The sequence below is a fragment of the Oryctolagus cuniculus genome, chromosome 21, assembly GCF_964237555.1.
Source record: "Oryctolagus cuniculus chromosome 21, mOryCun1.1, whole genome shotgun sequence".
Lineage (NCBI taxonomy): Eukaryota > Metazoa > Chordata > Mammalia > Lagomorpha > Leporidae > Oryctolagus > Oryctolagus cuniculus.
In genome coordinates this window covers 7,196,735-7,312,563 of record NC_091452.1, presented here as the reverse complement: position 1 = coordinate 7,312,563, position 115,829 = coordinate 7,196,735, and the positions used below count along the sequence as shown (strand labels likewise).

Below are 115,829 nucleotides of genomic sequence, written 5' to 3'. Positions count from 1 at the left end.
AAAAATCATCCAAAACCCAAGCATCTCTTGACTAACGGATCGACAAACTATGCACATGCATGCAATGGAACTGTGCTCAGCAAGAAAGGAAAAGAAGAAATGAATTATGGATACAGTGATGGCGGGTGAATCTCAGATGCGTTACTGACCAAGATGGAAGAGCAGGGACTGGATTTTCCCTCTCACCTGAGAGAACCCAAAAATTAGGGGGGTGGTGAATATAAGTGAAACAATATTTTGAAGAAATGACATCAGTTAACAGACTGGGACTCTAACCACCACTCTGATAAGGTAGCTACGGCCCGTGCGCTGCGCGGATCCGAAGCCAGGAGCCAGGTGCTTCCTCCTGGTCTCCCATGGGGTGCAGGGCCCAAGCACTTGGGCCATCCTCCACTGCACTCCCAGGCCACAGCAGAGCTGGCCTGGAAGAGGGGCAGCAGGGACAGAATCCAGCGCCCCAACCGGGGGTAGAACCTCGGGTGCCAACGCCACAGGTGGAGGATTAGGCAAGTGAGCCGCAGCATCAGTCAACCCCTCGCCGTGTCTTAACCACTACATCAAATGGCTCCCTCAGTAAGCATTTTTTCCCCAATAAATATTTTAAATAAGAGTCTTCCCCTTTCAGTTTTTGACTCCAGTGTTACACCCTGAAAACGACTTATCTGGAGGTGGAAACCAACTTCATACACTTGAGTGTTTCCACCTCCAGGCTCTGACACTTACTCGCAATAAAGCGTGGGTTTTTTTTTTTTGGTGTTTTTTTTTTTTTTTTTTTTTTTTTTTTTTTTTTTTGACAGGCAGAGTGGACAGTGAGAGAGACAGAGAGAAAGGTCTTCCTTTGCCATTGGTTCACCCTCCAATGGCCGCCGCTGCCGGTGCACCACGCTGATCCAATGGCAGGAGCCAGGAGCCAGGTGCTTTTCCTGGTCTCCCATGGGGTGCAGGGCCCAAGCACCTGGGCCATCCTCCACTGCACTCCCTGGCCACAGCAGAGAGCTGGCCTGGAAGAGGGGCAACTGGGACAAAATCTGGCACCCCGACCGGGACTAGAACCCAGTGTGCCGGCACCGCAGGTGGAGGATTAGCCGAGTGAGCCGCGGCGTGGGCCCCCAATAAATATTTAAAATAAGTGACTTCCCCTTTCAGTTTTTGACTCCAGCGTTAGACCCTGAAAACGACTTATCTGGAGGTGGAAACCAACTTCATACACTTGAGTGTTTCCACGCCCAGGCTCTGACACTTACTTGCAATAAAGCGTTTCTGAATTTGATTGCTGTACACACAACCCACCACTGAGCTTTGGGAACCTCTGATTTATTCATTAATAGGGCTCTGGTTTAGGAGCCAGAGGGTTTTTGTAATTTAATTTAATTGGGAGACAGAAAGAAATCTTCCATCCGCTGGTTCACTCCCCTAAATACCTGTGAGACAGCCCTGGCTAGGTTGGGGCCAAAGCTGGGAGCCCGGAGCCCGATGCAGCTCTCCCACGTGGGCAGCAGGAACCCAGGTGCTCTGAGGTGGGACACAGGCTGATACACCTGAGCCGAGGCTTGCGGGACGAGAGAGAGGCCGGCATGTGTGGATTTAGAGGCTGGAAGGCCGGGCTGGGGGGCAGGCCCTGGGATCCCTGAGCTCCGAGGCCGAGTGACACCAGGATGCATTCGCTGCAGTAGTAATAAGGGCGGCGTGAGGAGTCAGGGCCCTGCCTGAACGTCCCCTCCGGGCCCCGACCTTGCGGGACCGTCAGGGTCAGCGCCAGCATTCCAGGCCCCTGGCTTTGGCTCCAGTCAGGCGAGGTGAGAGGCTGGGTCCCCCAAATCTCCTGTCTTCTCCCTCTCACCGCGTAAATGCCCCCAAGCCACAACCCCGAACAAACAAGCTCTGCAAATGCTGCTGGGGAGCTCGTGGAAGGCGCAGATGCTGCAGGGGCGGAAGTCATCTCCAGGGTGGGCAGCGACCGACACAGCTCAGACCTACAAAACCCGTACCGTGCCCCCATGGGGGGCCGACGGCGCGCGGAGACGACTGCGCACGCGCGGCCCCGCCTCTCGGGCGTGGGGCGGGGCGTGCGCGAGGGCGGGGCGGGGCGGAGCCCCGTGACGGCGCTGCGCGCGTGGCTTCGGCTGCGCAGGAACAGCTGGTGCCTCAGAAGGCGGCCCGCGGGCGCGCGGGCGTGAGGTGCCGGTGGCCGGCCGGGCCACGCTGCGGGAGCAGCCGCCGCCGCCGCAGCCGCCGCCGCGTTGCACCACTGCGCCATGTCCGGGCAGCTGGAGCGCTGCGAGTCCGAGTGGCACGAGCTGGAGGGAGAATTTCAGGAATTGCAGGTAGGGCCGGGCTACCTGGTCTCGCGGGGCAGAGCCTGGTTCTTCCAGCTCCCCCCCACCCGGGGCGTGGGAACCCCAGGGCCCAGGGGCTGCCCCAGGCCAGGCCCTGAGGACTGGTGGTCGGCGTGGACCGGTCGCCTCCCACCCGCCACGCTTCACTTCTTCATCCACGTGGGGCGCCCGCCCAGAGCCCCCCTGCGCCCGCCCTCTCACCCGCTCCGTGCTCCGCGCGCCTTCCGCGCTGCAGAAAGTTGGTCGGTGGTCTCCGAGGGCGCGTTGCTTGCGGGCCTGAGTGGAGGCAGCCTGAGGGGCCCTGGGGGTGCTGGGCTCTGCAGGGCGGGGGTCTCCTTACGCTCCCCTTCCCCCAAGCCTGCCTCTCCGCTGGCGGTGCAGCTCTGCCCTCCCGCTGCCCCGTTTGGGAGTTGTGCTTCGGAGCCGTTCTCCTTGAAGCTCCCGCCCGGCTTTGCTCGCCGCTCGGGCACCCCTGGGGGACCCCGCTTCCTCGCCTCTGGGGGCTCTGGGGTGCTGCGGGCCGGGCCTGGCGTTGAGGTTGACGTCCGTCAGTTCTGACAGTTGAGAAGCTTCCCTGGGTGATGGAGGCTGCTCCCGGCCCTCCCCTTCTGGCCCAGAGCTTTACACGGAATGGGGGTGAGGGCTGACGTCAGAGTAGTCCTTACAGAGAATGACCGGGTCCTGGCCGGAGGCTCGGAGAGGCCTCAAGCTACCTACTCCGGTGGCTTGAGACGGGGCCAGCGGTCTGTGGGCTCTGCTTGCCTGAAATCGCTGTGCTCACCTTCAGCCCACGCCTCCCGTCCTCAGCTGGAGCAGTGACATTTCCTGGCCTTGTAACGCCTCTGCCGCGTTCAGAGCAGGAGAGGCGAGCTGCCCGAGGTGGACACCAGGTTACAGGTCCCAAGAAGACACAGCGGCACTGGGGAGACTGAGCAGCGGGGAGGGGGGAGCTTAGGGCTCTCATCCTTTTCTTGGCTTGTCCAGAGGGCATAGGTTGGAGCCCCCTCCTTTAGGTCCAGGGCTGGGGGGGGGTGGGAGTGCGACCCAGGTCCCAGGGGACCCTTTTGGCTCCACCCCTGTGGAGAAGACCCAGGACCCATGGAAGTTGCTGTGTGGAGCTTCTGTTGGGCGTAATTCTTTCCCCTTGCCCTGCTAAAGACTGGGAGGAGGAGGTGGAGGCACTTGCCGGTTCACAGCTATGCGATTAATGCAGTTAGCAATAATTAGATAGCAAGTCTTGGCAAGCAGAGGCCGCAGAGATGTTTGGTTTGTTGTGTTCCTGCTCGGTGTCCCAGATGCCCAGGTGTGTTGGGCAGAGGAACTTGGAAATAAGTCTGGATGTTGTCCCCTGGTGCATAGCAAGGGTTATAGACGGGCTGGCCGAGTGAAAACCACTGTTGCTCGCTCAGTTCTTTTGAGACGGGATGGACCGGACCCTGCTTCAGGGAGGTGAGACCCTGTTGGCTGCAGGCTTTGGTAGTCAACTGTCGGGGCAGAGGATCGACTCAAACCCAAGTGGCCTCTGGGGCAAAAACACCGTCTTCATCTTCAGTTCACAAACGAGGATACCGAAGCTCAGATGTGCTGAGTTCACACAGCTATTCAGTGGTGATCCTGGGATTAGAACCTAGTTTCCTAAACGCTGGGATGTCCCTGGCTGTCTTCTTGCGTGTGAGAGCTCCGAACTCAAGGCATGAGTCTCTGACAATATGCATATAATAAAGAGGGTGTGTGCTCTGCTCATGTTGCGCAGTTTCAGATAGGAGGCACTTCTTGGGAACAAGGAGGTGACAGCTGGCAGGCAGGTGGGCAGACTGGAACTGGAAATGTTAACACAAAGGACTTTTATTTCCGCTGGAAAATCCCCATCTATCTTAATTTTACCACATCTGCCTTAGAATCTGGGATTCCTGTTTGTGTGTCTCTGATTTTGGGGTGATGTATAATGTCTCTCTCTATTTTTTTTTTTTTTTAAGAATTATTTTATTTCTTTGAAAGACAGAGTTACAGAGAGAGACAGAGCCAGAGAGAGAGATAGGTTTTCCATTCTGCTGGTTCACTCCCCAAATGACTGCAATGGCCAGATCTGAGCTGATCCGGAGCCAGGAGCTTCTTCCACGTCACCCACACGGGTGCAGGGGCCCAAGGACCTGGGCCATCTTCTGCTTTCCCAGGCCATAGCAGAGAGCTGAATTGGAAGAGGAGCAGCTGGGACATGAACCAGTGCCCATATGGGTTGGCAGCGCTGCAGGCTGGGGCTTTAAGCCACTGCACCACAGTGCCGGCCCCTTGTCTCTGGGTTTTACCTGTACTTCAGCCACCCCCCACCCCCTTTTAAAATTTTTGAAAACATTTTTTGTTAATTTTACATTTATTTGAAAGAGATTTTTCGAAAGTTTATTTTCATTTGATTTGAAAGAGCGGAAAGAGAGAAAGGAAGAGAGAGAGAGAGAGAGAGAAAGAAAGAAAGAATCTTCCATCTGCTGGGTCACTCCTCAAATGCCTGCAACAGCCAGGGCTGGGCCAGGCCAAACCTAGGAGGCTGGAACTCCATCTGGATAACAGGGACTCAAGTACTTGAGCCGTCCTGTACTATCCCTCAGGGTGTGCATTAGCAGGAAGCTGGATGGGAAGCAGAGCTGGCACTGGAGCCAGACTGATGTGGGATGCCGGCGTGAACTGCTGTACCAGGTGCCCTCCTCATCCTTCCCTTTTATAAATGAGGGAGAGCAGAAACATAATTCTCAGAGCCTGAAGGATCTGGAGGGTCCTTGGAATTCCAGTTCCTTCTCTGCCAAAACAAACACACAAACAAATGCGACTCACTAGGCTAATCCTCCACCTATGGCACCGGCACACCAGGTTCTAGTCCCAGTCGGGGCACTGGATTCTGTCCTGGTCACTCCTCTTCCAGTCCAGCTCTCTGCTGTGGCCTGGGAGTGCAGTGGAGGATGGCCCAGGTACTTGGGCCCTGCACCCGCATGGGAGACCGGGAGAGGCACTTGGCTCCTGGCTTTGGATCAGCGCGGTGCGCTGGCTGCAGTGGCCATTGGGGGGGTGAACCGATGGAAAAGGAAGACCTTTCTCTCTGTCTCTCTCTCTCACTGTCCACTCTGTCAAAAACAAACAAAAAAACCTCAGCATAATCTCTGGAACTTTCTAGAGGAAAGGATCACTTTTCTTTGGACTGTGATTGGTATCTGTCAGAGACTTGCTGGAGTCCATTGGGACTCCATGAAGACTTCGTTGTTGAGTGGCTGTGGTTTTGGTCAGGCTGGTAAATGGAGCATCAGCCTGAGACCAGCTTGTGCTTTGCCCTCTGGCCTGTGGTGTGACCGTGGAAGGTCACTTTACAGACACCGTAGCAGGTGATTTAGTGAGTATTTTGTGATTTACCTCGCTGGAAACCTGCCTGTCCCTCCCAACCTAGGATGAAGGGGGTCCAGAGCAGCTTTCCCCAAGCCTGACCTCAGATGGATGCAGGGGCTTTGGTGGCCATGGTAAAGATTCTGACTTTCTGGAGTTAGAAACGTGCCAGGGGATTCCAATACAATCCCATCAAGGTGGCATGTACCAATGCCATCTCACTAGTCCAAGTGATCAACTTCAGTTCACAGTTGATCACACTGATAGGTCTAAGAGTCAAAGGGATCACACAAACAAGACTAGTGTCTGCTAATACTGACTGATAGAATCAAAAAGGGAGAGAACGATCCAACATGGGAAGCGGGATACACAGCAGACTCATAGAATGGCAGATGTCCTAAATAGCACTCTGGCCTCAGAATCAGCCCTTAAGGCATTTGGATCTGGCTGAAGAGCCAATGAGAGTATTTTAGGCATGGAAAGCCAAGACACTCTGGGGAAAAAAAAAAAAAAAAACCTAAATGAAAGATCTCTGCGAGTGAGATCCCAGTGGAAAGAATTGGGCCATCAAAGGAGGAGGTACCTTTCTCTGAAAGGAGGAGAGAACTTCAACTTTGACTATGACCCTGCCGGAATAAGATCTAAGTCGGAGAACCCAAAAGGCTTCCATAGCCTTGGCAACTCATGACTAGAGCCTAGGGAGATTACGGACACCATAAACAAGAGTGTCAAATTGTTAAGTCAACAACAGGAGTCACTGTGTACTTACTTCTCATGTGGGATCTGTCCTTAATATGTTGTCCAACGTGAAGTAATGCTATAACTAGTACTGAAACAGTGTTTTTACACTTTGTGTTTCTGTGTGGGTGCAAACTGATGAAATCTTTACTTAATATATACTGAATCGATCTTCTGTATATAAAGATAATTAAAAATGAATCTTGATGTGAATGGAATGGGAGAGGGAGCGGGAGATGGGAGGGGTGCCAGTGGGAGGGAAATTATGGGGGGGAAGCCAATGTAATCCATAAACTGTACTTTGGAAATTTATATTTACTAAATAAAAAAAAAAGAGTTGTCAAAAAAAAAAATATTCTGACTTTCCCTGTGAATTAAATGGGCATCCTCTGGCTGCTGTGTGTAGGGCAGACACCGTGGAGGCGGCCTAAGAGCCAGCAGATCCGCATGATTTCATTAGAACCTTTGGATCCCCATTTTACAGAGGTTAAGTGTGTTACTCAAGGTCACGTGCAGATAAGTGCTGGAGCCAGGAGATTTTTTTTTTCTTTTTTTGTTAAGGTTTATCTATTTACTTGAAAGGCAGAGTTATAGAGAGAAAGGGAGAGAGATCTTCATTCACTGCTTCACTCCCCAGATGGTTGCAGTGGCCAGAGCTGGGCTGGTCTGAAGCTAGGAGCCAAGAGCCAGGAGCTTCCTCTGAGACTCCCATGGAGGTACAGGGACCCAACCACTTGGGCCATCTTCTGCTGCTTTCCCAGGAGCATTTACAGGGGACTGGATTGGAAATGGAGTAGCCAGGAGTCCGTATGGGATGTCAGCTTCCCTCCCAGGTGGCAACTTTACCCACTATGCCACAATGCCAGATCCTGGAGCCAGGAGTTGAACCCAGGCTGTTGATTGCAGTCTCTGCTCTTAATCCCTACCCAAGGTAGGTCTGTGCCCTGGGTGTTCTTTTACTGCCTTTTAAATTTTTTTTTATTTTATTAAATTTTATTAATTTTTTAAAAATTTATTTATCTGTAAGGCACAGTGACAGAGACAGAGAAACAGAGAGCTCTTCCATCTACTGGTTAATCCCCCCAAATGCCTGCAACAGCCAGGTTGGGCTAGGTTGAAGCCAGGAGCTTGGAAATTCTTCCAGATTTTCTACATAGGTGGCAGGGACCCAAGTACTTGAGCCATCATCTGCTGTCTTCCCAGGTACATTAGCATGGAAAGATCAGAAGCAGAGCAGGTAGGACTCAGACCTACCTCAGATATGAAATTGCTGATATCCCAAGTGACAGCAGATTAACCTGCTGTGCCACAGTGTCCGCCCCTTGGCTGTTTTTTTTTCCTCTTCCATCATGTGTCACCTTGTTGGCTCTTTATTTAGTCGGGGTCATTTGGAAGCATCACTGGACAGAAAGTCAGGATTCCTGGGTTCTGCTATTGTCTAGAGATAGTAAGTGATGTATAAGTCACGGAGCCAGAATTTGAACCTAGACCTTTTGGGTTCAGATACTTTTGGGGTTCCGAATACAGTGGGCTCAGAAAATGTCCGGAGCCCTTTAGCTCCAGAAGAAAGCTTCTGTGCCTGCTTTGTACTGTGCCATCACACAATGATCCAGACTCGGCCGGCGCCGCGGCTCACTAGGCTAATCCTCCGCCTTGCGGCGCCAGCACACCGGGTTCTAGTCCCGTTCGGGGCGCCGGATTCTGTCCCGGTTGCCCCTCTTTCAGGCCAGCTCTCTGCTGTGGCCAGGGAGTGCAGTGGAGGATGGCCCAAGTGCTTGGGCCCTGCACCCCATGGGAGACCAGGAGAAGCATCTGGCTCCTGGCTTCGGATCGGCGCAGTGCGCCGGCCACGGCAGCCATTGGAGGGTGAACCAATGGCAAAAGGGAAGACCTTTCTCTCTCTCTCTCTCACTGTCCACTCTGCCTGTCAAAAAAATAAATAAAAAATAAATAAAAATTAAAAAAAAACAACAACAATGATCCAGACTCTTAGCTGCACATGACAGAAACCCAGTTCAACTGATTTCAAGCCAACAAGGTGGCTTGGACACTGAAAAGTCCAGTGATAAACAGCTTCAGCAAGGCTGGACCCAAGGGATCAGAAGATGTCTGTCTGCTCTGTGTCAGCTTCATTCTCAGCTCCTCTCTCTCATGCTGTGGCATAGATAGTCACTGGCAGCCTCTGGTTGACATCCACCAGCCTAGCAAACGTCTTGTTCTCCCCTCTCCCTGTAGTTCCAGCAAGAGTCCTGGGACTATTGGTTCAGCTTGGGTCGTGTGATTATCCCTGACTTAAACAATCCCTTGGCCCTGATTGGCCAGGCTTTGGCCATAAGTCTGTTCCAGGAGTGAGATCAGGGCCACTTGTGCTATATGAAATAAGAGCAGGCATTGTGGTGCAGTGAGTTAAGACGCTGCTAGGGGCACCTGCATCCCATATCAGAGTGCATGTTTTTGGTCTCAGCTCCTCCTTGCTTCCATTCCAACTTTCTGCTTGCAAGGAAGTGGGTAATGGCCCAAATACTTGGGTTTCTGCCACTCACATGGGAGACCTGGATTGATTTCCTGGCTCCTGGTTTCAGCTGGCCCAGCCCTGGCTGTTTTGGGCATTTGGAGAGTGAACCAGCAGATGGAAGATGAATCTCTCCTTCTCCCTCTGTTTCATTCTACCTTTCAAATCAATCTAAAAAAAGGAAAAAAATGAGTGGTGGAGGAGTAACCCCATGAAGAAAAATGAAAATATTGGTAGAAAAAACAGAAGGAGGGGTCGACGCTGTAGCAGATTAATGCCCTGGCCTGAAGTGCCGGCATCCCATATGGGCACCAGTTTGAGACCTGGCTGCTCCACTTCCAATCCAGCTCTCTGCTGTGACCTGGGAAAGCAGCAGAAGATGGCTCAAGACCTTGGGCCCCTGCACCTCTGTGGGAGACCTAGAAGCAGCTCTGGGTTTCTGACTTCAGATCAGCACAGCTCTGGCTTTTGTGGCCAATTGGGGAGTGAACCATCGGATAGAAGACCTTTCTCTCTCTCTCTCTCTCTGTGTAACTCTGACTTTCAAATAAATAAATAAATGTTAAAACAAAACAAAACAAAAACAGAAGGATGCTGGCCAGGCCACTTCTGGAGGTTATTAGAGGTTGTCTATGTCTCTGGTTCCCAGATGGTGTGCTGAGGTATCTCTGAGGAGCCACAGCAAGCTCCCTGAGGCATTGTGGGATAATTTAAACTTTCAAGGAAAACACAATGGCATCTGTTAGACATCACTTAGCTGCCCACTTGGTTAACAGGTTCACAGTTGCGCATTAGGTCACAATACATTCTTTTTTCCAAATCATTTATATGAGAAGCAGATAAAGCAAGCTCACTTCTGCTGGTTCACTCCCCAGATGGCCACAATGAACAGGACTGAAGCTGGGAGCTGGGAGCTCAGTCCAGGTCTCCCATGTACATGGCAGGTACCCACTCTCTTGACGCGTAACCGGTGTTTTCCTAGCTCTGCATTAGCAGGAAACAAGTCAGGAGCCAGAGCCAGTAATCAAACCCAGACACTTCAGTGTCAGTCACAGATGTCTTACCTGGCCTCTGACTCACTAAGACAAGTGTCATTCCTCTGCATTCTCTTTGATGGTGTCATATTTTTGTAAAAATGCATGCTGTGTTGCATACTGCTCCTCTCCTAACCCCTTCACAGCTGGGGAATCTGAGGCACAGAGAGATTACATAACTCTGGATTTGAACTCAGGGCAGCCTGACTGCGGAAGCTCACCCCTTCACTGTTTCGTGTCCTGTCTCCAACTGCCCGACAGTCAGGCATGCACCCCCACATTCTGGCGCATGACTCAGAATCTTTACCCATGCACAATCGGTACATTGTAGGTGAAGTCAACTTCCCATCCCTGGTCATGTTTCTATGGTGATGAGTCCTACTATAGTCAGCATCCCCAAAGCTATTTGGAGGAGATTTCTTAGAAAGAGAGCTATATGCGCACAACCCCTGGAGCATGTAGCACTGCCGAGAGGCATGTCAGTGTCGTGGTCCTGGCAACCCCTGATGTTCCTGGGCCAGACCCTTGTCTGTAAATGCTATGAGATTTTGAGATTTATTCACTTATTTGAAAAGCAGGGTTAGAGACAGACAGACAGACAGGGAGAGATCTGTCTACTGTTTCACTCTCCAAATGGCCAAACAGCCAGGGCTGGTCCAGGCTGAAGCTGGGAGTCTGGAACTCCATCTGGATCTCCCACATGGTGGCAGGAACCCACGTACTTGAGCCATCTTCTGCTGCTTTCCCAGGTATATTAGCAGGGAGCTGGATAGGAAGTAGAGCAGCTGGGACCTGAACTGCCAGCTGGGATGCCAGTGTCACAAGTGGAGGCTTGCTGGGACTCGAACCGGTGCTCATATGTGGTGCTGGGATTGGAGGCGGTGGCTTAACCCACTGTGTGTCTGGGAATCTGCGCCAAGTGTGACTCCTGCGGTTTGACTGCCCAGTTTTGGGTCTTATGACTCAGCCACCTGTGTTAAGAAACATCTCCAGATGTTTCACAGCCATGCTGGGACCTTGAGTCATTAACCTCATCTTCCCACTGGGACAGAGCTGGGCCTCAGAGGACAGGACAGGTGGCAGAGACCTGGGAGTCCTCCAGTGAAACTCGCTTGTTTGTGTCTCCTGCCCAGGAGGGTGGTGATTAGACACTCGGGGAGGGCACTGGGGCAGCCGAGCTCACAGGGCTGACAATAGTGCTCCCCGTCCCCCTTTGGTTTAGCCTACTGGAATCCATTCTACATTTTGATAAGTAACAAATATCCATCCACATAGTCAAAAATTCAAAAGCCATCCTGATCTAATCATCAACCATTGTACGTGTCTGTGAAATTATTGTACTGACTCCATAAATATGTATGAATGTTACATGCCAGTCTGCAATTTTTTTTTTTTTTTTTTGACAGGCAGAGTGGACAGTGAGAGAGAGAGACAGAGAGAAAGGTCTTCCTTTGCCGTTGGTTCACCCTCCAATGGCCGCCGTGGCCGGCGCGCTGCGGCCGGTGCACCGCGCTGATCCGATGGCAGGAGCCAGGAGCCAGGTGCTTTTCCTGGTCTCCCATGGGGTGCAGGGCCCAAGCACCTGGGCCATCCTCCACTGCACTCCCTGGCCACAGCAGAGAGCTGGCCTGGAAGAGGGGCAACCGGGACAGAATCCGGCGCCCCGACCGGGACTAGAACCCGGTGTGCCGGCGCCGCTAGGCGGAGGATTAGCCTAGTGAGCCACGGCGCCGGCCTATTTATTTTCTTAAAGAGTTATTTATTTGGGGCTAGCATTGTGGCCCAATGCATTAAGCTGCTGCCTACAATGCTGGCATCCCATATGAACTCTGGTTTGAGTCCCAGCTGTTCCACTTCTGATCCAGCTCCGGTGGCCCAAGTGCTTGGACCCCTGTGGGAGACCTGGATAAAGCTCCTAGCTTCAACCTGGTCCAGCCTGGGCTGTTGAAGTCATTTGGGAAGTTAATCGGTAGAGGGAAGATCTGTCTTTCTGTTACTATGTCTTTCAAATAAATACATTTTAAAAATATTTATTATTTATTATTTATTTGAAAGGCAGAGTGACAGGGAGAGACAGAGATCTTCCATCTGCTGATTCACTCCCCAAATGGCCACAATGACCAGGTCTGGGCCAGGCTTCATCCTGGAACTCTATCCAGGTCTCAAATGTGTTTGGCAGGGATCCAAACACTTGGGCCGTCTTCCACTGCATTTTGGAAGCATTAACAAGGAGCTGGACTAGAAGCAGAACTGCTGGGACTGGCCTTCTAATACAGGGTGCCACCTTGATTACAGGAGACAGCTTGATCCACTGTGCCACAATGCTAGCCCTAATTTATAATAAAAAATTTTTATATATTTTCATCTACTTGAAAAAGTGATACACACACACACACACACACACGTAGACCTTCCATTCACTGGTTCACTGCCCAAATGCCTGTGATAGCCAGGGCTGGGCCAGGTCAAGTTCAGGAGCCAGGAACTCTGTTGGGGTTACCTATGTATGTGGCAGGGGCCCACATGCTTGAACCATCGTCTGCTGCCTCCCAGAATGTGCATTGGCAGGAAGCTGGATTGGAAATGCAGTAGCTGGGACTCAAACCAATACGGAGTGTGGGCATCCCAAGTGGCCGCTCAACCCGCTGTGCCACAATGCCCACCTCTTATGTGCAAATTTAAAAAGTTGATATAAGTGAGCCGGCGCCGCGGCTCAATAGGCTAATCCTCCGCCTTGCGGCGCCGGCACACCGGGTTCTAGTCCCGGTCAGGGCTCCGGATTCTGTCCCGGTTGCCCCTCTTCCAGGCCAGCTCTCTGCTGTGGCCAGGGAGTGTAGTGGAGGATGGCCCAAGTGCTTGGGCCCTGCACCCCATGGGAGACCAGGAGAAGCACCTGGCTCCTGGCTTTGGATCAGTGCGGTGCGCTGGCCGCAGCGTGCCGGCCGTGGCGGCCATTGGAGGGTGAACCAATGGCAAAGGAAGACCTTTCTCTCTCTCTCTCTCACTGTCCACTCTGCCTGTAAAAAAAAAAAAAAAAAAAAAAAAGTTGATATAAGTGTATAAACTGAAGAAATTATTATAAAAATATACTGAACAGTGGTTGAGAAGCTAGCTACTTGGGACACTGCATCCTATATTAGAGTGGATTTGAATCTGGCTCTGGTCCCAATTTCCACTTCTTCCTGATGCAGACCCTGGGGGGCAGTGGTGATGACTCAAATAACTGGGTTCCTGTCACTCACATGGGAGGCCTGGATTGAGTTCCTGGCTCCCAGCTTTGGTCCCAGTCCAGCCCGGGCCAATGTGGCCATTTGGGGAGTGAACAAGTGGCTAGGAGCTCTCTCTTTTTCTGCCTATAAAAAAAATGAAAATAATTTTCATAAGACTTAAAATAGACATGTAAAATGTTGATAACACTTGTTTGTAACAACTAAAAACAGGAAACCTCAATCTGTCAGAAGGATGCTCAGGGCAGGCAAAGTTTGAATGGTTACATGGATTAACTGAAGTGACATGTATCAACTTCTAGCAGACAGTTACAGAGAAGTGTGTGCACATACCCTCCAAAGTTAAAGACTTTGGAAACAATTGCTGTGTGTTGCCAAATGTTACCTGTGTATATAGTGCAAGTGCAAAGGCTAGCAAGGGTTGGTAGGGCCAAGGTTAGTGTAGCAGAGCCCTGGCCAGAAGCACATGGCTCTTTCAACAGGGTTTTGCTGGAAAGGAGGTGATTTAGAGGGGTGGGCAGTTTAAAGGAGAGGCCCCTGGAGTTGGCCACGCTGGGGAATGTTACTAGACCTGATGCCTTTGGGGGTGGCAGGACAGTCACCTGAACTTGGCTCAAGCGTGAAGCTGTAGAAGAGGAGTTGCAGGCAGGGTCTGGAGCATTTAGCGGAGAAGCTGGAGCAACAGATGTCCCAGCCTTTCTCCTCCTGCTCTTGAGTCTTTGACTGCCTAGAGTCTCAGTTAACCAGTCCAACTAGTGGGCAAAGCAAAGGAGGCCAGGAGCTGCAATCCATGGGGTCAGCCCGCCAGGGCACTGAGAATTGATCTGGGGGTGTGTGTGTGGGGTGTGGAAATAAGTAGCCTAAGGATTCTCCTCCTTAAGGCAGTAGATGGGAATAGTGTTGGGAAGACACCTGGGGCCTTTCAACTCCATGTGCATTGTTGGTTCCTAAACTGAGTGTGAGAAGGCAGGTGTTAATGAAATGGTTTTCTGAATATTTTTGGTATGCCTGAAATATTTCAGGCCGTAAACTAAAACATAATGCAGCGGGACTAAAAGGATTATAAAGAAAACAGCCATATAGTTTCAGTGTTTCCATGATTGGGGCTGTACAGAATCTAGTAGTGTATTGTGATTACCTTTTTTTTTTTTTTTTAAAGATTCATTTCATTTATTCAAAAGTCAGAGTTACAGAGAAAGAGGGAGAGACAGAGAGAGAGGTCTTCTGTCCGCTGGTTCACCCCTTAAATAGCCACAACAGCCGGGGCTGGGTTAGGCTGCAGCCAGGAGCCTGGAGTTTCTTGCAGGTCTCCCATGTGTGCTCTGGGGCCTAAGGACCTTGGCCATCCTCTGCTGCCCTCCTAGGCACATTAGCAGCAAGCAAGCTAGGTTGGAAGTGGAGCATCCAGGACTCAAACCGGTGCCCATATGGGATTTTGGCATCTCAGGCAGCAGCTTTACCTGCCATGCCACAGCCTTGGCCCCCATGATTGTCCTTTTGCTCCTGGAAAAATAAGTGTCAGCATTTGATTCATCACTGTTTTCCTTATACTTAGCCTATTTTCCCCCCAAAAGGTTCCTCTAGTATTCTATCGTGTGTGTGTGTGTGTGTTTATGTGTGTGTGCGCACACACCTGTGCATCTTGAACTAGTTGGGAGACTGGCACTTGAGTGGTACTGCAGAGCTGAGTCCTTTCTCCACAGCTCCCTGTCACTTTGGTGCCTCCAGCTCTCTAGGTTATTTTGGGAGGTAGCGACTTGATGTGGGAGTTAGTCAGGTTTAATAAGCTGGTGTTCCCTGCACTGTCTCACTCCTAGTTTGTGGTGTCTCCCATGTTCTAATCTACTGCCACCATTAGAAATAGAACAGTTTTGCACATTCTTTAAAGTTAGAAATGTACCATACCACCCAGCAAGTCTGTTCCTAAGAATCTGCCCAACAGAAATGAATGTTGGTGGGGCTGGCATTATGGTGTAGCGCATGAGGCCACTGCCTGCCATGCCAGCATCCCATATGAGCATGAACTTGTGTCTTGGCTATTCCACTTCTGATTCAGTTCTCTGCTGATGGCCTGGGAAAAGCAGCAGAAGATGGCTCAAATGTTTGGGACCCTGCTACCCATGTGGGAGACTTGGAAGAAACCCCTGGCTTGGGGCTGGTGCTGTGGCATAGCAGGTAAAGCCGCTGTCTGCAGTGCCAGCATCCCATATGGGCACTGGTTTGAGTCCCAGCTGCTCCACTTCTGATCTAGCTCTTTGCTATGGCCTGGGAAGACAGTGGAAGATGGCCCAAGTCCCTGGGCCCCTGCACCCATATAGGAGACCCAGAATAAGCTCCTGGCTTCGGATTGGCTTAGCTCTGACTGTTGTGGCCATTTGGGGAGTGAACCAATGGATGGAAGACCTCTCTGTCTCTCTAACTCTGCCTTTCAAAAATATATGAAAGGAAACCCCTGGCTCCTGGCTCCTGGCTTCAGCTTGCCTCAGCCCTGGACATTGTGGCTATCTAGGGAGAGAACCAATGGATGAGGATCTCTCTCTCTGTCTTTTCCTCTCTCTATCTGTAACTCTGCCTTATAAATAAATAAATAAATAAATAAATAAATAAATAAATAAATAAATCTTATTTGAAAGGCAGGAGACACAGAGGGAGAGAGAGGGAGGGAGGAAGAGAGAGAGAGAGATATCATCAATCCACTGATTGACTCCCCAAATGGCCACAATGGCCAGGGCTGGACCAAGCCAAACCCAGGAGCCAGGAGCTTCTACTGGGTCTCCTGCCTGGGCACAGGGGCCCAAATGCTTGGGGCATCTTCTACTGCATTCTCAGGCACATTAACAGGGAGCTGGATGGGAAATGGAGCAGCCAGGATGTGAACCAGGACCCATATGAGATGCCGGCACTGTAGGTGGAGGCTTATCCCTCTATACCATAGTGCTGGCCCTATAAATAAATCATTTAAAAAATTTTTTTTTAAAAAGATTTATTTATTTATTTGAAAGAGTTACAAAGAGAGGAGAGTCACACACACACACACACACACACACACACACTTTCATCTGCTGGTTTATTCCCCAGTTGGCTGCAATGGCTGGAGCTGTGCTGATCTGAAGCTAGGAGCTTCTTCTGGGTCTCCCACACAGGTGCAGGGGCCCAAGCACTTGGACCATCTTCTACTGCTTTCCCAGGCCATAGCAGAGAGCTGGATCAGAAGTGGAGCAGCCAGGACTCGAACCGGTGCCCATATGCCATATGGGATGCTGGCACTGCAGGTGACAGCTTTACCCACTACGCCACAGCACAGGCCCCCACAAATAAATCTTAAAGGAATGTTGGTGTCTGAACCACGACTTGCATAGGAATGTTCCTAGCTGTATTACCCACTGTCATTGACCTATGGAAGCAACCCAAATATCCAGCAACCTGGATACCTGTACCACACGTTTAAAAAAGATATCTTTATTTAGAGGCAGAGTTACAGATAGAGATGGAATGACAAAGAGAGGAAGAGATGTTCCATCCATTCTAACAGATTTGTTATGGATCATTACTCCAAAAATGGCTGTAATGTCTGGGGCTGGACCAGGCTGAACCCAGGAGCTTGGTACTTCATCTGGGTCTCCTACAAGGGTGGCAGGGGCCTAAACACTTGGGCTGTCTTCTGGTGCTTTCCCAGGCATGTTAACAGGGAGCTGGATCGGAAATGGAGCAGCTGGGATGTGAGCTAGCTGCTCATATGGGATGCCAGCATTGCAGGTTGCAGCTTAACCCACTGCACCACAATGCCAGCCCTATATACCACATTTGTATTGCAACAAAAAAGATATTGATACATGTTACAAAAAAGAGAAACCTCAAAAACAGTATGCTAAATCAAAAAAGGCTGACACAAAGACCACCATTTATATGAAATAGCCAGAAGTGAAAATCTGTAGATACAGAAAGCAGATAAGTCATCGCCTGGTGCTCAGAAGAGGAAATGGGAGGTGACTGCTGATTTACACCAGGAATCTTATGGAATAATGGAATGTTCTAGATGGGGTGATGGTTGTATAACTTGGAAGGTGTATAAGGATCACTGAATTGGGGTGAGCTTTTGGCGCCGTGGTTAAGACACTGTAATGTCTGCATTCCACATCAGAGTGCCTGATTTTGAGTTTGAGCTCTGCTTCTGATCCTGCTTCCTGCTGGCGTGTACCCTGGGAAGCAGCAGGTGATGGATCAAGTACTTGGGCTTCTGCCGTTCATGTGGGAGACCTGGGTTAGTTTCTGGGTTTTGGCCTGGCCTAACCCTGGCTATGGTAGCCATCTGGGGAGTGAACCAGCAGATGTAAGATCTGTTTCTCTCTCTATGCCTTTCATATAAAATTAAAATAAATAAAAATTTAAACAAATTCCTGAATTGTACACTCAAAGTGTGTGAATTTTATGGTGTATAAATTACATGTGAATAAAATTGTTAAAGTTGTTTAGGGCCATAATTTGGTAGAAACATACCTGGTGTGTGTATTCAAATATCTGCATTTTGAGGTGCCTGTTTAATTACCAGCTTGATGAAGGAGTCATTCAACCAGGTTCCAAGCCCTTGGTTTTCACAGCTTTCAAATGATGCAGCCCTGGGGAAGCACTTGGGGGTAATGAGGCCAAGGCTCAGGGCTTCTCTCTCTCTTTTTTTTAGAAGCTGTTTTTTTGTTTGTTTGTTTGTTTGTTTTTGCTTAAAGATTTATTTTTGAGGGCTGGCGCTATGGTATAATAGGTAAAGCCACCGCCTGCAGTGCCGGCATCCCACATGGGCACTGGTTCAAGTCCTAGATGGTCCACTTCCGATCCAGCTCTCTGCTAATGGCTTGGGAAAGCAGTGGAAGATGGTCCAAGTGCTGGGGTCCCTGCACCCACGTGGGAGATCCAGAAGAACTTTCTGGCTCCTGGCTTCAGGTTGGCCCAGCTCCGGCCATTGTGGCCATTTGGGAGTGAACCAGCAGATGGAAGAACTTTCTCTCTGTCTCTCCCTCTCTCTGTCTGTAACTCTACCTCTCAAATAAATACAAAAGATTAAATAAAACCGGTCTTCCATCTGTTGGTTTGCTCCCCAAATAGCTACAATGGCCAGGGCTGGGCCAAGCTGAAGGCAAGCGCCTGGAACTCCATCCTGGTCTTAAGACCTGGGCAGGTTTCTGCTGCTTTCCCAGGGAGCTGGATTGGAAATAGAGCGACTGGGACTCGAACCTCTGCTCATATGGGATGCTAGTGTCCCAGGTGGCAGTTCAATCCACCACACCACAACTCCAGCCCCTGGTTTTGTTTTAAGTGCTTTTTTCCTTTTTTTGGTGTGTGCTTATTTTCATGGCTTACTGTCATCCAGTGTGTTCACTTTGCCCAGGACACTTGTGTTCCTGCGGACGCTCTCTCTGGAGAGAAGGTGCTCGACTGAGACGGCAAAGCAGGAGGACACACGTCTGTCCTGAGCTTGCTCGTGTGACTGGAGGTCGGAAGTACCCTGCCTTCAGGTGGAGGTGGCTGAAGGTCGGCCGGCACCTCCTTCCCAACTCTGCGTTCCTCATTTGGGTTCATTCTCAGACATGGTCTCCCCTCACATTGGCACGCCAGGCCCCTTAGCTCTGGGCTCCTGTGTTGCTACCTTCAAACTAGGAGGAAAAGTTAGTGTTTTTCAGCTTTCATAAAAGCCCACCACTGAGTCTCCTTGGTCCTGCATGCCCATCAGCTGGGGCAGGGGCCAGTGCTCCGAGCAGCCTGGCCTGGGCTGTATGCCCTTCCCCCAAGCCTTGGGTCTCATGAACCACGTGTGGGGAGGGGTTCTCCAGGGACACTGTGGGGATCTTAAAGTGAGGACAGTAGCCACCTGGTTGGCAAAAAGCAGAAGGCTGGTTCTATTCAAGGCCATGGTTTCTTGGATGAAGCCTCAGTTGTCTCATCCTCAAAGCACAGGTGCAACCGAGGGCCTCTGTGTGGTGAGATGACAGGGACTGTATCCACCCCACCTGCCAGAAACACCCCCTTGGACAGCTATTTTGAAAAGTGCAGGGGCCGGCGCCATGGTGTAGCGGGTTAGGCCACTGCCTGCAGTGCCAGTATCCCATATGGGCACTGGTTCAAGTTCTGGCTGTTCCACCTCCAATCCAGCGCTCTGCTATGGCCTGGGAAAGCATGGAGGATGGCCCAAGTGCTTGGGCCTCTGAACCCACATGGGAGACCCAGGGGAAGCTCCTGGCTCCTGGAGGATTGGCGCAGCTCTGGCCATTGTGGCCATCTGGGGAGTGAACCAGCAGATGGAAGACCTGTCTCTTTCTCCTTGCCTCTTTTCTCTCTCTAACTCTGACTTTCTAATAAGTAAATGATTTTTTTTTTTTTTAAAGAAAGATGCAGCTGCTGTGGGAAACAGCATGGCAGTTCCTCACAAAGTTTTGCCTGGAGGGCTGGTACTATGGTACAGCAGATTAAACCACCGCTTCTGTCCCCTATCAGAATACCCATTCACATCCCGGCTGCTCCTGCTTCTGATCCAGCTCCTTGCTAATGCTAATATGCCTGGGAAGGCAGCAGAAAATGGCCCAAGTGCTTGGGCTCCTGCCCTCCATGTGGGAGACCAAAGTGGAGTTCCCGGCTATTCATGTGGGCCTGTCCCAGCCCTGGCTATTGCGGTCATTTGGGGAGTGAACTAGCGGATGGAAGAGCTGTCTTTCTGTGTCTCTGCCTCTCTCTCTCTCTCTCTCTCTCTCTGCTACTCTGCCTTTTGAAGAAATGAAAATAAAAGAAATTTTAAATATTTTATGTATTTATTTGAGAGGTAGAATTACAGAGAGAAAGACAGAGAGGTCTTCCATCTGCTGGTTCACTCCCCAGATGGCCACAATGGCTGGAGCTGGGCTGATCTAAAGTCAGGAGCCATGAGCCGGAGCTTCTTCCAGGTCTCCCACATGGTTTCAGGGGCCCAAGCACTTGGGCTATCTTCTACTACTTTCTCAGGCCATAAGCAGAGAGCTGGGTTGAAAGAGGAGCAGTCGGGACATGAACCAGTGCCCATATGGGATGCTGACACTGTAGGTAGAAGCTTAGCCTACTACGCCACAGTGCTGGCCCCAAAAATGAAACTTTAAAAGATAACCCAGACCCCCAAGTGTGGCACAACAGATTAAGCCATTACCTGCAGCACTAGCATCCCATAGGAGTGCTGGTTCAAATCCCAGCTGCTCCACTTCTGATCCAGCTCCCTATTAATGTGCTTGGGAAAGCAGCAGAAGATGGCCCAAGTGTGTAGACCCCTGTACCCACGTAGGGGATGCAGATGAAGTTCCTGTTTTCAGCCTGGTTGTTGTGGTCATTTGGTGAGTGAACCAGTGGATGGAAGACATCCTTCTCTCTGTAACTTAGCCTTTCAAAAAAATAAATAATATATTTTATTTAATTAATTAATTTATTTTTTAAGATTTATTTTATTTATTTGAAAGACAGAATTACAGAGAGCTAGAGACAGTGAGAAAGAGAGAGAGAGAAGTCTTCCATCCACTGCCTCACTCCCCAAATGGCTGCAACAGCCGGAGCCAAGCCAATCCAAAGCCAGGAGCCAGGAGCCTCCTCCAGGTCTACCACATGGGTGCAAGTGCCAAGGGCTTGGGCCATCCTCTGCTACCTTCCCAGGCACACCAACAGGGAGCTGGATCAGAAGAGGAGTAACCGGGACTGGAACCAGCATCCATGTGGGATGCCGGCACTGCTGGCCTGGGCCTCAATGCGCCGTGCCACAGTACCAGCCCCAAATAATATATTTTAAAAAATAAAAGTAAAAAAGGAAAGAAACTCTAGTGCTGCTTTTTTAAAATCTTTTTTTTATTTTTTAAGATTTAAAAGCAAGATTTATTCAAATCAAAGACCTCCAACCAGAGAGGCATGGAGGGGGGCTTCCAAGGGAGGAAAAACCCAAAGGGGCTGGTAGTAGTCAGGTTTTTAGGTACAGTTTTGGGGAAGAAACAACTGTCAATCGATAAGGTGGGTACAGACCTAACGAAAGACCTGCTTTATAATCCTTTATCCTGTCTGGCTTGTTCATGATAAAAGAGCAAGGTATCCCAAGGGCAGGATACCTAATTTGTTTTGCAGTGAACTGGGAGCTCAGAAGGGTGACCCAGTGCTTTAAAATAAAAGATTACACCTGGAATTACCATGTGGCCCAGCAGTTCTACTTCTGAGTATATGCCTAAAAGGATGGAAAGCAGCATTTCAAAAAAATATTTATACACCCATGCTTATAACAGCCTGATTTGCAAAAGGTGGCAGCAACCCAGGGTGTGCTTGAGCCATACAATGGATTATTATTCAGCTTTCAAAAGGAAGGCAATGCTGACACCTGCTCCAACACAGATGCAGCCTGAACATGTTAAGTAATAAGCCAATCACAAAAGGACACACATGGTATGGTTCCCTTATTTGGCATATTAAGAGTCAGAGAGACAGAAAGGAGAGGGGGGTGCTTGGGGTGTGGGAGCGAGAGATAGTTACTGTTTGAGGGGTTTGTGGTTTTAGTTTGGGGAGATGAGAGCTCTGGAGACAGATGGTGGAGATGGTTGTACAACATCATGGCCGTGCTTAATGCTACCACAGTGTTCTGAGCAGCCTGGCCTGGGCTTTATGCCCTTCTCCAGAGCCTTTAAAGTGTGACTGTTATCACAGTAAAAAATGAGAGAGAGAGAGAGTATCCCAGAACTGAATCCATGACCTTTCCTACTTCTTGTGAAACTGGCACAAAGGTGGGACCAAGCACAAGTGGGTTTGGGTGAGGAGAGCCCTGGCCGGGAGGATGTGTTATACTGAGGTCCACCCCACCTTGTCCCCATCATGGCTGGCACATCCTGAGCCTGCAGCCAAGGCAGTGAGAGACCAGGAGTGTGGTCCCCATATTGGTGGTCCCCTGAGAAGCAGCTGTAGTCAGTGGCAGAGCAAGAGATAAATGTAGGAGCGGGAATGACCCCATAGAACAGGGTAAAATTATGGGAAGTTTCATGGTCATCCCATACTTCCCCAGTCTGATGCTTCGAGCAGAAAATATTACTGGTGGAACATGAGAAAAGTGCCTGGGAAAAGTTAAGTATTGACGGTCTGGAGTGTTGGTGAGGTGGGGACAGTTGTTCTGTGCTAGGGGGAGGGTGGCTATAAGCTGGTAGAGCCACTCTGCAGGGCTCTCTTAAAACCAGAAATAAGCTGTACTCTCTGACCCAGTAATTCCACTTCTCTTCTCCAGAGAGAATCCTCCCCCAGAGAGACATTTGCTTGTGTGCCCAGAGATGCAATGCAAGGACATGGTTCAGTGTTGCATCGTTGGTTATTCACAGCAACTGCAAACAAGCTAAAGATCCAGCCGTGTGGGAATGATTCAGTGAATTGTACATCTGTAGCATGAACTGCTTCACAGCACTAAGAGTGAAGTGTGTGCTTTAGGGCATAAACTCTGCTGCTGTAGCAAAGAGATCCTGACATAGACTGGCTCTGGTGAGATAGTTTTTTCTCACATCCCAGTCCAAAGGGAGGTGTGGCCCAAGGTTATCCATTGCTGCATAAAACAGCAGTAAGTGCTCCATGCTCATGGATGCTGTGGATCAGGAGTTTAGACAGGGCAGTGTCAAGGCTTGACTGTGCTTTCTGATGTCTAGGGCCTTAGCTGAGAAGATGTGAGTGGTTGGGATAACTCCTGTGGCTAGAGCTGGAATTGTTTGGAGGTTTGTGTATCTGGTTCCTGCACTGGAATGACAAGAACGTGTGTCTTATTGGGAGTGTTCATTGGAGAGCCTACACATGACTCCCCTCTGTGCTTAGGGCTGTGCAGCATGAAAGCCTCAGGGTAGTTGGACTTTGAACTCCAAGAGTGAGTATCCAGCAAATAAGGTAGAAGGTGCATGGCCTCCCATGACTTCTTAGAAGTTGTGTTGATGTCACTTTTTCTTTATTCTATTGGTTGCAAGCCTGCTAGAATATTTTTTTAAAGATTTATTTCTTTATTTGAAAGTCAGGGTTACACACACATATACATAGAGAGAGGTCTTCCATCCACCGGATCACTCCTCACTTGGCCGCAATGGTTGGAGCTGAGCCGATCTGAAGCCAGGAGCCACGAGCTTCTTCTGGGTCTCCCATGCACATATGGAGTGTGGTCCCCATCTTGGTGGTCCCCTGAGAAGCAGCTGTAGTCAGTGGCAGAGCAAGAGATAAATGTAGGAGCAGGAATGACCCCATAGAACAGGGTAAAATTATGGGAAGTTTCATGGTCATCCCATACTTCCCCAGTCTGATGCTTTGAGCAGAAAATATTACTGGCTCTGGGTGGCCAACGATGAGAACTGCGGCATCTGCCGGATGGCATTCAATGGCTGCTGCCCCGACTGCAAGGTCCCGGGAGACGACTGCCCGCTGGTCTGGGGCCAGTGCTCCCACTGCTTCCACATGCACTGCATCCTCAAGTGGCTCAACGTGCAGCAGGTGCAGCAGCACTGCCCCATGTGCCGGCAGGAGTGGAAGTTCAAGGAGTGAACGCCCGTCCGCCCGGCACCGCCGCCCCCCCCCCCCCCAACGCGCAGCAGGTGCAGCAGCACTGCCCCATGTGCCGGCAGGAGTGGAAGTTCAAGGAGTGAGCGCCCGGCCACCCCCCGCGCCGGGCCAAGATGACTTGGGCCATCTTCCATTGCTTTCCCAGGCCATAGCAGAGAGCTGGATGGGAAGTGGACCCTATTACTGGGGCCATCATCCCCTGCCTTTCCAGGTGCATTACCAGGCAGCTGCACTAAAGTGGAGAGGCCAGGATTTGAACTGGCGCTCCAATATGGGAAGCCGGTGTTCAAAGTGGTAGTTTAGCCTCCTGTGTCACATTGCTAGCCCCAAATAGTTTCTTTATAATGTACATTTTCCATTAACTTTTTTTTTATTTTTTATTTTTTTATTTTTTGACAGAGTGGACAGTGAGAGAGAGAGACAGAGAGAAAGGTCTTCCTTTGCCGTTGGTTCACCCTCCAATGGCCTCCATGGCCGGCGTGCTGCGGCTGGCGTACCGCACTGATCCGATGGCAGGAGCCAGGTACTCATCCTGGTCTCCCATGGGGTGCAGGGCCCACGCACTTGGGCCATCCTCTACTGCACTCCCTGGGCACAGCAGAGAGCTAGCCTGGAAGAGGGGCAAGCAGGACAGAATCCGGCACCCAGACCGGGACTAGAACCCGGTGTGCCGGCGCCGCAAGGCAGAGGATTAGCCTATTGAGCCGTGGCGCCGGCTTCCATTAACTTTTTGAAGACCCCTTGTATGGATGACTTTCAAAAAACTTTTGATTAATATGTAATGCTTGTATGTTTTTATCGGGTGCAATACAGAAATTCAGTACGTGTATACAGCAAAAACTGACCAATTTAGGTAATTACATTTCCTTTTTTTTTTTTTTTTTAATTTTTGACAGGCAGAGTGGACAGTGAGAGAGAGAGACAGGTGAGAAAGGTCTTCCTTTGCCGTTGGTTCACCCTCCAATGGCCGCCGCTGCAGCCGGCGCACCGCGCTGATCCGATGGCAGGAGCCAGGATCCAGGTGCTTTTCCTGGTCTCCCATGGGGTGCAGGGCCCAAGCACCTGGGCCATCCTCCACTGCACTCCCTGGCCATAGCAGAGAGCTGGCCTGGAAGAGGGGCAACCGGGACAGAATCCGGCGCCCCAACCGGGACTAGAACCCGGTGTGCCGGCGCCGCAAGGTGGAGGATTAGCCTATTGAGCCACGGCGCCGGCTACATTTCCATTTTTTAAAAACATTTATTTATTTATTTGAAAGAGTTACACACAGAGAGGAGAGGCAGAGAGAGAGAGAGAGGTCTTCCATCCACTGGTTCACTCCCCAATTGGCCGCAAAAGCTGGAGCTGTGCTGACCCAAAGCCAGGAGCTTCTTCCAGGTCTCCCACATGTGTTCAGGGGCCCAAGGACTTAGGCCATCTTCAGCTTTCCCTGGCCATAGCAGAGAGAGAGCTGGATCAGAAGTGGAGTAGCCGGGACTCAAACCACTGCACGTATGGGATGCTGGCACTGTAGGTGGTGGTTTTTACCTGCTATGCCACAGCGCCAGCCCCAGCATTTCCATTTTCTTATCTTTTCTTTCTTTGGAGCCTAGCAGTCCCACTTTTCCAGGACTTCGTAGGGTATATAATATGTTAGTTTACGAGTGGGCATAGTGGCACAGTGGGTTAAGCCACCACTTGGTGGTGGTTAAACTCTCTGCTTTGCATATGGGAGTGCCTGGTTGGAGTCCGGGTTCCACTTGTGATCCAGCTCCCTGGTAATGTGCATCCTTGGAAGGCTCAGATGTTGGCTCAAGTATTTGGGTCCCTGCCACCCATGTGGGAGGCCTAGATGGAGTTTTCAGGCTCCTGGCTTCAGCCTGGCCCAGACCTGGCTGTTTTGGCCATTTGGGGAGTGGACTAGGTGATGGAGGATCTCCTCTCTTTCCTTTTCTCTCTGTCAGTCTGATCTGCGCTTCAAATAAATAAATAATACTAAAGGAAAAAATAAAGCCAATTAGTTACTTCATGAAATCAGAATTAAGAAATACATTATTGTGGGCTGGCACTGCGGCTCACTAGGCTAATCCTCCACCTGCGGCTCCGGCACCCTGGGTTCTAGTCCCGGTCGGAGCGCCGGATTCTGTCCCGGTCGCCCCTCTTCCAGGCCAGCTCTCTGCTGTGGCCCGGGAAGGCAGTGGAGAATGGCCCAAGTGCTTGGGCCCTGCACCCCATGGGAGACCAGGAAAAGCACCTGGCTCCTGGCTTCAGATCAGCGCGATGTGCCGGCTGCGGCGGCCATTGGAGGGTGAAGCAACGGCAAAAGGGAAGACCTTCCTCTCTCTCTCTCTCTCTCTCTCTCTCTCTCTTTCTTTCTCTCTCACTCTCACTCTCACTCTCTCACTGTCCACTCTGCCTGTCAGAAAGAAAGAAAGAAAGGAAGGAAGGAAAGAAGGAAGGAAAGAAGGAAGGAAGGAAGGAAGGAAGGAAGGAAGGAAGGAAGGAAGGAAGGAAGGAAGGAATACATTATTGTGAAGTGTAGTTCTCCCACTCAGATTTCTGTCACCAGATAGACTTATCTTTTTAATTCCCTTTTCCATGAACTTCTTGGAATCCTTTCATAGTCAAAGGAGACTATAGCTGCAGCTGTACTGTTTTAATTTTTAACAAGGCAATGTCTGTATGTCTTACCTATGACATTAAATATTCATTCGAACCAAGAGGGAGTGTGGTAGACATCTGGCTACTGGTGTTGTGTCCTGTGTTTATCTCCCTGCATGGGACCCAGAGCAACGGGGGCGGGGGGAGGTAGTTGTGTGGGCCCTTTCTCTCCTGGAGCCCCTCAGTGCAGAGACCCCCAGCTTCTCAACGGCTCTCATGTGGTCAGTGTTTCTCTGCCCCTGTTCTTTCCATCGATTCTGGAAGGTTCTTTTTGTTCCCAGAAGATATTTGTTGAGCATAGAGGCATTTTTGGCATTGAAGAATCTAAAAGTGATTAAGACACAGCCTCTCTCTGCACGGATAACTTATTAATTACAGATGGAAACTTAATTGCTATTGAAACAATGGAGAAACCGGATGAACACCTTTAGCAAGCAGTCAGAGTCCACGTCACCCACGCTGGATCCCTCCAGACAGGTGGCACTGTGGATGGGACTTCCCCTTATGGAACTGTGGCCCCAGAGCTTACTCACAAGGAAACGTCAGGGGAACCCAGACAGGAGACGTTCTCAGAACAGCTGGCTTGCACACTTCTCTTTTTTATTTTTTTTTAAGATTTATTTATTTGAAAGGCAGAGACAGAGAGAAAGAGTTCTTCCATCCACTGGTTTACTCCCCAGTTTGCTGTAAGGGCTAGAGCTGAGCCAGTCCGAAGCCAAGTGGATGCAGGTACCCTAAGACTTGGGCCATCTTCCTCTGCTTTCCCAGGCACATTAGCAGGAGCTGGATCGGAAGTGGAGTAGCTGGGACTCGAACCAGCACCCATATGGAATGCCAGCACTGCAGGTGGTGGCTTTACCCACTGACACAGGGCTAGCTTCTCTTATCTTTTTTGAAAAAAGTTTATTGGGGCTAGAGTTGTGGTGTAGTGCCTGCAACGCTGGCATCCCACGTGGGCACTGATTCAAGTCCCGGCTGCTCCACTTATGATCCAGGACCCTGTTAATAGTCCTGGGAAAGCAGTAGAAAGTGGCCTAAGTACTTGGGCCACTGCACCCGTATGGGAGAACCAGAAGAAGCTCCTGGCTCTTGGCTTTGGCCTGGTTTAGCCCCAGCTGTTACAGCCATTTGGGGACTGCAGCAGTGAATGGGAGATCTCTCTCTCTTCCCCTCTTTCTCTGTCTCCCCCTTTTTCTGTCTCTGGAACTTTGCCTTTGAAGTAAATAAATCTTTCAAAAACTAAATTTTTTTTTAAGTTTATTTGAAAGCCAGAGAGACAACAGATGGATAGACAGAGCTCTCTTATCTACTTCTTGGCTCCCCAAAGGCCCAAACTGCCCACATGGGCAACCCAGATGGAGTTCTGGGTTCCTGGCTTCAGCCTGGCTCGGTCCCAGCCATTGGAGTAATTTGGGGAGTGAACCAGCAGATGAAAGATCTTTCTCTCTGTCTCTCACTCCTTACATGTAAGTCTGCTTTTCTTTTTCTTTTGTTAAAGATTTATTTATTTATTTTGAAAGATAGATTTAGAAAGAAAGGGAGAGACCCAGAGAGAGATCTTCCCTAGGCTGGTTCACTGCCCAAGTGGCCACAACTGTTGGAGCTGTGCCGATTAGAAGCCAGCAGCCAGGAGCTTCTTTCAGGTCTCCCATGTGGGTGCAGGGACCCAAGGACTTGGGTTACTCTCTGCTGCTTTCCCAGGCCCATCAGCAGGGAGCTGGATTGGAAGTGGAGCAGTCAGGACTTGAACTGGCACCCCACCCATTTGGGATGTTAGCACTGTAGGCAGCGGCTTTACTTGCTACACCACAGCACTGGCCCCTCTGCTTTTCAAATAAATAAATATTAAACAAACAAAAAAAGATAAAGATAGCAACCTGTATTTGGATGGTGTATGAGGTCACAGTGTTGTGTAGTATCAAGGTTAAACTTTCTGTGCTTGGTAGCAATGAGAGAATGTCCCTGTTCTTTTTTTTTTTTTTTTTTTTTTTGACAGGCAGAGTGGACAGTGAGAGAGAGAGACAGAGAGAAAGGTCTTCCTTTGCCGTTGGTTCACCCTCCAATGGCCGCCACAGCCGGCGCGCTGCGGCCGGCGCACCGCGCTGATCCGATGGCAGGAGCCAGGAGCCAGGTGCTTTTCCTGGTCTCCCATGGGGTGCAGGGCCCAAGCACCTGGGCCATCCTCCACTGCACTCCCGGGCCACAGCAGAGAGCTGGCCTGGAAGAGGGGCAACCGGGACAGAATCCAGCGCCCCAACCGGGACTAGAACCCGGTGTGCCGGCGCCGCAAGGCGGAGGATTAGCCTAGTGAGCCGCGGCGCCGGCCCCTTTGATTTTTTTTTAACCAAACTTACAAAACTGTTTCCATCTTTCTGCCCACATAAAATTAGGTGGCCAGATTATTTGGCCTCTTGGCTGTGGTTTACTGGTGTCTGATAGAGAAAATTCGTATGCACCTGCATGCACACACAGGCAAGGGAAAGACAGCAAGTGCGGCGTAATGAGAACGGTCGGTGAATCTAAGTGAGACGCCTATGGCAGTTGTTTGTATTTTTCTTACAATTCTTCTGCATTTGTGAAATTATTTTAGAATAAAAATAGATAAAGGGCATGATTTTTCTCTCTGGGGGGCTCAGAGATCACTTTACATCTCAGTTTCTGACTTAACTTTTGTATCCGGTGACCCCTGTGGCAGATGTGAGCATGTAGGCTCTGACCTCACTGTGTGACCACCCCACTGCTAGATACCTTTCTCAGTGGCCATGTTAAATATGTCTGTTGGATGGCGGGCATCGCGGCTCAATAGGCTAATCCTCCACCTAGCGGCGCCGGCACACCAAGTTCTAGTCCCGGTCGGGGTGCCGGATTCTGTCCTGGTTGCTCCTCTTCCAGTCCAGCTCTCTGCTGTGGCCCGGGAGTGCCGTGGAGGATGGCCCAGGTCCTTGGACCCTGCACCTGCATGGGAGACCAGGAGAAGCACCTGGCTCCTGCCTTCGGATCAGTGTGATGCACCAGCTGCAGCGCGCCGGCCGCAGCAGCCATTGGAGGGTGAACCAACGGCAAAGGAAGACCTTTCTCTCTCTCTCTCTCTCTCTGTCCACTCTGCCTGTAAAAAAAAAAAAAAAAGTGTCTTGGTGGGAGTGGTTTTGTGAGACAGCAGGTAAAGCTGCCAGCTATAATGCAGGCATCCTGTGTGGGTGCTGGTTTGTGTCCCAGCTGTTTTACTCCAATCCAGCTCTCTGCTAATGGTCTGAGAAAAGCATCAGAAGATGGCCAAAGTCCTTGGGCCTCTGCCACCCACATGGGAGACTGGGAAGAACCTCCTGGCTTCTGGCTCCTGGCTTCAGCCTGGCCCAGCCCTGGCTCTTGCAGCCATCTGGGGAGTGAATCAGCAGATGGAAGCTCTTTATTTCTCTCTGTAATTCTGACTTTCAAGTAAATCTTTTCCTTTTTTTTTTTGACAGGCAGAGTGGACAGTGAGAGAGAGAGAGAGAGAAAGGTCTTCCTTTGCCATTGGTTCACCCTCCAATGGCCGCCGCGGCTGGTGCACTGCGGCCGGCACACCGCGCTGATCCGATGGCAGGAGCCAGGTGCTTCTCCTGGTCTCCCATGGGGTGCGGGGCCCAAGTACATGGGCCATCCTCCACTGTACCCCCTGGCCACAGCAGAGAGCTGGCCTGGAAGAGGGGCAACTGGGACAGAATCCGGAGCCCTGACCAGGACTAGAACCCGGTGTGCTGGCGCCGCAAGGTGGAGGATTAGCCTAGTGAGCCGCGGCGCCGGCTTCCTTTTTTTTTTTAATATTTTTTTGAAAGGCAAAGTTACAGAGAGAAGGAGGGAGAACCAGAGAGAGAGAGATCGATCCATCTTCCAGCTCTGAGCCAGTAAGTTGCCAGAGGATTGGAGGAGACTGGCCTGGATAGGGAAAAACAGCCATTCCTCATCACGAGGGCTGGACCGTGTGGTCTTCCCTGAATGCAGTCCCCATTTTCTCAGCCACATCGTGATAGCTGTGTCCTTTTCTGTGTGCAACTGTGACCTCTGGTCTTGCCCCGGCCATGAGCAGTCCATGGAAAATAACCTGTTCATTCCCCCCACCCCACCCCATCCTGTGCTGGCTCCTGGGTCCCTCAGGAGACGCACAGGGTCTACAGGCAGAAGCTGGAGGAGCTGACCGCGCTGCAGACCTCGTGCAGCGGCTCCATCAACAGGCAGAAGAAGCGCCTCAAGGACCTCAAGCACACCCTCCAGAGGTAGGCGGGGCTGCGGCTCTGAGGCACAGAAGCCCAGCTCAAGGCCGGCTTGAGCAGACTGGGGATTTTCATGGGAAAAAACAGAAGTAGCTTCAGGCGTCCTTAGATCTAGGGGTCAGAGGGTGTTTCTAGGCATCTGTTTTTTTTCCTCTGAATTCCACGTTCCCATAGATTGTCTCTGCTGTCAGGCTGACCGCCCCCTGCTGGCCCCTGAGGTGACCACCAGCAGTGCTGGGCTCAGATCCTCCAGCCTTGCTTCCTACCTGATTGGCCGGCTAAGCAGAACGAGCAGAAGTTCTGGGCGTGGTCCTCATTGGGTGAGATTGGTCAGGTGTCTACTTGTGAACCAATCACTGAGACCACGTGGGCGGGACCATGTCCTGAGCCAACTGTGTGACCTTGCAGGGCGGGGCAGCTCCTGGCGGGAAGAGGATGAGAGCAAGTTTTCCAGGTGTGAGGTTGGTCAGGTGCTGTTTTCAGAAGTCTTGCTGGCCAGTAAACAATAGGTGTCCTTAGGGATGTGAGGGGCCCTCCCAGACAGGAACACCTGGTGCAGACAGACTTGAGCTTGTGACTTAGTTCCGTTCCTGAGCCCAGATCACGTTTGCTTCCCCTGCCTCTGGTCTTCATGGTCTGGGAAACTGCCTCATCCCCTTGTAGGTGAAGGGGTCCCGGGGTGCTGTGACCCGCCCCGGGCAGGCAGGCAGTGCAGGCCTCTAAGCTGGGCCTCGCTTCCAGCCAACTCTTCCCTCTCTCGTGGGCAGTTTATGGGAGAGATGTTGTTCCCCAGCCTTGGCTGCCCGTTAGGCCCATTATCATGGGCTGGAGAGTGTGGATGGCTCCACATGGAGACGGCACCGCTCTTGAAAAACAATACATCTTCCTGTGCCTCCTGGCCTAGGGCATTTCGTCCTCTGCACTGTTGCTAACTCTGTGGGTGGGGTGTGGACTTGGGTATTGTGGGATGTTTTCCCATGGCCCTGGCCTCTGCTAGCAGAACCCCCGCCCTGCGTGGTAACCAGGATGTCTCTAGACACCACCCCATGGCCCCAGTAGAGAAGCACCTAGATCCAAGGTTGGCCTGAGAGTTAGGGGCTTAGACAAAGGACCCCTCCCATTCTGGGGTCCTGTGTCTCATGCCAGGTTTTTCCGGTATTAAGTTAGTGTCACCAGCGAATAGCGGTCAGACCTCAGTCACTGAGTGCTTATACTTGCAGGTGCCTCTTGTCCTGTCAGTAATTCTCAGGTTATTCTCTTTGTGGAGTGAGAAGGAAGGCAGTTGAGCCAGTTGGTATCGTTTGTCCATGCGGTGTGCATACAGTATCATTCCAGGTGCTTGACGCTGTGTCCACCCCTTCATCCCTGCACTGGGATCATCTGTGAGCTGGGCCCACATTATGGCCGGTTTTCAGGCTTGGGAGATAGGGCAGAGAGGTTCAAGAGCTTGCCCGAGACCACAAGCCTGCCAGGGAGCCAGCATCACACCCTGAGGGGATGGATGGGGAGGCTGCTGGAGGGTGGGAGAGCGGTGCCCAGGGCGTCTGGATCCCTCCTCCCTCTGAGCGATGCCCTGCCCCCACACCCACTCCTCTCACCCAGGTACAAGCGCCATGCCAGTCGGGAGGAGGCGGAGCTGATCCAGCAGATGAGCGCCAACATCAAGGAGAGGCAGAACGTCTTCTTCGACATGGAGGCCTACCTGCCCAAGAAGAACGGGTGAGACCTGGAGCCCCGGCTCTCCCAGCTCCCTGTGGGGGCTCCAAGTTGGGCGGTGCAGGAAGGAGAGGGTGACTTCCCCTGAGCCCAGGAGGGGGCCGCATTCCCTGCCTGTGGCAGAGATATTTCTGGGAGGGCATGTGAGGAACCAGCACCCCCCACAGGCATGATGTCCTTTTCCAATGGAATGAGCACATATCAAGTGACTACTGCATGCCCCGCATTGTGCTGGGAGTCCCTTGGTGTCAGCCGTTCTATCAACAGCTGCATGCGTCAGGTTCAGAGACACGACGAAATCCTGGCCAAGGTGGCTTAGCCCAGAACTGACCAAGCTCTGCCTCCGCAGCCGGTGCCTGTCTTGTCTTCTCCATTCAGGGAAATCCCCACCTGCCACTGCCACTCTCACTGCTCCAGAGAGAGTTCCTCCTGTGTCATATCGGGACCTGCCTGGGGCTGCTAAGCGTCCCATCCCTTCCCCAACCCCATTTCCTCGTCTGGCCTGGCATGGGTCTGAGCCTATACCAGGAGTGAACTCCCTTTAGCCTGCAGTGGGGCGGGGCAGCCTACCAGCCCTGGTGTTTTTTTGTTGTTGTTGTTTTGTTTTGTTTTTAGAGTTTATTTATTTATTTGAGAGGTAGAGTTACAGACAGAGGGAGAGACAAAGAATGATCTTCCATCTGTTGGTTCACTCCCTAGATGGCCACAATGGCCGGAGCTGGACTGATCTGAAGTCAGGAGCCAGGGGCTTCTTCTAGATCTCCCACATGGGTGCAGGGGCCCAAGGACTTGGACCATCTTCTACTGCCTTCCCAGGCCATAGCAGAGAGTTGGATTGGAAGAGGAGCAGCTGGGAATAGAACCAGCACCCATATGGGATGCCGGCACCGCAGGCAGAAGCTTAGCTCACCCTGCCACTGCACAGGCCCAGCCCTGTTGTATGTTGACCCATTCTTTTCTGCCGTGTTTGGTTAGCAAGGCCCTAGGTTGGGTGGTGATAGTCTTCTACAGGGCAGAGCAGCAGTGCGGCACTCATGGCTCTCCTTACTCCCTCCCTGCGCCTCTCCGCCATTCCTTTGTACGTCTTTCCTCTGTCAGCAAACTGTGGATTACAAGTGATAGGAAAACCAACTCAAAGTTGCTTAAGAACAAACAGGAGACTTACTGGCTGATACAATTGAAAACTCAGCTGCAGCTTCAGGTGGGCTGGGTCCTGTGTTCAGTTGATGCTGTTTGGACCTCTCAGCGTTCTTTTTACTCTCTTTGCCAGTGGGTGCCTTTCATTCTTGGACACACGTTCTCTGTCATGTGAGCCCCATGCTTCTGGGCTTGCATCCCACCTGCTAAGCAATTCTAGTACAAAAAGTTCAGTTCCCCAGGAGTTCCAGGAAAAGTCCCAGGGCTGACTCTCACCGGTCCAGACAGCATCATGTGACCATCCTTATCCTAATCAGAGGTGCTGCTCTGGTTGTTTGGGTCATGTGCTTTTTCCTTTAGCCACAGGGAGAAGAGAGATGCTCTGAAAGGAAGTTGCACTGCCCTCTGGGGAGGTGGGGACGGTATGGCAGGTGGGAAGAAAATACATATCCTGTGCACACGCCCACAGCAGTCACACCAGACGGGAAGCGCCCACGGGGCCACACGTAGCTCTCTGCTTTCTGCTCTCAGACTCCTGCTCGCCCTTCACAGTGCAGCTGAGGGAGACCTTGTCATGTCCCCTTCTGTCCGTGGGCTTGTATGCCGTGTCTGCACCTTTGCTGATGCAGTGGAGTCCAGGTTCCTCCAACACAGGTCCAAGCGTGTTTGGGAGAGCTTCATCCTTCCCAGACATCATGGGCCCGAGAGGAGTGGGCCAGGAGGGGTGGGCTTGAGAGGTCGTCCTGGGGCTCATGGCCCTTCCGTCTGACCGCCCCATGCCCCTCTGTGAGTTGTCTCATCTGGATGAAACTGACTTCTACCCCACGTTCTCAGGAAGGGTAAAGAGAGCCAGGGGTACCCACCAAGTCTCCCCTCACCCCCCGTTTAAAAAGGAGATTTATTTATTTATTTGTAAGGCAGAATGACAAAGAGAGGTAGATTTTCCATCTATTAGTTCACTCTTCAAATAGCTGAAAAAACCAGGGCCAAGCCAGACCAAAACAGGGAACCTGGAACTCCACAGGGGTCTCCCATGTGGGTGTCAGGAACCAAAGGCCTTGGGCCATCATCTGTTGCTTCCCGTATGCCTTAATGGGGGGCCGGATTGGAAGCAGAACAGCCGAGACTCGAACTGGTGCTCTGAGGTGGGATGCTGATGTCACAAATGGCAGCTTAACCTGCTGTGCCAGACTCCCTGCCCCAAGCAAATTCTTTTTCGCAAAAACTGCCATTTCCTGGGGAAGCTGACACACACACTGCCTACTCAGAAACTCGACTCCTGGGTGCATGCCCAAAGGCAACGTGTGCTTTTGTCCTGCCATTCACAGCGGAGAAAACAGGCCCAGGAGGCCATGTAATGTATGATTCTGTTTATGTGAATTGCCCAGAGAGACAAATCCATAGAGACAGATTGTGGTTGCCAGGGGCTGGGGGGAAGGGAGGGAGAACACGGAGTCATTATTGCTGGGTTGCCTGTTTCTTTGTGGGGGATGGGAATGTTCTGGAATTAGATCACGGTGATGGTTGCACAACACTGTAAATGTAAAAATCATTAAATTGTGTACTTTAAAAGGACAGATTTTATGGTGTGTAAATTGTATCTGACTTAAAAAAAAAAAAAAAAAGAATGCTCTTAGCTGAGTAAATACTGAAGCACATGAGTGCTGAACGACCTCATGAGAAGCGAGCCAGGCAGACGCGGGAAGAGGACTGCGTGGCCTTGCTTGTGTGCGAGATCAGAGCGGGAACGAGATTCAGAGGAGCAGTGCACTGCTGGCTGCCGAGGACGGGGCACAGGGGAAGCTGGGAGGTGGCGGTCACGGGGCAGAGTTGCGCTGTGTAGCCTACGTTGAGAGATGTAGCAGATAAAGTGAGGACCCCAGTTCATCAGACTGTGGGACACGCAGGGCTTCAGAAAGCTCTTGGCAAATGATCATAACGGGGTCTTCATGCATGTCGTGAAAACGCTATGCGTGGAGAGCAGTGCTGTGGCTTAGTGGGTGAGGCCGCAGCCTGCAGTGCCGGTGTCCCATATGGGCGCCAGTTCGAGTCCCTGCTGCTCCACTTCCAATCCAGCTCTCTGCTATGACCTGGGAAAGTAGTAGAAGATGGCTCAGGTCCTTGGGCCTCTGCACCCATGAGGGAGACCTGGAAGAAGCTCCTGGCTCCTGGCTTTGGATTGGCTCAGCTCTGGCTGTTGTGGCCACTTGGGAGTGAATGAATGGGTGGAAGAGCTTTCTCTCTCTCTCTCTGCCTCCGCCTCTGCCTTTGCCTCCCTGTAACTCTGCCTTTCAAATAAATAAATATTTTTTTTTAAAAAAGCTATGCATAGATTTCAATTTTTTTGTATCAAAATAAACATTTTTTAAAAAAATAAGGTAGCAAAGTTTATTATTTATTTGAAAGAGAATAAAAGAGAGGGAAGCATGAGAGAGAGGGAGAGAGAGTCATCTGCTGTTCACTTCTAAATGCCTGCCACCGCCAGGACTGGGGGAGGTTGAACTCAAAAGCCAGGAACCCCAGATGTCCCCTGCAGGTGACAGGGGCCCAGGAGCGTGGCTGTCATCTGCTGCCTCCCAAGTGCGTTAGCAGGGGACTGGGCTGGAAATGTGGTGGAGCTGTGACTCCATCCTGGGCACTCTGATATGGGATATGGGCATCCCAAGTGGCTGCTTTACCCACTGTGCCACATACCTGCCCTCAAACAATTCCATTTTCCCCAAACTTTTGAAAGTATACCTAAGGGCTGGCGCCGTGGCTCACTAGGCTAATCCTTCATCTGCAGTGTCGGCACCCCGGGGTTCTAGTCCCGGTTGGGGCACCAGATTCTGTCCCGGGTGCTCCTCTTCCAGGCCAGCTCTCTGCTGTGGCCCGGGAAGGCAGTGGAGGATGGCCCAGGTCCTTGGGCCCTGCACCTGCATGGGAGACCAGGAGGAAGCACCTGGCTCCTGGCTTCGGATCAGTGTAGTGTGCCGGCCGCAACGCATGGGCCGTAGCAGCCACTTGGGGGTTGAACCAATGGAAAAAGGAAGACCTTTCTGCCTCTCTCTCTCTCTCTCTCACTGTCTAACTCTGCCTGTCAAAATAATAATAATAATAAAGAAAGAAAGAAAACAAGGACTGTGGGTGCACATTTGGTTCAGTGGTTAAGATGCCATTGGGATGCCTACGTCCCATGTGGAAGTATCTGGGTTTGAGTCCCAGTTCCACTCCTGATTCCAGCACACCCTGGGAGGTAGCAATGTCTCAAGTACCTGGGTCCTTGCCACCCACATGGGAGACTCAGATTGAGTTTCTTTTCTTTTCTTTTCTTTTTTTTTTTTTTTTTTTTTTTTTTGACAGAGTGGACAGTGAGAGAGACAGAGAGAAAGGTCTTCCTTTGCCGTTGGTTCACCCTCCAATGGCCGCCGCGGCCGGCGCACCGCGCTGATCCGATGGCAGGAGCCAGGAGCCAGGTGCTTTTCCAGGTCTCCCATGGGGTGCAGGGCCCAAGCACCTGGGCCATCCTCCACTGCACTCCCTGGCCACAGCAGAGAGCTGGCCTGGAAGAGGGGCAACCGGGACAGAATCCGGTGCCCCGACCGGGACTAGAACCCGGTGTGCCGGCACCGCTAGGCGGAGGATTAGCCTAGTGAGCTGCGGCACCGGCTCAGATTGAGTTTCTGGCTCCTAGCTTAGACATGGCCCAGCCTTGGCTACTTGTAGGTATTTGGAAAACAAAATAGGACAGAAGTGCACACACACACACACACATACACACACTCCCTTTCAAATAAACAAAAAAATAAAAACGCCACTAGAAACAAAAGCTAAAAGTAAGTCAAATGTTCATCAACAGAAGGAATAACTAAGTTGTGGTCTCTCCCTTCGATGAAATATCATACATCGTGAGAGAGGGGCTGCTGATGAACACGCGCCATGGGTGAATGTTGTAGATGTACTCTTGAGGGAAGAGAGCCAAGCGTGAGATCACACACTGTGTACATTTATGTAAAGTTCAGTAATAGGCAAAATGGGAGCCAGTGTTGCACAGCAGGTTAAGCCTGCCGCCTGCAAGGACAGCATTCCACATTGGGGTGCCAGTTTGAGTCTCAGCTACTCCGCTTCCAGTCCAGCTCCTGGTTGGTGCACCTGGGAAGGCAACAGAAGATTGCCCAAGTACGTGGACCCCTGCTACCCACATGGGCAACAAGGATGGAGTTTCTGGCTCTTGGCTTTGGCCTGTGACAGCCCTGGCTATTGTAGCCATTTGGGGGCATAAACCAGCAGGAGGAAGGTGGATCTTTTCTGTCTCTCTGCCTTTCAAATAAATAAATAAATCTTCCCCCCAAAATAAGCAGAATGTATCCATAGTGATAGAATATGTGACTGTTACCTTTGGATGCTGCTGGCTTGGGGAGGGGCATGTGGGAGCCCCCTGGGGCTGGGAAAGTTTTATTCTTTGATTTAGAGGTTGGGTAACAGTGTAAATGTGTGAACATTCTTTTTTTTTTTTTTTTTCTTATTTATTTGAGAGGTGGAGGTGCAAACAATGGAGGGAGAGACAGAGAAAGGTCTTCCTTCCATTGGTTCACCCCCAAAATGGCCGCTACGGCCTGTGCGTTGTGGCCAGCATGCTACGCCAATCCGAAGCCAGGAGCCAGGTGCTTCTCCTGGTCTCCCACATGCGTGCAGGGCCCAAGGACTTGGGCCATCCTCCACTGCCTTCCTGGGCCACAGCAGAAAGCTGGACTGGAAGAGGAGCAACTGGGACTAGAACCCGGTACCCATATGGGGTTCCGGTGCCACAGGCGGAGAATTAGCCAAGTGAGCCATGGTGCAAGCCCCCCCCCCCTTTTTTTAAGAATTATTTATTGGAAAGAGGGGAAGAGACCGAGATCGTCCATCCCTGGTTCATTTCCCAAATGGCCAAAACGACCAGGACTGGTTCAGGCTGAAGCTAGGAGCCTGGAATTCTATTCGGGTCTCCCACCTGGGTGACAGGGGCCCAAGCACTTGGGCCATCTCTCAGTGCTTTCCCAGGCCATTAGCAGGGAGCTGGATAGGAAGTGGAACAGCCGGAACTTGAACCGCGGCCTTTGTATGGGACACTGGCATTGTGGGTGGAGGCTGGCCCCTAAAAATTCATGTTTTACACTTCCGGTGTGTGCATTTGTGAATGTTCTACCTTAATTTTAAAGAGAAGCCTGTTTAAATTGACCTAGAGGCTGTACCACTAGCTTCCCATCACTCACATGCTCCCATCTGGCTGCAATGCAGGCTGGGGGTTATAGCCTCCAGGCGTCCTGTGTCACAGTTACCACGTTCTGTGGCTGCTGGTGGCTGTCCCTTGATGTGGGCCCACAGTTGGCCTAGCTCTGCGTTCTTGCTCCAGTGCTCAGTGTGTGCTTGTGAAGTTTGTAGAGTTCCCGGTCAATGCCCACCGCTCACTGGTTTCTCCTTCCAGGCTCTACTTGAATCTGGTCCTTGGAAATGTGAACGTGACCCTTCTCAGCAACCAGGCCAAGTACGTGTGCCCACACCCAGGCCCCCTGCTCTTCCCGCTCTGGGAAGCTGGACCCAAGCTCGACGTTTTGGTTGACAGTCAGGGCTTTGGTTTTCCTGACCCTGTCATTGCAGTGTGTAGACCATATTGGGGGTGATCTTTCCGTCTTTCCCAGAATCAGTGTGTGGTGGGTAGAACCCCCAATCCCACCCCTTCTCACACACATTTCTCAAGGGAAATGAGCATCCTGTCCACCTTCACTGCCCACTTCCAGGTAAAAGCGAACTTTGCCATTGCGGCTGCTGTAGTTGATTGAGGGGGGAGACCCTGTCTGTGGTCCCTGTGTGTCCCCAGCAGAGCTCAGAGTCCTAAGCCAGGAGCCCAGGGATGTGGGGAGCTTGTATAGTGATCCCCCATTCCCTTAGTGGGCCTCACTAGTTCAGGGCCAGGCTGACCTTGAGCAGGGTAGAATGGACCCCACAGGGTGTGGGAGTATCTGCAGGTAAAGGCTCTCGTGGGGCTGAGGGTCCCTCCCCCAGACAGGAGCAGTAACCATCTGTGGCCTTTTCCTGGGGTGGGTGTGCCATGGCAGGTTTGCCTACAAGGACGAGTATGAGAAGTTCAAGCTCTACCTGACCATCATCCTGCTCCTGGGCGCAGTGGCCTGCCGGTTTGTCCTGCACTACAGGTAATGGAGGGTGTTGTGTGCTACGGGAACGCAGGGTGCCCGGAGGGCGCCAGCAGAGAGGGATCTGGGGGCTCCAGGGGCCTTTGTGATGGTGGAGAAGGAACATTTCTAATAGGAAACAGTGGTCCTGTCCCCCTACAGCCACCTGGCAAACACCCACCCAGCAGCCGCTGGGAGGGCCTCCCAGTATTTAAGGAGAGGGCAGTGTGGTCCATCCAGGCAGTAGAATGTTATTTAGCCATAAAAAAAAAAAAAAAAGGAGCAGTGACACCTGCCACGATGTGGATGGGCCTTGAAGGCAGGATACTGAGTGAAAGAAGCCAGACGCAGACAGCCACGCCCTGTTGGAGTCCATCTGTTCGAAGCGTTCAGAACAGGCAGATCCACGGGGACCGAGTCGTTCAGTGGTTGCCAGGAGCCTGGAAGAGGAAGGCAGTGACTGCTCGTGGAGGGTTTCGTTGCAGACTGATGGAAGTGTTCTGGAATTGGGTCATGGTGCTAGTTGCACAAGTCCATGGGTGTGTTACAAACCACTGAATCCTGTGCTTTAAAAGGACGCATTTCATGGCATGTGAACTGTATTTCACCAAAAAAGAAGGGAAACACCAGCTCAGTCCACCTGGGTTTAAATCCTGGCTTTGATCCTAACTGGTGGTTCCCCAGGCAGGTTCTAGCTGGGAGCTTCCGTCTCCCCATTAGTAGGAGTGGGGCGACAGCAGTGGTCCTGGCACAGTTCGTGGAACTTGCCCTGTGTGTGGCCCACTGCAATGCCTTTGAGAGTTGGCCACTTCTTGGGGCAGGATGAGGCCATGATGGGCCCTGGGTTTTCTGCCTCTGTGGGGAGGCAGCCGGGTACAGCGTGGGCATGTGGCCCACATGTCAAGGGTTTATTTCCTGGCAGGCGCGTGGCTGGGAGTCTGGCCACTGGTCTGGCAAACCAGGGCTCTCGCAGGCCCTGGGGCCTGGCGTGGTTCCACTGGGGCAGAGGCTGCCCATGGCAGCAGTGCCTGCTCACAGGCCCCCTCAAGGGGGTTAAAGTTCTCGATGGACACCTGAAGTCCCTCTCACTGGGGCTGCTGGACCAGAGGGCAGGCCTGTGGTGGGAGGTCAAATTCTGGGCCTCAGCAGGGTCTGGGTATTTCCCTTTCTCTCCCACCCCTTCCGTGTTAGTCTCTGAGGGTTGCCGAAGCAGTGCCTTGATCTGGGGGGCTTCAGGCGACAGAGGTGGGTCTGCTTACCGTCCTGGAGGCCGGAAGGCTGTGGTCAGGGTCTGGGCAGGGGCCTCAGGCCCTCCTGTCTCCTCCGGTTCAGAGTGTTGCTGGCAGCTCTGGCTGTTGAATTCCTTGAAGCTGTTTCACTCTGGTCTCTGCCCCTGGTCATGTGCTGCTTGCCCTGTGCGTCTCATGCATGGCCTTGTTAGGAGGGCACCAGGCATCGTCCACCCTCTCCCAGGATGACCTCCTCATAACTAATCACGTTTACAAACACCATATTTTCAAGTAGGCCACACTCTGAAGTCCCAGGGGACGAGAGTGTCTGGGTGAAGCTAGAGGGATGCAGGGCCAAGGAAGGCAGGGGGCCTCTCTCCAGAGGCTGCATCGGGCAGGAAACAGATTCACCCCCAAGCCAACAGCCTGGGTTTAGCCTATAAGAGCCCAGCTCCTGACCTGCAAAACTGTAACAGGATGAATGTGAGTGGCTTTGAGCCACCATGGCTGTGGTCTTTCGTTATGGCAGCTGCAGGAGGCCAGGACTCCTACCCTGTCTTCACCAGAAAGATGCAGGAAGGGAATGACAGAAAATACCATGGGCTCACGGCTCGCTGCTGGGCCTCCCCTGGAGGGTTCTAGAGTTTGCTCCACTGAGTGACCCTCCCTCCCCTGGCTTCCTGTTTGAGTGCAGAGAACCTCAGTGGTCAGTTTCTGGGACTCATTTCTCAGAACGCAGACACCATGGTGCTCCCAGCTTACAAAAGGGACGCTGGGCTGGACAGTGCTCTAGCCCTGCCCCATGCACTGTGTATCGAGCTCAGCTCATGCTCACTGGCACTGTGCGGGAGGGGCGGGGCCCCACTTCGCAGAGGATGAGTCACTTGTCCGTGGCCCCACAGCCGGGGAGAGGAAGAGAGCATGGATTGGACTCCACAGGCCCTGGATTCCAGACTGTTCCTGGCTCTCCAAGGCACTTGCAGGCAGTGGCCCAGCAGGGTGGCCTGAGTCTGTCCTCTGCCACCACAGACAGCATCCACAGCTCAGAGATGTCTCCCAGCATCTTCTGTCGCTGTTGAAATTGCAGCTTCCCACCGTTTGCCTCCAGCGCCGTTCTGGTTGGCTGGTTAGAGGCCTCATCCAAGAGGCTGGCAGAGCTTTGGAGGGGCTGTCAGTCACCAGTCACCAGTGCCCACCAGCAAGGATCCCTTGAGTCAGGGTGAGCCTTCTCACTTCACAGATGGCAAGGCTGAGGCCAGTGGCCCCCATCAAAGGGGCAGAGGAGTTTTCCAGTTAGCTCTACAACTGCGGTCGGGAGAATGTTTTTGTCTGTGTTACACCGCTGGCTTCAGGAGCCACACTGCAAAGTGTCCCTTCTCTGAGCCCTTTTGTCACTGTCCTGCCAGGAGTTTCACATGAGACAGGGAGGACGTAGAAGAGAGACAGATTGCTGTAGGCTGAGTGGCCAGGGAAGGGGAGCACACTTAAGCACAGTTGGGGTTCAGGTGCAAAGTCAGGGGGTTTGGGCATTTTAGGCTGAGGACAGACCCCCAGGAGGCCAGACTCCCTCTGCACTGCCAGGGTGTCAGTCTGCTATGCTGTTCTGTGGAGTGGGAGGGGCCGGCCATCTCCATGTCTCATACCTGCTGCTTCCACTGGGGCTGTTTCTTCCCACCAGGGTGACGGATGAAGTGTTCAACTTCCTACTGGTGTGGTACTACTGCACCCTCACCATCCGGGAGAGCATCCTCATCAGCAATGGCTCCAGGTAACCGGGGGCCTGGCTTTGTGGGTGTCTGTGGAGCCACGGGGATGCCTGGCACTGGTGGGCGTCAGACCAGGGAGAGGGACCGTGCGGCTGATGCTGCGTCACCCATTTGGTTAGCTCATATAACATAGCAGGAACTCTGTTCTCTATAAGAACAGGCCTTTTGTGGCTGACTTCAAGTAAGGCTTAATCCAGGGGCTCAGACGACATCATCAGGAGCCACCCAGTTTTCCCCCATCCCTCACCTCTGCCTTCCACCTGACATCCTTGTTCCCAGGCCCCATGTAGGGTCACCCAACAGTTCCAGGCTCATGTCATTATTTCTGGTATTCCCACCAAGCAGTCTTACTTGAGTCTGCTGGCTGGGTGCAGGTACTGAACCAATCACTGTCGCTAGAGAAGGCACTTCTGGGATTGGCCAGGCTCGAGCCTCCCACCCACCCCCATGGCTGTCTTTCACAGCCTGGAAGCCGAGGGGCAGGAGGGAGTGGCTCCCAGAGGCACACTGGATGTTGCCAGAGGGTGAGTGGGTTTGGGTGGCAAGAGCCTGGGTGTCCTGCAGGAGAGTGGACCACTGAGACAGCTCTCGGGTCAAACCTGCCCTTCCAAGAGATGATGCCTGGGGGAGGAGGCCAGGCTGGGGTGAGGGCTCCTGGCTCCAGTCTCCGGGCCAGCACTGAGAGGACTGTGCCTCTGGACAAGTCAGGTTCCCTCTGTGGGCTGTGTCATGGTCCCTTGGGGGAAGGATCTTGTCACCGTGTTCCTCAGTGAATTCGGGCACCATCCCTTGTCTCCTGGTCTCTGAGAGACTCTGAGTTCCAGAAGCCCAGCTAGTTTCTCTTCTCTCCTTCCCACCTCTGAGCTGAGTCTGGGACCCGGTTAAGATCATGGCTGTCCCCTGGAGGGCCTGTTATCCACAGGCTTGATTCATTTTTTTAGAATTTGGCCATTCTAACCTCACTGCTGTTCTCACTTCTGGTCCTTCCTGATGCAGAGGAAGCACCTGCCACACACACACACACAGACACACACACAGACACATACATATACACACACAGATACAGACATGTACACACACAGACAATACACAGACATATACACACATTACACATACATCCACAGAAACATACATATACACAGACACACAGACACACACATATATGCACAGAGACACACAAAGACAGATACAGATACACAGACACACACATGCACACAGACACAGACATATGCACACACATAGACACATAGACGCACAGAGACACACACACAGACAATACACGTATACACACATCACACACACATCCACAGACACAGACATATACACACACAGATACACACAGACACACACAGACACACACACATAATCAGACACAGACACATACACACAGACACACACATGCACACAGACACAGACATAGACACACACAGAGACACACACACACACACAGACACACAGACACCTACAGACACACACACTCCCTCCTGGGGGCTAATAATGAAGTCTAGGAGCTTTGGGCTTAGGACAGGGTCAGCTCCCAGCCCCCAGCTAATTTGCCACCTTCTCACTTGTCTGCTCGGTGGTCTGTTAATGGCAGCTCCCTGCCCTGCCGGAACTTACCCTGCACCTAGAGCCATGAGGTAAGGACCAGTGCTGCCCTCGGGCCGGGCCCCCGGGGGCCACGGTGACTCAAGGGGAATGCAGCGTGTAGCCCGTAGCCACTTAGCAAGGATCAGTGTTTCTCAACGGAGCTGGCTCTTGCTGTATTCTGGTACCACCTGCGAGATAATTTCCTCGTATTTTAAACCAGTCTCCTGTTGCTTTCTAACTTAATTGTGAATCTGTTTGAAAAGGAAACTTTATTGTACCACCATCTGTGGGGGAAAAACAACAACCACCTCAATTGCAGGAAAGAGAGTCCTGTAAAAGTACCCTTCCGTTTTCCTGCATCAACCCCTGCAGACGGTTACTCTTGCCTCCTGGGTCTCTGGGCCTTTCTCTCTGGAGAAGGGGAGGGTGGCTGACCTCGAGAGGCATCTAAGACGTACTGGCAGTTGACAGAGACTCTCTGACTTCATCAGGAGAATGGAACGAGAACCCAAAAGCTGACTTGTTCTCACATGATCAGTGACTTCTTGTGTTACCAGCTGGTGTCATAAAGTACAAGCTCCATGCCTTGGGAAACACTGAAGTAGAAACTCTTACCAAATAAATAACATTCTTAGTTTGCCTTAATTTTAAGATAATAATCCCTCTGCTTTTGGGTGTAGTTGCGGTGGGGGGGACCAGGCTGTGGGGAAACGGGGCCAGGGCAATGGGCAAGTTCTCTGGTTACTCATTCTCTTGATGCTTTGTCCTCTGATGGACTCATGTCAAGAGTGCTCAGGCATGCTGGGCCCCGAACAGTCATTTGTGCCTCAGTATGAGTTTCTGGACTGCTCGTTTTTCTAGTAGGGTGAGCTCTGGATGGGGGGGGGGGTGCCACAAAGAAGGAGGCAGGACTGATGGGGTCCTTGCAGGTATGGAGCTCACCAAGGAGAACTGAAGTATATGCCAGAGGGGGAGAAAATGGAGTCTCAGGGCCACGCCTCACTTGCCTAGCAGTTGTTTTTTGTTTTATTTTACTTATTTGAAAGGCAGGCAGACAGACAGGGTCTCCATCCACTGGTTCACTGTCCAAATGCCTGCAACAGACATGGCTGGGTGAGGCCGAGGCCGGGAGCCCAGAACTCTGTCCAGTTCTCCCATGTGGGAGCCATCACCTGCTGCCTCCTGGGGTGCACGTAAACAGGAAGCTGGACTCAGGAGCAGAGCCAGGACATGGGCATCCCAAGCGACCTTTTAACAACTGCACCAAACGCCGCTCCCTCTGCCCCCGGGTTTAGCTGGAGTTTTCCTGGTCCCCTGCAGCTCCTGCTCTGTTGTCTCTGAGCTTCTAATGCAGAGCTTTGGGGAGGGTCAGCTGGGCCCCTCTGCCGGCCACTGTTCACCTCACACTTAGTTAGCAAGCACCTCCTTGGGTGCAGACCCTGAGCCGGGGTGCAGAAATAGCTCATCCTTTGTGCTGCCTGTGAGCACCCAGTGGCTTTTGTGTTTTGCTGTTTGTTTAAAGATCTTCACGTGGCAAATAGGATTGAAGGAATTTCTGGTGGTGAAGGAGCCCCCAGGCCTGTCTCCCAAGTCTGGAATGACTGTAGGAGCTTGTGGCCAGCGTGTGGGGGAGGGGGCAGGCAGGTGGGCGAAGCTGAATGGCCAGCTTGTGGCTCATGCTCAGCATCTGCTGGTGCTTTCGTCCCCATGCTCCCCAGCTCCTCCTCAGAGCTGATGTCATCCTGGGAGCAGGAGGCACTCTAGTCCCCGTGCTCCCCAGCTCCTCCTCAGAGCTGACTTCATCCTGGGAGCAAGAGGCACTTTAGTCCTCGTGCTCCCCAGATCCTCCTCAGAGCTGACTTCATCCTGGGAGCAGGAGGCGCTTTAGTCCCCGTGCTCCCCAGATCCTCCTCAGAGCTGACTTCATCCTGGGAGCAGGAGGTGCTTTAGTCCCCGTGCTCCCCAGCTCCTCCTCAGAGCTGATGTCATCCTGGGAGCAGGAGGCGCTTTAGTCCCCGTGCTCCCCAGCTCCTCCTCAGAGCTGATGTCATCCTGGGAGCAGGAGGTGCTTTAGTCCCCGTGCTCCCCAGATCCTCCTCAGAGCTGATGTCATCCTGGGAGCAGGAGGCGCTTTAGTCCCCGTGCTCCCCAGCTCCTCCTCAGAGCTGATGTCATCCTGGGAGCAGGAGGCGCTTTAGTCCCCGTGCTCCCCAGCTCCTCCTCAGAGCTGATGTCATCCTGGGAGCAGGAGGCACTTTAGTCCCCGTGCTCCCCAGCTCCTCCTCAGAGCTGATGTCATCCTGGGAGCAGGAGGCACTCTAGTCCCCGTGCTCCCCAGATCCTCCTCAGCTGATGTCATCCTGGGAGCAGGAGGCGCTTTAGTCCCCGTGCTCCCCAGATCCTCCTCAGCTGATGTCATCCTGGGAGCAGGAGGCACTCTAGTCCCCGTGCTCCCCAGCTCCTCCTCAGCTGATGTCATCCTGGGAGCAGGAGGTGATTTAGTCCCCGTGCTCCCCAGCTCCTCCTCAGCTGATGTCATCCTGGGAGCAGGAGGCGCTTTAGTCCCCGTGCTCCCCAGCTCCTCCTCAGCTGATGTCATCCTGGGAGCAGGAGGCGCTTTAGTCCCCGTGCTCCCCAGATCCTCCTCAGAGCTGATGTCATCCTGGGAGCAGGAGGCACTTTAGTCCCCGTGCTCCCCAGATCCTCCTCAGCTGATGTCATCCTGGGAGCAGGAGGCGCTTTAGTCCCCGTGCTCCCCAGATCCTCCTCAGCTGATGTCATCCTGGGAGCAGGAGGCACTCTAGTCCCCGTGCTCCCCAGCTCCTCCTCAGCTGATGTCATCCTGGGAGCAGGAGGTGATTTAGTCCCCGTGCTCCCCAGCTCCTCCTCAGCTGATGTCATCCTGGGAGCAGGAGGCGCTTTAGTCCCCGTGCTCCCCAGCTCCTCCTCAGAGCTGACGTCATCCTGGGAGCAGGAGGTGCTTTAGTCCCCGTGCTCCCCAGATCCTCCTCAGCTGATGTCATCCTGGGAGCAGGAGGCGCTTTAGTCCCCGTGCTCCCCAGCTCCTCCTCAGCTGATGTCATCCTGGGAGCAGGAGGCACTCTAGTCCCCGTGCTCCCCAGCTCCTCCTCAGCTGATGTCATCCTGGGAGCAGGAGGTGATTTAGTCCCCGTGCTCCCCAGCTCCTCCTCAGCTGATGTCATCCTGGGAGCAGGAGGCGCTTTAGTCCCCGTGCTCCCCAGCTCCTCCTCAGAGCTGACGTCATCCTGGGAGCAAGAGGCACTTTAGTCCTCGTGCTCCCCAGATCCTCCTCAGAGCTGACTTCATCCTGGGAGCAGGAGGCGCTTTAGTCCCCGTGCTCCCCAGATCCTCCTCAGAGCTGACTTCATCCTGGGAGCAGGAGGTGCTTTAGTCCCCGTGCTCCCCAGCTCCTCCTCAGAGCTGATGTCATCCTGGGAGCAGGAGGCGCTTTAGTCCCCGTGCTCCCCAGATCCTCCTCAGAGCTGATGTCATCCTGGGAGCAGGAGGCGCTTTAGTCCCCGTGCTCCCCAGATCCTCCTCAGAGCTGATGTCATCCTGGGAGCAGGAGGCACTTTAGTCCCCGTGCTCCCCAGCTCCTCCTCAGAGCTGATGTCATCCTGGGAGCAGGAGGCACTCTAGTCCCCGTGCTCCCCAGATCCTCCTCAGCTGATGTCATCCTGGGAGCAGGAGGCGCTTTAGTCCCCGTGCTCCCCAGCTCCTCCTCAGCTGATGTCATCCTGGGAGCAGGAGGCACTCTAGTCCCCGTGCTCCCCAGCTCCTCCTCAGCTGATGTCATCCTGGGAGCAGGAGGCACTCTAGTCCCCGTGCTCCCCAGCTCCTCCTCAGAGCTGATGTCATCCTGGGAGCAGGAGGCGCTTTAGTCCCCGTGCTCCCCAGCTCCTCCTCAGAGCTGACGTCATCCTGGGAGCAGGAGGCGCTTTAGTCCCCGTGCTCCCCAGATCCTCCTCAGCTGATGTCATCCTGGGAGCAGGAGGCGCTTTAGTCCCCGTGCTCCCCAGCTCCTCCTCAGAGCTGATGTCATCCTGGGAGCAGGAGGCACTCTAGTCCCCGTGCTCCCCAGATCCTCCTCAGCTGATGTCATCCTGGGAGCAGGAGGCGCTTTAGTCCCCGTGCTCCCCAGCTCCTCCTCAGAGCTGATGTCATCCTGGGAGCAGGAGGCACTCTAGTCCCCGTGCTCCCCAGCTCCTCCTCAGCTGATGTCATCCTGGGAGCAGGAGGTGATTTAGTCCCCGTGCTCCCCAGCTCCTCCTCAGCTGATGTCATCCTGGGAGCAGGAGGCGCTTTAGTCCCCGTGCTCCCCAGCTCCTCCTCAGAGCTGACGTCATCCTGGGAGCAGGAGATGCCTGTGCGGCTCCCCTCCTGCTTGGCCCCTCACCAGGGAACAACGGGGAAACCGTTCCAAGAAGCCTGTGAGGAGGCCTCCCCGTGGGGCTGAACTCTGCCTTTCTCCTCTCTGGAGTGTCCCAGGCCAGTGCCAGGGCCCAGCGCTGCTGTCCAGTAGACAGCAGGGTCTTCAGGGAAAGGATTGAAGCCAAGCTGTGTGCAGGGGAAGAGCCTTGGGGGCTTCTGGTGGCTCTAGGGACAGTGAAGCAGAAGCATGTGGGCTTCCTGGCGCTCTGCTCTCCTCTTTTGGGCTCACTGAGGCTCTTTTTTTTTCCAAAGTTTTTTTTTTTTAATTTTTAAAGATTTTATTTATTTATTTGAGAAGTAGAGTTACAGACAGTGAGAGGGAGAGACAGACAGAAGGGTCTTCCGTCCGTTTGTTCACTCCCTAAATGGCCACAACAGCCAGAGCTGAGCCAATCCGAAGCCAGGAGCCAGGAGCTTCTTCCAGGTCTCCCACGCAGGTGCAGGGGTCCAAGGACCTGGGCCATCTTCTACTGTTTTCCCAGGCCATAGCAGAGAGCTGGATTGGAAGAGGAGCAGCCAGGACATGAACCAGCACCCATATGGGATGCCGGTGCTGCAGGCGGAGGATTAACCTACTGCACCATGGCACCGGCCCCTCACTGAGGCTCTTTTTAAGTTTATTTCTTATTTGAAATATTGAGCAACAAAGAAAAAGTGATGTCTTTCATCTGCTAGTTCTCTCCCCAGATGCCCACAACAGCCATGGCTGGGCCAGGCTGAAGCCAGGAGGCCAGTCTTCCACGTGGGTGGCAAGGGTCCAAGTACTTGAGTCGTCATCTGCTGCCTCCCAGGGTGCATAGTAACAGGAAGCTGGATCAGCAGTAGAGGGGGGAACTTGATTCCAAGCACTCTGATATGGGATGCAGGCGACCCAAGGGGCAGGTTTATCAGCTGCGCCACAACGCCTGCCGCTCAGGCTCTTTTGTCCTGCTCTTGCTTGCACGACCTGAATTGGAGCCGCAGGTGTGGTCAGGGAAGCAGGCCTGGAGGTCAGGGATGGGGACTTGGAACTGTATTAACTGGCTCCCAACTGTTTGTTTTTGTTTTTTTTTGTTTGTTTGTTTTTTTGTTTTTTGTTTTTGACAGGCAGAGTAGACAGTGAGAGAGAGAGACAGAGAGAAAGGTCTTCCTTTGCCGTTGGTTCACCCTCCAATGGCCGCCACGGCCAGCACGCTGCGGCCGGCCCACCGCGCTAATCCGATGGCAGGAGCCAGGAGCCAGGTGCTTTTCCTGGTCTCCCATGGGGTGCAGGGCCCAAGCACCTGGGCCATCCTCCACTGCACTCCCTGGCCATAGCAGAGAGCTGGCCTGGAAGAGGGGCAACCGGGACAGAATCCGGCGCCCCAACCGGGACTAGAACCCGGTGTGCCGGCACCGCTAGGCGGAGGATTAGCCTATTGAGCCACGGCGCCGGCCTAACTGGCTCCCAACTGTGCAGGCCAACCTCCTCACACCAGATCAGCAACCTCCTGGAGAGCCCCCCCCGCCCAAGAGATGCCAGTGGAATCTTGAGACAGGCTTCTGATTGGCCAGACTTGGCTGCACACCTACCTTCCAGCCAATCACTGTTGCTAGAGGGTTACAGAGCCCTGGCTGGCTGTGTGGGTCATGTGCCCACTTAGATTCCTCAGCTCTACCCCTCTCACCCACACCTAGAGTGAGGTGAGCTGATTCCCTACAAGAAAGCAGAGATTCCAGAGCCAGCATGGATAGTGATTGACAGATGGGTAAACCAGCCGACGTCCACTGCTGTTAGTTCTGGGCCGGAACAGGTGCTGCATCAGCCATCGGATTGGCTTTTCTAGGGACCAGCCCATGGTGCTGGTTCTGTGGGCTTACAAGGTCCCATCCTTGGACATAGACATGCAGTGATGGCAGGCACAGGAGGAGAGAGCTATGGAGTAGAAACCATCCCCTCAGCGGGAAGGCAGGAACAGCCTGGGGCTGAGCGGTGCCAGGCCCGCCACATTTCTCCATGCATGTTAGCATGGCTCCCGTGTGCCTCTTCTCCATGTGTCAGCATGGCTCCCGTGTGCCTCTGTTCTCCACACATGTCAGCATGGCTCCCATGTGCCTCTTCTCCATACATGTCAGCGTGGCTCCCATGTGCCTCTGTTCTCCATACATGTCAGCGTGGCTCCTGTGTGCCTCTCTTCTCCATACATGTCAGTGTGGCTCCCGTGTGCCTCTGTTCTCCATATGTGTCAGCGTGGCTCCCATGTGCCTCTTCTCCACACGTGTCAGCATGGCTCCCATGTGCCTCTTCTCCACACGTGTCAGCGTGGCTCCTGTGTGCCTCTGTTCTCCATATGTGTCAGCATGGCTCCATGTCTGGGAGCTGGGGGAGGAGCCACAGACTGTTGACAGAGTCCCCCCGTGACCAGGGCCAGCTCCTCCTGGGACATCCACTGTGTTCTCATTTTCAAAGAGCCCACGCCCCACCTGCTTTATTTCCAGGACAAAGGGGGCCCGAGAGCTGCCCGAGGGTGCTGGTTTCATTTTGGAGGCAATAAAAAGATTCTAAGATTGGTTGTGGTGAGAAAACCTTGGAATTGTGCACTTTAGATGGGTAAACTCTATGGCATCTGAATGATACCACAATAAAAACTGTTATGTAAACACGCTCATGTACAAGTCCATCCCAGGGCCCTGGGTATGCAGATGGACAAGAGGGCTCATGAGTGCCAAGCTGGGGAGGAAGCAATTTCGAGCCTCAGCCAGTGATGCTGGGTCATGCTGATTGGTGGCATCTGTCAGAGTGGGGCCTTGGGTACAGCGAGCTGTGAAATTAAAAGCCACCATTCGGTCAAGCTTGCTGTCCGGAGTCTGTGTTTGGCTCAAGTCACTTCCAGCCAGCACCAGGACATTTCTTGGGGCAGGGTGTTTTGGGAGGCAGAATGAGGTGTGGGGGGGCTCCAGGTGGCTTTGGAGAGCTCTGGAGACACTGCAGAGAGATGTCTTAGTTACTCTTTATTTTTTCAAAGATTTATTTATTTCAGTTGAAAGGCAGAGTTACAGAGAGGCAGAGGGAGAGAGAGACGTCTTCCATCCGCTGGTTTACTCCCCAAATGACAACAACGGCTGGAGCTGCGCCGACCTGAAGGCAGGGGCCCAAGGACTTGGGCCATCTTCTACTGCTGCCCCAGGCCACAGCAGAGCTGGATCAGAAGTGGAGCTCTGGGATTTGTATGGGATGCCAGCACTACAGGCAGTGGCTTTACCTGCTACACCATAGTGCTGGCCCCTATTTTTTGTTGTTTTTAAAATTTATTTATTTGAAAGGCAGAGAGAGAGAGAGAGACTGAGATTTTCTATCCACTGGTTCATTCCCCATAGCGGCAACAGCCAGGGCTGGGCCAGGCTGAAACCAGGAGCCAGGAGCTTCTTCTGGGTCTCCGTGTGGGTGCAGGGACCCAGTACTTGGGTCATCTGCTGCTGCTGCTTTCCTAGGTACATTAGCAGGGACTTGGACAGGAAGTGGAGCAGCTGGGTCTCGAATTGGTGCCTCTATGGGATGCCGGCACTGCGGGTTGGAGGCTCAACCTTCTTCTTCTTCTTTTTTTTTTTTTAAGGTCTTCCTTTGCCGTTGGTTCACCCTCCAATGGCCGCCACGGCCAGCGCACCACGCTGATCCGATGGCAGGAGCCAGGTGCTTCTCCTGGTCTCCCATAGGGTGCAGGGCCCAAGGACTTGGGCCATCCTCCAGTGCACTCCCTGGCCACAGCAGAGAGCTGGCCTGGAAGAGGGGCAACCAGGACAGAATCTGGCGCCCCGACCGGGACTGGAACCCGGTGTGCAGGCGCAGCAAGGCGGAGGATTAGCCTAGTGAGTCATGGCGCCGGCCGGAGGCTCAACCTTCTACACCACGGTGCCAGCTCTGTCTTGGTGACTCTTTAAGCTGAAAATCTAAGGGTCTGGGCAACAGCCTTTGCTATTAGGAAACTGGAGCCTGGGGTCCCCTTAGACTCCGATGGGCAAGGTGGGCATGTGCAGTGGGTCGGGAGGTCATGCTCAGGACAGAGAGGGAGGGGGATGTCTTGTCCTTTTCCTGTCGCCTCTCAGCTGGTGGCATCTAGACCAATCACTCCCTTAGCCAGCCACACCTTCTGGACACCCCTGCATTCATGTCTATATTTATAGAGCACTGGTTGTTTACCTGGTACTCTGTGTATTTGGAATACAGAGTCATATAAAAAAAAAACCTATTCCTCCCCATAACTCCTGTGACTGCTGCTCCAGCAGCTCATTTGTGCCCCGAACTGTTGCATGGACTGTGAAGAGGGGCAGAGAGAGGAAGGTCCAGTCCCCCGGGGTGGGTGTTGTGGTGCAGTGGGTTAAGCTGCCAACTGGGACGTGTTCATCCCATGTCAGAGCGGGATGGTTCTAGTTCTGGCTGCTCTGTGCTTCTGATCTGGCTAACTGCCTGGGAGGCTGTGGATGTTGGGCCAAGTGCTTGGGCTTGGAGTTCTGTGCTCCTGGCTGTGGCCCAGGCCTGGCTGTTAGTGCCATTTGGAGAGTGAACTAGCAAATGGCAGCTCTCCCCCTCTCTCTGTCACTTTGCCTTTCAAATAAATAAGTAAATCTAAATTTTTTTTTTTCTTAAGATCCAGTCCCTGCTCTTAGGATGCAAGTGTTGTAGCTGGAGGGTTTAAGACCATTCCAACCTGCTCGTTAGGGAACTGCAAATTGAAACCTCAGGACTGGGCCAAGTTATGCCCGAGAAAATGGACAGAAATGTCAGTGTGACCCCCGGTGTTGCTGAGGGCTTGAGGAGCCAGATACTCCCTTGCCCTGCTGATGGGAGTGAGTTGGGGTAGCCGCTTTGGAGAGTACTTTGACCCCACCATCCTACTTCCAGTAGCCTCCACGGGGAAGTCAGGCATTGCACGAGGGGACTCCGCCAGTAGTGACAGCTGAGGAAAAGCCAACTAGACTGTACCTTGGAATGCCCACGTCACACTGAAGAATGACAGAGCTGGGACCAGCGTTGTGGCACCGCCTGCAGTGTTGGCCTCCCATATGGGCACCGGTTTATGTCCTGGCTGCTTCACTTTCAATCCAGCTCCTTGCTAATGGCTGGGGAAAAGCAGTGGAAGTACTTGGGCCTCTTCCACCCACATGGGAGACCTGAAAGAAGCTCCTGGCTTTGGCCATGATGTAGTGACATAGTTCACTTGAGGTAGTGAACCAGCGGGTGGAAGACCTCTCTATCTCTCTCTGCAACTCTGACTTTCAAATAAATAAATCTAAAAACAACAACCAGTGACTGAGCTGTAGTTACTGGCCTGGGAGCCAAGACAAGAAGGGAGTTGCAGGAGATTTCGGTTATACAGATACAGAAAGTGGCTGGCATCTCCTCCCTCCAGGCTCCCTTTTTTTTTTTTTTTTTTTTTTTGTGAGTAGTAGCACCCTGGGCTCCATCTTCCTGCCCCTCCTCCCTGCCTTTCCAAGACAGTTTTGGAGGGATGAAGGTGACTGCTATTCCCATGGATGTCCCCAGTCCCTCCAGCCTGGTCCTTGTTGGGGACAGAACCTGCTGCTCCCAGGACGCATTTGCCAGAGCACTTTGCTGCCATGTGTTTGATAGCAGCTCCCAGAGAGGAGTCCCAGGAGGCCTGCTGAGGCCTGAGACAGATGCGGGGACAAGGTTGGACTGTGCGGCTCCTTCCCTCCTGGCTCTGAGCAGGAGCTGACAACCAGCCCTGCATCCTCCTCCTGTGACCCGAGAACTCTGGGCTGGGAGAACACTGAGCTTGGGAGCAAGGTCCCCACTGCTGTAGAGGACGGGGGCTGAGCCTGGGGCAGGGGCGGGGCAGGGCTGGTGGGGAGGAGCCATGTCTGCAATGTGGGAGATGCCGTGTGGAGACCCCTCAGAGCCCTGGGCTCATGTACCTGGATTTCATACATCTGTGTACCGAAATTGGCTTATCTTTTTATTCCATCTTGTATAACCTTTTACAATTAAGCTTTAAATTCTTATTCACTTGAAAGAGGGAGCAAAGGAGAGATCTTCCATCTGCTGGTTCACCCCTCAAATGTCCACAACAGCTGGGGCAGGGCCAGGCCAAAGCAAGGATCCAGGAGCTCCATCTCGGTCTCCTGCGGGGGCGGCAGGGACCCAGGCACTTAAGCCATCAGCCGTTCCCTTCCCAGGGTGTGCGTTAGCAGGAAGCTGGACTGGAACCCAGGCTTTCTGATAGGGAATGCAGGAGTCCCAGGGGTGGCTGAAGTGCCGCACCACAATGCCTGCCCCTTCCACGCATTGGAAGTGCCCTCGTATTGATGTAGAGTGACGTAGTACAGCTTGTGTGTGTGTGTGTGTGTGTGTGTGTGTGTAAATTCAGCACATTCCCAGGCAGCTCTGGGGCCCATGCATCTCAGGCACACTGGCGAGCACCGGAGCCAGCCCCTGCTCTTTGGAGAGTTTATGTGTCGGTGGGAAAAGGGTTCAGATAACAAACGGGAAACAGAAATGCATGATTTCACTTGGTGGTGAGCAGGGATGTGACCTGAGCCAGGCTCTCGGGCTGTGGGAGAGGAGGTGAATGCGGACCAGGGGCCAGGCAGGCGGGAGTGGGGGAGTGGAGGGAGCTGTGAGCACAGAGGCTGCCCTGACAACCTGCTCCCCCCACCCCCCCAGGCATGAGTAATGGCAGAAATGCCTTCTGCTGGCCACAAGTCCAAGGTGGAGGTGCTGGCAGGGTCAGTTTCTTCTGAGGCCTCTCCCGGGCCTGCAGGCAGCTGCCCTCTCCCTGTGTCCTCATGCGGCCCCTTCTCTGTGCACCCTGTCCTAATGTCTCCTCCCGTTCTCCTGGGGGCAGCTCTAATACTGGATGCCTCTGCCACTTCCCTTCCCTTCACTTCCCTTCACCTCCCTTCACCTCACTTACCCCTTCGAGAGTCCTTTCTGGTCACATTCTAAGGTACTGAGGGGTGAGGCTTCCACACAGCAGTTTGGGGAACAAAATTTAGTCCCTAAGTAAGGCCTGGAGGTGGCAGCAGCTTAAGAACGGGAGGCTGGGGCTGGCAATGTGATGTAGCAGGTAAAGCCTCCATCTGCAGTGCCAGCCTCCCGTATGGGCGCCTGTTCAAGTCCCGGCTGCCCCACTTCTGATCCAGCTCTCTGCTATGCTCTGGGAAAGCAGTAGTAGACGGCCCAAGTCCTTGGGCCCCTGCACACATGTGGGAGACCCGGAAGAAGCTCCTGGCTTTGGATCAGCACAGCTCCAGCCATTGTAGTCAATTGGGGAGTGAACCAGTGGATGGAAGAACTCTCTCTACCTCTCCTTTTCTCTTTGTGTAACTCTTTCAAATAAATAATAATTTTTTTAAAAAAAGAAAATGAAACGAGATATTAAAAAAAAAAAAAAAGACCAGGATGCTCGAAGCCTCAGTGCAGGGGACAGGGGACGGGAGTGGCTTGAAGGCATAGTGAGGTTAGGGAGGTGTTCTGGGGCCATCAGCAGGGGGTTTTGAAGCTGCACATCTGTAAGACAGAAGGGCAAGGGCAGGGCTTGGGTCCGTCTCATTCCAGGGGGTCTGCAGAGCGGCCCCTGCCCACCGAGGCTGGGAAGGCAGGACAGACACCTGTGTTTCCCACCCTGAGCTCTGCTCCTTCTCGTTCTCCCAAGGATCAAAGGCTGGTGGGTGTCTCACCACTACGTCTCCACGTTCCTGTCCGGAGTGATGCTGACCTGGTGAGTCTCCCCTCCAATCCCCCGGGGAGCGGGAATGGGGCTGGCCTCTGGGGAGGAGGCCCAAAGTGGGGGGCTTCCAGGGCTGGCTTCTGGGCCAGTAAGGGAAGTGTCAGCTCATAACTGGGCCAGAAGCCCGCCACTGGCCGGTGGGGCTGGAGGTCGTGGAGCAGCGAGGCTGGGGGCAGCAAGCGCAGCTTCCCGAAGGCTGTGTGCCCGGGGCCAGGACACAGAAGGCAGGAAGCCATGGCCTCAGTCTCAGTCTCTCATGGTTGGGCGGGAGCTGGGGCTGGGGTGAAGTCGGGTCTCACGCGAGCCTCACCTTTGTTTTTTCCCGCCTTCTCTGCAGGCCTAACGGACTAATTTATCAGAAGTTCCGCAACCAGTTTTTAGCATTTTCCATTTTTCAGAGTGAGTGTCTCTCGGCCTGCTTTGTGCTCACATCAGTGCCACTGGGCTGGGGCGGGGTGGGGGTGGGGTTCCGGAAACCCAGAAGAGAGCAGTTTTCTCCCAGATCGCCTCATCCTATCTCCCAGCCCCGACCTGTCCCCTGGAGCCACAGGCGCTGAGGGGACCGAGTTCCCCCTTGGGAACGGGGTAGTGTTGGGGACACTTACCTTGTCTACCTGTTTTACCTAAATCCGCCACTTGAGAGCGGCTGTGAATTTGTCTGCAACGCACCAGTCCAGGGTATCCTCGGGGTGGGGAGCTGAGAGGCTGTGCCTTCTCACCAGGAGCCTCTCTCTTTTTTTTTTTTTTTTTTTTGACAGGCAGAGTGGACAGTGAGAGAGAGAGACAGAGAGAAAGGTCTTCCTTTTGCCGTTGGTTCACCCTCCAATGGCCGCCGCGGCCGGCGCGCTGCGCTGATCCGAAGCCAGGAGCCAGGTGCTTTTCCTGGTCTCCCATGGGGTGCAGGGCCCAAGCACTTGGGCCATCCTCCACTGCACTCCCGGGCCACAGCAGAGAGCTGGCCTGGAAGAGGGGCAACCGGGACAGAATCCGGCGCCCCAACCGGGACTAGAACCTGGTGTGCTGGCGCCGCTAGGCGGAGGATTAGCCTAGTGAGCCGCGGCGCCGGCCAACCAGGAGCCTCTCTGTTCTCTTTTTATTCCACATACGTGTTGCCTTTTCTAAAACCATGGCTTAATTTTCTCATAAAAATGTGCTTGCAAACAAATGCAAATGCGCAGAGCCCAGAATGGAAATTGCGTGCAATCGCGCCCAGAGGAGTGATCGGTGCCAGTTGAGATCCGCGTCCTCTGGAGCGTTTTTAGTCATAAATATGCGTGTGATTACGCTGTATGGGTTTACAGATACGGGATCCTTCTGTGCATGGGGCTCTACTGTGTGAATCTGCTTTTTAGCAATTTTCATCAAGTTTTATTTGGCCAATTTATCATGGCTGCATTTCCTTGTCAGTATCTCATTTTTAGCAACTATGAAGTTTCTTGTCGTGTTTCTTAGCGTTGCACACAGCACCCAGCACAACACAGGGACATCTTGCATTCCTGCAAGCATCCATTGAGTGCGTACTGCATGCGTGAGAAAACGCCAGGCTTTTCTTCCTTCCTTCCTTCCTTCCTTCCTTCCTTCCTTCCTTCCTTCCTTCCTTCCTTCCTTCCTTCCTTCCTTCCTTCCTTTCTTATTTATTTATTTATTTATTTATTTATTTATTTATTTATTTATTTATTGGAAAGGCAGAGTTACAGAGAGGCAGAGGCAGGGAGAGAGAGAGGTCTTCCATCTGCCGGTTCACTCCTCAAATGGCTGCAATGGTCAGGACTGGGCTGAGATGGAGCCAGGAGCCAGGAACTTCTTAGTCTCCAAAACGCGTGCAGGGGCCCAAGGACTTGGGCTATTGTCTTCTTTTTTTTTTTTTTTTTAATTTTCATTTTATTTTTGACAGGCAGAGGGGACAGTGAGACAGAGAGACAGAGAGGAAGGTCTTCCTTTGCCGTTGGTCACCCTCCAATGGCCGCCGTAGCCGGTGTGCTGTGGCCGGCGCACCGCGCTGATCCAAAGCCAGGAGCCAGGAGCTTCTCCTGGTCTCCCATGGGGTGCAGGGCCCAAGCTCTCCTGGGCCACAGCAGAGAGCTGGCCTGGAAGAGGGGCAACCGGGACAGAATCCAGCGCCCCAACCGGGACTAGAACCTGGTGTGCCGGCGCCGCAAGGTCCTCCTATTGAGCCGCGGCGCCTGCCCTGGGCTGTCTTCTACTGCTTTCCCAGGCCAGAGAGCTGGATGGGAAGTGGAGCAGCCAGGACTTGAACCAGCATCCATATGGGATGCCGGCACTGTAGGTGGCAGCTTTACCTGCTATGCCACAACGTCAGCCCCTCTAGACATTTCTAATCTAGTTGGGGCTTAGATGGGTCCTCTTGTCCTTGGAATCTCCTTGTATTCTGGGTAAGGGAGAGAGCAGGTTCAGACTGAAATGCGTGTGTGTCACAGGTAGGAAAGGGTTGTCAGCCGGGGTGCCCCCTGCCTGATGAATGTGGATTTGGGCGAGAGAGGGGACATCTGGGCGCTGTGCTCCCCCTGCAGGCTGTGTCCAGTTCTTACAGTATTATTACCAGAGAGGCTGCCTGTACCGCCTGCGAGCCCTGGGGGAGAGGAATCACCTGGATCTCACGGTGGGTGAGTAGCCGGGGAGAGGAGGGGAGGAGGCCCTGGGCCAGCCCAGCTCCCGCCACCGCGCGTGGTGGGGCAGGAGCATCCCGAGGCACAGCTGCGGCCCAGCCGGGCTGCCCTGCCTGGTCCCGCGTGCCTTCCAGAATTCCTCGTGGACTGTCTCAGTGACACGCGTGCCGCTGCCCAAATGCCAGGCCTGCCACAATGGGCCTCAATCTTACCCTTTTTAAAAGTCTATTTTTGTCTGTATTTTAGAACATGCCTAATATTAGCCTGGTGTTAGCTGTGCATATCGAGGGCTCACCAAAAAGTTTGTGGGAAATGCGTATTCTGACAAAGGTTTACATGCTTTTCTATTTTCTTTTTCGCTGCAACATTTTTTTTTTAAATAATTCAAGATGCAGAGAGAGAGGGAAGGAGTACTCCCCTCTGCTGGTTCACTCCCCAAATGCCCACAGTGGCTTGGGGCTCCGAACTGGGAGTGGGGACTCAATTCAGGCCTTCCGTGTGGGTGGCAGGGACCCAGTTACTCGAGCCTAGGTGCTGCCTCCCGGGGTCTGCATTAGCAGGAAGCTGGAATAGGATCCAGAGCTGTGAATGAAACCCAGGCCTTCTCGTGTGGGGTGCAGGTGTGATAACCAGTGTCATAACTGCTGGGCTCAACCCCTGCCCTTCAAAATATTGTTGCACCAAAATTATGTTTTAATTCTGTTTTTCCACAATTTTTTTAAAATCCCCCCCGTAACTTATGTACGAATGTGTAAGTGTGTGCCTTAGGAATACCTGTTTCCAACCTCTAGAGTTAAAGGTTAAAAATTCAGAGGGCGTTCATCTAAGCCTTGGGGAGAAATTGCTTTTGTAAGACTGCCGTCTTTCGCAATGGTCCTTTTCACCGAATTACTCTGTGCACTAGGTGCCGCTTTGTCAGGCTGTGCTCGGTGGGGTGCACACAGATGTCCTTGAGATACGCAAACTCCTGGGCAGAGATCAGTGCCCTGTGTGTCCACAGGCCCAATTTGGCGGTGGTGGCTGAGAGCAAAGGGCTGGTGACGGGGGCACAACCCCTGGCGTGTCTTCATAGCGAGTGCTCACATATGTAGGAGAGGCCACCCCTAGGCGTGCGTGTGCTCATGCCTGTGTGTGTTTGCCAGGCCCACCTAGGGTGGCTGGCAAGGCCCTGAGGCCCTGAGCCCCTCTCTCGCCCTTGGCCTCTTCCTCTCTGCAGAAGGATTCCAGTCCTGGATGTGGCGGGGCCTCACCTTCCTCCTGCCGTTCCTCTTCTGTGGCCACGTGAGTCCCCTCCTCTGGGCTGACCCTGGGAACAGGAGGTCTTCAGGCGTCTCCCTCCTCCACCAGCCCCAGGCTGGGCCCCACGGGGTCCTGTGGACACCAAGGGCAGGAGCCAGAACTGGCCTGCTGGGGCACAGGATGCCGAGCCTCATTGGTGGGGGGGGGGTCTCAGACAGTTGACACCTGGAGCTGGGGGCCCTGGTCCCTCTGCCTGGCTGCCCACGTGGGTCTCCAGGGAGCCAGGGGCTGAGTAGGGCCATCTCCCCCTGCAGTTCTGGCAGCTCTACAACGCCGTCACGCTGTTTGAACTCTCCAGCCACGAGGAATGCCGAGAATGGCAGGTATGGGGTGTGTGTGTGCCTGCGTGCGACGTGTGTGCCTGTGTTAGGGGTAGGGTGGGGATTCCGGGGGGTTCTGGGTCTGCCTGGGGAGATTCTAGCCTTTCTCTGGGAAGGGGCCCCGCTGCCCAGAACTCTGCTATTGGGAGGGAACTCGGGATTCACCCCCTTCCCCCTTCCCCAGCCTCCCGTGGGCAGGACATTGGGGTCGCTGGTTCAGAGGGCTCTGGGCATTGAGGGGGGACCCTTCAGCCTTCAAAACTGATGCAGTTTCTGCCGGCTTGCCTTTCTGCCGCCCCTGCGCCCCCGCCTCTCCGGGCCCCACCCCCAGGTGTTCGTGCTGGCCCTCACCTTCCTCGTGCTCTTCCTCGGCAACTTCCTGACCACACTCAAAGTTGTGCACGCCAAACTCCAGAAGAACAGGAACAAGACGAAGCAGCTGTGAGCTGCGCTGCACTCACGTGCCCTCGGCCCCCAGACCTCGGGACTGCGCTGCCAGGTCCTCCCCCAGCTGGGCCGGTGGCATCACCTGGCCGGGGAGGCACGGGTGCCGCCCGTCTGCACAGTATTAGCCCCTGCCTATTTATGATGTATTTAACACTGGGCCTTCCAGCTTCCCTGGGATCTGGGGCCTTCCCGGCTTGCCCTTGGCCATGGCCAAGGCCGAGTCAGTCTTCCTGGGGTGGGGGTGGGGGACCGAAGCCTCAGGGATCCCCTTTGTTCCTACTCCTGTCATCTGAACCCCCACGTGGGTGGGGGTTGGGCCGCGCTCCAGGGCTGGACCCATGCCCACCTGCTGCTTGCTGCGTCCGGCACCAGGTGGAATGCAACCCTCGGCATCCTGTGGTGCCGCCCCGGGCCGCTCTGCCTCTGCTGTAAGCCCCCTCCACGGTGGGCTTCATCACGTTCTCAGAGAACCTCCATCTTGCCTGTCTTGCCTCGCGCTCTCTGCCTCCTGAGTGGCTGGCTGCCCATGGCCACGGACTCCCTGGAGCCACAGGGTGGTCCTGGGCAAGGAGGGCCCCACCAGAGGGCGCTCCGGGCTCTGCCTTGAGGGGCCCTGGCCTGCTGACACAGTCTGGGCGTGCTTCTGAGTGTTTGCCTACCCCCAACCTTCTGCCACCTCCCAGATGAGCAGAAAGGGCCCCCGTCTGTGCTGGTAGGTTCTGGAATGTGGAGGAGGGAGGTGGAGGCCTGACCCCAGCCTCTAAGACCAGGCAAGTGTGCTTGGCCTCACCGGCGGTCAGGCTGTGAGGTCGGGAGGGGAGAGGCCGGCAGGGGCCCTTGAGGGGTGTGTCCCTTCTCCCCACCCCAGGCCTTGGCTGCTGTTAGATGTGACTTCACAGGGCCCCTAAAGCGTTTTCCATCTTAAAAATTTAAATTACTAAGAAGGGGATTTCCTCTCCCCCATGTGAAAATCGAGATTTCTGCTTAGAAAACTGGAAAAATCTGGCAACATCGCCAGAGGATGGTGTGTCCCAGGCCCCACCGTGCTCCCTGCTGCTTTGGGGTCTCCCACGTGGCCCCTGGTTTCCTGTGAAGGAGCAGAGGGCAGATACCTTGGGCTTCAGTGACCAGAGTTGCAGGGCAGAAGCAGGAGTGAGTGGGCGTAAACAAACCTTTATTGACAGGCAGTGGCCCCCAGGCTGTGGTCCGCTGGCCTCCACTCTAAGCCATCACTTGCCTACTGGTTGTGCGAGGACAGCGATGCCATCAGGTCTTCTGGGATGGTAGGCTCTGGGGACCCGGGTGGGGTGGGAAGTGCCCGTCCCTGGCACCCGGACTTCCGAGAGGCTGAGGCTCAGCTGGGGCCCCAGCGCTGGGCAGGGGAGCTAAGGCCAGGGTACCAGGAGGACAGGAGTCCCCTGAGCCCATCCTAGGTAACGCCAACTCCTAGGCCCACCAGGGGCACTTGTTCCAAATGTCCTGGGCTGAGAGTGGGCCTTTAGCCTGGCGGTTGAGATGCCTGCCCTCCACATTGCTGTACCTGGGTTTGATGCCTGGTCTGGATCCTGACTCCAGCTTCGTGCTGTGTAGACCCTGGGACGGCTCAAGTCATTCAGTCTCTGCCAGCCCTGTCCGAGCTGGATGGCGGTTGCAGCTCCAAGCTTTGGTCCTGGCCCAGCCCTGGCTGTTGTAGGTGTTTGGAGAGGAAACCAGCAGAGAGCAGCTCACTGTCTCTCAAATAAATAAGTGAGAAAAAGTTTTTAAAAAGTCCTGGACTCCTCACCCCAGTCCTTCTAGAAGGAGGTTCAGGCTTCTGAAAATGGCTGTTGCCCACACCACGCCCTGGATGTGAGGCACCATCCCACGTGGACAGGAGTGGTCCTGGCAGCCTCCAGTGAGTCTGTGAGGGATGGAGGTGGGGCACCTGCTGCCGCTCCAAACTGGCCAGTCCTGTCCTCCTGCAGGTGGGGAAGTGGGGTCTGCAGAGAACGGACTTCCTGAGGCCGCCTGGGGCTCCCAAACCTCAGTGTCCGACCACGGGGCACAGGGAGGGGAGGAGCCCTTGGGCAGAGGCCAGCAGGTGGTCCAGGGTACATGCTGACTTTCGCAGAGGTTCCCTTCTTCCCCATGGGCACCTGAGCCCAGCTGTGAAGACAGACGGCCAGGCTGAGGCAGAGGAGAGGGAGGGGGCTGGGCCGGCCCCACTTCCGGGGCTGCTGCCTGCCTTCCCCTGATAGGCTCTGGGCCCGTGGCGGCCCCGAGTCCCTGGGGGAAAGAAGGAAGAGGCTGGAGGCTGCGGCCGTGGCTATCTCTGGAGTCAGGCGGGCAGAGGCACACGCACCCACATAGCCGGCGCAGGTCCAGTTCCAAGCTTAAAGTGGGTGTGCAGAGGGGGGCACGCGGCCGGCGGAGGCTGTGAGGAGGCCGCCCTGAGTCTTGGGAGAGCACTGGTTCCCAGCTGGAGAGGGCCGTGGATCCGACAGTAGGTCAGCACCGTGCTCCAGCCCAGAAAGGAGAGCGTTCCAGAATGTTCCACGAGTCTGGCACTGGGGCGCGGGGTGGGCGGGCCCAGCCCTGTCAGTCCTGGGGAGGCCGCCGGCCTGGTCACAGCAGCAGGCAGAGCCGGCGTTGTTTGTGCCGCTGTGCTTTCTTCAGAGCGCTGAGGGCCACCTTGGCGGCTTCTCGGAAGACGTCCTCCACGTTCTCCCGAAACTTGGCCGAGCATTCCAGGTAGAGCGCGGCGCGGATCTGCTCGCAGGCGCTCAGGCCCTGAGTGCACGAGGGATGGAGCCAGCGTCAGTGGGGGCCCAGAGTGTGACGCCGCCTCAGGGATGTGGGGGCAGTCTGTGAGAGTGGAGGCCTGGGCTCGGGGCCCCCCTTGCTCCTGCACCCCAGGGCCGGCCTCCCCAGTGTGCGAGGAGGGGACACACAGGCTGCTGGTGCCGCCTCCGCCTCCACCAGGGCCTCTGCAGCTCCAGGCAGAGCCTGGGCTGAAGTCCAAGAGCCGGGCGGGGCTGTGGGAGGAGTCGGGGGTCTCCCTGTCTTCCCTCAAAGCACTATTGGGCAACTGAGCTTGCCACTGAGTAATGAAACCACTTTATTTCTTCATTTTAAAATCAAATTTACCTTTATTAATGCTTATCTCTTTTTATTAAAGTTTCCTAATTTCCCTTTGCATTCCTTCTATTCTGCGCGTTCCCCAGGGCCTCACCCAAAATGCTCGGGGCTGGGTTTGCCAGTGACGTGTGGGTAGGAGAGGCTGCTTTCGAGCAGGTGCCGGGCTCCTGGGCTCCCAGGTGGACTACGGGATGGTGGAGAAGTGCTGGCTCCCCCTCCGGTCAGCTGTGTGACCCTGGGTGTGCTGCGTAACCTCTCTGAGCCCCAGCGTTCCTCCTCTAAACTGGCAGACGTTAACAGTAGCACCTGCCTCAGCGCTGGGGGAACTGAGTGAAGCATTGCAGAGTGCTATCAATGGTAATGCTAATTTAAAATTGGCAGTCTTAAGACTCCCACTCGCTTCAGCTCCCCAAACGGCCACCAAGGGACCCCGACGGCAGGGGCTGTGTGCAGGGACCTGGGCCGCGGCGGCGGCAGGTGTGGGGGAGGGCCCTGCCCACCTGTGAGTAGGTGATGGGCTCCAGCTGGGCGGCCCGGAGCTTCCGCAGCTGCTCCTTGTCCTTCCTCAGGTCAGTCTTGCAGCCGATGAGCACCATGGGGGTCCCGCGGCAGAAGTGCGTGACCTCCGGGAACCACTGTAGGGGGAGGAAGCGGGGCTGGGACTATGCACAACTCGCAGGGGTGCGGCACCCCTGGAGACAGGCGGGGGAGGGGCTCACCTTGATGAGGACATTGTCGTAGCTGGTGGGGTTCATGACGTCATAGCAGATCAGCACGAGGTGGGTGTTCTGGTAGGACAGGGGCCGCAGCCGGTCGTAGTCTTCCTGCCCTGGAAACCGGGAGCGGGGGCATCAGGGGGTGGCCCTCCCTGTCCACCCAGAGTCCCCGGTCTGGACTCCAGACCTCCAGGCCTCAGTTTCCCCAAGTACACATGAGATCGAAGCCACATAGGCTCAGAGCTGCTGACCGGGCGAGCCTGGGAAAAAGGCCGCAGTTCTGCCTATGACGCACGGCCCGGCTCCCCCTGCCTGAGGCGCAGGTGAACGCACAGACTCAGCCCCCGGCCCTCCAGGCCTCAGTTTCCCCAAGTACACATGAGATCGAAGCCACATAGGCTCAGAGCTGCCGACCGGGCGAGCCTGGGAAAAAGGCCGCAGTTCTGCCTATGACGCACGGCCCGGCTCCCCCTGCCTGAGGCGCAGGTGAACGCACAGACTCAGCCCCCGGCCCTCCAGATGCAGAGCCGTGGGCCAGGCGTGGGCTTCAGCCCCGGCCTCCCACGTCGGATGCAGCAGCCAAGCTCGTCCTCTCCGTCCTTGCAGATGCTGGGGGTGGGGGCCGGAAACATCTGTGCCCTCCCCTGACCCACATGCGCCCGCACAGCGGCCACAGGTCCTGCTCCAACAGTCCAACACCGACTCAGAACCTGGAGGCGGGACTTCCGCAGGGGTGGGCTTTTACAGTGACAGTTTCCAGCTTACAGAGAAACCACCACAGAACGCACCAAGAACTCCCTCGCCCAGTGGCCCCGTGTTTGCTTTCTCTGCACAAACACACGGGAGAGGTGACCGGGCCATTCTGAGGCTTCGCCCCCGACTGGCTCAGAGCCTGCTCCCCAAGGTCAAGGGCATTCCTGGGCCTCCCACCAGGAACCCCACACAACCCCGCCCCGAGCCTCAGGTCCTGTTCAGAATTTCACCCACAAAGTTTCGTGAAAGCACAGTGAGAACCGAGAGCTGCTGAGCTCCCAGGCGGCCCCAGCCACCTCTACAGAAAGGTGACCGCCTTCCACGGAACAAGGCCCAGGCATCCCCGCGCCCTGCCCCACCCTGCAGCTGCTGGGGAGGCCCGGTGGTGCCAGCCCGCCCCCCGCCCCCACCCACTCCTCCAAGTGGCCTCTCCACCAAGCACACCAGGCCTCCGCCTGCTCCTGGTCCCCCAGGAGGACGGGGCACAGCCCCCCTCCCCCAGGACCCCTCCTCCCCGCTTCACCACAAAGCTGGAGATGGAGGGAAACCGGCCCACGGAACTTCTCCAGAACAGTCGGCTAACTGCCGCCTCTCGTAACCTCTGCACACTCTACCCAGACCTGTGCCGGCCACAGGGCGCCCAGCAGGCCCGTCTGCATCAGGTTAGAAAGTCAGTTCCCGGCTGGCATGAGCTACTGGAGACGGCGGCAGTGGGCAGTGCACAGCTGCACGCTGTCCTCTCCGCTGTCCACTCCTGGCCAGCCCCCGGCACTGTCCTCATCCAGGCCCCTGTGAGTCCACTCTGCACCCAGCTGGTGGGGGGATCCTGAAACGCAAGTCAGACGCTGCTCTTTCCATAGCTTCAACACCTTCAGTGGCTCCCCACTGCCCTCCATAAAATCCAAACATGGCCCATGGCCCATATAACCTAGCGACCACCGACGCTGACTTCCTCTCCCTTCACTCCCGGCCCCCCCACCCCACCCCACAGCACAGCCAAGGCAGCACCCCTCCCCCACTGCCTCCCAAAGCAGCCAAGCTCTTTAATCTCATACGATTTGTGCTTGCTGTTCCCCTGACCTGGAATGTTTTTCCTTTTCTTCCTTCATTCCTTTCTTTCATCTGAAAGAGTTACAGAGATAGGGAGATAGGTCTTCCGTTCACTGGCTCACGTCCTAGATGGCCGCAACAGCCGGGGCTGGGCCAGGCCAAAGCCAGGAGCCAGAGGCTTCTTTAGGGTCTCCCACGTAGGTTTAGGGACCCAAGTACTTGGGCCATCCTCCGCTGCTTTCCCAGGCACATTAGCAGGGAGCTGAATCGGAAGTGGAGCAGCCGGGACACAACCCAGTGCCCACATGGGATGCTGGTGTTGCGAGCTGCGGCTTAACCGGCTAAGCACAGCGCCAGCCAACCCGTTCTTCCTTTCCCTCGCTTCCGGTTTCTTCCCAACATTCTGAGCATTCAGTCATCAGTATGATTTCCTTTTCCAGGCTTAGCTGCCTTCTCGTTTCTTCCATAACAATACCCCTAGACCACGTCCAGCTTTTGGAGTGCATCTGCCTATACATTTAGGAAATCCCGACATTCCTGCCCGGTGCGAGAGGGAACCCGGCAGTACAGCCAGCCCCCCGGATGGTGCTGCGTGCACCGAGCCGACAAGCACAGGTGGGAAGTATTCCGTGCCGAGAGGCTGCGACTGGACTGCACACGCGCAGGCTTTTTCCCGTTGTTATTCCCTAAGCAGCGCAGGACAAGTCGTTAGTGACCTAAGATGATGAATGTGTGGGAGGCAGAGCACAGGTCCTACTCCGCCCTTTTATACCTGGGACCTGAGCTGCCTGATTTTGGTGCCCTTGGGGGTCCTGGAGCCAGCCCCCTCGGATACCAAGGGACAGCTGTGCTCCAATTTCACACGAAGACACTGAGTTTGAGGGGCCACTGCCTATGACATTGCCATGCCATATGGCCACCGGTTCAAGTCCCAGCTGCTCCGCCTCCCATCCAGCTCCCTGCTGATGCTCTTGGGAAAACAGCGGAAGATGGTCCAAGTGCTTCAGTCTCTGCACCCATTGGGAGCCAGAATGGAGTTTCAGGCTCCTGGCTTTGCTCTGGCCCAGCCCCAATCACTGCGGTCATTTGGGGAGTGACCAGCGGATGGAAGATCCCTGTATCTCCCTCTATAACTTTCAAATCATAAAATAAACTTCTTTAAAATAAAGAAAAGAAACCGAGTTTGACAGACGTGAAGTGACTTGCACGGGTCACTGCACCAATTCATGAAACTCCGCGTGGGGCTTGGGTTCCCCCTGCTCACACACAGGAACCCTCCATGGTGGTTTGTTTTCTACAAACATAGGTTCTGGCCCCCTAAGACGTCACCGCCTCATAATTCTGGCACAGCACGTAATGTCTTTCCCTTTCACAAACAGGGCAGGAGGGAACGGGTGGCCAGGAAATGGGGCCCCCGTGCTGGGACCGTCTTCCTGGCACAGTGGTTCTGCTGCAGTTTAAAAGACACCTCCTCTAGGAGGCCTTCCCTCCTTTGCTCTCAAGTCCACCCTCACCCCGTCTGTCTCCAAAACTGGTCCCGATGGCTTCTGCACCTTCGTACCAGGATAGGATTTGTCTACCACCTGCCTCATAGACGGCAGGCACCACGTCTGTCCTTCAAAACAACCACTGGCTGGGGGGAGGGTCGTGACGTAGTGGATAAAGCTGCTGCCGGTGATGTTGGCCTCCCATATGGATGCTGGTTCAAGTCCTGACTGCTCCACTTTCAACCCCTGCCTACGGCCTGGGACAGCAGTGGAAGATGGCCCAAGTGCTTGGGTCCCTGTACCCACGTGGGAGACCAGAAAGAAGTTCCTGGCTCCAGCCTGACCCCACCCTGGCTGTTGCAGCCATCTGTGGAGGGAAGCAGTAAATGGAAGATTTCTCTTTCTTTCTCTGTAACTCTGACTCTCAAACAAATAAATAAATCTTAAAACAAAACAAAATCACTGGCACTGAGCAGCCAGTCTGCAAATACTGGCAAAGTGCTGCCTTCAGGTCGCTTAGCTGCTGTGTGAGGAGAGGCTGGGGCGCACTGTGCCCGCTGGGGTCGGCGATGCCGGCCTCGATGACGTCAGGAAGCGTGACCTTGGCGGAGTGGCAGAGGCAGAAGTCAGGCTGCAGGGGGGCGCAGGGGACGTCTGACCACCCGGTGCCAGCCAGCCTGCTCCCCCCAGCCTTGCCCCCGCCCCTCCCTCTTGCAGAAGGCTCTCCTGCACCCCAGCTCCCTTCAGTCTCTCTGCGGCAATGTCACCTCCCTGAGGGCCGACCCTGACCAGTCTGGAACAACAGCCTCCTGGCGCTCTGCCCCACGACCGGGCCGTGGCTGTGGCTTGCCTCCTAGCACACTATCTGATGACTATCTGATGTCCCACCATACTCTGTCCTGCGCACTGCTGAGACCTGGAACCCAGGTGAGCTGGAGGGAGGAACGAGCCACTAGCGGACAGAGCGTTCTCTGCTGTGCCAGCACCCGTGAGCAGATCCCAGCGGCCGAGGGGCCTCTTCCGAGCTGACGAACAGGCACCGGTGAGCCGGCGCACCGCGGGCCCCTGCCAGGCCGCTCTACAAGCACCAGGAAGCCTTTCCAAGCGGGAGGAAGCCCGGGCCTCAGCTTCCTCCTCTGCGGCACGCTGGCAATGACGCCTGATGGCCACCGCAGGCCCGCCGGTGCACCCCGAGTCAGCCCAGCACCCCTCACAATGGCCCCCAGGCCACTGCACGGGCAGAAAAGCTGGGGCACAGCGGGTATGGTGACTGACTCACCATCACACAGCCACGGAAAAACCACGAACATGGGAGCCCTGGAGGGAGGACTACTGGGGTGCCCTCCTCTCGCCCCCAGCCCTGACCAAGGAGGAGAGCTGGCTGCCAACGCAGCCACCTGGGGGGCTCTGGGAGGGGCCGTGCAGCCAGCCCAGACCCTGGCTCCTCCTCCAGGCTGCCTTCTTGGCTTCACTCTGCCAGGCTCAGCTTCCCCTGGGACTCAGTGTGGGGCTCTACATGGGTACCAGGCCTGTGGGCGAGGTATTTCTGTGTGCTGCTGACCCTCATGCCTTCTTGGGAAGTGTGGAAAGTTCTATAAATTCTCTCCCGGATGAGTCGGGCTCCCCTCAGACACATACTCTGGTGCTTTGCCTCTCTGGGCCTCAGTGAGGGACTTGCATGTGGTTGCTCTTGAAACAGACAGGTCCCAGGGCCGTTAACCATCTGGGTCAGGCTCCGACCCTGGACTCTTTGGACCCACAGCTTTAGGGGGGCTCCCAGCCACAGGAGATACCATCACCCTCCCCATCTCACCCACCAGGACAAGGCTTAGGGGGCCAGGTCACACAGAGGTCCCAGCCCGCAGCTCCCTGCAAAGGATGCACTTGTTTCTAGCCTGGCCCACCTTCCTGAGGGTGGTGGGGCTGGGGGCTGGGCGGAAGCCAAGCTCCCGCCTCCTGCCATACAAGACCCATTTCCTCTGTGGGATGGAACTTGCCCATGGCGTTGGCCACCCTTCTGGGGGGCAGGGGTCTCTGAGACCCAGGGCTGGGTTGTGTCAGAAGGCTACAGTGGCCCCTGAACCTGCTGGAGGCACACACAGGGCTGGCGGCTCCCAGAGCTGACTGGGGTGTTGGTCAGAGGAGGGGTGGGGGCAGTGAGAAGGGGAAGCCACCAAAAGAGGAACCCAATTTACGGCTGGGCGGGGCGGGGCCCACCCACCTGCGTTTCCTCCCTCCACGAGACCAGTTGGGCGGGGCCAGCCCTGGCCTTGGTGGAGACCTCCCTCTGCCTGTCCCCAGCCTGTCACCTGCCCTGGTGCGCTGTTGGCCTCCGGAAGCCCCCAGCGCCGCTCGCTTGTATCCCCGTGCCTTTACCTTAGTAACTGCGTCAACCACTTCTCCTACTGTCCCGTCTCCGGTCTCGAAGGGGAACCCAGCTCCCCCCCCCAACGTGCACCTCCAACCCGGCCCCCACCCTCTCCACTGGCGCCCACGCGGCCCACCTCACCCCGCCTCCCCCCTGCCCAGGAAGCTTCGGGCTTAACCACAGCTTCCTGCCCCCAAGGAAGTCAGAGCACTGGGTGCTCCCAGCCCCCCTCTCCTCGGAGTACAGGCTGCTCCCCAGGGCACCTCCATCCCCACCCCTGCTGGGGCGCGAGCTGGACCAGGAGCTAGACTGGCCTTGCTGCACACAGCACAGCTCCCGTGAGGAAGTCCAGTCTCTGGGGCCACCCTGTCCCACAGCTCTGGCTACCGCTGGCTGGAAAGATGCACCCTCCCCCACTGGGCCTTGCCTACTGAGTTCTAGAACCTTCTACATCAACCTTCCTGGCTCAGCCTCTCCCCTCAGTCCTGCGCCTGGCCGCCCTTTCCTGCCAGGCTCCCCGCTCTCCGTCCAGCCAACCACTCCTCACGATCAGAGGCTCCATTCACTCTCCTTGGCCTTTCTGAGCCGGCTCTACGGCCAGCCCAGCCTAACCTTTGGTGCTCACGCCGCAGGGGAGTTCCCCTGCCAGCAAGAACACCCTGGGAAGCAGCCAGACCCCCACCCCCACCCCCACACCGCCGTGGGACTCCCCGAGGGGATTCCCCTGGGCACGCTGGGGGCTCCAGGGCGGGCGGCAGTGACTTACAAGTCACCAGGCCTAGGAAGACAGGGTCCAGCCCTGACCTGCCCCTGCGCCCGGGGCCACGCTCACCCAATCTCACTCTCACAGGCATTTCAGCCCTGGGACAGCTGGGGGAGCCAGAGCCCAGGGACCCCCAGCCCGCTCCAAGGCGAGGGGCAAGATGGGGACGTGGTCAGCACGCTGAAGTGGCCCCTGCTCTGTGCAGGGGTGGGAGGTGCGGGGTAGGCGCTCTCTGAACAGGGACCCTGTGTGTGTGTGTGGGGGGGCTCTGACAGGGGAGGGTCTGAGGGCAGAGGCAGGAGGAGAGAGAAACGCCCTTGATTTTTCTCAGGGGACTTGGGTGGCCATGCACCCCACCCGCCTCACCAGCGACCCGCAGAGAGGGTCTCAGGGCTCCCGGAAACACAGGGGTCTGGGGCCAGCCTGTGGCTTCCCCAGCTCACGGTGCTCTGTCCGGGGGCCCTGCAGGGCTGGACTCCCACACAGGGGTCTCCGGCCGTGAGGGAAGCTGCGCGTTAGGACAGCGTGCACGGACTGAGAAACTTTGCCCTACAGTGGCCTTTCAACTCGATCTCTTCTCCCGCGTCCTGAAGAGCCCAGGGAGCACAGCCCGCTCAGGACGGGAACGGAACCGGGCGAGGTCTGGGGCCCAGGGGCTGCTGGGGGCCTGAGCGCCGATGAGGTCAGACCCCCACACGCGGCGGGATGGGCAGAGGAAGCCGCGGCTGATGACCAGTTCCACCGCCGTCACGAAGCCCTGACTCAGGCTGGGCGAGGCCCGACTGGGGATCCCAACCTTTGCTCCCCAACGTAGATGACGCCAGGGAGGGAGCCAGGGTCTGCCCGGGTCTGCGGCTCCCACCCCTCCCCGCAGTGAGGAGCCGCAGGTGGCACGCACCGCCCAGCCTCGGTTCATTTTCTCAAGTTCTGGCTTTTATCCGCCCCCAGCCCGCTGGAAAGACCTAGCCAAGCCCCGGAATTTCAGTCCCTGAGCTGCGCCCCGTGGACCAGACCCCAGGAGCCCCAGCCTCCAGCTGTGGCTGAAAACCCAGGGACGCAGCAGCCCACGCAACGCCCGAGACCACAGCACGCAACGCGGGCGGCGGCAGCAGGCAGAGGTTTTCTGGAACAAACCGGGGCCCGCGGCACGGGGCCGCCCCTCCCCTGGCGCGGGCACTCACCCGCCGTGTCGTACAGGTTCAGAACCACCTCCTTGCTGCCCACGGTCACGCTGGCCGTGTACTTCTCAAAGACGGACGGGGCGTAGTGCTGCGGGACAGGGGTTGGCGTGGGTGAGGGGCGCGGCCCGGCACGCACCGCAGACACCCCCCCCCGGCGTGCGCCCCGGGACGCCCCCAGCCCCGCGGCGGCCTCACCTCGGGGAAGGCGCCCTGGCTGTACACCATGAGCAGCGAGGTCTTGCCGCATCCGCCGTCGCCCACGATCACGATCTTTAGCTCCTTCCTGGCCGGGCCCGTGCCGGCGGCGGGGGCCGGAGCCCCGCGGGCGTCCATGGCCCGGAGCCCGGAGCCCGCAGCTGTGGCGGCGCCGCGCGGAGCCGGGAGTCGGGGCGGGGTTAGGAGAAGCCCCGCCCCCCGCCGCCGCCGCCACCAGGCAGTCCTCCGGGCCCACGCCCACCCTCAGCCTCTCCGCCGCCGGGGTGCGGGCCCCGAGCGCTCCCCTCTCTCCGTGCTCTGGAAACTGAGGCGACGCAGCTCCCGCTCCCTCCCCGCTCCGCTCGGGGCGCCCGATTGGCGGCCCTTCCGGCAGGGCCCTCCGATTGGCCGGCGCGGCCCCCACACCGCGGACAGGGCCTCTGATTGGTGGCGCCCGGGTTCGAGGAGCCGGGGTCCCCGCGTTCCGCGTGCCCCCCGCTGCGTGGCTTCGGGGCAAGGGCGTCTGCGGCCTGCTGGCCCACAGGACGCAGCCGCGGTGGCGTGCAGGGCACGCGGGGCCCGGGGCCGCACCCGCCCGCCTGGCCAGCCCCGCAGGACACAGGTGCAGGGGAGCCGCGGGCACCTGGTGCGGCTGGCTCGCGGCTCGCTAGGGCCGCAGAGCGGGCGTCGGGCGCCACCTGCCGGGCGCGCGTCCCAAACCACGCGGGGGCCGCACCCGGCGAACCGCTGGAGCCCCCGCCCAGGGAGCCTGATGAAGCGTTCCGCCCGCCAACGCGTGTCCTCTGTCCCCCAAGTGACCCCCGATGTCCGCAGCCTCTGGTCCAGAGGACAGCTGCAAGCAGGTGCCATCTGGGCAACTGGCCGAGGGCACCCGTGGCCCCCAGCCCTTCCATCCCCGACACCCCGGGCTCACAGTGCCCCCACCCCCGCACAAACCCGAGCGGTGGTCAGAGGCGGCAGGGGTAGCCGCTGGGGCCGGTCCACAGCACGTGGGCACTGGGGATTCCCAGCTGCAGTAGCCGGCAGCGCGGGTGGGGGTCAAATGACCGCACAGCGCCTTCTCAGAGCGGGGTCGGGTCGCCCCCATTTCAAAGGTCAGGCAAACTCGGTGCCGGAAGCTGCCAACCTGGCAGCTCCACAAATGCCAGGTGGTTTGGGGCAAGTGCAAGACAGGAACTGGCCACCAGAGGGCGGCGGGGACTGCCTATGGAAGCTCGGAGCGCGCCAGGCCCCAGCGCAGATGTTGGGGAGCAGGAAGCCCCCTCTCTTGTCGCCAGGTAGACGGCATCTTGTGGATCAAAAGTAAAGACGAACTCAAGGCAACTCAGCCACTCCTTTTTTAAAACACGTTTATTGAGAGGCAACTGTGTTCCCGCAGGTGCGGGGGAGAGGGCAGCTCCGACAGCAGAGCGCACACGGGCTTGGGGAAGGCTGAGTGGAGGCAGGACAGGGACCTGGCCTGGGCAAGTGCGTGGCGGCTAGGAAGCCCCCCCCCCCCCCCCCGTTCTGCAGGAGCTGGGGAGCGAGGCCAGACCTGGCAGGGTCACTGGGGCTCCACAGGGTGGGGTCCCCAGGGTCGAGGGCTGTGTCAGGCACACAGCTCCGGAACAGCAGAGGGGCGTGAGAAAAGCAGGCCAGTGAGGCAGGGGCCAGGTGGAGAGAGGTCAGAAAAGCGGGTGTCCAGGGCGAGAAGGGGGCAGGAGGCAGAGAGCTGGGCAAGGCAGGGGCCACTGCCCTGTGCAGCAGGGACCGTGCAGCTCAGGCAGGCTGGGGAGGAGAGGAGGCATGGAAGCTGCCCCCCCCCGCAGGTGCACCCTCCTGTCACGTGAGCCCACAGGAGAGCTCCTTGGACCCCCGAATCCTCAGGCCTCTACTCTCTCCGTCTGAGACACAGGGCCGGGAGGTCTACTTAGGACACAGCAAGCATGCGCAATGTGCAGGGAGGGAAGAAATGAGTCTGTCCCAGCCCCGCCTGGGGCCAGGCAGGGCAGCTGACACTGGCCCCAGCCTGCCCACCCACCGCTGCCCAGCCAGGAGGCTGGCAGGGGCCCAGCTCCCTGCAGCCTGGAGCGTGTTTGATCTGGACCTGGCTCTTGTGGCGATGGTGGGGCTGGATCCGAGCTAAAAAAACCCAGGAGCCGAGCCAGCTGCTCCCAGCTCCTCGGAGGCGGCGGGCCAGGCCAGTGGAGGAGCTGGCACGCCCGGGGCGGGGGGGGGGGGCCCTGGGTGTCCTCCTGAGGGCCCTGTCACACTCCTCCCATTCCCCAGGAATTCCTAGAGGGTTTCAGGACAAGGAAGATTCTCCCTGCTGGTTCCTGCCACAGGGGAGCTGCCGGTGGCTGCTGGGGGGGAGGGGAGGGACGACTCACTGTGCCACAGCCAGGCCACCAGCAGGAAAGGTGCAGTGACCGCTCAGCCCTGGCCATGCTCACGGGCCCTCTTCACCGGGTGTCTGAGAAACCCTGAGGGCTCCCCACTCACAGCACACAGAAGACCCTTAGCCTTCCCGGCGGGGTCCCCGAGGGAGGTGGCCAGGGGACCTTAAGGCCGTCCTTAGGCCTCAGCTGCACACGGGGGGGGGGGGGGGGGGCGGGCAGGAGTCAGCGCCCTCACAAAGCCAGACTCAAGACAGCTCCAAAGGTTACTGTGACGCCTCCTCCCCGGGGCATTTGGGCAGGGCTTGCCGGGGGTCACGGGCCAGCTGGAGGCGGCACTGGACCCGGATGACCCAGAATGGTGGGGATGCCTCTCCACAACCTGAGCACCCAGGAGGCCGTAGGCTGTGCCGCGGCTCCCGCTGGAGAGGCCGGAAGAGGCGGGACGAGGGCGGCCACCTCCCAGCCTTTCCGCTGGCGTGGCCCTCTCTCCGGTGGCCAGGAGCAGCCCCGCCCCGCACTCGCTGGGTGACCGGTGGGCGGGGCACCTGGGGGCCTGGAACAGCAGCTCCAGGACGGAGTGCCCTGCCCCAGGTGACACTGGAGGTGGAGCCAAAGAAAGGAGAGGCAGAGAGGTGAAAAAGCCCGGGAGGCAGGGAGGGAAGAGCCTCCCACCTCCTGCTGCAAGAGTCCCGCCCAGACCACAGCTCAGCACCTAACTGCTCCCCAGCTGGTTCAAGGACAGGACTGGTGAGGCTGGCTCGCAGCCTTCCAGGGTATGGAAATGATCTAGGCAGCCAGCAAGCAGGAAGGCGCGACCCCGGCCAAGGAGCCCCCAGGACCCAACCCAAAGGGAATAGGACACCCTCGGGAGCAGACGTCACAGGCCCAAGGAAGGCTCTGGGCAGAGCTGAATTCAAAACTCAGGTTCCAGGGCAGCGTGGAAGGCAAGCAGGCGCCCAGGCAACAGTAAGGGCGGGAACCACGGCAACTTCTACAAAACAACCTCGTCCTCCTCCCTCCCCCCCCTCACCTGTGCAGGGGCAGGGGGCCTGGGGCCCACCCTCATCAGGGCAGGGAGGCCAAGGCTGTCGCCACACTGGTTACTTCCCACCAGACAGCTCCCGGCCAGCCCTGCCGGCAGACAGCTGGCACGGGAGGCAGAGCCCAAAATAACCCAGACAGCTGGGGTGGGGGGTGCCACGGCACAGCGCTGGGCTGGAAGTCAGGACACCTGCAGCCCCATCCCGGCTCTGCGGGCAGTGGCCTCTTGACCTTGGGCACATCACTTCTCCCCAGGCTAGGAGGGAGTGACCCTGAACCATGACCCCATCACAGGACAGCCATGGAGCTGGGCGCATGGGTGGCAAGGACTGGCCACCCTTTGCCCGCGGGCTTCGCCACGTGCTCAGGGAGGGGGCCGCACCAGCCCCCAGTGCCTGCAACCACTCCCCGCGAGGATCAGCTCTCGGGGGAGCATGGCTCCCTGAGTCGCACGCCATCCTCCCCCAACTCTCTCCGGCACACATCACTGTCCTCCTTTCACCAGGCAACGCTCACCCGAGGTCACCAGTCCCGTCCTGTCCGGGTCCCAACCCACGCCCACCTGCCTTAGTCACCCAGGTGGCACGGCGGGTCCTGGCCTCACAGCAGAGGCAGCTGGACCCAACTGGTTCATGCAAGTAATCACAAACAAAAGATCACATGAGGCAGGGGCCGGGCAGGGACCGAGGGATTCTCGGCCACAAAGGACAGCCACGCAGGGCCTGCCCGTGGCGGGAGGCGACGGACAAGGCACTGGGTGCGAAACCCCTCCGAGAGCCGAGCTTCAGGGTCACTGTGAGAGGTGTTTCCAAGCCCAGAGGGTCTGGAAACAAGCCTGGCCGGAGAGCCCGTCAGGCAGGTTCCCAGGCTCCGCCCCAGGATCAGCACACCCCCCCATGTGATTCTGACAGGCACTCCAGTTCCAGCCGGCCAGTGGTCCAGCCCCATTTTTACAGATGGGGAAACTGAGGCTCAGAGACCATACATCTTCTGCAAGGCCAGAGAGGGTACCTGGAGAGCCAGGTCGAAATGCAGGTGTGTCTGCACAAAACAAGGCTACATACCCCTGGCCACCTGCGGAGCGGAGGCGCGGTGGGAATCCGGGGGAGGGGCGGCCACGTTTCCGGGAAAGAGACAGCCCAGACCAGGGCCCACTTCAGTTCTTCGTTGTCCAGCGGCCGGTCACCAGAGGGCGGCCCCTTCAGTGGCCAAGTACTGGCAGCCCGTGCCTGTCAGAGGCAGGCGTCCAAGGCCCGCCCCCCTCAACCAGCAAACACACAACTGGGAAATACTTGCCAGTGCAGCCTTTCCTGTGTGGCCACACTGGGCCAAGAACTGCACGCCCCAAATGCCTGACAACCCAGGCTGCCGGGCAGGGATGGATGGGGCCCGGCAGGCCCAGCGGGCAGCTGCTCTCACACACACACACACACACACACAGTCACACATCTGTGGGGGGGAGGGGCTGCAGAACCAGCCCAGCCGGTTTGGGATTCCCGCCCTCACTGGGCTGCAGGCCAAAGCCCCCCAAGTGGCCCTCACGGCCTGGGAAAAGGGTTCACACCTACCTTGGAGGGAGGACTTTGAGATTCAAACTAGGCCTGCTCGTGCTGTCCAAAGGAGGGCTGTCCACCCAGGGGGTACCTGCCGCGGCCCCTTCTCCGGCCAAAAACCTGGGCGAAGAAGGCGGAGGTCTGGTTAGGGCAGCCCCCAGTGGGTGGGCCGCAAAGTGGGCTGGCCAAATTCACAGCGGGCAGGGTCCCTCGGCCCGACAGGGAGCCTAGAGGAACGGTGGCCCCCCAGACCCAGCTGCCTAGGCGGCCTGCACTCGGGAGGGGCAGGGAGGGGGGGTGGCGGGGTCCCGAAGGTTCAGACGGGGCGAAGAGCGGCGGGAGGCTACTCATCTGCATTTCCAAAGGCCCGCCCCGAGCACATCCCCTCCCCCAGGGAGGGCCGGAGAGCTGAGGGTTCGCCCCAGAGCCCTCGGCCAGGGGCATCCCGGGGGAGGCCTGCTCGGCTTTCCCAAGCCCCCACCCCCACCGCAGCCTGCCAGGCTGGGCTAGAGGGGTGCGCTCCGGGCGGCCCAGGCGGCCACGCGCAGAGTGGGGACAAAGGAGCTCCCGCCCTTCCGCGTGGCCCTCGAAAAACTACAGGGAGGCAGGGGACGGGGGTCGAAGCCAAGTGGAGGCGGCGGCTGGCCTTGAGGTCTCCTGCCACTGGCTCCCGCCCGGGAGGACGAAGGGCGCCAGCGGCCGCCTGCGAGCGAGGCCTCCTCGTGCGCGATGGGCCCGAGCCGGGGCGGGGGCACTGCGGGGCCCCTGCGCGTGGCCAAGGCGCCCCGGCCTCGGCCCTGGGCGGCGTGGGCCGCGGGCGGCGGGTCGCCGAGCCACGCCTGCTCTCCTCTCCTCGCCCGGCGCGGCCACAGCCGTCGCCGCCGCCACCGCCACCGCCCGAGCCGCAGGCGGCGCGCGAAATGGCGCCCGTCTGGCCGCCGCGCCCGGAGCAGGCGAACACCAGCAGCCGCGGCGCGCGACGCCCGAGAGGCGCGAGGCCCCCGAAACTGCCCCCCACGCCCCGCGCTCCGGCCGGGGGCGCTAGGTGCCGTGCCCACGCCCGGCCGGGGGCCGCCTTCTGCCCGGGCCTCCTCACGACTGCCGGGAAGAACAGAGAGGAAGGAAGAGCAGAGCCGGCCGCCATTAGCCGGCGCTGCCTGTCCGGCCGGGCCCGCCTGCCCGCACGCCCGCCCCGGCCGCAGCGCAGCCCGCGGCTCCGCTCGAAACCTGAAAATAACCCTGGTGTTCGGGAGGGAGGAGCGAGCGCGGTCGGCAGGCCCGCGGCGCCGGGCGCCGGGCTCGGGCGGGAGGTGCTGCGTCATGGCGCCAACATGGACGCCGGCCTTTTGTCCTCCTTCGCCTTGGAGGCGCAGGCGCGCCCGGGAGCCCGAAGAGCCGGCCCCGGGCCGCGGGGCCCCACGACCCCGGAGGGGACGGCGCCTCCGGTCGTCTCTGGAGCCCCCCATGTCCAAAGCACGTCAATTCCTTGCACCCACCGAGGCTCAGGGCAGGGAAGGGCAGGGGGGCTCCATGGACGCCCGAGGGTCGCGGGGGACACCCCTTCCCGCCTCAGGAGCTGAGCGGTCTGCTGAGCCGTCCAAGCCCCCGCACTGCCCCACACTCCGGCTGCCAAAACACACAAGTCCGAAGCCGTGCTCCCCTCAGCTCCCAAACATTCGCAGCCCGTGGCCTGCTCGAAAAAAAAAAAAAAGGGATTTCCTCGAAGGGGGCAAAAGGCACTTTTTTTTTTTTTTTTTTTTTTTTACTTACCCGCTCAGCCCGGTGCCATGGAGTGTAGATCAAGCTGGGCGGTGATGGTTTTGGAGATGTTATTATAAAAATAATCTTATTTTTTGATTGTTTAGTTGGGAAAATTTGGGGTTTTGGTGTTGTCTTTTTGGTTGATGTTACCTTTTTGAAAGTTACACTCTCGGGGCATTTTCTGTCCTTCCACTTCTGCAAACTTTCCAGGGTTGGGTTGGCAAAAAGGCGGCTTCGCTGAGGGCTGTTTAGGGCTCTGGATATGGCAGTGGTGAAAACACACAGTCAAATCAAACAAAAGGCAAAAGCCACGCACCACCCTCCCAACCACCGCAGCAAATACCCCCGAGTTAACGCTGGTGTTTGGCTGGAACCAGCTAGGACTTGTTTTCCAGTTTTAATCTAGTTTCCTGTGACGGCTTTAGTCTCTCTACACAAAGACAAGGTCTTCCTCTCCCTCACCCACCCTCCAACAAGACGAGAAAAACAGAGCTGTTTTTCTTCAACTAGATCGATTTTCAAAGAAAGTGTACATTCCTGGGAAGAAAGCTGGCTAGCATGTATTGCTGTAAACATTTCCAGAAGCTTAAAGCTAAAAACCTTAGCTTTATAAAAGCAAAAATCGCCCAAAAGCATTTTTTCTTTAAACTGGCTTATATCAGACAAGAGAAACAAAGACATACATGCAGATGAAGGTCTGGAAAATCAGGACATCTCACCGACATGAACATGAAAACTGCACTGAGCAAGGGTACTTACAATGTAAAAGGATTTTAAAGACTTAAAAAGAGTAACAACTGCTCGCAATTGTTTGTTGCTGCCATTTCGCTAGTCCTAAAACTATACACTTAAAAACATTACCTTGTTAAAAAGAGAGAAGGAGTTAATAAGATGGCCAGGTTTAAGTGTTTAATAGAGGAAACTATATATATATAAAAATTTATTGTTCAGTCAAGAGAATACAGAATAAGACAGCCTCCAAGACCCCCACCCACCCACCCACCTACCCAAGAAAAAATAAAAAAGAGGAAAAAATTAAATATGTCGTTTACTTAAGGTTTTTTGGAATTCAAAACTGTTAACTGCTGACATTAATGGTGTGCTATGACCTAGTTATACAAGACAAAGATGGATTCCAAGTCATAAGGAAAAATCCAGATCTTTAAAGAAAAAAAAAAAGTCTTCTTCATTCTTCCAATTGTGAGTCCTTTAGCCTGTTGACAAATGTTAAACAACACAACTCAGGCGTCCTGAACTGGATGGTGGAGTCAAAGGAAGCACGTTCCCCACTTGCAACAAAGGAAAAACCCACTTGGCCATTTAATTCCATTGCAGAAAAATGGCTCCCCTCAGCTCTTGGCCTCTCCTTGCTGTCTGCTGACCGATGTTTGAGATCAGCGTCTAATAACTCAAGCCCTATAGAAGCCGCGCGCTGATTGGCTGCCGCGCCCCGCCGCCCCGCTCCAGCCAATTACCTACCCACGGCCAAATTACAAACCCCGAAAAGAGCCCCAACATGAGGCGCACCCCCAGCCAGCCCCGGCCCGGCGGCTGCGTCGCCTCGGCCGCCCGCGAGCGGCGGCAGAGGGGGCTGCGAGCGCGTCCGCGCCCAGCCCGGGAGCCGCCGAGTTGCACTCACAAAATGGAAGCCGCGCGCTGATTGGCCGCCGCCGCTCCCGGACCTTTAATAAAGAAAGGGGAAGGAAAAAGAGAAATGCAAAAAAGGGGGGACCGTGTCGGCCGCCGGCGGCTGCAGGCCGGCCGCTGGGAGGGGGCGGGGGACAGCATGTGTCCAGGACAATCGCTGGGCGCTCCCCTCCGAAAGTGCCAGCGGAGAACCAGGCTCCAGTGGCCCAGGTCCAGGCCGGGGGGCTGCTTCCTCCCAGCAGGGCGAGTGCTAACTCGGTTCCAACCCTCGCCGCTCCGGGGGGGAGGGGGTCGCGGGCCCGAGCAGGAAGCCGGAGCCGAGATCCCTCGATGGCAACTTGCCTCGAGTCGACGCCGGCCTCCCCCAGCCCGGCGTCCGCAACCACACAATCGCGCGCCCACCGCCGCCGCGCTCGCCACTTTGGAACACAGTTTTCGGAGGCTCCAGGGGCGCACGGCTCTGAGGGTCGCCCCCCGCCGCGGGAGGGAGAGCCCGCCGAGCCCCCCCCCGCCCCCGCCCGCCAAGCCCCCCAGATCAGTCCCAGCAGAATAAATAAATTAAAAGGCCTTCCCCCCGGGGAGGGGGAGGCAGTGTGGGAGCGCGCGAGTGAGGGGTGGGGGGCCGCTGAGGCCCGGGGCTTTGGCGGCGCAGCTGCCGCCGCCGGGAGAGCGCCTGGGGAAGCGGCGAGGAAGGCGAGGGGAGGAGGAGGAGGAGGAGGAGGAGGTGGAGGAGGAGGAGGAGGAGGAGGGTGAGCGCTCGGGTCGGGCTCCTTAGCGGTGTATTGTGGGATGTGCGGCTACTGGGAGCCGAGCCTCCGCCGCCAGCCGCCTCCCGGGCAGCAGCAGCAGCGGCAGCGGCAGCAGCGGCGGCGGCAGCAGCTCGGGGCCCCCGGTCCGGCCGCCCCGGCCTCGGCTCCCGCGGGGGACACCATGTACTGGCTGGCGGCGCAGGGAGGCCGGCGCCCGGCGGGGATGTAAGCGCGGCGCGGGGAGGGAGAGGCCGCGGGCGGCAGCAGCCGGGCGGCCCGAGCCCCCGGCCCGGCCCGGCCCGGCTCGGCCCCGGCCCCGGCCCCAGGCAGGCGGGCGTGCGGGCGGCGCCAGGCCTGCCGCGAGCCGCCCGCGCCCGCGCCGGACTGAGCGAGCGCCACGCCGGGCGGCCGGGCGGGCACCATGGGCCGGAGCCCGCGTCCTCCGGGCGCCCCGGGCCCCGCCAGCCCGCAGCGGGGCCGCCGGGGAGCCCCTCGCTGCCGCCCCGAGACGGTGGCCGAGCGGGCGGGCGCGTAATCCTCCCCCGGAAGGGCCATTCCCTCGCTCCGTTCTTGTTTCGGGGGCGCCGGCGCTTTCGGGGCGCGCTGGAAGTGGGGGCGGGGGCCGGCCGGCCGGGCCCCTGGGCGAGTGTGGACGCGGCGGCCGCGGCGGCGCGGACGACAACAACTCGCTGGTTTTCAGGTTGGGTTAACGGCATGGAGAACAGCTACCCCCCCCACCACCAGCACCAGCAGCCCCCGCCGCAGCCCGGCCCTTCGGGCGAGAGGAGGAACCACCATTGGAGAAGTTACAAGTTGATGATCGACCCGGCCCTCAAGAAGGGGCACCACAAACTGTACCGCTACGATGGGCAGCACTTCAGCCTGGCGGTGAGTAGCCGGCCCGGGGGCCCCCGCTGACCCCCGGCCAACTGTCAGCCGGGGTGTGACAAGCGCCAGGGGGCCGGGGTCCCGGGGTCAGGGGGCCCCCCCGGGCAGGGGGCGGCCCTCCTCCCATCCGGCCCCCCCTCGCTCCCCGCAGATGTCCAGCAACCGCCCGGTGGAGATCGTCGAGGATCCCCGGGTCGTCGGGATCTGGACCAAAAACAAGGAGCTGGAGCTGTCGGTGCCCAAATTCAAGGTGGGACCCCTCCCCCTCCGGCCCCCCGACTCCCGAGTTCGAAAATAACGCCAGCTGCGACCCAGCCCCGCCGGGCTCCGAGTTCCCGCCGTCCAGGGGCCCCGGGAAGTTGCGGCGGGGAGGGCGCCCCCCTCCCGGCCGCCGGGCACGGAGCTCCCGCTCGCTCGGGGCCGCGGCGCCGGGACGCCCGGCGGGGCTCCCGGTCCCCACCTGGCCCCGGCCTGCGCAGGAGCCCGGCCCGGGGCCCGCCCCCCTCGCCGGACCCGGGGCTTGGGGGAACGACTTCCTAGCCTCGGGGGTCGCCCCCGGCCGGGCCTCAGGGACTGGAGGCCAGAATGGGGGCTGGGGAGAGAGAAACTGTTTCTTTTTCTCCTTTCCTTCCGAACCCAGAGGACTTCCACGTTCCAAACGATTTAATCCTCCGCTTCCCGGGCCCGCCCGCGTGCATTTTTTTTTTTTTTCAAAAAAAATTTTGTATTAATTTTTTTTTTTTTTTTTTTTACCCTTCGTTGTTTTCAACTGTCGGGCGTTTGGGGAATGCTGTGTTTTCCCTTCGGTTTCAATGTTCTCCAAACTCCCTTCCCCCTCGGCACCTGCCAGATCGATGAGTTCTACGTGGGCCCGGTGCCTCCGAAGCAGGTGACATTTGCCAAGCTGAATGATAACATCCGAGAAAACTTCCTGAGGGACATGTGCAAGAAGTATGGAGAGGTGGAGGAGGTGGAGATTCTGTACAACCCCAAGACCAAGAAGCACCTGGGTATTGCTAAGGTGGTCTTCGCCACCGTCAGGGGGGCCAAGGAGGCGGTCCAGCACTTGCACAGCACTTCCGTCATGGGCAACATCATCCACGTGGAGCTGGACACCAAAGGTGAGTGCGCGCCCGGGAGGGGAGGGGCCACAGAGACCTGTCACTGCCCTCACTGCCACTCCTGTGCCTCTGGGGGTCCCCCCTGCAGCGTCTGGAGGCCTCCCCGCCTCAATCTTCTCTGGGATTCACCCCCCCACACAACTTATTTATTTGTTGGCCCCCTCCTGAGGGTAGAGTCACATGGAGCTAAAGCTGTTGTCTGTTGCTAGGAGACGAGCTATAATTTACCAAATGTGCTGGTGCTTGGCCACTGCACCCCTAGGGACCCCCCCCCAGGCTTCCCCACCACAGGCCCCCCTCACCAGGGCTCAGACAGTCCCCAGTGTTGCTGTCTGTGTGAGGGGAGGAGGCAGAGTTTGATGATGGGAGGGGGTGCTGAGGATGAGCCACTAGGACGCCCTCAAAGTCAGAAAGAGAGGGTTCCTCTGCTGAAACGTGAGGCCTCTGGGGCCCCGGCAGCCCCCCATTCCCCCTGCTGCCCCATCCCCCTGGAAGCGGGACCCAGCCTGTGCCCAGGGGGCCGGGGAGCTGTGAGCCAGTCAGGCTGCGTGGGGCTGTGCTGGGTGCTCTGCTCGGGGCTGACACTGTGTCTTCCCTCCTCGCTCTTAAAGAGACCGCGCACCTCCCCGCACCAGTCGATTGGCTTGGTGCACACTACTGAGCCAGCTTTGGGAGAGCCAGGCTGGGGAGACCACGCTCCCCGCCAGGGTCTGCAAGGCTCTTCTGGGAGGCTGGCTGGAGGGGTGGGCAGCCCTAGAGGGCATCCCCCAGGGTCGTCCTGAGGAAGCCCCCAACGTTATTACTATAAAAGAAGTGGCTGGCTGCTGTGGGACAAGCCTGCCCTGTGGGTGGACCCTGCTAGGTCCAGAGCCCACTGGTGCTCCCTGGGAACCCTTGGTGGGGAGGGGCTTGGGTGCAGCTGCCAGCGGGTTTGTCGGTGCAAGGTTTAGAAACAGGTGGGGCACACCAAACCCAAGGCAGGGAAAGGTAAACTTTTATTAGCTTTTGAGTATGAATGAGTGTTAGTGAGAGTCTAGGACCGTGCCAGGGGTGGAGAAGGGGCTGTCCGGTCCTGAGTAGGCGTGGTCTCGCACGCACTTGCACAGGGGCTCACAGACTCAGTCCATTCCGCAGTCCCTACCCCTCCTTCTCCCGGCGTCTCAACCTCTGGGGGAGGAGTGGGGCCCCTTTAAGTGTATGTACCCCTTTGGGTGACTGCAGTCTGAATGCACCCTGAAAACGGATGGTGGAGCCCCTCCCCTCTCAGAGGTCCTTGTACTGACAGCCAGCTCTCACCAAAGCGTCATTTCTGGGGAGGAGAACCCCGCCCCCCAGGGACTACCAGCTGAATAGTTTGTATTTCAAGAAGGAGCCCAGTAAACTGTAAAGTGTAGCTCCAGGAATGTGTCTCCTTTGCATATGCAGGCAGCTGTCTCTGAGGCTCTGTAAATACCCGTAACCTGGGCCCCCTCTCTATAAAGGCTCAGAGGGCCAGGCCCCAGGCACTTCACCAGAGTGTCCTGTGCTGTGCAGACTGCTGGTCACAGACTTCCCCTCTGTGTCCCCATGCTCCTCTGCTCCCTGCTGCGAACCTCTGGCTGTTAAAGGACAGGGAAACCGGACTGTTAGAGCCCCATGGCCCAGGTCGCGGGGCGGGGTGGGGGGGACTTCGTTCTGGACTTGGTGACGTCCCAGCCCTACGAGGCTCTCCATTCTAATTTTTAACGTCAGAAAAATGGAGTTTAGCAGCTTTCTTGAATAGACGGGGATCCTGAGCCAGGAGCCAAGGGGGCAGGATCTTGGCCGGGGTCACAGAGCTTCCTCAGGTCCCTGGGGTCTCCGACACAAGGGACTCCGGAGGATGCTGGACAGGTTGGAATCCCAATGGGCTGCCCCGTCCTGGAGCCCCACTGAGTCCCCCTCCTTTGCCTTTCCACAGGGGAGACCCGCATGCGGTTCTATGAACTGCTGGTCACGGGCCGGTACACCCCCCAGACCCTCCCCGTGGGCGAGCTGGACGCTGTCTCTCCCATCGTGACCGAGACCCTGCAGGTGGGTTTGGCCCGTCCCAGTGTGCTCCCCCCTCCCTCCCTCCACCTCGGGAAAGCCTCACCAACTCGGGGCACCTCACAGCTCTGGCTTTTGGAGGGCTACCCCACATCCTCAGCGGGGACTTCAAGTCCTGTCTTCCCACCTCCCCTGGGACTGCTGGTCCTGCTCCCTGTGGCTTCCAGAGCCCTCCCTCCCGCTGTCTGGAGCAGGCACTGCTGTGGGCAGAGCCCTTGTGTCTCAAGCCCTGTCCTGAGGAAGACTGCAGGCCCCTTCCAGGACACAGCTGACCCCTTCCCAGACCGCCGCCTCCCGGGACGTTCACCTGGCCACTCCGCGTGGGGAGCGTCTCGCCCTGGTGCCGGCCAGCTGGGGAGCTCTGCTCACCTGCGTGGGGCTCAGCTGACTTGTCCATCACACACCATTTAAACCTCAAACAGGGACATCAGGAAGCAGAGCAAAGCCCTGGGCCCCTGCTTACGGCCAAGACCGTAGTTCCTGGTCGCGCCCCTGCCTGGAAGGTCTTTGATTTCTTGAGGCAGATAGGAAATCCCCACTTATAGCAAAGGGTCAGGGTCTTCTCCCTTCTTGGCCTCCGGGATTAGCATTGACTTTCAAGTTCCCTGAGGGTAACTGGCCACTCCTGAGAGTAAAGTTAGGACCATCCCGACACTCTTCCTCCATCTCTGCCCTGTCCTGACCACATGCTGTGGTTCTAGAGCGCATTGCCTCTGAGCTTCCCAGTAGCCAGAGAGAGAAGTGAAAGCAGTCCTCTTTCCCCTAGCGAGCTCACCTCACTGTTTCTCCCTGTAGCTGTCAGACGCCCTGAAGCGCCTCAAGGATGGCAGCCTGTCTGTGGGCTGTGGTTCTGGCTCCTCCTCCGTGACCCCCACCAGCGGCGGGACACCCTTCTCCCAGGACACGGCTTACTCCAGCTGCCGCCTGGACACACCCAACTCCTACGGACAGGGCACCCCTCTCACACCGCGCCTAGGCACCCCCTTCTCGCAGGACTCCAGCTACTCCAGCCGCCAGCCCACACCCTCCTACCTCTTCAGCCAGGACCCCACAACGACTTTCAAGGCCCGGCGCCATGAGAGCAAGTTCACGGACGCCTACAACCGCCGCCATGAGCATCATTATGTGCACAATTCTGCAGCCACCGCGGTGGCCGGGACCACGGCCTCCTTCCGGGGCTCTTCCGACCTCCCTTTCGGGGCAGTGGGAAGCAGTGGGGGCAGCAGTGGCCCCCCCTTCAAGGCCCAGCCACAAGATTCGGCCACGTTTGCCCACACACCACCTCCTGCCCAAGCTGCTCCTGCTCCCGGATTCAAATCGGCGTTCTCTCCGTATCAGACCCCGGCGCCTCCCTTTCCTCCACCCCCCGAGGAGCCCACCGCCACAGCCACCTTTGGGACCCGTGACAGCGGAGAGTTCCGGAGGGCTCCTGTGCCCCCACCCCTGCCACCCTCGGAGCCCCCCGCCAAGGAGAAGCCAGGCACGCCACCCGGCCCCCCACCCCCTGACACCAACAGCATGGAGCTGGGCGGCCGGCCCACCTTTGGCTGGAGTCCTGAGCCCTGTGACAGCCCCGGCACCCCCACGCTGGAGTCGTCCCCCGCAGGCCCCGAGAAGCCGCACGACAGCCTGGACTCGCGCATCGAGATGTTGCTGAAGGAGCAGCGCACCAAGCTGCCCTTCCTGCGGGAGCAGGACTCGGACACGGAGCTGCAGATGGAGGGCAGCCCCATCTCCTCCTCCTCTTCCCAGCTCTCGCCGCTGGCCCCCTTTGGCACCAACTCCCAGCCCGGCTTCCGGGGCCCCACCCCACCCTCCTCGCGCCCCTCCAGCACCGGCCTGGAGGACATCAGTCCCACACCACTGCCTGACTCTGACGATGATGACGAGCTGGACCTGGGCCTGGGGCCACGGCCCCCACCTGAGCCGGGCCCCCCGGACCCTGCTGGTCGCCTGGGCCAGACGGCTGAGGTGGCCTTGGACCTGGCAGGAGACAGGACCCCAACTTCAGAGAAGATGGATGAGGTACCCCCTTGTCTGTCCGTTTGTCCGCAGTTGTTCTGTCCGTTTTCTGTCCACCATGTTTAGGGTGAGGGTCTGAAGCAGCAGGGCTGGGGAAGCCAGCGTGACAGGCGGACGGAGGGAGGGAAAGGAAGATGGACAGAGCTCGGAGGGCTGTGCCCAAGCAGCTGCTTTGGCTCTGAGCTCCCTAACAGCCCTGGGGAGAAGCAAGGCGTGGTCTAGTCTTGTGGCTCTCCTTGTTGGGTCAGGGGACTTAGGACTTTTCCTCGGGATAAACCCCCCTCGAGCTGCTCTGGTGGGTATGGGCTGCGGTGAGAGTTATGGAATCCCCCCTTCTCTGTGGGAATTTCAACCATGGGGGCATCAGGGCTGGTCTCAATGCTCAGGTACATGGGGCCAGAGAGACCGGCCAGGGGGCTATGCTGGGCCAGGCCTGGTGCCCTCTGCAGAAATGGAAAACCAGGCAGGGAGGGCCCTGAGGTGCCCCTTCTCCTCCTGGCTGCGGCAGTGGGGGAGCGAAGGGCTGGCTTGCAGGGGGCCGTCCTGTCCACCCCCAGCCCCTTTCCGGTGCTGCCCTCCTCCAGCCTCGGGAGGTCCCCTTGGGGAGGCTTAAGTCGCCTTGCTTGGCCTCTGCCCCTCCTCCTCCTGGTCCATGACAGGCCCTGCCGACACCTGCTCTGGAGCCCCTGGACCCTGCCGGCAGGAGCAGCCAGGGGGCTTGGTGCCTCTGTGGGTGGAGGGGGGGCTCCCTTCTTCCTGAGCCTTTGACTGGGCCATGTGGCCGCCTCAGGGAGGAACAGAGAGGAACTTGGCCTGCCCGGGAGGGTGCCACAGGTGGCTGGGCTACAGGGGGCCTCCAGGCACTTCTGGGGAAGTGGTCCAGGCAGGGGGAGCTGACAGGTGTGCAAAGGGTGGGGCTGCCGACCCTGTCCCCTTCCCTCTCGGCCGCCTGGGGTTGGGACCTTTACCATGAGCAGCTGGTCCAGTGCTGAGAAGCCCAGCGCTGCCAGTAGCCGCTGGAGGGAAAGGGAGAACGAGGGAGGCCCTTGACAGCCTGTGTCTGGGAGCTTCAGGACTCAGAGCAAGGGAGACCTCCAGCCTGGCCACGGGAGCCCCCTGCTGGCGGCCAGGAGAGCAGCACCTGGACTCCCTGCTCGCTAGGGCTGAGCGTGGGAGCGCGCGGTACCCACAGAGGTAGCCCAGGTTGAGGTCGGAGCAGGGGCGCAACGCAGGACGGACCAGTGATGGGAAGGGGGCCAGTGCCTTCTTCACAGAGGCCACGGGTTAGCAGCGCAGACTTCCAGCTCTGCCACTTAGCTGGTTGTGTGACCTTGGGGAAGGCACTTTCCTTGAGTCTCAGTTTCATCATCTGTGAAATGGGCCAGTGAGTGCAGCTGTCTCACAGTCTCGCAGTAGGTGCTGTGCTTTCCTGGAAGCTCCAGGCGTCGCCGGACCTTTCAGAGCTCTGCTCTGGCCTACGGTTCTCACCCCAGCGGCCCGAGGGGCGGGGCGGGCCCTGGGCTGGCCCAGGGCTGCGGCTCCCTGTGATTGGCTGGCATCAGCGGCCTGGGTTAACCCTCTGTGTGCTGCGTCCTGCCTCACTTGGTGCTGTCCAGGACTGGGGCGTTCTTTCTGAGTTTTGGGCCCATTGTGCCTGTCCCTGCTTCCTATATCCGGGGGACCCTGAGAGGGAGAGCCTGTAATGTGTGCGTGTGTGTGTGTGTGTGTGCGTGTGTGCGCAGGCGTGTAGCGCAGACCTAATAAAACCCGGAGTTCCCTGCTGCAGCTACAGGCTTAATGTGCCTCCTCTCCCCAGCCCAGTCTCCCTTTGAGGCCCTGGCCTTGCAGCCTGCAGAACTGCCCCTGAACCTCCACTCACACGAGCTGACTCCGTGCCAGGGGCATCTGTCCATCCAGGGCAGGGTATGAGCGCTCGAGGGTCTGGGGGTGGCACAGCCCCCCAGACCGCCCCTGGCTGCACCTTGCCCAGGAGGAGCCTGCCCCCAGTTCCGAGGTCAGGGGCCCTTGCCCATTTTAGGCGTGAGGTCATCCTGGGCCCTCCTTCTCTGGACTCTAACAGCAGCCCGTCACTGGGCAGGGGTCCTGGGTGTGAGTCTCAGTCCTATTTAAAGTTATATGTTTTATTTGACGGGCAGAGAGAGAGATCCTCCATCTGTTGACTCACTGCCCGAATGCCCTCTGTGTCCAGGATTGGGCCAGGTCAAAGCAAGTGGCAGGGACCCAAGTGCCTGCTGCCTCTCAGGGTGCACATTAGCAAGAAGCTGGGTCAGAAGGGGGCACAGGCCTTGAACCAGGCACTCCTGTGTGGGAAGTGGGTGTCCCAAGCCATGGCTTAGCCACTGTGCCACACTTCCCCTCGGCCCTGCATCTTTTTTTTTTTTTTTTTTTAACATTATTTATTTATTTGAGAGGCAGAGTTACAGAGAGGGAAGACAGAGAACCATCTTCCATCTGCTGGTTCAGTCTCCAAATTGTTGGCAATGGCCAGAGCTGGGCCAGTCCCAAGCCAAGAGCCAGTAGCTTCTTCCCGGTCTGCCGTGTGGGTAGCCGGGGCTGGAGCACTTGGGCCATCCTCCGCTGCTTTCCCAGGCGCATTAACAGGGAGATGGGTTGGAAGAGGAGCAGCCGGGACTTGAACTGGCAACCCATATGGGGTGCTGGGCTGCAGACAGAGGCTGTACCCACTAAGCCACAGTGCCAGCCCCCTCGGCCTGTGTCTCACCTGTCAGGAGGGATGGTAGAGCACGCCACCTTGTGAGGCTCCTGCGCAGACAGTAAACTGTGTGCAGCTCTGAGCCACTCAGCACCCACACTCAGCGCCCCCCCAGCAGAGCAGGTGAACAGAACAACAGTGGAAACTAAAAACCCACCTGCTGCCTGTGCACTGGAGGTGTTGTCGGGGCGGCAGGGCCTGACGGGGAGCCGCTGCCTGGCGCCCTGTCTTGCTGGCTGAGTTAACTCTCCCTGTCCCAGCATCCTTACTGGTATGAAGGAAGGTCACAGACCGACCGCAGGGTGCTTGTGACGACTGAGCCCCAGTGGGGAGGTGGTGGGCAGGCTTGGGGGGAGGCAGCCTGGGGAGTGCGACTGGTGGTCTTCTCCAAACGCCAGTGGAAACAGAACCCCCCTCCCGGGGCCCACCCTCCCTCTCCCTGCTTTCCCACTATCCTCTGCCTCTTCCTTGTGGGGAGCAAGGCTCTCCCGGTCACCTCTGACCCTGGCACCTGCACCCAGCGCGCACAAGGTGCTGAGCCAGTGTTTGTTGACCGAGTGAATGGCTGTGTGCATGCTCAGGGAACGCGAGCAGGTACCATGCTGCCCGCGGTGAGGCTCGAAGGCCTGGAGGGACTTGGCGGGGGTCCGGCCTGGGAAGCCAGGCGGCCGCCCCCAGCCACCCATTCTCTGCTCTCTCTTCAGGGCCAGCAGTCCTCCGGCGAGGACATGGAAATCTCTGATGACGAGATGCCCTCGGCCCCCATCACCAGCGCCGACTGCCCCAAGCCCATGGTGGTGACCCCAGCGGCTGCGGCGGTGGCGGCCCCCTCGGTGCTGGCCGCGAGCCTGCCGCTGCCCCCGCCGCCCGGCTTCCCGCCGCTGCCGCCGCCGCCGCCACCGCCGCCGCCCCCCCAGCCCGGCTTCCCCATGCCGCCGCCCCTGCCGCCGCCGCCGCCGCCGCCGCCCCCGACGCACCCGGCGGTGACCGTGCCCGTGCCGCCGCCCCCGCTGCCCGCGCCGCCGGGGGTGCCGCCGCCGCCCATCCTGCCGCCGCTGCCGCCCTTCCCGCCGGCGCTGTTCCCGGTGGTGCAGGTGGACATGAGCCACGTGCTGGGCGGCCAGTGGGGCGGCATGCCCATGTCTTTCCAGATGCAGACGCAGATGCTGAGCCGCCTGATGACCGGCCAGGGCGCCTGCCCCTACCCGCCCTTCATGGCGGCCGCCGCCGCCGCCGCCTCAGCCGGCCTGCAGTTCGTGAACCTGCCGCCCTACCGCGGCCCATTCGCGCTGGGCGGCGCGGGCCCCGGCCGCGGCCAGCCCTGGCCGCCGCTGCCCAAGTTTGACCCGTCCGTGCCGCCGCCCGGCTACGTGCCGCGCCAGGAGGACCCGCACAAGGCCACGGTGGACGGCGTGCTGCTCGTGGTGCTCAAGGAGCTCAAGGCCATCATGAAGCGAGACCTGAACCGCAAGATGGTGGAGGTCGTGGCCTTCCGGGCCTTCGACGAGTGGTGGGGCAAGAAGGAGCGCCTGGCCAAGGTGGGTTCACAGCGCCCCCTGCCGGGAGCTCGAGGGGAGCGCCGGGCGGCAGCCACGCCCACCCAGAGGGACCCTGGCCTGGCTGTCTCTGCGGTGCGGCCCACCCTTCCCCTTTGTGGGTGCGGGGGCCCAAGCACTTGGGCCATCTTCTGCCTTCCCAGGCATATTAGTAGGGAGCCGGATAGGAAGTGGAGCAGCCGGGACTCAATAGGTGGCATATGGGATGCCTGTGTCACAGGCAGCAGTTTAACCTGCTGTGCCACAGAGCTGCCCCCAGTCGCCTGTGTCCCTCTATCTAGAGGTGGCCATGGTTATCAGTTTTGCTTTGGGAAATGCAGCCCAGGTAATCGGCACCTGTCAGAGCCTGTGTGTCGTCCGTGTAGCAGGCCGGTAACATCAGAATGAACGGTCTGACACTGCTGACACATGCCTGTCACTCAGCCCGGTCCTGCCGCCCTCCTGGACCAGAAACGGCAGTCGCTAACTAGCAGCTGCTCTGTCAGGCACCCGGGGAAGAGGAGCTGGAGGGCTTGAGGGGCAGAGCTCATCCTACGGCTGCTCCGGCGCCCGCCCACAGTGCCCCGCGAAGGCTCAGAGATGCCCATTTCCTGTGCGTTGGACCGAAGTAGGATAGAGTCAGAGACTAGGAAGCATCCGTGTGAATTCTGTGACACTGGTGTTCCGGCAGTGCCCATGTGGACTCACAGTGTAGTTCTTGTGGATTCCAGTCTCCTAAGTGGGGTGACTTTAGTGGCCCCATTTTGCAGGTGAGGAAATAGAGGGTCTGTGAGACCAAGCAGAGCTCCTGGGCCAGGGCACAAGGCGCGGGCCAGGTGTATGCGGTCCCCTGTGGCTCCCGGTGCTGCTCAGGGAGGACCTCTGGAAGGCTTGGCGGTGGCACTGTGACCCTGGTGACTGTCCCCCTCTCTCACAGGCCTCACTGACCCCTGTGAAGTCGGGCGAGCACAAGGACGAAGACCGGCGGAAGCCCAGGGACCGAGTGGCCTCGTGCCTGCTGGAGTCGTGGGGCAAGGGCGAGGGCCTGGGCTGTGAGGGCCTGGGCCTGGGCATTGGACTGCGCGGGGCCATCCGCCTGCCCTCCTTCAAGGTCAAAAGGAAGGAGCCTCCAGAGGCAGCCTCGTCTGGGGACCAGAAGCGGCTCCGGCCTTCGACCTCTGTGGATGAGGAGGACGAAGGTGCGTGTCCCGCCCCATCCTGCGGGGCGCCGGGGCCCCTGCCCCCAGCCCAGTCCTGATGTTCCTTTCCCCACAGAATCTGAGCGGGAGCGAGACCGGGACATGGCCGACGCCCCATGCGAGCTCACCAAGCGGGACCCCAAGGGCGTGGGTGTGCGGCGGCGGCCGGCGCGGCCACTGGAGCTGGACAGTGGCGGGGAGGAGGACGAGAAGGAGTCCTTGTCGGTGTCTTCGTCCTCGTCGGCATCCTCCTCCTCGGGGTCCTCGACCACCTCACCCTCGTCCTCGGCCTCTGACAAGGAGGAGCAGCGGGACAGCACCGAGGAGGAGGAGGAGGAGGAGGAGGAAGCAGAAGCGGAGGAGGAGGAGGAAGAGGAGGAGGAGGAGGAAGGCGGCCCCAGGAGCCAGATTTCTTCTTCCTCAACCTCATCCACGTCAGACAAGGTACGACTTGGCCACGAGGCCGGGGGTTGGGCCAGGGCAGGGGAGCTGGCCCCGGGCTCACGACTCCCCACCCTGCCCCATCGCCCAGGACGACGATGACAGTGAGGACCGGGATGAGTCTGAGAATGACGATGAGGACACAGCCCTGTCGGAAGCCAGCGAGAAGGACGAAGGGGACTCTGATGGAGGTGAGCGGGGCCCAGGCGCCAGGGGCCGCTGTGCAGGGGCAGAGCCAGTGCCACGGTCAGAAATCCCGTGTGGGCAAAGCTGGTCCTGCCACCTTGTTAAAACACACAAGCTACTGATGGCTGCACTCCTGTGAACTATCCAGAGTGTGTAGGTGGCTCAGGCTGGAGGGTCGCAGGGCCAGCTAAGGGGACGGTGGGTTCCTACCGAACCTCGGGGACCACGCTGGACCCGGACACGGGTGAGAAAGAGCCATTAGTTTGCTGTCTGAGTTGACCTCACACACGCCTCTCAGGATGTGCTCCGTCCAGGCGTCCCTGGTTCGAGGATTTGGGGAGCGTGGGGTCAGGGCCCGGCAGTCACGGCTCCGCCTCTGTGTCCCCATCCAGAGGAGACCGTGAGCGTCGCCACGTCCAAGGCCGAGGCTGAGTCCTCCAGTGAGAGCTCCGGGTCTTCTGAGTTTGAGTCAAGCTCCGAGTCTTCATCCTCATCCTCAGAAGATGAAGAAGAGGAGGAGGCGGAGGAGGAGGAAGAGGCGGAGGCGGAGGTGGAGGAGGCGGAGGCGGAGGAGGCGGCAGGGCCAGAGGAGAGCTTGGCTCCCCCAGGTGCTGACAGCTTTGAGGAGGCTGGCGAGGAGGAATCTCTGGCCCCGGGGGCTCCCGCCGTGGAGTCGCTGGGCACAGAAGAGGAGGTGGACATTGAGGCGGACGATGAAGCCCCCGAGGAGCCCGCCCCCACGCCGGAGGAGCCCCTCTTGCCTGTGGGCACAGAGGAGCTGACGGACTGCAAGGAGCCCCCGGAGGAGCCGGGGCTGAACCAGGAAGGGCCCATGATACTGTCTCCAGAGCCCCAGGCGGTGGAGACAGAGGCCCGGCCGCCGTCGTCCCCCGAGCTCCCGCCAGGTAAGCCCTGTAGCCTTTGCGAGTGCAGCTTTCATTGCTGGTGTGTTCCTCAGGCCAGGATTTCCCGGTGTAGACCTGGGACCCTTGGCCCCATGAGATGTTCCTGAAAGAAGGGACATAGGCATGGTGGGCAGGAGAGCGGAGGCATGGGCGAGGCATCCTGGGTGGAGCTGCAGGTGCTGCCCAGGAGGGCTTTGCCATGCAGGAGCTGCTGGCTACTGTGTTGCCGCTGAGCAGGACATGTAGCCAGCACCCCTGACCAGGCCTCTGGATATCGCTACTTAGTTGCGGTTAGCACCTACCTAGAGTAAATCCCATGGGAGAGAAGACAGTAAGGTGTTTTGTCTATTTAGCTGTGGGCTACACTGCAGGTCTTTGAATAGGAATTTGATACCAAGGCTGTGTTGGCCCCCAGTCGTGTTTTAGGCACTCACCATACAACAGTGGACCAAACAGAAATGTCTGCCCCGTGGAGCACACATTGTGGGTAGGATGAGAGGTGACAGAAAAAGTTAGAATGTGTTCTGTCGGCAAGGCAGGTAAATACTGGGGGCAAGACATCAACGGCCCTGGCAAGTGCTACGGGGAAAAAGACAGTGAGTTCTCTGCCCATCTCAAAGCAAATTATCTCGGACCACAGAAGCATCACGGTGAGGACAGCCGGTGTGAAAGGCTAGCAGCCATGTCTCCTGCACCTTTGATGTGCAGCAGCACGCAGAAGCACCTACTGTGCGCGCCGGGCTGGGTGCTGAGCAGTCCTTGAGCGGCTTAGCTGGAAGGCAGCCCCTGTGCTCGCAGACCCCGGTGGGCTCAGGGGCTGTGAGCTGGGCAGCTGGCAAGCACATAGTGGGGCAGCCACAGTCGGCCCTGGAGAGATGTTTGAATCAGAGTCATGGTCTGCTCTCCGCCCTTCCTTCTGCAGAGGAGAACCTGGAAGTGGAGCCTGCACCCTCTCCAGCGCTCTCCTTGCCTCTGCAGCCACCGTTGCCACCCCCCCGGCCACCCCGGCCACCCAGTCCACCACCGGAGCCTGAGACCCCAGACCCTCCACACCCACCCGCCCCCTTGGAGCCTCTGCCCGAGGACCAGCCCCCGCGTACTCCAGGCCTCTGTGGCAGCCTGGCCAAGTCACAGAGCACAGAGACAGTGCCGGCCACACCAGGCGGGGAGCCCCCGCTGTCAGGGGGCAGCAGCGGCCTGTCCCTGAGCTCCCCGCAGGTGCCCGGCAGCCCCTTCTCTTACCCATCCCAGTCGCCGAGCTTGGGCAGCGGGAGCCTCCCACGGACACCTGGCCGGGACTTCAGCTTCACACCCACCTTCCCTGAGCCCGGCGGGCCCTTGCTCCTGCCAGTCTGCCCGCTCCCAACTGGCCGGCGCGATGAACGCTCTGGCCCCCTGGCCTCCCCGGTGATCCTGGATACAGGCCTACCCCTCCCTCTGCCCCTGCCCCTGCCCCTGCCCCTGGCATTGCCTGTGCCTGTCCTGCGGGCCCAGGCTCGGGCTCCAGCCCAGTTGCCACCCCTGCTGCCTGCTCCCCTGGCTCCTTGCCCTTCCCCCATGAAAAGGAAGCCGGGCCGGCCCCGGCGGTCCCCACCGTCCATGCTGTCCTTGGACGGGCCCTTGGTCCGGCCACCAGCAGGGCCCACCCTGGGAAGGGACCTCTTGCTCCTGCCAGGCCAGCCACAGACCCCTGTCTTCCCCAGCACCCACGACCCCCGGGCTGTGACCTTGGACTTCCGGAACACGGGGATCCCGGCCCCACCCCCGCCCCTCCCGCCCCAACCTCCCCCACCCCCGCCTCCACCACCCATTGAGCCCACCAAGCTGCCCTTCAAGGAGCTAGACAACCAGTGGCCCTCCGAGGCCATCCCGCCAGGTCCCCGTGGGCGCGACGAGGTTCCTGAGGAGTACATGGAGCTGGCCAAGGCCCGGGGGCCATGGCGCCGGCCTCCCAAGAAGCGCCACGAAGACCTGGTGGCTGCGTCCGCCTCACCCGAGCTCTCGCCACCCCAGCCCCTCTTCCGGCCTCGCTCCGAGTTTGAGGAGATGACCATCCTATATGACATCTGGAACGGTGGCATCGACGAAGAGGACATCCGCTTCCTGTGTGTCACCTACGAGCGGCTGCTACAGCAGGACAGCGGCATGGACTGGCTCAATGACACACTCTGGGTTTACCACCCCTATATCCTGCTGGACGTTGTGGTCCATGCCGCTGGCGTGCAGAACACAGCCCCCTGGGCCCAATGTCCCTGTCTAGCTTCCAAGTCACCTACCCAAGTGTGTGTAGGGCACAGTGCAGGCTCTGAGCTGAATCACTTTTATTTATCTATTTTTTTATAAATATGTATTTATTTATTTGAAAGGCAGATTTACAGAGAGGCATAGGCAGAGAGAGGTTTTCCATCTGCTGGTTTACTCCCTAAATGGCTGCAATGGCTAGAGCTGAGCCAATCCGAATCTAAGAACCAAGGGCTTCCTCTAGGTCCCCCATGAGGGTGCAGGAGCCCAAGGACCTGGTCCATCCTCCACTGCCTTCCCGGGCCACAGCAGAGAGCTGGATCAGAAGCAGAGCCCACATGGGATGCCGGCACTGCAGGCGGTGGCTTTACCTGCTGTGCCTCAGTGCTAACCCCTGAATCACTTTTAACCAGTCCCTCTGTGCCAAACCCTCTCACCCCAGGGGTGGCAGGTCCCAGGCCTGAACATAACAGTGGGATTATGTGACATAACCACAGGGCAGGATGAGTGCACACATGTTCTGGCCCAAGAAAAAGGATTTATTTATTTAATTTGAAAGTGTGTTGGAGAGAAGACAAGACAGAACCATCCTCTGATCTACTCCCCAAATAGCCCCAGTGGCTGGGACTGGGCCAGGCCAGAGTCAGGAGGCTGTAACTCCATCCATGTCTCCCACATGGGTAACGGGGTCCCTAGCACGTGGACTCTTCCACTGCCCTCCCAGGCATGTTAGCAAGGAGCTGGATAGCACAGCTGATCAGCCAGGGCTTGAACGTGTGTTCCAGTGGGGGGTACCAGCTTTGCAGGCAGCAGCTTAACCTGTTGTGCTACAACGCCAGTATCTTTGTTTTGGTTTTAAAGATTTATTTATTTGAGAAGTAGAGTTACAAATGGGGGGAGAGAGAGAGTGAGAGAGCTTCTAGCCACTGGTTCAGTCCCCAAATGGTTGCAATGGCCAGAGCTGGGCTGCCGTGAAACCGGGAGCCAGGAGTTCTTCCCAGTCCCCCATGTGAGTGCAGGGACCCAAGGACTTGGGCCATCGTCCACTGCTTTCCCAGGCCATAGCAGGGAATTGGATAGGAAATGGACCGGCCGAGACATGAACTGGCAAACGTATGGGATGCCAGCATTGCAGGCGGTGGATTTACCCATAATACCCCAATGTTGGCCCCTGTTTTGCTTTGTTTTGTAGACAAGCAGAGAGAGGCAGAGGTCTCCTGTCTAGTGGTTACTCCCTAAATGCCAGCAATAGCCAGAGCTGGTCCAGACCAAAACCTGGAGCTGGAAACTCAATTCTGTCTTCCATGTGAATGGCAGGGACCCAACCTCTTGAGCCATCACTGCTGCCTCTGGCAGGAGGGGAGCCAGGACTGGAACCCAGGCGCCCTGATACAGGATGTGGGTCCAAGCAGTGTCAGCTACTGCACCAAATGCCCAGCCCTCGTCCCCTGATTGGATCCTCCCAGTAGTCTAATGAGGTAGGGGTATTATTTCTCCTGTTTTACATGTGAAGAAACAGGTTCAGGGAGGTTAAGTGTCCTGCCTAAAGCCACGCCACTGCAAAGTGGCAGAGCTGAGGTTTGAGCCCAGACAAATCTGGCCCTAGAATCTGCTCCTCACCAGAGCTGTGCTGGTGGCCAGTGTGGCCCGGGGCTGGCGCTGTTGTCCCTGTTGTGGGACACTAGCTTATCAAGCCCTTCCCCTGCCAGGACGTGTACTGGGTGCCCTAAGCATGTTTAGTCCCTCAGGCCTCATTGTCACCTCGTTTCAGAGAAGGGAAACTGAGGCATGTAGTGGCAAAAGAACACAATCCCTAAGGCTGTACAGCTAAGTCCTGACTCCAGTCTCAGCCGGCTCCAGCGGCCACATGAGGAAGGTGTAGAGGTGATGGGTACAGCTGGTCTCATCCCCGGATGCTGATCCAAGGCTGGGGGAGGGCGGGGGGACAGGCATCGCGAGGGGCCGGGAGAAGTTCTCTGAGAATGTCCATGTGGCCCTTGACCCACACCCACCCACCAGCCTCTCTTCAGCTAAGAAAAAGAAACGGGACGATGGCATCCGTGAGCACGTGACGGGCTGTGCCCGCAGCGAGGGCTTCTACACCATCGACAAGAAAGACAAGCTCAGATACCTCAACAGCAGCCGTGCCAGCACCGACGAGCCCCCTGCCGACACCCAGGTACTGCTGCCGGGTGCGGGGCGGGGGGGCACTTGGGGCTCGTAGGGGAGAGGGGAGGCCGGCAGGGCCTGAGAGCCCAGTCGAGAAGCAGTCTCGGTCCCACGGGCACTGGGGAGCCCGTGAGAGGCTTCTGGCAGCAGGGCGAGCAGACTTGTGTCTCCGGCAGGTGCAGCCCCTGCTGTGTGCTGGGCATCATTTGGGGCTGCAGTGAACAAGACGCCCCTCCCTGTCCTGGGTCTGGGGTTCTCCTGGAGGGAGGAGCTGGTAGTTCCTCGTGGAGGGGATGCTGTGGAGAGATCAGGAGAGGGGCTAGGGATGGGTGAGTCACAGGGTGGGGGAGGGTGTCACGTTGGAGCCAGGCTTGGATGAAGCCAGGGAAGGCGCCTGTGGGTGGGGGACTTTTAGACAACAGAGAAGTAGATAAGCCCTTGCTAAAAGGATGGCACGAGAGAGGGCTCACTGAATGCAGTCGGCCACACACAGAGGAACAGCACGTGCAAGGCCACGAGGCGGGGAGGAGAAAGGGTCCTGAGAGCCAGGGTGGTGAGCTTAGATTTGTATCCGGTGCATGGTGGCCGAGGGAGGGTTTGCAGACAAGATGTGCAGGTGACGTGGTTCAGTCTGGGTTTTAAAGCTTGCACCGGCTGCTTTGTCAAACTGACTGTGGGCGTCCAGACGGGGAGACCGCCTGAGGGTCATTGTGGTTTCCAGGTCAGACACGAGGGTGGGACGGACGGGAGAGTCCAGGAGGTTGCATGTGAAAGACTCAGAAAGTTGCAAGGGCGGGGCTGGGGCTGGAAGCCAAGCGCCAAGACCTCCCCGTGGCACGGCGTGGGATGGGAGTGTGGGGTATCAGATGTGGAGGTCTGGCAGGTGCACAGTTGGGCATCAGGGTGCAGTGGGGCTTGGGTGGGGGATTTCCTTCTGGGACCTGTCAACACCGTCAGGATGGAGTCGAGCTCACCGGGAGAGCTTCGGGGTGGACGGATCCTTCTGGGACCTGTCAACACCGTCAGGATGGAGTCGAGCTCACCGGGAGAGCTTCGGGGTGGACGGATGCTGGACAGGGGCGGAGACTGAGAGATGGGACACGAGGGTTTCGAGGAAGGAGTTTGAGGGGACAGCAGGGCCTTGGGAGATGCCTGCCAGCTTTCAGAACAGCTCAGATGAGGGAAAGACAGCAGAAGTTGGGTGGGGGGGGACTGCCAAGGTAGGGGGAGCTGAGGATGCTTCGATGTTGACGGGAAGGAGCAGGCAAAGAAGTGACAGCGAGGGACAGATGGGTGTGGAAAAGCCCAGGGCGAGAAGCCTGGGGAGTCGGAGACAGCAGAGACCCGGAGCTTCGGTGGGGTTGTCGGGTGCGAAAGGGCCAGCGGCACAGCCCCGCTGAGCGCCCAGGACCCAGGTCTGAGTCTGAGCGGCGGTGGCTGTGCACTCCCAGGGCATGAGCATCCCCGCACAGCCCCACGCCTCCACGCGGGCCGGCTCGGAGCGGCGTTCGGAGCAGCGCCGCCTGCTGTCCTCCTTCACTGGCAGCTGCGACAGTGACCTGCTCAAGTTCAACCAGCTCAAGGTGAGACGGGGCGCTGCCCGCGGCAGCCGTGGCAGGGCCGGGGGCCTGGGGGGCAGGGCTCACTCTTCCTTACCTGCCTCCCTCAGTTCCGGAAGAAAAAGCTCAAATTCTGCAAGAGCCACATTCACGACTGGGGCCTGTTCGCCATGGAGCCCATCGCGGCCGACGAGATGGTCATCGAGTACGTGGGCCAGAACATCCGCCAGGTAGGTGCGGCCTGGCACGGTGGGCACCTGGGTGGACGCAGGCCGCGGGGCACTGCCTGACGCCCCGTCGCTGGCAGGTGATCGCGGACATGCGGGAGAAGCGCTATGAGGATGAGGGCATCGGCAGCAGCTACATGTTCCGGGTGGACCACGACACCATCATCGACGCCACCAAGTGCGGCAACTTTGCGCGCTTCATTAACCACAGCTGCAATGTGAGTACCGGCCAGGGCCAGCGCTGCCCCCGCCTCTGTGAGGAGGACCCGGGAGCCCCCGGCAGGGGAGCCGGCTTGGCCTCCTTCCCAAGTGCAGGTCATGTTCATGGGGAGGTAGGGATGTGAGGCCCTGTGCGAGGAGCCTTGTTCAACTCCGAGCTTCTGTCTTCTCATCTGTAAAATGGGCACAGTGAGGCTTTTGTTGCTGTGTGAAGCACTAATGGTGCTCAGGAAATGTTGCTTCAGCCGTGGGCTCCCCCCAGTGCCTCCTTGGGCGGGGCTTGGAGAGAGCTCAGGCTCTCGGCACAGCCTCCCCCGGGGACTCCCTGCAGTGGGCTCCATGTCTCTGTGTTGTCCACTGAGGAAGACTGGCCACACATAGGATCGAGCCCTTGAAATGTGGCCAGTACAACTGAGGGACTGAGTCTTGAGTGAATTGAAGCTTAGATTAAATTTTTTTAAAAGATTATTTGACAGAGTTACAGAGAGAGAGAGGGAGAGACAGAGAGGTCTTGCCTCCGCTGGTTCACTCCCCAAATGGGTGCAATGGCCCAAGCTGGGCCGATCCGAAGCCAGGAGCCAAGAGCTTCTTCTGGGTTTCCCACATGGGTGCAGGGCCGTCTCCACTGCCTTCCCAGGCCATTAGCAGGGAGCTGGATTGGAAGAGGAGCAGCCGGGGCACAAACCGGTGCCCATACGGGATGCCAGTGCCGCAGGCAGAGGCTTAGCCTACTACGCCCCAGTGCTGGCCCTGAACCAGGTGGTGCAGGGCTGGAGAGGAGGGGGCGCTGCCCGCGGGATTCCTGTGCTGAGGGAGACCCGGCGCCACAGGCAGCTGGTGCCAGCAGAGGAGCCCTGACTCGGGCCAGGCTTCGGCATCCTTGCTGTAGGACAGTTACCATCACTGCGCCTCAGTTTCCCCATCGGTGAAGCAGAGGCAATGGCAGCCGTCCCGTCAGAGGTTGTGGAGTTCCGCGTGAAGGTCCTTGGTGTGTGCTCACACGGCCAGCCCCGTACGCGTCCTCGCTCTCACAGCTGTGACTTGGTCATTGTGCCTTAGGGACCAGAAGAGACTCTTCCTGGGAGTCTGTGAGATCTGAGAGACAAAGAGTGGGAAGTGGGGCAGGTGTTCTGGTCGGGGAGTGGTATGTTCAAAGGCCTGGGGGCAGGGCTGGAGCAGCTGTTTGAGGGGCAGCATGTGGAGGTGGTGGGTATGAAGTTAGGGGCTGAGAAGACGAGGCAGGCAGGTTGGATGGGGCCAGGGTGCTGACAACATTGGAAGGCTTGGAGCCGTAGGGTGGCTCTCGGGAGAGCTTCCCCTGGCTGCTGGGCTAGGAGTGGGGCTGCTGCCATCCAGGGGAGCAATGATGGGGGCCCCGTAGACGGACTCAAGAGTTCCCTTAGAAGCTCGAACGTCCCAGACACGGTGGGGCTGGAGCTGGCACTGCAGGAGGAGGGGAGGTGGCTGCTCAAGGGCCCAGGCGCCCGGTGTGGCCTCTGGCCCAAGCAGGAGCGGGTCACAAATTCAGGTTCGAGCTTCTTGAGTCAACGCCACCTCCCAGAGCAGCTGAAGGCAGGTGCCAAGCGGGTTCCTGGAGTCATGGGTCTGGGACAGGAGCCACATTGCTCCGGGTCAGAATTTTTGACTTTGTGGCCCAGGTCATGTCTGCAGCAGCTGCCTAACTGCGGCGGGAACAGCGGCAGCCACAGGTGACACGCAGGGAACGGGTGAAAGGGGGTGGCTGTGTGCCAATAAAACTTTGTTCAGAAAATCAGGCAGCTGGGGGCATGGCTGGTAGCACCCTTGTCTCAAGCTCAGAAGAGAGGGCCTGGCTGGCAATACAAATTGCAGAGTCACCTGCAGTAGGAAGGGAAAGGGGGACCCTGTGGCCGGAAGTCAGGCCCCGAGCAGAGGTGCGGTTGGGTCGGGGGGGGCTGGGGCTCACCCTCCTCCTCCTCTCCTGCCGCAGCCCAACTGCTACGCCAAGGTGATCACGGTGGAGTCGCAGAAGAAGATCGTCATCTACTCGAAGCAACACATCAGCGTCAACGAGGAGATCACCTACGATTACAAGTTCCCTATCGAGGACGTCAAGATCCCCTGCCTGTGCGGCTCTGAGAACTGCAGGGGGACCCTCAACTAGCCCCGCCCGGCGCCCACATGTCGGCCGGGGCCGGCCCCAGCTCCCGCCTCATTTCAGGTGCTGTCCCTCTCCCCCTGTGGCCCCGCCAGGGCCCGGCGCCCCAACACTACCCCAGGACACCCCCCGCAGCTCCAGCCTCTCCGCGGGAAAGGGCTTCTCTGTCCGTCAGCCCACGTCTCTTCGTTTCCAGAATTGCTCCTCTGAGGATCGTCCTTGGCCATGAACTTCTGTCTCTGTGTCTGACTCCCACACCCAGTCCCTCCTCTCCGGCTTTCTCCATCTTTTTTCTGTCTGTACCCTCGGCTCCTTCCCGTGAATGCTGCTACGTTGTTTTTGTCTTCTCTTTATTTTCGTCCTCGTCGTAAGAAAAGACATTTTAACCGTTGAAATGTGAAGGCAGAATCAGAGCGGGGCCTCGGTTCCACGACTGAGGTGCTGGCCAGGTGCTGCGGGCAGGGGCCGCCAGCGGCTGTGACCTCAGAACACTACGTACCTGCCAGGCCCCCTCTGCCCGCCACGCAGCGAGGAGCCCCCCAGCCTTCTCCACCCACTCCCCAGTCTCTTCCCCGAGCTGCTGGAGGAGCCATCCAGTCCCAGGCAGGAGTGCGCCGTGGGCTCCCTGCTCCCCACCCCCCAACCTTGGGTTCAATGTTTACTTTTTCATTCGGATGCCAGCAGCGAGGGAGCCCCCGGGGACCCCAGACTGGGTGTGGGGGCTGGGAGGGGCTGGTGAGCTGCCCGTGCCCGCCCCACCACTGCAGCGTGGCGCGTTCGCGTGGAGAAGCTCCACGCCCCCCGCCCAGCGTCGACCCTGCCAGGCCAAAGCATATTTATTTGCTGAGTGAGCAGCTTATTCCTCCCAGAGAAAGCAGAATCTTGGAGAGAAGATTTGAAAACTCAGATCCAAGTCTTTGACAGTTTTTTCCCTTTTGACCCCTTCCATCCTCTTCAGGGTTTATATCCATGGATTTTTGTTTCTTATGCGTGTGTAAAATCCAGACGAAGGGGGACACGATGGGTTTGGCAGTTCAGCAGCAGCCCCTGTACATAGACTGCCGCGAAGGACTCCGGGGCACGTTGTTTCTTGTGGAAACAGATGGGGGGCTTAGGCCTCACTGCTTCGTACTTCCGGGAAAAACCACGACAGGCGCACGAGCGCGAGCCCCCCCGGCCCCGGCGAGCAGCGCAGGCGTGTACATAGTCTCTGGAACGTGACTGGTGACCGGCGGCTCCAGGACGAGAGGCCCCGCGGCGCGGCTCCCACCCGTGGACAGACGCGAGGCCTCTGCTATCTCAGCTTGTGTCAAGCTTGTATCATGTAAATTCTGTACAAAGAATTGTTATTTTTCTCTCTTTTTTTTTGTCGTTGGTGGTTTTGTTTTTTTGTTTTTGTTTTTTTTTCCAGTTCACCCCAGACCCTCTCGGGTTGGAGACCGAGCCCGCCGGTTTCAAGGCGAGGAAGTCGGTGGCATTAGGATGCGACAGGGTGTGGGGTCCCTGGGCACCACGGCAACCTTCTCTTCCACGTGCGGTTCTTTGCCTTGTTGTGCAACTGAGGAAATATTTATTTTTCACACAAGGAAATGTGTAGTTGGCAGAGACTTCATTCTCACCCCTCCCCTCCCCCCAGGAAAGAAAGAAGTGGGGGGAGGTGAGGAAACCAGGGGAGGGGCTGGCCTCGCCCCACCACACTGGGGCCACTGTTAACTTCCCCAAGGGCCAGGGGCTGGGCCCCCTCCCCGGAACCCCGCCCCTACCCTGGAATGGTTTGCAATAATCTAGAAGAGTGTTGGCTCATTTTTCTTTCAACTCCTTTGTTTGCATTGAACAAATCTCTGCTTTTGAAGGTTAGGGGTTTCTGCTGTGCCCCCCGCTCTCTGCGAAGAAGAGAAGAGATGAAATCTAGGGGTGTTCGTGTGTACACTCTGTCACCTGTATGTAACTTGTTTTGAAGAGAAGTGTTTCCGTTGTGGGTGTGTGTTGCTGTAAATATTTGTTCATATTTTTGTGAATTCAATACTATGTACCATTGTATTATAGTAACTTTTATAAAGCAAACCATAAATACACTGACTTTTCTTACAGATACGCCATCTCTCTCGCTCTCCTCTCTCTGCCTGTCCTCCTCGTTCTCTCTCTCTGCGGGGAGCACTCCCCGGCCAGGCTCTGCGCAGCAGTGTGTGGCGTGGTCCACTGGGTGGGTTCTGTGAAGTGGGCCACATCACGGTCAGACGGCCTTCCATAGCCTAAAACTTTAAGGTGTCACCGCCTGCCCTTGAGATCCGATCAAGCATTCTGTGGCCATCATCAGAAGAACCCACAAAGAGTGTGTGCTCAAAACACCTGACACCCACAGGGCCAGGGTGACAGGTCCTGTGCCTGTGGCACTCCAGAGGTGCTGGGCGGAGAGGGCAGGGGCACTGTCCAGGGAGTCTCAGAAGGAGACTCCAAGACTGCAGACAGCACCCGGACTGGGAAGACCCCGCGCCTCCCTTCTCACTAAAGAGATGCCAATGACAGAGGGACACCATTTCCCCATCAAGGCGGCAAATGCGAGTTTGGAAATAGCCAGTGTTGGCCGGGCCGGCAGACAGGGCGTGCCATTAGCAGGAGCCCACTTTGCTGCGGGCTGCGGGAGCCCTGCGATGGGGACCATGGGGACAGAAGATGCTCATACCCTTGGCCCAAATATTCTGTCAAGAACCAAGCCTGACGGACACAGGACTGTCGCAGCGTGCTCTGGCGATGGTGACGTGAAGCCGGGGTGCGCTTCACTGGGGTGGGCTGGCGGGAGGGAAGGGAGATCTCCCCTAACTCACTCATTTGCCCAGTACCACCCAAGCACCCACCGTGTGCCAGTCTCGCAGGCCCTGGGGAAGCATCCTGAGCTGAATGGCTTGAAGAATGGAGGTGGGAAGAAGAGAGAGCTAAGAGAAGGGGTGTCCATTGTGGGGGCAGGTGTGGGGGGTCGGCTGCAGTGGTGGGGAAGAGGCCGTCCAGGAGAGGGAACAGGGAGGGCAAAGGCCTGCAGGCAGGAGCCCACCTCAAGTATTAGAAACAGCCGGATGGCAGGTGTGGCTGCCGCCGACCAAGGGCGAAAGGTGCTGAGTGAGCGCTTGGGTGAGGCCGGCAATGGAGGCCTCGCAGGGCAGCACGAGGGGGCCACACCCACACATTCCATCTTCTCCCTGGAACTTGGCTCCTGACGGATCTTCCATCTCTGTCAGTGGCATCTCTGCCTCCCACCTCCACCCACCACTCCCTGCTGCCACCTAAACTCAAGACCCCCAGCGACCCTGGACTCCTGCCCCCCACCCCATCCTGCCAAACCTGATGGTGCCTCCTTGTTGCCCCGCCTCTCCCTCTCCCCCTGCCCTTCTCTTCATTGGTTCTGCCAAGGAGGGGAGCACAGGGGGAGCGCCGATTGGAGATAGATGCGTTCCCGGCAGCCTCTCTGTGCCAGCCGCTATTTTAAACATCCGACCCTCGAGCCATAAGAGAGGGATAGTCCCATTGCACAGATGCAGAAACAGGCACAGAGAGGTCAAGACGCTTGCCCAAGTTCACACAGCAAGCAGCTGATCTGGGGTGTGAACCTGTCCTCAGCTAACGGGGACCTCCCCCCAGGCCCCACCTGCACAGGCCTCCCACTCAGCATCCAGCATTTGAGGCTAACTAGAGGCCTGATCGTGCCAAGAACCAGAATCCTAGACTTGCATTTGAAACAGCTCAGCTTGCCGAAAAGTCGGCTCAAATGTGTTTGAAGAAGCCTCGCAGGCAAGCGAACCATCGTCTGCGAGCCGGTTCTGGCCCAGCAGCCCCCCATCTGCAACCTCAGGGCAACAGAATTCCCCTGCTTTGCACCAGCTGTGCAGAAGCGAGGGTGCTTTTGCCCGAAGCTGGGGCCTGATCCTCTGGGATCTCTCGGGTGTTCTTTTCGTTTTTGAAGTTTCTGATCCCTGAAGATCCAATTTCTTCTACCATCTGAAAAAAAATAGGATAAATTCCCCATTTCCCCCTAGGACACCCACCCACGTGGTTTCCTTGCACTGCGATCCCAGTGGACTCCCGGGAGCACAGGGAGAGGCCAGGAACGCACCTCCTCCTCCCCTGCCTGCTTTTAGAGGAAAGTCCCCGAGCTCCAAGGGCTGGGGACCAGAGGCGGCAGACGGGGGTCGGACCCCCGCACCCGCGCGCCCTGCACCCGGGTGGTCGCGGGGCAAGGCTTGCGCCCCCAGCTCCTCGGCTCCCGCTCGCTCAGCGGTCTGCGCGCCGCCGCATGGCACATCTGGGGACAGGCCGCCTGCCCAGACCACGAAGCCCAGCTCCGTCGCCGCTCCCGGCTCTTGCACCTGCCCCTCTGCCCCCGGATTTCCCGCGGCGGGCTCCCCGGTGCCACCCCTCAGGGGTGCCTCTTTTCGCTCGAGAGGAGCCCCTCCCCTCTCCACCGCCACGTGATCCCGGCACCGGCTTTATAGCACTCGCCTCTCCACGAAACCGCGACGGAAGCCCAGCCCTCCCTAGCTCCGGAACGCCCCCGGCATCCGCGCGCCGGCCCATTGCGGCTGCGCGTCCCGACCCCGCGCGCGGGCGCCGCCGCTCCAGACTCCCCCTGGCGGCGAAGAGGAGCTACTGCGCCTCAGCATCCACACGCCGGTTGGACTGGGGCGAGCTTTACTCAGGAGGACACGTGGTCACGAGGTGGGCGTGGCTCGGGGTGTGGCTAGTGGGGACTGACGCGCCGGGCCCGGGAGGGGAGCGTGTTCCGAGGCGGGGGCGTGGCCGCGCGCCGGCGAGTGGGCGGAGCCTCTGTAGGTCGGCGGGAGTGGGCGGGGCCTACATGCCGGGCACCACCCCGTTGGTCTCCATGTCGGTGAGGTTGCCTCTCAGATTCTGCTCCTCTTCGAAGGCTTTGAACAGGGAGTTGAAGTTGCCGGCTCCGAAGCCCTACCGCGGGAGACAGAGGGTGAGCTGCGGACCCAGTTGAGGACAATGCTGCTTTGCGTGCCCCCTGGGGCGTGCGGGGCACACGCACCTGGTGGTTGTGGCGCTGGATGACCTCCAAGAAGAGCGTGGGCCGGTCTTGCATGGGCTTGGTGAAGATCTGCAGGAGGTAGCCTTTCTCGTCGTAGTCCACCAGGATTTTCAGCTCCTAGGCGGGACCCAGAGGCTCGCTGACCCTCTCTGTTGGCTGGACCTCGGCGGGTCCGTAGAAGGCCCGCAGGGGGTCCCTGCACCCCCCCAGGCCCGGAAAAGACCCCTTCCTCCAGCAGCGCCAGCCACGTCCACAGAGGGCCTCAGGTGGCCTGTCACCTCCCCGCCCTACAGCCAGGGCGTCCGCCCCACGTGCAGGCTCAGTCCCACCTGGCTGGGGCTGGCCTCACCTCCAGGACATCGATGCTCTCGGTCACCCGGATCTTGGCCGACCTGAGCTTCTCCCGCAGCTGCTTGTAGTAAGTGGCCGGCACAGCCAGGAACTCCATGCCTCTCTCTCTCAAGTGGCGAATCTGCCCCAGAGCAGGGCTGAGGTCAGCCTCAGCCTGTCCAGCTGCAGCTGCTGGGCAGGCAGAGGCAGGGCGCCCCTCCTAGCAACCCCCAGCCGCCAGGACACCGCCCCCTGCGTGCCTGCCTCTAGCACTCTCTGAGCGTTGCCTCCTCCGTGTGCCCACGCGGCACTCTTACTATCCCCATTTCGCAGCTGGCAAAGCGGAGGCATCGTCTATTCTTGCCATAGTGGCCAGAGTGACTTTTTTAAAATACAGGGCAAACTGGGTCATTTCTCTGTTTACCCCACGGTGACGCCACATTCCAGAGTCAAGTGCAAAGTCCTCACTCCGCCCTCCCCCTCTGGCCCTACTCTACCTACTGACCCGGCCCCACCCCCAGTCTTACCCATTCTGTTCCAGCCACACCTGGGCCTTCCCCCTCGACTCTGACTTCTCCTTCCAGCCCTGTGCACTTTGAGATGTGTGCCCGGAAGCCTTCCCTGGACACCTGCCCTTCACCCTCACTCTCCCCTCCCCGCTGTATTTTCCTCCAGAATGCTGACCGCCAGCTCCCACACACTTTTCTTGTTGTGTTCATCGTCTCTGTAAGGACAGACACTGTGGGTTGCTCGTGTGTCCCAAGGAGCTAAAACAGTGCCTGGCACAAGACCGGGGCTCAAGCGTCTATGGAGTGAATGCATGGAAGAGTGAAGGGAGTGGCCAAGGCCATGCAGCAAATTCCGGTTGGACCAGGATTGGGCGGGGTCATCCAGGCTCCCATTCAACCCTGAGGGACAGAGAGAACCCAGTTCCCCAGGGGCTGGATCCGCAGACACAGGATGTTTATTTAATTTGGCTGGAAGAGCGTCATAGGTCTCAGGGTCTGGAATTCTAATTTTCAAGATGTGGCAACGGAAGCCCAGAGAGGGTGGTTGAATCCCCCAGAGGCACACAGCAAGGCACCGGCAGAGCCAGGGCTGGAATCCAGGCTTCCTGATACCCTGGCTCCTGCTGCCCCCAGGGCCCCGAGTGTTCTGAACTCTTCGTGTGCTCTGGGGTGGGCCCGCCAGTCACAGACCCAGAGAAGGGGGCCCAGGATGCTCACGGGGCCCACAGAGGGATGAAGAGAGGAAGGAGTTCTCACCGCGGAGATGATGTCGTGGGTCTTGAGGGCGATGTGCTGGACCCCGGCTCCCCCGTTGTAGTCCACGTATTCCTGGGGGCCGAGGGAAGGACGCCATCATCATTTGTCTCCAGCCCTGTGGGAGCCTTCAGACCCTTTCCCTGCCTTCCCCTCCCCCAGGCAGGGGAGCCCCCACCTGGATCTGGGACTTCTTGCGGCCAGGCGCTGGCTCGTTGATGGGCATTTTGATGGACTCCTCGTAGTTGGCCACCACGATGGAGCGCAGGGAGCTGTACTCTGTGTGCACCTGCGTGTCGTCCACGGACCAGAAGCGGTGGAACTGCAGGTTTCTCAGGTACCTGCACAGTGGCCAGCGGGACGCGTCTGCTCCGAGCGCCAGCCGGGGACCGGCCTGGCCCGCCCCCACTTCCACCTTCCGGAAGCCTAGATTTGCACCTTTATGATGACAGTTTGTCTTTAGGGGGGAAGTAAGTATCTTTTGACAAAATGCAGGTCCTATGGCAATGCTGCAACAGGTGGAGGTCGGTTGCTTTGAGAGAGAGGCGCCTGCTGCTGTTTGCTGTCGTTTGGACGAGGGGGCTGTTTGGGTGGAGCCGTGGTGTGATGCCCCTCATGACTCACACTGAAACTGGACTGCCACTGTGATGTCCCGGGAGGACCCGGCTCTGCCCCGGGGCGTGGATCACTGCCACTCTCGAGGGAGGGGGCTGTTAGAAAAGCGAGGCGGCCCCTCGTGCTGGCTCCCCCCGTTCTCCTGTGCGCGCTCCCCTGCGCACAGGCTGACCCAGCAGAGGATGGACTGGTGACAGATAGTGACAGTCTCTGGAAGTGTTCCCAGACGGTGACACTCCCAAGGTTCCTCGTGGGGAGAACCCAGGATCACTTTGGGTTCAGTTTTACAGTGAGTAATGGGTGACCTCAGGCTGACCACCCACCCCCTTCCACTCTGTTCCCCCACTTTGGGGGCCTTTCCCCTGGGTGGGGGGCTCACCATTCCGAGGCCGACACCATCTCCTGCTCAGGCTGGTTTCCCACAATGTGGTCGATAATCTCCAGGCTGCAGCTGGGCCTGGGAAGGGGAAGGGTGGGGGCGAGAGCGACCTCCAAATCGCCCCCTTCCCCGGACACCTCAAGGACACTTAGAGGGCGCTTACTACGGGCCAGGCACTTTGGTTTTTCAAATGTTCACTTATTTATTTTCATCTACTTGAAAGTCAGAGTGACAGAAGAGTGAGTGAGCCTGTTCACGCCCCAAATGCCTACAATGGCCAGGACTGGGCTGGGCCCAAGCCAGGTCTTCCGCGTGGGTAGCAGGGACCCAAGCACTTGGGCTACCATCTGCAGCCTCCCAGGGTGCAACAGCAAGGAGCTGGATCAGAAGCAAAGTAGCCAGCACTCCAACCAGGCAGTTGCTAAATGTGCAGCACCAGGCTGCCTGCCGCTGGGCACTTCACTTTGTTAATCACACCCTACGAACCGTCCCCATTCTATGGAGGAAGAGACAGGTTTGGAGTGAGTGGCCATGAAGCGCTGGGATTTGACCCCAAGGAGTCTGATGGCCAAGGCTGAGGGCATAGGTGAACTTTCCCACATTCCCTAGCAGACTCAAAGCTCTGCGTGTCGCAGAGGCCAGGTCCACGTCGGGCGGGGGGCACTTTGCTTGCAACCCACCCCCAGCCCAGGGGCACTCACAGCTTGGAAAGGAGGGGGTCCTTGGACATTGGGGCCTCGAACCCAGGCAGGAAGCGGCCGGTGTAGTTCATCTTCTCCACCAGGGTGTGAGTGGTGTCCCCATACTGCGGGCGGAGGACAGCCCCTGAGCGCCCAGCCCCGCCGAGGCCCGGCCACCTTCCCTGTCGCCAGCACGGCCCTCCCTAACTGTGTGTGTGATCTTGGCCAATTCACTTCCCCGTCTGGAACGGACTCCAACCTGTCATTGACTTGGGAGTTTCTCTGGTGGTCTGTCTGTGCCGTGGGACTGGAAGCTGTGTGGGGGCAGGGACCCTGTTTCGTGCATCATGGTCTCCTAGCAGCGTGCCGCCTGGCACATGGCAGGTGTTCAGTAGAAAGGTGAGGCCTTGGGGAGGCTGGGGGAGGCACTGGAGCCCTTGCAGGGAGAGGCTCCATCAGGCGTGTTGGACCCCGCCTCCTCCGGGAGGTGGTCTCTGAACGACAGCAGAGCTGGCACTCTGCACGGTGCCCACACCCGCAGCACTGTCGCCGGCACTATGCTGGCACGAGTGACCTCCTTGGTCCTTTCGGCAGCGCTAGGAGCGGGTGGAGCCGCTGAAACCGAGGAGCCGACCCGGCGGCACAGATGGTCCAGCTCCACTCCTTGCACTTAAACAGAGACCCGGGAAGGGCCGCAGCTCGCCCGAAGTTTCACAGCTCCTGCAGGGTGTGGGCTTCCCATCTGGGGTCTCTGCCCAGCGCTTCTAACTCCATGGGGAGGGATGACTGCTCTCTGCCCTCAGGCACATGGGGGGCCGTCCTAGATCTCGGTGGGAGCTGATGGGGGGACCGGGGTGGGGGGGCCGAGGGGGAGGGGCCGCCACAGCCAACTCACCGTCTGCAGGACAGCAAACTTCACCTTCCCAAACTTGTCTTGCTCCACCCAGGGCTCCCGCAGGATTTTGGCCCCCCGTTCCCGGGCTTTCTGCAGAGGAGATTGGGGGTGGGGGCGGGCAGGTGGTGAGGGCTGGAGCCTCCCTGAGACTTTGCCTGCTGCCAGCAGGAACCCCAGCTTCGCTGTTACCCTGAGAACCAAGCCTCACGCTCACTCTGCAGGGCAGGAAATGAACCCCAGGCTCAGCATTCGGCCCGGGGGAGACAGGAAGGGGTGGGTCTCCATCCTGCCTCACCTAACTCCCCCGTCTGGCCATTGCCCCTCCAGTCCTCATCTCCCCCATCTGTAAAACAGGTGGTTGGGTAGGAATACGATAGGACATTTACTGAGCACCTACTGTGTGCCAGGCCCTGTGCTTACTGGCTGCATGGGTCACGTGAAGGTGCTGTCATCATGACTGTTCTAGGGGTTGATGCACAGAGAAGTTAAGTCACCTGCCCAAAGCCACACAGCTAGTAAGATTCAGACCCGGGCAGCCTGTCTCTAAATCCATGCTTGAGTCAGTGTTGGTTTGGTGTTATGGTCTCGTTTCCTCTCTGAATCATCTCAGTGAAGAGGTGCTGTTAGCCCATTTCCAGATGCAGAAGCTACGGCTCAAAGCAGGGACACCATACATAAAGGGGGCACGGCGTCGCCGGAACTCGGCTGTGTGTCGCAGTAGCACCCAGCCCAGACCAGGACAGGCCAGTGGCAGGTGGCGCCTTACTGCCCAGCTGTACTCTCACCTGCACGATGTAGTCACAGTCTTCCACCTCGAACGCGATGTCCTTCACTCCGTCGCCGTGTTTCACCAGGTGGTCGCCCATCTCTGTGGCCGGCAGGAGGTGCTGGCACCGAGGTCCAGGGCCCCCTCACCTGGCTTTCCACCTTCTGGGCTCAGCTCCCCCTCATACTGCATCCCTGTCTGTCCCCCTCCATACCCCGGTCCCACCCCCATGCCCTCACCTTTGTTCCCGGGGTTGAGTGCTGAGGAGAGGACAAACACAATCTAAAACACGGAGAAGGGGATGTGGCCGTGACCCTGGGTGAGCGCCCCGCCCCTCTTCCCTGCGCACCCGGGCCATGCCTGGTAGAGCTAAGGGACCCGGCCCTGCACAGCTGCTGGCTAGGGGTTCTAATTCCTTCTCTCCTGAGCCTCCCCACCACTGGCCTAAGGGTGGGGGCTTTCTACGCTGGGTCCACCTGGGGGACCACCCCAAGACTCCCTGCTCTGATGGCCTCGGTTTCCTGAGCATCTGCAGGGCCAGCGATGGACCAGGCTCAGGAGGCGACAAGACTAGGGGTGGCCTGTGCTGCGGTTGTACCCAGGGGCCTGATGGACTGGCCAGTGAGGCTGAACTTGGTGTCCTGGAACCAGCCAAGCTGTGCATCCCGGGCACACATGCTTGGAGGCTGATGGGAAGATCTGGGAGGGCCAGCGCCCTCAGGGGCGCCAACTGCTGGGATGAGCTGTTGGTGGGGCGTGGCGGGGGGCAGACTCACCTGCCCTTGCTTGATCACATGGCTGACCACCTGCCGGGACCCTGTCTCCAGGCCCCTGTAGGCCAGCGGCTCGAAGCCCATCTTGGTGCAGTAGAATGAGGCAGCCTGCAGTGTAGAGTGGCCACAGCTTCAGGAGGGCAGTGGTCGGGCCCGGCCACCCTCAGCCCGTCTGCCCTGGTGCCCCAGGAGCAGAGTCCTTCCCGGGAAGAGAGAAAGGCAGCTTCCGGGCACACTGTGTCCTCGGGTTCCCGCCAGGCTCTGCGGCCCCGATTGTGTAACCAGGGTTGAGTGGCCGGGGCCGGGGGCCGAGGCGGGAGTGACCCTCCCCTCCCCTCCCAGGAGCCCATCCCACACCTGGCTGGAGGCCTGCCCTTGCCCCGGAGGCCCTCTTGCCTGCCCACCCCAACACCGTGCCCTGCCACTACCTGCTTGGCATTGCCAACCCAGAAGGTGACAGAGTGGAAGTGGAGGAATCGGCCTCTCTCGGGCTGCAGGAAGGAGGGGAGCCGTGTGGTTGAGTGCCCGGAGCGGGGGCTGGGGAGGTGCAGGTGGAGAGGCCTCCCCCGCCACCTGGCTGCTCACAGCTGCAACCTAGGGCTTAGGACAAGGTAGAGCCCGCACAGCCTGGCTGAGCCTCCTAAGAGGTTTCTCACAGGGAAGTGGAGCTCCTGTGGGCTCAGGGCTGGGCAGCACTCCCAGGAGGCCTTGCCCAGGTTCCACGAGGGGACATAACTTTCAGCTGCAGCAACATGGCTTTAAGTTAGACCTTAGAAGGAACTTGTGGACAAGGTGACGAGAGGGGCAGGTATTTAAGGAGAGGTCCAGCTCAGTGTGTCGGAGTCGGGGATGCATGGGAGTTGCATGCAAGGGCACCGCGCGGGCAGCGTCACTTGTCGTTCCTCTTCTGCTCTTTGCTGGGCCACAGCCTCCCTGCCCCAGGTCCCCCCACTTCCCCGCCGTCGTACCTTTGCTCCCTTGTCACTGTAAGTCGTCTGAGGACAAAGAAACGGAGAGTGAGGCTCAGGGCTCCCACCGAGCTGCCTCTAGAGGTCTCCCCCAAGGTCAGCCAGGGCCCCGGCCACACGCTTACCATGGTGGATCTTGGTCGAGTGACCGGCTGGGAAGGCGGCACAGGAGGCCTGGGCAGTGCCGGACGCAAGTATTTAATGCTGAGCAGGGTCCGCCCCTGAACTCCTGGCCTTCCCGGGGGTGGAGAGCCATGCCTGCCCCTGAGAGGTCCAGAGCCTGGGAGCCTCTGACCAGCCTGGCCTCGTGGACAGGAGGGCGGGGCTGCAGGCACAGGACAGGGGAGGGGGCTGGGGGTGGGGAGGCAGGACTAGGGTGAGATGCCTAGGTACATTCTGGCCCTGGGGCTGTGAGTGTGATCCTTGCCAGCCAGGATCCAAAGATCAGACAGCCAAGGCCAGCTGGAGCTCAGTGGTCACTCCAGGATCTTTCCTTGGGGGAACTCTGAGTGTTCTTGAGCCCTGCTCGCATAGCAAGTGCATTCTCCACCCTCAGGACAAACAGCTGTATGCCATGGTGGTTAGAGGCACA

General features: G+C 57.6%; 4 protein-coding genes and 1 long non-coding RNA gene across 8 annotated transcripts; 2 read left to right on the top strand and 3 right to left on the bottom strand.

Annotated features, from left to right (window-relative positions):
* The first annotated feature begins 2,109 nt into the window (after positions 1-2,109).
* TMEM120B (transmembrane protein 120B) lies at positions 2,110-64,268 on the top strand. 2 transcript variants are annotated; one of them, XM_051837794.2, is made up of 12 exons: positions 2,110-2,324; positions 30,542-30,660; positions 32,260-32,376; positions 38,957-39,016; positions 39,588-39,683; positions 42,570-42,659; positions 56,331-56,396; positions 56,743-56,804; positions 58,937-59,025; positions 60,249-60,313; positions 60,586-60,654; positions 60,983-64,268. In XM_051837794.2, exons 1-12 carry the CDS (start codon positions 2,256-2,258, stop codon positions 61,032-61,034), a joined length of 954 nt encoding a protein of 317 aa, XP_051693754.1. In that variant the 5' UTR covers positions 2,110-2,255; the 3' UTR covers positions 61,035-64,268. The 2 variants fall into 2 exon arrangements, with proteins under 2 accessions (XP_051693754.1, XP_051693753.1); XM_051837793.2 differs by having other exon boundaries at positions 2,112-2,324; positions 58,937-59,029.
* Positions 39,893-41,166, bottom strand: LOC138847436 (uncharacterized). The gene is made up of 2 exons (XR_011385263.1): positions 40,922-41,166; positions 39,893-40,102 (listed from the first exon to the last, which is right to left on the bottom strand). It is a non-coding gene; the product is annotated as an uncharacterized lncRNA (long non-coding RNA).
* On the bottom strand, positions 62,252-73,267 carry RHOF (ras homolog family member F, filopodia associated). Its single transcript, XM_070066158.1, has 5 exons — positions 72,729-73,267; positions 72,534-72,621; positions 64,935-65,044; positions 64,716-64,850; positions 62,252-63,867 (listed from the first exon to the last, which is right to left on the bottom strand). Exons 1-5 carry the CDS (start codon positions 72,864-72,866, stop codon positions 63,703-63,705), a joined length of 636 nt encoding a protein of 211 aa, XP_069922259.1. The 5' UTR covers positions 72,867-73,267; the 3' UTR covers positions 62,252-63,702.
* Positions 73,268-82,592: 9,325 nt separating this feature from the next.
* Positions 82,593-105,622, top strand: SETD1B (SET domain containing 1B, histone lysine methyltransferase). The gene is made up of 16 exons (XM_070066156.1): positions 82,593-82,766; positions 82,918-83,016; positions 83,617-83,887; positions 85,827-85,939; positions 86,750-87,979; positions 91,415-92,248; positions 93,183-93,444; positions 93,521-93,888; positions 93,977-94,076; positions 94,464-94,976; positions 95,899-97,161; positions 99,230-99,396; positions 100,838-100,969; positions 101,056-101,175; positions 101,253-101,390; positions 103,361-105,622. Exons 1-16 carry the CDS (start codon positions 82,593-82,595, stop codon positions 103,532-103,534), a joined length of 5,958 nt encoding a protein of 1,985 aa, XP_069922257.1. The 3' UTR covers positions 103,535-105,622.
* A 2,569-nt stretch (positions 105,623-108,191) lies between these two features.
* On the bottom strand, positions 108,192-115,489 carry HPD (4-hydroxyphenylpyruvate dioxygenase). Of its 3 annotated transcripts, none has more exons than XM_070066157.1 (14): positions 115,363-115,489; positions 115,238-115,264; positions 114,698-114,760; positions 114,273-114,377; positions 113,736-113,778; positions 113,516-113,598; positions 112,731-112,820; positions 111,857-111,960; positions 111,156-111,233; positions 110,340-110,670; positions 110,165-110,236; positions 108,919-109,041; positions 108,570-108,686; positions 108,192-108,481 (listed from the first exon to the last, which is right to left on the bottom strand). In XM_070066157.1, exons 1-14 carry the CDS (start codon positions 115,363-115,365, stop codon positions 108,371-108,373), a joined length of 1,350 nt encoding a protein of 449 aa, XP_069922258.1. In that variant the 5' UTR covers positions 115,366-115,489; the 3' UTR covers positions 108,192-108,370. The 3 variants fall into 3 exon arrangements, with proteins under 3 accessions (XP_069922258.1, XP_051693743.2, XP_008248783.1); XM_051837783.2 differs by having other exon boundaries at positions 110,340-110,599; XM_008250561.3 differs by having other exon boundaries at positions 110,340-110,502.
* Positions 115,490-115,829: the final 340 nt, after the last annotated feature.

Bases quoted from the DNA above. Each gene is read 5' to 3' on its own strand.
- TMEM120B (XM_051837793.2), top strand. From the start codon at position 2,256: ATGTCCGGGCAGCTGGAGCGCTGCGAGTCCGAGTGGCACGAGCTGGAG. The intron at 56,397-56,742 runs GTGAGTCTCCCC...CCTTCTCTGCAG, and splicing joins TCCGGAGTGATGCTGACCTG to GCCTAACGGACTAATTTATC. The intron at 59,030-60,248 runs GTGAGTAGCCGG...TCCTCTCTGCAG, and splicing joins TCACCTGGATCTCACGGTGG to AAGGATTCCAGTCCTGGATG.
- SETD1B (XM_070066156.1), top strand. From the start codon at position 82,593: ATGGAGAACAGCTACCCCCCCCACCACCAGCACCAGCAGCCCCCGCCG. The intron at 83,017-83,616 runs GTGGGACCCCTC...GGCACCTGCCAG, and splicing joins TGTCGGTGCCCAAATTCAAG to ATCGATGAGTTCTACGTGGG. The intron at 93,445-93,520 runs GTGCGTGTCCCG...CTTTCCCCACAG, and splicing joins TGTGGATGAGGAGGACGAAG to AATCTGAGCGGGAGCGAGAC.
- HPD (XM_051837783.2), bottom strand. The intron at 114,761-115,237 runs GTACGACGGCGG...TCCTTCCTGCAG, and splicing joins ACAGTGACAAGGGAGCAAAG to CCCGAGAGAGGCCGATTCCT. The intron at 108,482-108,569 runs GTGCGTGTGCCC...CTCCCGCGGTAG, and splicing joins TCCAGCGCCACAACCACCAG to GGCTTCGGAGCCGGCAACTT.
- RHOF (XM_070066158.1), bottom strand. From the start codon at position 72,866: ATGGACGCCCGCGGGGCTCCGGCCCCCGCCGCCGGCACGGGCCCGGCC. The intron at 65,045-72,533 runs GTGAGTGCCCGC...CCCGGTTTCCAG, and splicing joins GAACCTGTACGACACGGCGG to GGCAGGAAGACTACGACCGG. The intron at 64,851-64,934 runs GTGAGCCCCTCC...CTCCCCCTACAG, and splicing joins ACGACAATGTCCTCATCAAG to TGGTTCCCGGAGGTCACGCA.